At 38.8% G+C, this 121,896-nt stretch overlaps 5 protein-coding genes across 8 annotated transcripts in view; 2 read left to right on the forward strand and 3 right to left on the reverse strand.

The window, feature by feature from the left end:
* The window catches only part of snx14 (sorting nexin 14), an 18,447-nt gene extending 11,489 nt beyond the window's left edge, over positions 1 to 6,958 (forward strand). For both annotated transcript variants that reach the window (XM_057352431.1, XM_057352432.1), the window contains 11 exons: positions 1,572 to 1,655; positions 1,730 to 1,830; positions 2,115 to 2,226; positions 3,456 to 3,496; positions 4,654 to 4,773; positions 5,039 to 5,162; positions 5,269 to 5,433; positions 5,535 to 5,630; positions 6,108 to 6,199; positions 6,286 to 6,342; positions 6,557 to 6,958. In XM_057352431.1, coding sequence (XP_057208414.1) covers positions 1,572 to 1,655; positions 1,730 to 1,830; positions 2,115 to 2,226; positions 3,456 to 3,496; positions 4,654 to 4,773; positions 5,039 to 5,162; positions 5,269 to 5,433; positions 5,535 to 5,630; positions 6,108 to 6,199; positions 6,286 to 6,342; positions 6,557 to 6,595 — 1,031 coding nt within the window. In that variant the 3' untranslated portion in view covers positions 6,596 to 6,958. The remainder of the gene's footprint in view (positions 1 to 1,571; positions 1,656 to 1,729; positions 1,831 to 2,114; positions 2,227 to 3,455; positions 3,497 to 4,653; positions 4,774 to 5,038; positions 5,163 to 5,268; positions 5,434 to 5,534; positions 5,631 to 6,107; positions 6,200 to 6,285; positions 6,343 to 6,556) is intronic.
* Positions 6,959 to 7,083: 125 nt separating this feature from the next.
* On the reverse strand, positions 7,084 to 24,680 carry nt5e (5'-nucleotidase, ecto (CD73)). Its single transcript, XM_057352433.1, has 9 exons — positions 24,335 to 24,680; positions 18,062 to 18,278; positions 17,792 to 17,980; positions 15,831 to 16,028; positions 11,197 to 11,351; positions 10,982 to 11,090; positions 10,752 to 10,901; positions 8,158 to 8,358; positions 7,084 to 7,855 (listed from the first exon to the last, which is right to left on the reverse strand). Exons 1-9 carry the CDS (start codon positions 24,656 to 24,658, stop codon positions 7,698 to 7,700), a joined length of 1,701 nt encoding a protein of 566 aa, XP_057208416.1. The 5' UTR covers positions 24,659 to 24,680; the 3' UTR covers positions 7,084 to 7,697.
* A 2,998-nt stretch (positions 24,681 to 27,678) lies between these two features.
* Positions 27,679 to 35,814, reverse strand: mei4 (meiosis-specific, MEI4 homolog (S. cerevisiae)). Its single transcript, XM_057352206.1, has 5 exons — positions 35,761 to 35,814; positions 34,946 to 35,185; positions 34,291 to 34,772; positions 30,633 to 30,764; positions 27,679 to 27,959 (listed from the first exon to the last, which is right to left on the reverse strand). The coding sequence occupies exons 1-5, from the start codon at positions 35,789 to 35,791 to the stop codon at positions 27,726 to 27,728; spliced, it is 1,119 nt and encodes a 372-aa protein (XP_057208189.1). The 5' UTR covers positions 35,792 to 35,814; the 3' UTR covers positions 27,679 to 27,725.
* Positions 35,815 to 49,334: 13,520 nt separating this feature from the next.
* On the forward strand, positions 49,335 to 119,638 carry lrfn2b (leucine rich repeat and fibronectin type III domain containing 2b). Of its 2 annotated transcripts, XM_057352076.1 has the most exons (5): positions 49,335 to 49,832; positions 87,281 to 87,471; positions 103,853 to 103,937; positions 109,535 to 110,931; positions 112,876 to 119,638. In XM_057352076.1, exons 4-5 carry the CDS (start codon positions 109,556 to 109,558, stop codon positions 113,843 to 113,845), a joined length of 2,346 nt encoding a protein of 781 aa, XP_057208059.1. In that variant the 5' UTR covers positions 49,335 to 49,832; positions 87,281 to 87,471; positions 103,853 to 103,937; positions 109,535 to 109,555; the 3' UTR covers positions 113,846 to 119,638. The 2 variants fall into 2 exon arrangements, with proteins under 2 accessions (XP_057208059.1, XP_057208060.1); XM_057352077.1 differs by lacking the exon at positions 87,281 to 87,471.
* On the reverse strand, positions 61,565 to 64,443 carry LOC130565407 (E3 SUMO-protein ligase ZBED1-like). 2 transcript variants are annotated; one of them, XR_008964372.1, is made up of 3 exons: positions 63,654 to 64,443; positions 62,038 to 63,157; positions 61,565 to 61,676 (listed from the first exon to the last, which is right to left on the reverse strand). XR_008964372.1 is itself a non-coding variant. In XM_057352079.1 (2 exons), the coding sequence occupies exons 1-2, from the start codon at positions 64,441 to 64,443 to the stop codon at positions 62,754 to 62,756; spliced, it is 1,194 nt and encodes a 397-aa protein (XP_057208062.1). In that variant the 3' UTR covers positions 61,696 to 62,753. The 2 variants fall into 2 exon arrangements, 1 of the variants encoding a protein (XP_057208062.1); XM_057352079.1 differs by lacking the exon at positions 61,565 to 61,676 and having other exon boundaries at positions 61,696 to 63,157.
* Positions 119,639 to 121,896: the final 2,258 nt, after the last annotated feature.

Genomic DNA, 121,896 nt, shown 5'->3' on the forward strand with positions numbered 1-121,896 from the left:
TTTAGTTTTATAAGCATTTTTCCCTGATTTACAGAAGACGCCCACTACAATGTCATTCAGTGTAACAATCTTGTCAGGCATATTTACAACAAAAATCGATTTAAGACAAATCAAAAGACCCAAATGCTAATAGTTATAGCTAATATATATCTTTTTTATTTGCCTCTATCCTATAGGTTTTTACTCATTTAAAATGCAACAAAATGTAATATGCGCCCTAATTCTTTTATATATGTTAATATGTAAAAGTCAGAATAAGCATGATGTTTGAATTTACACATAAATATTGTGTAACACTGAATGACAATGTAACATTATTTCAACCAAATTTTGACATTTTATTCTCCAGAAAGTGAGTTGAAAGAAACCATGAAGTAGACATTTTACTTACATATAATGTGCTTTCTAAGGACATAAAATCACTTTTGTAAATTTATTTGATGGGACATCTTAACGTCTTTGACCCATACACATCTGTCATGGGGACGGTAGCTGATCATTCTAGAAGCTGATGATTATTCACATCTTCCTTTAAATAAGACATGAACTACTCTAAAAGCTGCTTATCACAATGAAAGCATGAGTGTGGGATAGGGATGGAAGGATTCAACATGAACAGGTTGATTATAATATAGCTGACGATTCAAGCCGGTTGAGATGTTATTTGAATCGCAGTGCATGTTTTGAACAGCAGGGGACGCTGTGTTTACCCTTCAAACTTGCACGATGTGGCTACGCTGATATTTCATAAATGTAAAAAAATCCAAGAACAGCACACAGACAAAGTCTTAGTTTGTTAATATTAAAGAGACGTTTGTATTATTCATTTTTTATTTGATTTGGAATTTGTTTTAAAATCGCAGTTTAGTTTTGTTATTTGACATACAATATATTTTTATTTTACCAAGAAATGTGCAGCATTTCAGAAATAATAAAAGGGCAGTTGTTCATTTCTAATTCGTCAACTCATTTTGTAAAAATAAACCGTGAGTAAATCTTATCATGAGATCAGTGTCGTGAATCGTCACATCCCTAGTGGGGGTTTGTATCTCTCAAAGATCCATAATAAGATGATTTTTATTTTATTCATTTATTTGTTGGCCTTTTTGCATTTTTAAAATCTTGCACAAAACAATGAGAATCTCAGTGAGTATGAAAACAGCAAACAACATTTGATCTGTTCACACTCAATGTCACCAAACCCAGAAAACACTCTCATTTTTTTTATATTTAAAAAATATATATTTTAAAATTTTTGGGGGAAATAGTTTTATAGAGTACCGATAAATATATACTAAAGTAGATAATGATTGAATATTGTATTCTATACCGTTTAATAAAGTCTCTGTGCAAATAGACAATACAATACCGCTACAGGCCACCGGGGGTCGCACATGACACACTTTGAGAAGCACTGATTTATCAAATTGAGTCACAATCACACATATAAACAGCTACAACAAAATAATACAGGTTTGTATATAAACAGGTTGCTTTTAAAAACAGTCTTACAATCTATCAGTTGAATTGTGTGTAATTGATGTCACATCTCACATCTGATGTTTGTGCAGTGGGTCATGAGATGGAGAGCTGGTTTGTGTACAGAAGATATCTGGAGTTTTACGTGCTGGAGTCCAAACTCACAGAGTTTCATGGTAAAGTTCATCACATCTCTCTCTCCGTTTGAATGAATGGATGTAAATGTAATCAGTTTGCTTTGCTTGTTCAGGTTCATTCCAGGACGCACAGCTGCCTTCCAAAAGAATCATTGGACCAAAGAATTATGAATTCTTAACCTCCAAACGCGTTGAATTTCAGGAATATTTACAGGTGATTTACATTAGCTCCGTCACACAGACAAGAGCGAGTAAACACATCACAAAAGTGTCTAGAAAAAAGCTGAATGATGAATGAACGGCAAGGAATAGAAGCTAAAGTATGAAGATAACGATCTCAATGGAAGCTCATTGTAGAGTCTGAGGACAGTAATATGTGCGTGTTAAGCCGATGTTTAGGAATTGGTGTATTATTGAGTGTTTGTTGAAACAGAATGTTTTTTGTTTCAATATTGAGATGTAATCACGCGTGTTGTTTGTTGTCTTGTGTTTGTGAAGAACCTGCTGCTTCATCCGGAGCTGAGTAACAGTCAACTGCTGGCCGACTTTCTGTCTCCACACAGCATGGAGTCTCAGTTTTTAGACCGGGCTCGCTCCGATGTTAACCTGGGTATGTTTCACATCACTAAAACACATCATCCCACCTGCAATGAGCCGCACACACAGAAAACTGTGTTTTTAGGGACCAATCACTCATCTGTATAAGTGATGATGTCACCCTTTAGTGCCATTTAGCATCTTCCAATCAGGTTTTATTGATTTATTTCCATTAAACATGAGCAACGGTGAGAAATAAAACCACTTGAATGTGATCCTTGTCTTTTAAAGTAATATCCTAAGAATTTAAACAACAATCCAAATTGATCTGTACAAGTAAGGGCTCATGTACAGGCAGCCGGTTGTTATGGCACAAATAAGCCCCGACAGTGTGATCAGAAACTGGACATGAAATGTGAATTTGAAATATTTTATCGGCTCATTTTTACCGAATGCAGACCTTCCGCGAGGAAAATTCAGTTTTAAATGTCACGAACAGGCAATTTGGTTTAATCATTGGTAAATATAATGTCATATATGGTATTCATTTTGTTAAAAATGTATATTTAATTTGTCAAAAAGAACCTGTCAAAATGATTTGCTGCATCCGGGTTATTAGTTTTGAGCGGGAATATCTGTGAATAACGAACCTGCAAATGTCACGACTGGCCAATCAGAATCAAGCATTCCAACCAGCCGTGTAATAATTTACTAATAATCTTCTCTTAGTTCATTTTATTCTTATATTAACTCTGCTTTTTTATCTTGCTGTTATACTGCAGACAGGTTTTACATGACCTATTACTGCAGTTCATGTCGTATTTTAAGCCCTCACTTCACCAAATGTTTCCATGATTCTATCTCATGAAACCACAGACATCCGCTCCAGACAGGCACTGCTTAACAAAGAACAGATCACAGTTAACCCCCGGGAAAAACAACACGTATATGTGACGCATAGATTGATATTTAAAGCGCTGCTCTGATCTCTGTGGGGCGGTTTAAGACTAGTCCTAGACTCAAATACATGTTAGAGCTGTCTAAACTGAAAACAGTTAGCAGTGACATATCTTAAAATACATCAGTGCCTTTGTTTTATCTCAAAATGCACAAAAGGAATGTTTTTTTATAAGGCATGTTTGTAAAAACGACTTAAATGTCCTAATTGAACTAAGGCCAAATCTGGTGTAAAATAATCCCTGTCAGGGAAACCACCCCTAAATATTCCGGATTTCAAAGGTCAGTGTGTAGTAATTCACACGTGACTGTCTGATGGGTTGTTTTCTCTCTCTCGCTCTGTAGGGAAGATTTTTAAGTCTGTTCCAGGGAAACTTATTAAAGAGGTATGAATTTACATTTTACGGCTTGTCTTTTCACTTCAATGGAAATGCTTTGTAAGGCCGTGTTCACACTTGACTTCTTTTTTGAAGCTGCTGGCGTCTGTTTTACATTTTAATCCTATGGAGTAAACCGTGTTTTCAAAAAACGCGCCTGAGCGCTTTTTTAAATGCCGGCGTCTTTTTCTGCAGCTCAGAATGTCTTTTTCTGTTCAACAAAAGTTCAACTTTTCTGAAAAAACGCCCTACTTCAAGCATCTTTTTCTGTAAAAAAATCACATATTAATGAAGAGTTTGCTTCAAAAATGAGATAAAATTTTTATCTCATTTTTTTATCTCATTTTTCAAAAATTATAGTTTTTTATAATTGTGCATTCCAATTAATATCAATCAAATTGCAGTTGGTTTGTTTTGATTTAAGCCATAATACCTCAAAAAATACAGCTATCTACCACAATAAAACACTATAAAAACATGTTTACATAATAAAATATGAGTTATTTCATTTTGGAACCAAACTCTTCAAGTGGAGATGATTATAAGTATTATTTATTACTATATTCAGTGAGACGATTGTAATTATTTGTATTTATTATTGCTAATTATTATATTGCGAAGATGATTATAATTATTGTTTGTTAATATGAATTATTATATACACCGAGATGATTATTAGTTATTATTATATTCATGGACATAACTATAATTATTATTCATTATTGTTTCTGAGGAATGACTTTGTTGGACAGAAGAAGAATATTTTTATTAATATAATTGCATCTTATTTGCGGTGTTTTATTTGATGAAACCTTGCTTTGCATATGGAATAACCGTTTTATAAAAGCAATAATCCCCACGAAGTTCATTTTACAACAGCTAAGGGGCGTTGTTAGGCACGACGTGAGGGCCTTATTGCTTGATTAAATGAAAGTGTAAATGTAAATGACATTTGGACAAACATAAAACCTTAGATGAATGAAAATATTGCCTCACGTGTGCTTCTTCACACAAACCCCACGCTCGCGCTTGAGCCCGTCTGTGTTGGGGAATTTTGTAGCATTAAACACCTCGATGGTTCTTAATACCGTTAGACATGTTTACTTGACCGTAGTTCTGTTGGGATTTGATGAAGTGTGTGTGTGTGTTGTCTGTGATGTCTGTAGAAAGGACAGAACCTGGAGCCGTTCATTCAGTCCTTCTTCAGCTCGTGTGAATCTCCCAAACCCAAACCCAGCAGACCCGAGCTCACCATCCTCAGACCCACCGCAGAAAACGACAAGAAGGTGTGTTCACTACCATTACATACACATACACGTATACATATACATATACACATCAAATATAGTGATAGAATATCAAAGATTTGAAATGTGATGAAATGGTGTTTCTTGGGTTTGGTTGCCTTCTATTGAAAGACGCAAAAAACTTATTTGAAAACATTTCATTGCCATACTTGAAAAGGCACAGAGTTTGAAAATGAATAGATCGAGAAATGGACCACAGATGTTGTGTGTTGTTTCTGTTTTATTGTAACCAACCTGTATTTAGCTGTTCAACGAGTTATACGGAAACAATGCCAATCTGCCCGAGGGCCTGGAGAGAAAACACAACCAGAATTATTTCATGGAGCTGATGGAGGTGGACGGAGCGTATGACTACATCATGTACATAGGTGAAGAAAACCAACCGCATATGCTTTCCAACAATAGTTCCATCACAAGCCTTGCTCGTGTGAGTGAGTTTCTCAGATTGTGTGTGTTTGTGATGTATGAGCGCAGGCCGTGTGATATTCCACATGCCGGACTGGCTGCATCACATTCTGAGCGCGGGTCGTATTCTCCTGAAGAGAACTCTAGAGGCGTACGTGGAACATTATTTCCACTTTAAACTCGAGCAGATCATGCAAGAAAATCGCCTCGTGTCTCTCATCACTCTCCTGCGAGGTAACTCTGCCGTATTCAACATCCCTCGATACTGTACATCACAGAAATACTGTGTATTCACCGGCGTTCCGCTCGGTTTTCTCAATGCTGAACCTCTGCAGATGCAGTTTTCTGTGAGAGCACGGAGGAACGTTCTCCTGGAGACAAACAGAAACGAGCCAAGCAGACCTTTGAAGAGATGATGAACTACCTGCCAGGCACTGCTGCAGATCTCACATTTTTGGACATCTTTTCAATTCAATTCCATTTGCTTTATATAGCGCTTTTCACAATTTTCATTCTTGCAAAGCAGCTTTACATAGATTATAATGAAAAGGAAATAATAATATATTAATAATAAAAAAAGACATTATTTATAAATAAAATACAAGGTATCATTGCAAGTGTAATGTGCATTAATGAAGCGAAGTACTACATTGGATTGTAAGAAACTTTTCATTCACTGAAGCGTATTCTTTGTCAAATTATAATTTGCGTAATATGTGTGTAAGACTTACATTTACATGTAGTACTCAGAGTTAGTGCTTATTGGTAAATGATCGGATAGTTACGATATACCAGAAATATTGTATATTGAACAATTTGCAGTTCTCCTCTGGCATGTTAACGCAACCACAGAGAGGAGGAATACGGCTGTGATGTCCATCTCTGACAGACGTGATTTGTGTTTTCAGATGCAGTGGGGAAGTGTATCAGTGAAGAAGCGAAGTATGAGGGTGTGAAGTTGCTCTTCAGTGCCGTTCAGCAGCCGCTGCTCAATAAACAGGTGTGACCTGACAGACTCATCATCTCTCTCTCTCTCTCTCTCTCTCTCTCTCTCTCGCTCTAACTCTCTGCGTCTCTCTCTAACAGGTGACGTACGTGTTACTGGACATCGCCGTTCAGGAGCTCTTTCCAGAGCTCTGTAAGGTACTGTGACTGTCCTACTGCATCGTGTTCTCACAGACCCATAAATTCATATTCTGTCATGATGTTTTTCATGGAAATCTTTAAAGTATCTCTTCTGTAATTAAAGGTGTCATTTAGTGAAGGTTTCAGATTAAAGACACTGTACTTTTATAGCTTCTAACAATGTCAGAATTGTGAGGGTCTGATTCCATTCATTCTGTTGTTTTGTCTCCAGGAGAATCAAAAAGATCAGGTCTCCAGCAGATGGATGTGAGACACATGTGAAGAGAGCTAACGTCACAACACATTAGATCTGACTAGTAAAATTCAACTATTTATTCATTGTAATGAGGTCGTATTTCATGTTTGATGGAGTCAAACGATTGGAGTCCTCCGCTGTAACAGTGCAGTAAGACATGAGGAGACCTTAGGTTGGGTAGAACAGCATTTATTAAACACACAACAGAGATCTAAAGTGTCAGAGACATCGTCCTTTCAGACATGTACGGAAAGTAAACCCCTTAAAACACATGAAACATTGTGCTACATTTGATGTGATTTCATAACAGTAAGAGACCCGTGCAAACCTCTTTTGTAAATGTACTGGCTTTAGGAAATAAAAGTCTTAATATATCTGCTTCATTTCTAGCTTGTTTATAAAATATGCTTGTTTTAAAAACATATCAGTTACTACAGTATAAACATTGCTACTATAGATTAAGCACACACCTTCATTACTCGCAATAAATCACCTTACCCTGATTTATTAGCCAAACATTTGAGCATAGAAAAACAGAAATCAAAAAATATCACATTGTAAAAATGTCCCCCATCATAAACACTGGACTCTTACTGAACCTATGCATTTATTCAAAACATGCTTTAAGGATATTGTAGAACTCTATAAAAAGACTTGTAGATAAAATCATTCCCTAATGGGTTGTACACACCGAAAGCGAAGCATCGCGCTCATCCCTCAAGATTACTCGCACGAGAAAACCTAGCGCGACAGGGAATGTCAATATGCTCTTTGCGTGAGTTTTTGTGCTTAACTTGTGCGGAAGATGCGATTGAGGTGAATATTGCAGGTTTGTGGCAATCGCGTCTCCCAATTCACGCCTTTGTATTGACTTTGTACAGCGTGTCATCTACTTGCGCAAATAATTCAATTCACTTCTGGTGTGCACACAGATGTATCCCCTAAATATAACATGAATTAAATGAGCGATGTTGTTCTTATATCCTCACTAAAGTTTAGTTAATCATCACAGTGTTTATTATAAATGTCTCTTTCTATGACGCTAATTACACTTTGGATTATTTATGGCTACACATCCATGTCGTTTCACAAGCTTATTCACCAAAAGAGGACTAGTTTAATAGAGGAACATGAGACAGAAGGACCACATCAGCAGCAGGAGAGATCCTCGCCGTCCAACCGCAGAACTGACAAACTGAATTCGTCCCTCCACCGCCGGATGAACTCTCTTTCTCTCTGCGATGTAACTGGCGATAACTGCTATATCCAGATCACCTGCCGAGAGTACGTGAGTATATACTGTATGAGATATGTACTGTAGGACAGTGGTTCAAAAACGGGGTCGTGGTCCCATGTGGGGGGCCGCAGATTTTGTGGCATTTTATGAAATAATTTATAATAGATTTCAGAAAAATAAGACCACCAACCAAAAGAATTGAAGTTCCAGCATTGTATAACACATTTTTGGTTTCATTAAAATTCTAAAATTAAGATTATAAGGCTTTATGGGGGGCCGCAAAGCGATGCACTCAACACAAAGGGGGCCTAACAGCGAACCCCTGCTGTAGAAGACTCACCGCTGTCGTGTTTGAGTTTCTGTTCTTTGATCATGGTGTAGTTGTCTCCTCCATTCACCAGATAAGAGGGCAACACCAGTTTATAAATCTTCTTGGGGTCGAGCGACTCATATCGGGGAACTCGACAGCCGGTGCACAGCACATTCACACTTTTAACACGCTGTCCTGACGGTTTGGATGAATCGTACACCACCTGAAAACCTGCCGAGAAAACGCAACCGCTTGAGACTGGACGCATGGACCTGCAAACGAGTCGGTTTCCCAGTGAGAAAGGTTTGCAAAGTAACAGATCACCCCAAAATAGAAGTCCTCCCATCATTGACTCACCTTCATGTCATTCCAGAATCAGATGTACTGTATGATGCTCATTATATAATATATATTTTAGCGAACTTTGTGTCCATGGAAACAAACCGTTCAGAGCCCAAATTTTACATATGGAAGCACACCAGCAGATATGGTCTACCTCTAACAGCACTCTTCAATGTCAATCTGATTGAGTTGGCCAATCAAATGAAAGAAGGCGGGGTTGCTGTTGACAGTAGCCGAGGTCAGTTTGAACTGTTGCTGTGTCTGAAACCGGTTCACTCCTTCACTATTCCCGATATACCGAATTACATTTGAGTCCACTATTTGGAAGAAGTGAATGAAAATAAGACGTTTTCTATCAAATACAATGTAACTAATCTTGCTACAGATGATAGCAACCGCATATCGAGACCATTAAAGCCACAATATGGAAGAATTTTGTTATGAAATATCCCAAAATCACTTGCTCTGTGTGATATATTTCATGCAGTTGTGTACTTGCATTATCCCAAATGTTCCCAAGAATGTGCAAATCCATAGAAATTCCTATTTAAAATAATGGCCCGACCCTTGTCTCCCTTGTATTTGTCGCATATCAGTGACTTAATATCCGATGCTCCACACTACCCTCAGTTTCCGCTTGTAGAAACTACGGCAACACGCACATGCAGACATCAAATAAAATTCATTCATTACCTCATCCGTGAACATGATGGGCGATCGCCATACGCCTCTGGATGGTGAAAACATCCCATAATGTTCCCATGTCCCATAATTCCACTCTCCTACATAACATCATTTAGCTTCGCCTTTTGTTGTTGTTTCGAAAGTGCGCCATCTAGCGGTCCAAATACTCCATATTGTGGCTTTAATGACGAATATAGCAACAGAATGCAATTAAGCGCAAAATGTTTGGTACAAGTATGACTTGAATAACCACTTTTCAAATAGTTTCACCATTTTATTGAAACTGCTTGCACATGATCCCGCTTATTACACGGCTACTTGCCACATGAGAAAAAAACTGGACATGAAATGTGAATTTGACATATTTTATTAGCTCATTTTTACCGAATGCAGACCTTCCGTGAGGAAAAGCCGTTTACTTTCAGTTTTAAGGTAGGAAATGACGTTCAAACGTCACGAACAGGCAAATTGGTTGAATCATTTGTAAATATAATGTCATATATGTTATGAAAAGACATATTTATATTTAATTTGTCCAAAAAAACCTGTCAAAATGATTTGCTGCTTTCAGGTTACTGTGTGTTATTAGTTTGAGAGGTTGTTATCTGGGAATAACGAACCTGCAAATGTCGCGACTGGCCAATCAGAATCAAGCATGCCAACCAGCCGTGTAATAAGAAGTAACACACACTTTGTCACTGGAGCCGCCAGTTTGTTGGTGCCATTCTTAAGCCCTATTCGCACGGGATTAGTATTATATCTTGGGACCTCGTGTGATTTAGAAATGACCTCCCCACATTCATGTGACGCATTCGCACGGGATAAGTGAAGCCTGTGATATAAAACCTTGAAAAAGGATATATGATCCCGCCAAATCACAGAGATGCCGATTCGCACGGGACTAATATATTATCACAGGACCTCGGTGTTCGTCAAAATATGGTAGGTGATTTGCGGGGGAATTTTTACTTTACAAATTACAGACATGGCCGATTCGCACGGGATTAAGATCACAGACAACCTCTGCAACTATTACAAATGACTAGAGGTTGTGGGCGGAGATATTGTAAATAGCCTCTGCTTACAAGGCAGGCTCTTTGCACTGTATACTATAGACGCTCCGTATTTTTTATTTCTTCCAAAAAGTGGTGGGGACAGAATTGACTTTGGCAAAAAGTGGTGGGGACACGTCCCACCCGCAAATTATGCCTATGTGTAGCTACACAAAAAGTTAAAGGGATAGTTATGACTCGCTTACCCTTATGTCATTCCAAACCCAAATGCTCTTTCATGGGAGATAGACTGTATTGCATCTGGTAACATTTCAGTAAATTTCAGAAAAATATCAGTTGACCACGTGTTTAATTTCTTCACTGACACTGACAAACATGAAAAGACAGACATGGTTGTAGCATTGCTAACGGATTTGCACTCTAAACGTCTACAATGTTTTTCTTTTGGACCTCGGTATTTCTAAAATCCTACAACTTTGTTATAAAGGAAATGTTTGTTAACAGCTATAAAATATCACAAACTGTAAATAATGCACGTCATTGTTGTGAGATAAAGGCAGCAGTAGAGAGACAAAGGTGAGATACCTGAGACCTGTAGGAAGCGTCCAGTGCTTTCTCCATACCTGCTGACCGAATGCTCGAAAACCTCTTTCAGTGCAGATCCGTTCAGCTGTACCAGATCAAACGTTCCTCCGAACGGAAACACAGAGATCAGATCTTCCATTGTGATTGAACCTACAGTTAATCGACAGGCACGAGGAGTTATTTGTCACAAGTGGAGCTGGGTAAACAAGAGTAGATGTTCTGTAGCGCACCATTTCTGTTTCTCTCGTCTATTGGCGACCGAATGGAACCGCTGTTGAGAATACAAGAACTGACGTGATTCCACTGCTTTTCATCGGCGTATTTGATGTTGGTATGGACCTGAAACACGAGCACAAAGCCCCTTTTCATCTTCGATTCCATACAATAATGCCGTGCAAAAATACACACCAAAACCGGAGTACATTAAAAAAACCTGTTCACTCACCATGGCGTCACAGATCAAGTTTCCCAAATTACATTCCCGAAATCGACACTCCTCGAAAGTCCCGTTGAGATACACAAGGGTTTGTCCTACATATTGAGAAGAGTAATTGGCCAGATTCTTCTTCCAGGAATTCACTTCAGCCTGAATGACCGGATCTACACACACACACATGAATCTCACACCGTCTGTGACTGCAGAAATGATTCAAATAAATCATGTGCCTGTCTGACAGTAACACAACTACAGTGTCAGTGATGTGTAATGGATGTAATGGAAAACAGAGAGTTCTGGTACTTGATTCTGGTTGGATGAGAGCGCGTGAATGACCCTGACGTCAGTATTACTGTCTGCACGCTTTGTTTGTTTTTAAAGGAGTACCACATTACATGGTGGAACAATACTATTTTTATCAATATCCTTACATTTGGTGCTGTGTTTCTTTGATTAAACCTTGACGGGTGTATGGGAGAAGCAATAAGCTCCAAAAACGCTTAATGTTTTACTCTAGAGCACACAAGCTCATTTTCGCAGTATAAGTTTCAAAGACTTAAATAAGAAGCCAGTTTTGTAGCTACCCTTACCAAAAAGAGGTTTGCTATTAGTATTGCTTCTTTTAAACTAAAAGACTTTCAGACTACTTTTTATTTATATGTCTCGGAAATATACTTCTCCGTCAGTAGAAAAACAGAAGGCAAGAAATACCCGGAAGGACTACTGCTTCCGCCGAGATTTGTGAGTGTGCATTGGATGGACACTTCTCTATCCCATGATGCTACAAATTTCAAAAGTTTCCAAGGATTCCTGCGTAGGTAACTTCCCAGGACCCAAGACCGCATCGAGGGCACAAAGGCGGCGCTCGTGAGCATACTTCTGTAGGACACCCTACAGACTCGTAGACTTGGCGAGCACACGCAATTTAAGGGACATAGCTAGCAATGCATTATGGGAGTGTGTGGTTCTGATCTTTTGGAGTTATTCATGTTTCGTCAGTATGGATGACTTCTCTGATCTAAAGTGGATCTCTCTTGAGAAGTACTGTGTAGACTGTTAGTTCTCAAAAAATCTGAATAGCCACGGAGCTACTGTAATGCAGGCCTGGTTCTTGAAGGGTGAGCATATACCCCAACCACAACTGCCCATATACATACAGCCGCTGAAAAGATTAAGAGACCATTTCAGAGACTGCTTTACTGATTTTAAAATAGACTATTTCTAGGTGTGCGTTTAGATAAAATGATCGTTTTCGTTTCATTCTGTAAACTACTAACAATAATTCTCCCAAATTTAAATACTGAAAAATATCATTTGATTCATTTCTATTTGCATTTATTTGCAGAAAATAGAAACTGGATAAACAGGTGAAATAACAGAAAAGATGCCGTGTATTTTCTCAGACCGCAAATACTGCAGTTCAACAATTGTTTTTTTATCTGATAGCCTGAATTTTTATCACAGTTTTCATGTGTCTTGTCAGTCTTTCACATTGCTGCTGGATGACTTTATGTCACTCCTGAGGTTTGATGACCTCAGGATACATCTAGAAATGATGATGACTTGAAAATGTTGAAATAGATTTTGGCCGTGTATATAATTCACTGTCAGCAGGGCCAGATAAACATAGGGGCTGGGTGGGGCTGAAGCCCCAGGGCCCGCGGAAGGAGGGGGCCCTTGATTGGCTGGAGGAAATGGGAGCTGTCCTTACATCATCGATTGACAATTCATATAGGAGGTTGATTATAAAATGACAAGAAACTAATGGAAAATGTTCCTGACTGATATAATTCACCGTCCAATCAAAATCACTTTACAGTTTGCGCCATCACGTCGGGAAACGCCTCTCTGCGTTATGTTTTCGCATGTCGAGCATATGAAGTATTATTCTGCTTCACTGGTGTTCAAAAAAGTGATAGTGGTGCGCAAAAAGGAGAAATAAAGTTGAAAGGGAAAAACGTGAGGCTAATCTTACAGCTAAAATTCCAAAACTAACCAACTAACTACTTCAGTTCCCTTTCAGACGAAACATCCGTAAGGCAATACACATTTATTATAGGGGTGTGGCGAGATCCGACTGGTCTCGCGAGAACACAATTTCCTTTTGCAGTTGGCATGATGGAGTGCTGCTGGGCTCGAAATTGCGTTACAATAAATAAAATTTCCTTCAACATGTAAAGCACATTGATCTGCGATGATGGGGGATGCTAAATGTGTAGGGGTGTGACGAGACACTCATCTCATTTATCAGATTTTTTGACTTTTTTTAAAGAAATCCTCAATGATGAAATATATAGGGAAAATAGTCTTTTATTCACCTTAACACAAAATGCAAATAATGTAGGCCTTATAGGGGTCATGAATAGGGGGAGATGTAGGGGTCATGAATCTCTGGAACTGCACTCAACTGGTTTGACTCTTATCTCACAGGCAGATCCTTTAAGGTATCCTGCAGAGGTGAGACATCCAGTTCTCACCAGCTGACAACAGGGTTTTTCCTGCATAGAGAAATTGGAGGCGGCCGCCTCCGTCAAATGTTGTGCCGCCTCAGGCTCTTGCCAAAATTATGTCGGGTGTCTTCACAAGAAATGCTGCGTGCATTTAACAGACTGTCATTTGTAACTGCAGCTGCGGCATTACACCACAGTGGAGGCACTTTTTCCTTATCAGCACACTGAGGCGCTAAAATGAGTCGCAGAACAAGAGCTAGCTGTGTTTCACAGTTGTTTGTTTTGCATCCAAGTACGTTTAATTTCTTAAAATGTCTTAAATTAACATGACGTACATCATTGTAATGTCTTTAGCTGTGCAGTAGGATCGTTGAATCAGCGTATACTGTACACAGCGAGTTCACCAGTATGAACGCACATTGCGTTCAGAACGACTCGCACATGAATGACTCATTTGAACCGATTCATTTAAACTATTGAACTTTTCAGTCACTAGCGAATATAAGAGATCTTTGAGTCATTTAAAGTGAACCACAGAGAATGAAAGATGTGAATGAGCTTTGATCATTTAGTAAGACTGGTTAATTCAGTTGGCTTTTGTGGGCTGAAAAGTTAGTTGAAAATGATAGAAAAGCTTTTTGATTAAAAAACATTTCTGTCTGGTTGAATAAAACTTAATATTTTTAATAGTTTTATATAACTTAATAATTGTCATTTTCATCTAATTTTATTAGAACTTTTAATATGTCAAAGTCACTTTGGTTAAGCCACTTAAGGGTTCGGTAGTACGTGTGTGTACAAGATCAGGATGGCACCAGCTCCGCCTCATTTTGAGCCAGGAAAAACCCTGGACAACTGGAGTTCCTCAGGGATCAGATCTGGATCCTCTCCTCTTTTCTATATATACCACCTCCCTGAGTCCAATAATTAAGGCACATGGGTTCTCATACCATTTTTATGCAGATGACACGCAGCTTTATTTCTCTTTTCAGCCAAATGACCCCACCATCTCTGCCTGTGCTTGCCTTCTGGACATCTCTTCTTGGATGAAAGAGCATCACCTACAACTCAACTTCTCCAAGACAGAACTCCTGGTTATACCAGCCCAGCCATCAATTGAACACCCCCTTACCATTCAGCTCGGATCCTCAACTATAACACTCACCAAGTCTGCGAGGAACCTGGGGGTGATGCTCGACGACCAGCTGAAATTCAACTCCCACATCACATCAAGTATAAATCTCTGACACTGGCCTTCAGAACGATAACGGCAAATTCGCCCATTTACCTTAACTCAGTGCTCCAGGTCTACATCCCCTCCCGTCATCTGTGGTCTGAAAATGAGCGACGCCTGGTTGTTCCATCACAGCGAGGCACCAAATCGCTTGCAAAAACTTCTATTCATTGGGTTCCCCTGTGGTGGAATGAACTACCAGCCTCCACCCGAACTGCAGCATCCTTCACAACTTTCAAAAAACAGCTCAAAACATACCTGTTCCGCATTTAACCAATAACTCTGTCTGTCTGTCTGTCTAAAAAATAAATCTTGTTGCTCATTCTCTCCTTTGCTTACTCCAGCTTTAATCCTCTAGTAGCATGGCCTTGTAAACTAACGGTACTGTTAAGCGTGTTGACAAAATGTTTATATGCTCTCCTACTTGTAAGTCGCTTTGGATAAAAGCGTCTGCCAAATGAATAAATGTAAATGCTATACTGTACTTGTGGTACAGTCAGCTCAGCTGCTTTTCAGCCGCGCACTGTGCACTCCCAAGGTGCTGCTAGCAGTGCGAACCGCCGTAAATACTAGTGCTTTTATGCGCGAGACGCTGCAGACACGAGCGAATGTTGAAACCCGTCCGTCTAGCGCATGTTTACATAGAAAAACGTTGGGAAAGTAGCACCGCGGGATGGAAAATCACGTTGTCTGTGAATGGCCGGGCCGGTCACTGTATCTCACAGCACGGCACACACATACGTTGTGCAGTTATTAGCATGTTCTGTACATTAATATAAACAGGTCACACCACAACAAAAAATGCACTCACACAAATGTTCCCAAATATATTTTGAGGTCGCACAGGTTAAATTTAGGGAGCAATAAAATGAAGGGGGCCCTTGGGTTTGCTATAGCCCCCTGCAGGGCCCAGTGTGTTCTTGATCCGGCCCTGACTGTCAGGTGTGGAGTTCACTCACCTGGTGCTATAGAGCTGTTCAGAAGAATTGGGTTGCCTGAAGTCTTCACTACATTTCCATTGGAATCAAATGTCACTTTTAGATATCCAAGATACTTTCCAAAGGCATAGGCCTGGACCACTGGAACCTGACGCCCGTCGTCTGATTTCACCATGAACGGGTACGAACCCGCAGGAACCTCACTGGAGGGAGGAGTTCCTAGAGACAACAGCACACACATGAAACAAAACCAAATACTGAAGTGATTTTTTACAGAAATGGTTTGCAGAAGGTAATAGTACTTAAAAAAACTATTGGCGTAAAAAATGAAAGCATATTGGATGCTTGGATAAATTCCTCATGAATTTTAGCTCCAGCTGTAGCAGGTTAGGACTGACGTTCAGTGGGGTTTAACATCTAGTTTCTGACTTTAGCAGACCCTAACCTGAAAGTGAGTAAAGACATTATTGAAACAGTCCATGTCGCTCCAGTGGTTCAGCATAAATGATGTATAAAGTGACGAGGATACTTTACGTGCGCAAACAAACAAAAATAATGACTATATACTGTACAACAATTTCTGAAGATAAACGGAGGTCCTAGGGTGGTCGAACAACTTGAGGGTGAGTAATTCATGACAGAATTTAGATTTTTCGGCGAAGTAACCCTTTAATATATTCAAAGTTTAAAATCAACAACACTGGGGCCGATAATTAAAAAGAATTCCTATCAATAACAATATTAGTATGTTCTTCTGAACCCTTACGACACAAATATATGGGAGTACACTTGAAAATATAATGCAATATATTTGCAAAAACAGATCATTTTCATAAACCATGTTTTTTTATTGTGTTTTGTTTAGGGCTGTGCACCGATTCATCGTTTTTAATCGCCTTGAGAATACAATTTTGTGTTTACATAATATATGTCTATGTACTGTGCATATTACTCTTGTATTTATAAACACGCACACATACAAATATATAAATGTAGGAAATATTTACATGTATTTATTTATATTTATATTAGGGCTGTCAACGCGTTAAAGCATGCGAATAATCTTTTTCAGATCAACGCGTTTGTTTTGTCAACCTTTGTCTAGCGTTACATTATATAATCACGCTCTTATTCATGTAAAGGCTTTTAAACCACTTAAGCACGATTTGAAACGTTCAGTGTGGGATAGACAGCTTCTTGCTGTGGGACGCAGCACAACTCGCAATGCGACAGCGGTCCCGTCTGGTGTATACAGTCACGGGCTAAAGGCTGCGGCAGTCAATCTCACATCAGACAGCACAGCACCAGTATTACGTTCTCTTTCGTGCTTGAATGAACAAAACCACACAAGATTATGCCAGAAACCCCGTTTTGTCTAGCATTTTCGTAAGCACAGATTTCAACGTATAAATGATGCATAATTACATGTATTATCCCTGAACCAAACCCTATCGTAAGTACATGTAATTCATTTTTATTACTCAGTACTTAAATGTATAATTACACTGTAACATAGGTACTGTAAAATAAAGTGTTTTTACTCTTCATATTAAATAATACGTTTTCGTATATTGAAACACACCGACATCATACTAGAGTGTGGTTGCTATGGTGTGCTGAGCGGTTACTAGGGAGTAGTAAGATTGTTGCTGGGTGTTTTTGCTAGTTGGTGTAAATCTCTTAAATATCCTGGCTTTTACATTTGATTCTAAAGGCACCAAACAACACGAGTAAACTGCTAATGAAGCGATTCTGGCAGGTTTCCATACGTTTCTAAAGCCAACAGAAACTTTCACATCAGGCGTGTTTCACCAGCTCTGTACTGAATCCACATGATAACTCGATGTGAGTCATGCAAAAGTGTAGAATTATAAGAAAGCCCCAAATTAAGCCCCACCCCTAAACCTACGCAGTTTTTTTTGCCTGGCTGCCTTTCAAGAGGCATTTTCTGTATTGTCATAAGGTGAGGGCATATTTCATACCTGTGTACAAGAAAGTATTGGTGTGTCCTCCAATCACGACATCCACGCCTCGAACCTGCTTTGCGATCTTTAGGTCCGCTTCAAATCCAGAATGTCCGAGAGCAATGATCTTATTAACGCCCAGCGTTGTGAGTTTATCCACTTCCGTCTGAAGAGCAGCGACTTCATCCTCAAACACAAGACCAGGACCTGTGCAAGCACGGAAATGAGATTAAAGACAAACAATCACTGCTGTGGCCATAATGTGAGGTGATGTTAAGAACAGGTTACCCGGTAAAGACAGAGCGGGGGTCTCCACTGATGTGTACCCAACGACACCCACTTTCTCTGAGTTAAGAGGGAAGATCTTATGCGGAAGGTAGATGATGCGAGGAGCCGTTGTTTTATCAGCTTTGATATTCGCGCTGAGAACACTGAAGTTCACTTTCTGGAGGAAAGGGTTCACAAGGCCGTCCACACCGTTGTCAAACTCATGATTTCCTATGGCCTGAAGATACGAAAGAGAATGTACTACAGTTTATGGAGACATTGACAATAATGCAAAGTATTTAAATCAAGAAGTATTACGCACAGTGTGGACACTGCAAAACAATACTATCAAGTGTACAGCAATTGCACGCTCCCACAAATACAGCAAAACTTAGTGGAAGTGCTCACTGTTGAGCTTTGTGTGGTTGGTTTGCATCATGTACACTTTCTTTTAACATGAATGAAGTGCACTTGGATCCCGACTCTTTCTACCTTTAATTTGGAAGTCTTTTCAATATGGAAGTTCTGCATCAGATAAAACACTGATATTGCAATTGCTGTACAGATTATTGTACATATTATGCAAGGTATCTGCAAGACTCCCTGAGCTCTACAGTTAGGTACTGCGCTGTAGGGTCAGAATATTCAACACTCGACTACAGTAATGTCACAAGATGAGGTTTCTGCCAATTGAGATATGAATCTTGAGTGCCTATACAGTAGTTTTGCATAGGTCGTATCTTCGAAGAGTGTTCCGTTTGATGAAATTTACAAAAGACAGATACAGCGGTACGATTATTTCCCAAAAAACGTGTTTATTTGACCATTCATGGCTCCATAAAAGTCGCTAAATGAAATGTTACAAATTGACTGATACTGTTTATTAATTGGTTTGTTTTTTGTGCAATACTTTTTTCATTTCTTATTTTTTTTGGTATCATAATCGCTTTGAAAAGCTGTTTATCCAACGAGTCAAGGTTTAATAGAATAGCCAATAGTTTCGTAGCCAAGCCTTTAAAGTACAGAAACTGCAAACATACATTTACTAAAAGTGAGGCTTTTCTCTTATAATAATAAAGATGTTTGGAGCCATTCATACAGAACAATTCCACGTTTCTCACGTCGTTTCTTGTTCGCTGAGAGGATTCACTCGAGCGTGTCTTAACTCTGTTTGACGGTGGACGACACGGTTACCGTTGAGGCCAGTCTGTTCACAACACGTGGGAAACACCTTTTGTGTTTTTGTGTGAGTCCCACAACACCTGTACAGGTGCGTGTCCAGCGTAATGAAGACTCCTGTGACGCGCGTGTCCAGAAGAACCACCGCCCGTCCATTTCTGCTACGTCAATGACAGAACGGACACGGAGTCCCTGTGGCACTTATAATGATGGAAAAACGAATCGGTCCGATCCTCCTCAGATCTCTGTTTCAGAACAGCAGAAAGCAACATGCGGTTTGTGGCGAAGTTGCTCTATGAATGTTGTTCAGAGTTGGATTTGAATCTTGCTTCAGGAATGTTGTGGAGCGCTGTACTGCACGTCAGCATTCCTCCAGAGTTAACCAGTAATGTGTTCAACGTGTGTTGTGCTGGAACCGATTTAACGTCTGAACACAACACGCTCATTCAGCATTTAACCCCATGAACCGGATGCGAGAGCTTCCCTTAAATATCACGAGTACCAGACACTACAAACGAACAGTACAACGTTGTGACTGCTTATTTTACACCGTCTTCTTTGCTTACATTGTGGACGCACGTGGTGTCACGTTTGGTGCTGTAATGTCACCTGTATATGTGCTATGCTAGAGTTCATACGTTTAGAAGATGAGAGGTTTAGTTTTATCACAACACTTGCTTGCAATGTCAGAGAATCAATGTATACTTTATCGGTACTATAATACAGCATGGGAAATGAACGGGAAGCTGAAGCATTTATGAACTTTGTGCACGTGTTCTGTCAAGAATAGAGCATATGCTTTCAAACGTATCTCAGATGTTTGTCATTTGTTTATATACTTAGAATTCTTTCTGTTTCGTAAAACACATATTTACTGTCACACCCGTCACCTGGAGTGCCCTTGTGTTCCACCTGAGGCACTCCCCACATCCCCTGGACTGCTATAGCACACTACATTTCCCAGTATCCTTTGCCCGGACTCATTATTGTCAATCACATTTACTTGTGTCTTGTTATCCTGTTTGTTTGTTCTAGTGAAACCCGCTTTTCTCACTCGTTCTTCACTTGGTCGTGTGTTTATGTTGCAGTTGCTTTTGTTTTGTTACCCTGTTCGCTGGTCCCGGTTTTTGTATTTGTTTGGACTGATTATCTGTGAGTGACCTCTGCCTGTTTTTGGATTGTGCCCATGAATTAAACCGCATGTGGAATGGTAACGTGCCAACTTTAACACTACCATCAACAAAAGAAAAACCGAACAAATTATCCCTTGTAAAACATGACACACCCTTGAATCTTGTTATGATAGTCAAGCCAAAAGTAAAACTACCCACTGATCTTTAAACAATTACTTCTAGGGCCATTCGCATAAACTGCTTAGACTAGTCTTACAAGTTAGTCCTAGGGCTGGGCGATATGGCAAAAAAGTAAACTCGATAGTTTTTTTCTATATTGATCGATAACAATATTTATTTAGATATATATTTAATTAAAAAACTGTATTAAAAGAATCTATTTAAATAGTTTATTAACAAAAGTTAACCTTTAACCAGTTAAAATTCAATTAGATTAATGCACTGTTGCAACACAGAGGATATTAGGCCATAAACAACATGTAGCAGTTCATTCAGTCTCATTTGGACTCAATTGACTGTTAAGTAAAGGGAGTGTTCATTCAGTACATTCAACCAATGAAAGGGCTCCGTTACTGAGTACATTCGAACGCTATTGGCTCAGCACCTGCGCACATACATAACGCTGCAATAAAGTCTTGCTCGAGTAGTGGGATTCATTCAATGCATTCTAGTGAACCTTAAAGACATCTCACATAAACTGTAGTACATTTCTTTAATCATGCAAGCATCTTACATACAAGGGTCAATATTTTAATGTGCACACAAACTCACTTCATTACATCTCTGATCTGTACAGGGCAGCGCTGGTTTGTTTCATAACCACCAGCTCATGTTAGCAGATATGTTAACGATGGATATAAAAACGTTTGTGCTTGAGTTTCGAAGTAACTCGCTTGCAATTGCGCCTCAAGTTTGTTTTGTTTAACCGGCGATTGGGAAAAAAAATAAGACACTTGATAAACCGCGTGATGACAACTCGAGGTTAGTTTCACCTTTGTTTCCGCTTCCGGTCATGTTTTCCTCCTCGTGTTGAGTTTTCTTTGCCAAGTGCAGTATGAAATGGACTTTGTACTTTGACTCGCATGATAAAAGCTGCACGCTGACTGACTGTTGTTGCGGTTATTTCTGCGTTCTGTTAGACTGTAAGATTAATCCATATCGAGTCAAAATGCCGTTTTTTAAATGATGATACAAACGAAATACATTCTATCGCGATTCGATATGATATCGTTTATCGGCACAGCCCTAGTTAGTCATCAAATTTTTTTCTTCATAACTTTACGTCAGTTACATAAAAAGGTTGATTGGTCTAATTGAAATTTGAAAAGTAAAACTAATTATAGTCCTAACTAATTGCTAGTCTGTGAGAATAGTTGTTACACGGGCTGCGTCAGAAATGGCATACTGTGACACTACGTAGTGAATTTGAATAGGTACCTACCCATCGGCTGTTAAAACACTACGTTCTATATAGTATGAGTGGGAGTATGAATACATTTGGGACATACTGCGTCCGCCATGTTTTATGGTCATGTGACCCGTATGCTCTTTGACCTATGACGTATTAACAACAACCTAAACGTGAGTGTTGATAAAAACATCATTTAGATACGAGAAATTCATTTATTGGCACTTACATAAAAAAACGGGCGTCCGCCCTAAAGTTTTCCGCTATATTTATTTGATTTACTTTTGAAATTTGACCATTGCTCAGCTCCCGTGGCATCATGGGATAGAGAAGAGTCCATCCGATCCACACTCACCAATCTGGGCGGAAGTAGTAGACCATCCGGGTATTTCTCACCTACTGTTTTTTGCATACTGAGGTTTCGGTCATACTATTCATGACTCATACTCATTTTCGCCTACTATATAGTATGGAAGTAGGCAATTTCGGACGCAGCCACGGTCTAAACTAGCGGATGATTATGCGAACAGGGCAGGTTGAATAAACTGCTTAGACTAGTCTTAGAAGTTAGTCATCAAATTTTTTTCTTCAAGACTCAGTTACATAAAAAGGTAGATTGAGTTCATTGAAATCTGAAAAGTAAGAATGATTAGTCCTAACTAATTGCTAGTCAGTGAGACTAGTTGTTAAGACGCAGTCTTAAGTTAGCGGCTATGTTTATGCAACCGGGCCCTGCAGGTTTTACAAAAGTTGTCAATACAAGTCCACACATCGCATAACATAACTATACACTATTTTAATACTGTATTAATATACAAACCAAGAATATATATATATATGAAGAGTTTGGTTCCAAAATGAGATAACTAATTTTTTCAAAAATCAAGTTTTTTATTGTGCATTCCAATTATATATTATATTCCAATATCAATCAAACTGCAGTTGGTCTGTTTTGATTTAATCCATAATAACAAAAATACAGCTAACTAACACAATAAAACACAATAAAAACATGATAACATAATAAAAAACATGATTTTTGAAAATTGAGGAGTTATCTCATTTTGGAACCAAACTCTTCATATATACAGTATATATATACAGTACATGTACAGTATGTATCACAACTTCTCCATTCAACTGGGCTCATCAACCATCACATCTTCCAGAACGGCCAGAAACCTGGGAGTGGTGATCGACGATCAGCTAAACTTCACTGATCAGGTTGCCAGCACCACCCAGTCCTGTAGTTTCATCCTCTACAATATTAGGAAAATTAGACCTTTCCTATCCCAGCATGCTAGGCAAGTCCTTGTCCAGGCTCTTGTTCTGTCCAGACTGGACTACTGCAATGCGCTACTGACTGGACTTCCTGCTTGCACAACTAAACCTCTACAGATGATCCAGAATGCGGCGGCAAGAGTGGTCTTCAATGAACCGAAGAGAGCACACGCCACTCCTCTCTTCACTAAGTCACATTGGCTCTCTATAGTCGCCCGAATCAAATTCAAGACTCTGCTCCTGGCCTACAAGACCACCACTGGTTTGGCACCCCCTTACCTTCACTCGCTAATGCAGACTTATGTACCCACCAGCTCTGCAAATGAACGACGTCTTGTGGTGCCATCCCAAAAAGGTAAAAAATCTCTCTCACGTACCTTCTCGGGATCGGTTCCACATTTATGGAATGATCTACTCGCTGCTACAAGATCAGCAGATTCTGTGGCCATCTTTAAGAACCGTCTGAAAACACATCTCTTCCATCAACACCTGACTGATCAGTTCTGACTTCTATCTCTTTACTACTGTTACTGTGCTATCCATAAAATACACACACAAACTTTTAAATGAATAAAAAAACATTCTTTCATCATTTATGTCCCCGCATGTCATTCCAGACTTCTTTAACAGAACACAAAAGAAGATATTTTGAAGAATGTTGATAACCAAACAACGCTGAACCCCATTGACTTCTTCTTTATGAACAAAAAACCACTGAGACATTTCACAAAATATCTTCTTTTGTGTTCCACTAAAGAAAGTCTAACATACAGATTATAACCACTTTCCTGTGACTCAGTGGTACGGCGCTAGCAAAGCCAAGGTCATGGGTTCGATCCCAGAGATTACACATAGAAACAAAAGTCTAGTTTAATGCGATGCAAGTCGCTTTGGATAAAAAAATGTCAATGTCAAAAGAGAGTAGCCAAAATAAATGATGACAGAATTTAGATTATTGGGTGAACTGTCACTTTAAGGGCAGTGGCCTGCTAAATAAAAAGATCGTGTAGCACTTACACGTGTATCATTTTTACAAGTGGTTTATAAACTTTGACAAAAGGCTATGCAAACACATCACCTCAGCTGTGAACATTTCTGTATATTCATATATTTAAGGTAACTGCTGATTACCACACTTTTAAAACCATGCGTCATTTTCATAAGAAAGAACCCTTACCAGGTCATTTTTCATCTCCCCTGGTCATTTGAGCCATAAAGTTTTCAGGACCGTTTTTAAACCCGTTATGTTTTGAACCCAACAGTTTATTATTAAACCAGACTGAATTTCCTTACCATGGCATCGTATCCGAGTTTATTCATGAAATGTGCCGCTTCTGCGCCTTTGTAATAGTTAAACCAGACGGTGCCCTGAAACTGATCGCCCGCGTCCAGCAGCAGCACGTTCTTCTCCGCGCGCCGAATTTCTTGGACCTTCGTGTGTCTTCGTGCAACTCCTGCGAAACACGAAGTATTGCTGTTGCATTTGCCGGAGTCTCTGTTCGTCTCCTCCACGCGCGCGTGGACATCATTGGTGTGGAGAAGAGTGAGCTCAAACTCACATCTGCACATCTGACGGTGCATCCACAGCACGAGAAACGCGATGAGCGGCCGCATCATGACCGCGCCGCAGTCCGTCTGCGCTCTTCTGACGCGCGCGCCACAGCTGTAGGCGGATCTCTAGAGCCACACACACATCGCACAAAATTACTGTTTACATGATTGTGTAACTTCCCGAGAAAACATGCCAAATCTGAAAGCAATTGACATTCTCTACAATTACTGTACTTTTAACTCGCGTGAAAAAAACACTGTAGGCCTAGTACCCTATATCCCACTTTAGTGTGTTTACTATGGTAAACTATGTTTCATTTATAATTGGTTGTCCACGTGGTAATTATATTGTGAAATATAATGCTTGAAAAGTCCTTTTCATGTACATTTTTGTTTCATTTGAAACGTTTTTTATTTTTAATTAATTCTCTGGTGAATCCCATTTGCTGTTTGACAATAATAATGACACTAAATAGTGTTATTAAAATATACTACAGTATTTACTACAGTTAATACCACATAATACTGTAGTATGCCTAACAAATCAATTACATCTATATATTTTATTATAGCTAGTACAAGTGCAGGAATCATTTATTTTGGCATAATTATTGCCATGTGTATTACCATAGTTTTACTATATGGTTGAACTATTGCGTTTGAGGTGTGAATATGTGATTACAGTTTTCACTACAAATAAAAATATATAGTTAGCTTTTATAATTGAATCATACATTTTCATAAGGGAGGCAGAAAAATCTCTTTTTATGGGTCATTATTACTGTCAAAACCAGCAAGTAGTATACATTGGAGAGACTAATTAATAAAGAAAAAACGTAAAAACAAAAAGTTTAGAATATAATGTATTTGAAAAGCACTAAGCTCAATATTGAACAAAATTGATAAAAAAGGCTAAGTTATAGTAAAGTAGTTGCTGTTTTACTAGAAATATCATGCTTATACTATGGGTACTCTTGAAAAATCATAGTCTATTTAAGGGTTTTACACCAACTAAAACCTAACAGACATTAAAAAATAATCACTCACGTTGTGTAGGCCTACTGTTAACAATACACACATCATTTTAAAGCAGCTTTACTGTAATAGGACATAAATGTGTTTAGAAAACGTGACTGAAGAAAGGTTACGCGTGAGTGAAATCAGTTGCAGTATTGTAGGAATCAGACAATACAAGGAAGGCTGTTTCATAAGAGAGTCAGAGAGGAAACAATGGAGGAAGAAAGCTTTGGAAGTCATTAGTGAGAGGCCAATTCTAGCTTACCGTGAAAGAAAAAGGTCTTACCAAAGGTTTTCATAATACTGTTCAGTCAGTGGGTTCAATTCCCATGTGACTTCTCTCTTAAACATTTTAAAGCATTTTTGATTTGAAAAAATCCAAATGATTTCATAAAGTCAGGCAAGTTCAGCTTTAAGAACAGCCATATCCATAACGGTCTATATTCCTCATAAACGTGCAGATGAAAATATAATAACTGTTTTATGAAGAGCCTTCCTTCTTCATTTGTTGGGTATTAAAACGTTTGTCTCATCAACAACACATACTTGCTTCTTTTAAAGTAGAAAACTCTTGCCTAGACTGATATTTTTCTGATGTCTGGACTCGACACTATCAAAAGGGTAAAAATATAAACACATGGTTCAATACACTGGTAATAAATACATTCTCTGAGAAATTACATTTTATGTTTAGACTGAAGATGTAATAGTGAAATAGTGAAAATGTAACGTATACATTATAGATACATTAAGGGAAGTTTTCAGTATTTTTTACTCATGTTTTGGTGTTAGGTGATAAATGCAGTGTTGTTTATTTTGACACGAGCTTTCAGACGGTGAACTCAGTATGTCTGTTATAAAACTGCAGATGTGATGTTTGCATTAGTGCAGCATTACACATGCGATCCATTTCACAGTTTTTTAGGGTTTAATGATTAAACGACACACTCTCACCCTGTTCTCTACGGTTCATAACCGAAGGTTTCAGGAGTCGGCTAACTTTGCTGTGCTCACGTTAAAACACACTGGGTTATTTTCAACAGAAAATCAAAAACAGAAAAAGAAAGAAACGGTTGGGTTTGGCCCGTTTAGACCCAACTCGAGGTTGGAAATAACCCAGGAGTATTTGATGAATATTTGATGCATCTGTACATGAACACACTGCTGTGATGTTTGTGGCTGTAGAGCTGATTCTGGATCAGTCTGTGGCTCTGCTGGTTATTTTCTTCAGTGTTTCAACTCAAGTCTTAAAGGTGAACAGCCAATCCGAGTGTTTATATCACAGGGTCAGACACCAGTGAAACATATACAGTATGTAAAACATATCTAAAATAGTCACATGACGCCCTTCAAAGTAAGTGTAGAGCCAAGCGTCACCTATTTCTTTTCCAATTAAATCCATATGTGACCAATTGCTCATCTCAACACAAACCTGCCGTGAGATGATGTGGTGAAAATAAAAACACGGGACACATGCAAAGCAGAACACCCACAATAACAACACATGAGTCAATGTTAGTACAGCACACACAACGCTGGGTTGTTTCAACCCACAGTTAAAGGGACAGTTCACCCGAAAATTAAATCATCATTTACTCACCCTCAGATTGTTCTAAACCTGTATAAATGTCTTTGTTCTGCTGAACACAAAGGAAGATATTTGTAAGAATGTCAGTAACCAAACAGATCTCACCCCCACATTGACTCCCGTAGTAATTATTTCCCTACTATGGCAGTAAATGGGGGATGAGATCTGTTTGATTACTGAGATTCTTACAAATATCTTCCTTTGTGTTCAGCAGAACAAAGACATTTATACAGGTTTGGAACAATCTGAGGGTGAGTAAATGATGACAGAATTTTCTTTTTTTGGGTGAACTATCCCTTTATGTCAAATACAGACACACCCAACCTTTTTCAAATGTGCTTACTCTATAAAAAGGAGTGCAGACTGTATATCAACACAAAAACGTTTAAAGAGCTGAACAGTAACTAATGGTTTATTGCCTCTCAACAAGATCTTTTTTCACATCTTCTACAGAAACAGATACGATGTTATGGACATGTGTTTAAGCTTGTGTGTGTGTGTATTCAGGCTCTTCCTGTACGACAGCTCTCAGGAACATTCCGTCTCATCGGGTCTCATGCCTGTGGTTCTGTAGAGACCGCCGATCCTCCACATGTAGAGAGAGAAGAGAGGAAACTCATCTGAGAGAGAGAACGCTCCAGCTTCCAGCTGGGATATGAGCTCCTGCTCCACACCAGCGTCCGCAGACAGCTGCTCCAACAGCCAGAAGACATAGAAGGAATTCTCATAGCGGATCCAATCCATCTGATGATCTGAAGAACTCTGAACAAGACAAAAACTACCATTACTGGAGATTTATTTCACATTATAAAACAACTCATCAAGACTGCGGAATAACACAAATGTAACTTTTGGAATGACGTTGTAGCTAAAGAAAATCCCAAAATAACTCAAAACTGTGTTATTTTTGATACTTTCTGCAATGTTTGTAAAACTTATGACAAACTGTAACATTTCTGCCAAATTTCGAATAGAAAAGCAAAGCCCCTATGACTATGTACCCGAGTCCTTCTTCTGAAACTATAGCGAAACATCATGGCAGTAAAGATTTTATTTATAAAGCATATCGTTTGATAATAAAAAAAATCATAATAATAAACATAATTGGGTTTTCTACATTGCACAAAGCATAATTTTAACATGGCAAAGAAATATTGATGTATTTTATTGCTTTTTCTGCAGAACTACCGTAATGCGTCCTGATTTATCACATTATAAGTGCATTATGTGTTGTAAATTAAACAGAGTAACATTAAAATACTAGGGCTGTGCAAAAATATCGCTACAGCAAACTATCGCAATTTTTTTTTTTCACGATAGTATATCGATAGACCAACCTCTACTATCGATACATTTATTAAAATCACATTTTAATGTCATATACATTACATGCAGCCATTTTCTCAAGCGGGAGCGAGCATGGCACTCCAGCTTCCAGAGGCGACGTGTGGTGCGCTTTGATTTTAATGACGCGTGTTGAAACCCGTTCATTGTGATGCGCGATTTGGAGCAAAGGTTATTTTTAAAGGAGTTTTTTTTTTAATCGACGGACAATGAGGATGTCGCAGGGTAACACAAGACTAGGGCTGTCACGATAAACCGACGATAAATATCAGGTGATTTATGCACAGCTTGTGAGTGAAGTACGGAAAAATGCTGCTGCATCAGAAACTCCACATACGCACTGCAGAAGAAGACCATAACACCTTCTAGAATCTAGGAAATGCCTATGGACATGTTTTTATCACTGTTCCTCAAGCCTCAGCAGGTATTTTTATGATAATAAAGTATGTTTATAATGATCATGTTTGACGGGTGTTGCTTTTTCAAATGCACATCATAAGCGACTCAAACTCGCACTGCTTTTAGATCGAGCAGCATTTCCTACTGATCCCAGAGCTGTGCTTCACGGACAAGCGACGCATTAAAAACAATATCGACACATTGCATATCGCAGCCAGCTTGAGCTCAATGGGATTTAGTGGTATCGCCATAAATGATCGTGCAGCCCTAAAGACTATAAAGTTGCAAAAGCGAAACTATCCTCATGCTCCGCTGTCACACAATAACTGTGAGTAATTAAATATTCCATCTCCTAAAATGCAATCTAAAGAATGCACAAACTGACATTAACATGAACTCAAACTGAAGAGCAGCCAAAACAATCTTGCTGAAAAAACAATAGAACTCGTAGAAAATGTAATGGATTTAATGGTTATAATTGAAATTGTATTACTTTTAATTGAAACTAAAATGGTGTCTACTAGTATGTGATGGATTCTATTGGTGGGATGTAAAAAAATACCCCAAGTGGTCCACAGCAAGTTGTTTTTCAGCTCTATTTTCTTTTTACATTTTTTATTTGAAAAAGAATTATTAAGCAATATATTGTAATTATGTATCGTATTGAAATATCTTCAATATATTGTATTGTGACTTATCTATCGTGATATGTATCATATCGCAAGGCCCTTGCCAAATACACAGGCCTATAAAATACTCAATTAGATGTTCTACTAGCTTTTCTCAAATGACAAAATATGTTTTTTTAGTCAAACTGATGTCTCTGTTTTAAATGTTTTTTTTGTTGGCAATGGGTGCGCACGTGCTTTAGTTCGTATGTTTTTTAATAAAACCTTCATGGCATCATGGCTTCTCTTTTTTAGCAAAACATGCTGTGGGATTTACAGTTTTAAATGGTTACGGTAATGAGAATTTTAAAGGCCTTTTTGTAGAAATTTTGCCAGCATGATCTCTTCCCTGCGTCAACATGAGAAAACACACGCTGTCTCAGCCGACGACAGTTTTGAAAGGGAAAGGTGGGCGGACGTGAGCGGAGGACTGAGAGATTGGTTACAATTCTCAAACTCACCGCTAGTGGCCGCTATACATCCCACTCTAGGCCTTTAATGAATAAAAAGGAGATGTGCTGATGCGAGCGGTTTGTAGAAAATCACGTTTGACATCTTGAAAGCAAGATTTCGTGAGAATCACACACCCATCTGCTATTTGACTTCCTTTGTGTGGCATATGGAGCCTGTTAAAAATGACTCTGCATCTGTTTCCAATTTCATGCACAGAAACCAGTGCTCAATAAACCTGTCAATCAGTGTTAGGGGTGGGATTATACTTAGGGGCGTGTTTGTGTTTGAAAGGGCCGTCACTTACAGTCCAGATAGCCTGCTCTAAACGAACTGCGTATTTGTCTACATTACATTTTGAGGTTTTTCAAGTCAAGTCGTTGTCCTTGCATTGGCCAATACTGAACCCACGGGACTGGATATTATACGCTAACGAATGATGCCACGAAGAAAGAAATTGTAATGTTATATGACTCTGCTTCTTTGGTTGGTGGAAAGTTGAATTCAGGAGCCCACAGGTAAAAACGTTACAAATTTTAAGAGTTAAATCCTGGTGTGGTTGCTATGACAATACCTGACAGATGTCCCACAGGTGTTGTGCCAGCTGAACGATGTGTGACATCAAGATCTTGACGAGAGCGGCTCTCACGCCACGACTTTCTCCCAGAGTCATCAGACACTCGGACATCAGAGCCTTCACTGAGAACTGACACAGACACACGTCACATCAGACTGACCTCTGACCCTTCAACATCATAAATCAGCTCACACACAAACATGCAGACAATGAAAAAAACAAACTGCAAAGCTTCAGTCTGAGCAAAGAAAACCCCATAAACCCCAGCGTTATAAACACAGAGAGCATGTGAGGCGAGTGTCTGCCAAATGTAATGTTTCTGGAGTCACAGTGCGTGACGGTTTGAGTAAATATTCCATCTGAATGAACCGTGCAAGACGTAATGTTCTTGGCTCACAGCACAAACTCGTAGGAGTACTGTAGCCTAAAATGAAAATGATGGAGTATAAATCCCTTTTATTTTGGCTGTCTATGCATGTGCTGTTTTAAGGTCCTTTTCTCTTGCCCTGCGTGGACAAACAGAAGGTCACTTTATAAAAATCTTCATTGTTGGAATAATTCTGTTCCTTAATGTTCTGTTAAAGTCCTTTCAAACAGCATGGACTATAAAAACAGTACAGATGAAATGTGCCAAAACATGCTGCACATCTGCAGTCGATGCATCCAACTTAAGTTACAACTTACATTTTCATTAGATTTCATTTGACATTTAGCTGCAGAAATGTCACGTCACTCGTTTAGTGAAACCTGTGTTCAGCTACACACACACACACCATACAGTAGTTACAGTAAAATGACCTTCATGATTAAAGATAAGACTCCATCATTCAGTCTGGCGGTGAAGAGAAGAACACGCAGTGTCTCATCACACGTGAGGGTCAAACTGTGCTCAAGTGTTTCTAAACACAGCCAGCTGGATTTCACATTGACACCTCCACATCACCTCAACAACTTCTGCATATACATAAACGATCTAAACTATAGATTTGATTAATGAACCCTTACAGAAATAAATCATCATTTTCTTTACATCGTCAATATATTAAATCATTTAAAAATAAACAGAATATTATATTGTTAATATATCACAATATACCGTTTTGAATATTACATATGGAATTGTTGGTTAAAAATGTATTTTTAATATAAGTGCAGCGCCCTCCACAAATGTTGACACCCTTGTTAATGAACAAAGAAGGCTTGAAAATATCTACAAAATTCCACCATTTCATTGAAGGAAAACAATTTGAAGTGAGGGGGAATATCACATTGTAAAAAATGTTTTTTCTCCCATTCATGTAGGTCACGATTATTGGCACCCTTGTATTCAAAACTTTCGGTAACCTCCATTTGCATGAAAAACAGCTCAGAGTCTTTTCTTTTATGTCTGACGAGGTTTGAGAATATACGTATGGCAAGTCATCCGAGTCCCTTCCTTCATCCAGAATCTCTTAAGATCCTTCAAATGTTGGTGCTCTCTTATCTTCAGTTCATCCACTCATGTTCTAGTGTTGAGATCAGGGAACTGGGATGGCTGTGGCTGGATCTTGGTTTTGTGCTCAATGAGTCGTTTTTTGTTGATTTGGATGTTTGTTTTGAACCAGTGTGCTGATGGAAGATCTGACCACGACCCATTACCAGATTTCTATAAGAGCAAGTCAGGTTTAGATTTTTATATCTGTTGGTATTTGATATAAAACCTGATCAAGATGTCCAGGACCTCTGGTATAACAGTAGGTCCACAACAATAAAGATCTGGTGATATATTTAACTGTGGATATGAGGCACTTGTTTATCCCTGTGTGCACCAAACCTGTCTTGTGTTCTTGCTGCCAAAGAAACTCTTCTTCACTTCATCTGGCCATAGACCCCAGTCCTGCTTGAAGTTCCACTATGGCAGATGAATATGGTGGAGTTTGTTTTTGCATGAGAGCAGAAGATTTGTTTCTTGAACAGTGTCGCAAACAACTCGTGCTGATGGAGGTGCAGTTTTCCTTTATTTGTATTAAATGCTCTGAAGATCTCTGAAGAGTCTTTGGCCACTCCACGGATTCTCCTCGCTGTGCATTGAGACAATATAGACACACATCTCCAGTCCATTTCAACTTCTTGATCATTGCCCTGATGTTGGAAAGGGGAATTTTCATTGTTTCAACCATATCCTTTTAAATCCACTTTCAATTTTGTGTAGCTCAACAATCTTTTGGTGCACATCAGAACGATATTCTTTGGTTTTATCCATTGTGATGAATGATTAAGGGGCTTTGTGTTATTAATGTTTAATCTCCTGTGAAACAAGAAGTCATGACTGGCCAACATCATGTTTCAGAGATTGTAAATATCAATGGGAATATACTTGGGAGATGTTTTACTCATAAGAATTTCTAGGTGTGGTTTTTTCCACAATGTGATATTCCCCTCACTTCAAATTGTTTTACTTGAATGAAATGTTGGGATTTTGTAGATGTTTTTTAATTAAAGCTCAAAATGAGAAACAATGCAGATGTATTTTTACAGCCTTCTGTGCTCATACTTACCGTAAGTAAATCATTTACTATACTGCATACTGTCACTAAGGGCTGTTCAACGATTAATCGCACCTAGAATAAAAGTTTGTTTACATAATGTATGTCTGTGCACTGTGCATATTTAAGATGTTTTCATAAACACGCACACATACATGTATATATTTAGGAAATATTTGCACATATATCTTTATATATAATTTAACTGATATGAACATTTATTCATTTTTATACTTATCTTCAATATATAAGAAAACAGTATGTTTTCCTATTTAAACCAAAATACTTGTTGAATGCACGGTAAGGCACTAGAATTGTCTGCCAAGTGCCTAAATGTAAATAATCTTTTGTTTTTTGTGCACAAGCGAAAGGTGTATGCACAATACTATAAATCAATTCCACTCGTGACCTGCAGGGGGCAGCAGGGAGCAAATGTCTTTTTACTCAGAAGCACAAATCATAAGTTTTCATCAGACAGTGACAGGATGGACTGCGGAGGGTTTTTGTAGGGGCGTGTCTGAGGCTAACAAAACATGTCACGGGTGAAGAGGTGGGCAAGGGGGAAGGAGAAAGACAAAATGAGCACTACTGACAAACAACATTTGTCTCCATTAGCATCAGGAAATGTTGTCAATTGAAAAACAATGCGAGAATTTCTACTCTTGTTTATTCTGTACTACACCCTTTTGGTTAGTGTTGATTTAATGTGACGTGCTGAAGGGCCTACAGTCCATTACAATACTGTTGTAGGGTCTAATTTTGACCTCTTAAGCTATTTTTAGTTATTGTACTCTCACTATTGTTACCTTACAATACTATATAATAAGCCGTTTGTTTATCTTTAGCTCATGTTTAATAAATACATTAAAACGTCGACAAACTGAAGAGTATGGTTACTTTTCATCAAAACGGCTTTGTTGAATGCACTCTAAATGAGCGTCTTGCATTATGCAACTGATCTCAATTGAAATACATTGACCCCCGTGCATTCTCAACGGAGCCACAGGGGGCGCTATAGAGGCCACGAGCTCTAAATTTAGAGAAGTCAATAACTTCATGTTGTGCTTACATGTCATGAGAGAACGTTCATATTTTTGGGTGAACTGTTCCTTTAAAAACCTCTGACTTACCTCATTGACTTGATGGCTGGTTAGCAGTAGACAGATCATCTCTTTCAACAGATCTTCCACTCGACTGAAACGCTCAAGTGAAGGCCATCGATCTGTTTTTCCTCCACCGAGGGTCTGTGCCATCACCTGTGTGGCGTGACGGAGCAGCTCTGGGTGATGAACAGGCTGTCCGACATGTGCCTGTCTGAAAACCTCCAGTACACAATCAAGTAATTGTACCACCGAGTTCCAGACGACCTCATCATCGTCATCCACGCACAGCGACGGCCCATAATCCCTACGCAGACCGCTCAGATACTGCAGGAACCGCATGTGCTTCACCAGACCGCAGTCCTGCGGCCACGACCTGCCCTGAAGAATGACATTCTGACTGTTTGGAGGAGTGAGCGGTAAACGCGGAGCCTCGCCGCTGTGTGAGGTGATATCAACGCTCTTTAAGTGTTGCGTGTCGTCCTGATGGAGACGTTCCACAACTTGTTGACCTGTGTAAGCAGAAAAATCGCTTTCGGAATCACTCTGCGATAATGACAGATGTGTCCAAAATAAACACTGCAACTCGTGCACCCCAATGTTTAGTTTAAAACCAAAATATGTTAGAGGAAAAAAATTTGGGTTCATCGAGTGTGACCTGAGATCTCAGACCATGAGATGTTACCGTCTGGTGGTCCGGCGCGTCTCTCAGCCTTCAGCAGCGAGCGTGTAAGAATCAGCTCCTGTCTGAGACGCAGCAGATCTTCCTGAAGACCACGAGCTTTAGATTTCCAGCCCTCGTCCTGCTGTTTGAGTGTTTTCGAGAGAGATTCAGTGAAGTGTCTGACACCTTCTGATGGTCTGGATTTAATAATGGCCACGGCCACAGTCAGTCTGGACACTCTCATGAACCAGCTCACCGCTCCTACACACACACATCCAGCAGTACTAATATCAATATAATATACATTACATACTGTTAGTACACTTTTAGCCGTACTATACTGTAGAACCTCTTAGGAAACAAAAATGATATATGAAAAACATACGGCAATATATTAAATAATACACTTCCACATTTTGGAAGCAAGTGCTTATGCTTTTACAATAGATGAATAGTTTCAATTCAGTAAGTATTATTCAATATATTGTAATTTTAGATCTATTCTAAATGATTGAATATATTGACAATATATTCACTTTGCTTAAGGGACACTACAGTACTTACTACAGTTTGTCCATTTACTAAAGTTAATACTACAGGATACTGCATACTATAGCACACTCTACTATAAGAAATACTATAATAAAGTACCATACTTATGCTTTGATACAATAACATTAGGCTAATGGTTTGACTTAAGTGCGTTGTTTTTGTTAAATAAATGTTGTTGTGAGTCATAAAGTAGCAAAGAACGACCGTATTGTGAATGAAGTGTACGTTAGTCTTGTAGTTGCAGCAGTTTATGTATCGTGTGAACATCATCCGAGTGATTTTACCGACATTATATGAGGTTGATTTTTCCTCCATTCTTCTATAATCCTTATTATTTCTGTCTAACACTTTCCATGCCGTATTTTCCTCTCAAAAGACCCAAATAAATACATGTTTTGGAAAAAGCGGTCGATGTTTTCTCTCGTTTACCGTTAACCGGAAACTCTTAATAATCACTTAACAGTAAACGCGTCACGAGTCACAGCCCCGCCCTCAGCTGCGCGTGCGTGCCCCGCCCCTTCAACGGCTCTAATTGCTCAGACACAATGGATGTACAGCTAAATAGAAAATTACTTCACTGTGTTTTTACGCTGTACTTGTAATTTAATATTAATCGAATGAATGAATAATAAACGTAACACGTAAGGATTAAATTAACTTTCCAATAAACGATCCGATATTTAGCCTAATTCACTGTCGTGATCAGAATAACTATGAGGATGAACCATGTTTCACATTAAAATGCTGATTAGTTTAAAAATGTATAATAATATCAGGATAGAAGATGTCACATTTTGTGACCTGGGGGCCTCTTATTTTTGAGGAATAAAGGTGTATTTCCAAAGCCAAACCAGACAGACACGGAGAATAAAAGAACACAGTGATCAACATGACTGGGTTTACATCGCCACCTGCTGTTTTCTTACTAGCATGAACATTATTTCTGTGAGTTCAGCTCATGCGTCAACATTTCAACACGTGTCTTCTTTCTATCCTATCTATAATAACTTATGTGTTCATAACTATATTACATTCATTTTCCTCACAAATGCTTAGTATTTCTCCTTGTTCCAAAAATCCCATTTATAGCTATTTTTCAGTTGCATTACTTGGGTTCTTTCTTTCTATAGTCTATATCATTCTTTATTTGATCTAGATTTGATTATTGTTGCTTTTGAATTTCCCCTCGTCAGCTGTTTGAAGAAGTATTTGTTGTAATCTGCATCACATTCTTTATCAACACCATCACATGAAGGTGAATGTGTTTATTTTGAAATGTGTTATTCTTTGCTCGTGTATTAAACAACACGTGTTTGTCCTTCATCTGAAGAGTCGCAGCATCATGTCGAAACAAACAGTGTTGATGTGAATGCAAACATGTGTCGTGTCGTTGCAGCAGTAAACTGACGCTCAGTCGATGTGTCGCAGGTTTACTTCTTTGTGGTGTTCGGCTTTTTGCTTGTTTTTCTGGGGATTTGTTGTGTGCTCGCACTTTCAGACCTGAACACCACTGACATGCACGGGGATTATTTCTAGCCTTTATTTAACACCTGATCATTGACTTTGAGACATTTTTCGCAATCTTACAGGAGCTCGAATGGAACAGTAATCTTACCTCAATTTCCCAGAGGAGTCAATAATACGCCGGCTCTCTGAATGTATCCGTTTCCAACACATCTCTCATAAAATCAATCAATACATCCACTTGAAACGCTTCAGGTTGACTTTGGATCATCACATTTAAAGTGAAAATTACACCACTTTGTTCAATGATCTGAAAACCATCGCCTGTGTGACTGTTAAACCTCCGACACCAGCTGACAGGTAGAGAACAGCTCAGATCATTCTCTCTAACCGACTGAAAAAGCCAATGTGTTGAGCAATAAACACCAGATTACAAACTCAATTGACCATTTATCCCTATCATTTAACAGAAGTTGATGATGTCAATAAATGCGCATTGGCAGTAGTTCACCCAAAACCAAAAATTCTTTCATCATTTACTCACCCAGAAACTTTCTCATTGTGAAGAACACAAAGAAGAATATTTGAAAGAATGCTTGTAACCAATCAGTTCTGGGTCACTTTTGACTACCATAGTCATTTTTCCTACTATGATGGTGCCCCAAAACTGATTGTTTTCCCACGTTTTTCCAAATATTGTCTTTTGTGTTCCACAGACCAAAGAAATGTATATTTCAGGGTGAGTACATAATGACAAAACGTTGGTATCTCAATTATCAATAAATGGGTGATGTAATACAAAAAGACAATTTGAAATGAAATGTCCATATATTATAATATGTATTAAAGCAATATCATAGTATTATTAATAGCATTATAATTCTATAAAGTTATTGCACTTTTGAAGTGAGGTAGGGTTGTACAGACAACACTGCGGTTTGAGGTTATGAGCGCAATCCTTAGCTCGCGGCTGACAAGAAAATCATTTGGAAGCTGTGAGCTGACAGCACAGAAACAATAACCCGGCTTCTCCTGGTTCGCCAGCAGAAAGAAGCATTAAACAACACGGCTACATCTCACACTGAGTCCATAAACCTGCCAAATGATTCCAGTTAAGACAATAAATGGACTTCACCTCAGACATATTGACCACAAGGGCCAGAGCAAACAAGACAGCCAGACAGCAAGTTTGGAGCTGTAGATAACAATAAACTCTCTTCCAAAACATGATCAGCCGTCTATGTAGGGTGCATCTGAAGTGTGCGTCATGTGCACAGCACCGTGATGTTTAATACGGCAAGATATCTTCATTTATCACATTCAACGCTAACATCACTCACGATAGCTCACAGAGAAAACAATCCCAGCCAAAATCCATCCAAGAGACAAACATACTTGTAAATGTATGAAAACAAGACAAAAATACCATGTCAGAAAATCATTTGATTATAATTGACTGACAATAATATGAACTTCTTATATTCCGTTCAGATTTGTTTGAAAAGGTCATGTTTAGAAATGATCTGTTACTGGTGTACCAGGAAAGACCGTATGCGTCTCGCGAATCTATCTTTATCTTTTTTTAATGAAGCCAAGCTACAGAAAACTCTTATGTTGGCTGTTCCGCCTCTGCTTGTTGTGAACGTTGTTACTTGGAATCAAATCACGTTGCACTATTTCCATCTATTTCAAATAGGACGTATAAAAGCATTTCTCCACATACTCGTCTATAAATACAGCATCGTGCAGAATGTGAGTAGATGTTTGGCTCAAGCACATCTGAAGAAGTGCAATCCTCTCATCTCCAGCGGGCCGAACACGTCGAGTGTCATTTTCTCACATTCAGCATCTCATGAATAAGTCTGCATGTCAATCACTGCATCTACATTTACATGCGACCAAATCATCCGTTAGTAATCGCACTGACGGCTAAACCCATCTGAAAAACCTTCAAGTAAACATCTGAAGGGATCTGCTTGAGCTTGATCCGTATGAAACTTCTACAGGATTGAAAGGGCTGATCTGATCGATAGGAGAAAAGGAAGCAAGTCAAGGCTTAAGGCAAAACACATTATCCGGCACACGATGCTCTTGTGTTCTTTCATAACATTACATAAAGCAAAACAAGAACGTTTGTTTGGGGTCCACGTAAAGAGCATTTTTGTAATGTGCACACAGACTCATTTAAGTGCTCATTTAAACGCACAGAAATGCTTGCATGTTAACGCACTCTGAATTCTTGAATAACATGTGAGTTGTGCGGTCGTTTGTGTTGCTTTATAAAGGCCTATTTTAAGAGAGCGGGTTTATTGTGCATGTTTAATGTGTTTGTGCTGAGCTCAGCGTGTGCCGTGACGGAAATAAACTGAATCTGCTGCAACACACTGACACAAGATGAATGCTGTCCCAAAAAAAGACCACCAGAGGTGGGCACATCTGAGCAGTCTCTACACCGTTCATATAGGCTACATACAGATGAAGATGACGTTTGTGTCTCTTATAGTCATACACCATGACCTCCAGATCATCTGTGATGGATGACGGGACTGACTGGATGTTAAGATTTAATACGCTGTGATGAACTCTGAACTGTCGCAGGAGGAGAATGATGAGAGTGACGGGTCACATCCACTGTTGATGTTCTGCAGGAGAAACAGAAGAGAGGAGAATTGTGGGCAACTGTGGAAATAATGATTTCATGTAACAAATTCTCCTTTAAAATGTAAAAATGCTGTGTTATGAATTGTTCAGGGTTGACAGACATCAATGTGTTTAATTCAAGAGATTTGAAGCTTAATAATTAAGTTTGAGGTTGTTGGTTTTTATAGTGTAAAGAATACAATTTTAAAGATTTCCCTGATTATTTCTGTCTAAGCTGTAATGCATGTTTTGGAAGGTTTTCTATATTTTCTATTGAAAGTTCAGAAATGTCAAATATCTGAAATTGAATATCATCAAATTTTAATATTGGATATCTTTACCTGTGTTGTGTCCAGCTCATATTTGTTTAAACAACTGCTCTTATTCTTTGTTGATCGTTTTTCAGAAAATGGACGCTTTTTCCTATTGAAGAAGTAAAACATGTGCTCACTTCTCTTATCAAGAAGAAATGTTGAAATAGAATGACTATTGTTTTAATTATTAGACATATTCAAAGATTTACAGAGATGTTAATCAGGACTTAAGTACACGTGTCGTCACGCGTTGGTTCTGTGGAGAGGCTCGTTTTTAGAGAATGTGAGAGACTCTCATTAGCACATCAGAGACATCGGTGGTTCCTGAGCACAGAAGAGATGTGAACCCACAACCTGCTGCAGTGTAACACACTGTCCACAGTGACGAAAATCAAGCAGATATTTCAATCCAAAAGCGATAAAGACAAGCCCATAAACACGAATGAACAACAAAACACGGGCATGAAAAAGCACAATAAAAAACATGAAAACAATAAATCACCAACAACCTCAACAATATGATTTTATGACTTCATGGATTTGAAGCTATTTTATTTTGTCAGAAGAGAGAAAATGTAATACAGAAAATATCTATGTACAGAAATATTTCACAAACTGTTCCAGAGAAGCTTTCAACACAAATAAAAAACATCACCGTGAATAATATCTGTACTGTACCATCTGTGAACCCAGAACATTTCCACACATTTATTACTACTAGACAGACCTACCATAATCTCCAAGATTAAGTGATGATATATATCTCCATAAGCCGCCGGTAAGTGTGATTTCAACTTCACTTAAGATAAAAATGGCAAACATTCCTTTGAAAGAACGACATTAGCCAGACTGAGATGAGATTTGAATATGATGGCACAAAATTCTGTTTGGATTATTACAACACATAGTCATTACCAACATGGAATATCCAAAATATGATCTGACTAATTCCTGTTGAACTTTATGTAACATTTATTTAACATTTTATTATACGTTTTTTTAATCCTCTCCTCTTTTATGCTGTTCACTTCTAGGGTCAATACTATTCTCACCTCTAAACATAACATCTTAAAGGAACAGTTCACCTTTAAAATGAAAATTCTGTCATCATTTACTCACCCTGTTGTCATTTTAAACCTGCGTGATTTTCTTTCTTCTGCAAGACACAAAAGAAGATATTTTGAAAAATGTTGGCAACAGAAAACTGTTGGTCCCCGTTGACTTCTATTGTATGGACACTAAACCAATGCAAGTCAATGGGGACCAACATTCTTCAAAATATCTTCTTGTGTGTTCTGCAGAAGAAAGAAACACAGGTTTAAGATGACAACAGGTGGGTAAATGATGACAGAATTTTCATTTTAAAGGTGAACTATCCCTTTAAGATGTTATGTTTGCCTTCAAGGCAAAATGCTCAAAGCTTTCTCATTGATAAGTCGTTCTGGATAAAAGCTAAAAAATATATGTTCTATACTTTGCCAAATAATCCAAAAACCGCTGCTTGAATAGTCATGTCATTCAGGTGAGGTTATGAAACAGTTTATGGTTATGAAAGCTCTGTAAAGCTTCAAACTGTATGTTGTGATTCAGGCCCAACATTTGTGATGCAAAGCACGCTTCCGTTTGACTGTTTGACTGTAACACATTCAGGCACGTTTCAAAAAGTAGACCTGCAGATTCCTCTACAAGAGTGTTGTGTCATTGGGAATCTCAGAAGGTCAAGTCCTATAATCGCAAGCATCTTTAAATGAGGCTGTGACTTGGTTTATATTGATGTACTGGAAAATTCTTTTAAATGGCTTCCAGGGAACCTCAGACTGTTTTAAGATAAGATCATCAATTCAACAAGAAAGCGCTGGTGACAAATCAATCTATCAGATGCAAGGCCAAGACATGAACCCTTTCCTCATGAGAGAGTTAGACTGAACTCATCACTATAACAGAGCAGCAGAATATTGACTTTTCCCTCTCTACTGATTAAAACAGATCAGTTTAAATTTCTTTCTCATTGGAAAGCAGCCGTAAGGTCATTGTTAACAGAAGTTCAGCCTGTTGTGTGATGCATAAAGACAGGCAATAATCCGTGAAATTGTCAGGATAGTACAGTGAAACAAAAATGAAAATTCACTCCAAGTTGATGAATCAAGTCATTCATTAAAATTCATTCATATGCTGTAGCACATACAGTATTGTAAAGTGGTCCTATTTTGCCTATTTTTCTAAGTCTTTATTATATTTTGATGTGCTAAACAGTAATTGTTCATGTTTCGATTTTCAAAAATGCTTTATACATTACATATTTCACCTGTGTTTTACACCGTCATCTTGATTCTCAGGCTGTTGAGTTCCTGGTTCTATGAAGTCTCTCCTTCCGAAACGCTCTGATTGGTCAAGCTGAGCCAGTCTTTTGTGATTGGTCTACCGCTTAGAGTGTGTGTTGAGATGTGCTGCCCATTACCCTATTCGTGTTCCAGGGGGCAGGGTCAATGTACATTTATTTACATTGAGTCATTTAGCAGACGCTTTTATCCAAATGAGGTAAACAATAGAAGCAATTGGAACAACATAACGCCAACAAAAAGCATAAGTGCTGTAAAAACTGGTCTCAGCCTACCACAGTATACAAAACTAAGGTTTTTTATATAGTAAGAGTAGAAAAGGTGTTGACAGAAGAGATGGGTTTCCAGACGATTCTTAAAGATGGCCACAGAATCTGCTGATCTTGTAGCAGCGGGCAGATCATTCCACAGATGGGGAACATGTCCAGAGAAGGTACGTGAGAGTGATTTTTTACATTTTTTGGGATGGCACTACAAGACGTCGTTCATTTGCAGAGCGTAGTGACATGCTGGAAACAAGGAACGTAACACTATTAACAACTCACCCTAGACTATGACAAATCAGGGCTTTATATACATTGAACCTAACAAGATAACAAGACACACCTGGAGGAACTAATTAACACTAAAAACTACAAAGGACTACAAAACATGGCACAAAACAGGAAGTAACATAAAAGTTCACATTTACATTACTGCATTTGGCAGACGCTTTTCTCCAAAGCGACTTACATTGCATTGTATTATACATTTGTTTCTGACTATGTGCAATCCCGTGGGATCAAAACATGACCTTGGCGTTGCTAGTGCCATGCTCTAACCACTGAGCCACAGGAAGGCTGGTGTGTTTACAAACACAGGGGAAACACAGACTGGGATTGTGACACAGCCAGTAGCGCATTGCAGTCTGGACTAGAACTTGCGTAGCATGCTCGGACAGGAAAGGTCTAATTTTCCTATTAAAAAAAAATTAGGACATTTTGGGATTCATGAAAAAGTTTGTTGTAGTGCCTACGAGCTGTTAATTTTAGTCATTGTAGTGATTTCTGTTAAAGAAAATATCTTCCTTTCCTGTGAACTTTGAGCGTTGAGACTTGGCAGATGTCGTTTATGCTCAAACAGCCATTCTACTCACTAACTAAATTTAAAGAATTGAAATTTCATCAGACCCCCTCCCCCCCTTTAAAAATTCCACATGATGAATTTGTCAATTTATAGTAACCACATCCGGTATCTAAAAAATCACATATAGTTTGCACTGCAAAATTAAGAAAGAAAAAATAAGAGAAAACACATTTCATAATGTCAAGAGCTGTATGCAATTCTGTCATTTGGTTAGTAGATGTCAAATGGGCAGATTGCGTCATATTTTAAACCTGTAAGTCATTAACTAATGTCAGCAGATGCGTCATATTACATATGAGTTTGCTTGCATGTTATCAATGTTGTCAATGTATTATCAATGTATTTTTTAAAGCAAATCGAAGCCAGGAAATATACTGAAAAATATTGTTTTGACTTACTGACATGAATTTAATCCAATGGTAAATATGTGTACACCTATGACCCAGCTCCCACATCAGTCTATAATTATAAAGATAACATATATTTTTGATGCATTTGATTAAATCATATTGCTGACTTCAGGATGGCGAAAGAGCCAAAACATAATCAAAAATAAGTGACCTTATGAAAATATCAAGAAAATACAAAAGCCTACACAAGCTTCCCAATGTAAAGAAGAACAAAACAAGGTCTATAAAATAAATGTCACCTTGACGCTCTGACTTCTCTAATAGATTCATGGCCGTTTCAAATAGGAGTGAGGTAAAGATAAAGAAAGAAGTTTTTTGATCTGAGACAGAATTTTAGTCAACACTACTCAAAACTATTTGAGTTGGCCTTCAGCAACCATGCAGTCTTTTATAAACCTGTGGGTTTGGTTTGCCAATCCAGAAAAGCAGCAATAGTACAGAATGCCAAAGAGAGAAAGAAAAAACAGCGGATAGGATACAAAAACCCAAGCAGCAGACTTAAAGAGATCAAGAAAGAATACAAATTCTGTCATCATTTATTCCCCCTCATGTGATTGTAAACCTGTATGGGACTCTTTCTTCGGTGGAACACAAAAGAGGATATTTTCTGGTAAAATTCTTGTAAAAAATTCTATCGGGTAAAAGAATGTATGTAAATGTATACAACAGAATGGTTCTGTTCTCTCAATATTGAAAGAGCCCCTGTGTGCGAATTAACAAGTACAGAACATCAACACCATGAACAGCAGTCTGCTCCCTGAGCAACATAATAGATGTTTTCTGGGTCAATTCAACAGACAGCAGTCAGTGTCTCGTTCAGCACCATGGACAGCGGCCAGGTTCTCATTAAGCACCACGGACAGCAGCTGGTATACTTGACAATGTACAAGATCAGATGAATCAAAATACTCCTCTACACCACACATCTGGATATCTTCATTTAAATGCAAGACAGCGTTATTTTGAGGCTTTAATGCCGGTTAAACTTGATTGCGTGATTAAAAAATAAGGCACAGGTTTTTGATCTGACGGCGGTTCTGTGAACTCTGATCAGTATTATCAGAAGCAGCTCGGCCTCTGGTCAGCACTGTCGATGCCTTTTCAACATTCTGCACATGTAATTGGCTGCAGCCCATAAAATTGTCCAGAAATTCTGAGCTGCTTGATATTACTGATGCTCAGCGCCCAGCGAGTGCGATTTCACAGGCATTGGCTTGAATTTAAATGGAAACATACGGCATTCAGCTTGTGAAACAGGGTTAATGGCTAAAGGCCAAATTAATCACAAAAGACCTTATTTGCACAGCACTCCTCGATCTGTATGAAACATAAACCCAACAGAGAAAATGGCATTATTGTCATTTGTAACATCAGTTCTTTCTGGCTAGCAGTGAGTGGAGATGGAACATCTTTCAGCAATATGTCATTGGGTGTAATGAGCGTTTGCTGTTGTGCAGATTTCTATCAGAGGATGTGCATTCATAACGCCAATAAAACCTCCATATACTGGCAGTGTTTGGAGAACTCACATTTTATCATCAGAATGCAGACCCAGTCTGGAAAATAAGTTGAGCTGTTTCAATTTCTCGGAATAATTTTCTGACAGGCAGTATTTCCGTCTCTTGTGCTTCTTTTGGCTCTGTTGAAGTGTATGAAAGTCTTCCAGGCCGAGGGCATTTGAAGCATTTGTAAAAGTTCTGAATGCCCTGGGGGAGAGTGATAAATGATTGCTTCTCTCTGGTTTACCTTTAATGTTGCGCTTCGACTCTCCATTTCAAAGAAGCAACAACATCAATTATGACCGTTTTAATGTTAAATGGAGGTAGAAAAATCTACCTCACAGAATGAGTTCAAAGTAATTTTTTTATTATACTCAAAATAATCCTTTATCATTTTTTTAAACGGGTGAGATTGCATTAATATCTTGATTTTCATTTCTGCTGTGGATTGTTGTGACAGTTTGGGAGAGTCATTTTACGCTCCAGCAGCGTTTATGGCAGTTACCTGTGTTCCCGAAATCCCACCACAATCAACTTAGAAACGATCATGTGGTGCCTCAGATGCTCCCAGCGTATTTTTCTATAAGTGCTACGGTGTGACCACATGTAGCGTGATCTCAGGTTGATCATGTTATTTTCTTGTGGATGTGCTCTTAATTCAGGTGTCCAAGAAACGTGTAAGCGCTGAAGTGATGAATTGATTTCAGAGTTCAATTGCAGTCAGTGCCACACACAGTCTTCACTGTCGCCGCTCTACGGGGAATCTCACTGTGAACATACGATGCAGAGCAGTCAAAACTGTTTATGGTTGTTAACATTCTACCCAGCTTGCACTCTTCATTCCCTGCAGGTGCCCAATATGTGCTGAAGAAACCATTTGTGTTACAGCACCATCAGTGTTATGGATTCTTGTCTCCAGTGGACGAAAACACAACACAACACGGCTAATGGCTCTTTCGATTTTTTAACATAAACACATCTCAGCACGTACACCAACATCTGTTCTTCATGCACTGCAAAATGATCTGGGCTGGGTTTCACAAAACCTTCTAAACGCTACGTCACTCATAAGTTATACCCTAAGAGTGGTAGCGATATATTCTTGAGAACGACGTAGTGATACGACGTTTTTGGGGAAACCCAGCCCAGTGATCCATAGACTTTGATCACATGGATTTTGGGAGGAAAGGCTTGTTTGCGATGTTCGGTTGTGTTGAATCAACATCTTTCAATAAGTGTCAAATAAGTAACAGTCATTCGTTTGTGAAACAAAGCAAGTATTGACAATATAGCTGTGGGATGTACACAACTGATTTAATAAAAGCAGAGTAATACAGGTCTTCTTCTAAGACTTCTCAAAGTTTTATATATAAAAGATTTACACCCCTCTGAGATGCCTTCTACATCACGCTGGAGGACTTTACCTGAAAAACAAGATGAAAAGCTATAACCTCCTAAGGGTGAACACACTCAAAATTGGCTACACAATAATTTATAAAAGGTAACCCACTGCCTTTAATAATATTTTCTTTTATAGATAGATTAATTCAACATAAAATACAAACTATGTGTCTTTATATTGCATATGAAAGTGCATTTACAAACAAACCTCCAATAGAGACAATATTTACATAAAACACCCAATAAAGAAATCAAAAGCAATAAACTAAACATATAATGTCCATAAATGCATAAGAAAGAGAGTAGTGGCCTAGCTGATGTCCATGTGCTGTTCAACCATGAGAATGATGAAATGAAAGTCTTTGTAGCTTAAAGTAACTACTAAGCTCCTCCACAATCTTCTTTCAAGTCTCCTTACATCCACAAGACCATTCATTAAAGAAGGCAACAAAAGGAAACCACTCGGTTAAATACAGGTAACCAAAGATGCAATCAAAGGCATTGAAGTTATTGCAGGTAATCAAAAGTCCATTTTCTGTTGAGCTTAAAACACATGTTTCCCAACTAGGACACAAACTTCTTGAGCAAACAACCAGACCATGCTTCAGTCTCACTAGCTTCCTGTTTCTACTACGGGCTAAGCCGCTTTAATACCCAACTGTGAGCTCTATAGTCCCTCTAGTGACTTGGAAGTGATATTACACACACACTAGTCCTATAGCAGGCTTGTGACTGTTATAAAGCCTTCTGGATGAGTTCTTACATCATAGCTCGAATGAAAATCTTGTAAGGAGCAACTTTAATGAAAGTTTAAAATAGATTTTAGTCTCATTAGTCCACATCAGACTACACCAGTCTCATTTAGACAGACAAACAGACAGATGACATGCAGACAGATGGATAGGCCTGTAAATGTTTATGGTTGTATATCTTGAAAGTTATAGTAGGAGTTAGAATTGGAAAATTTGGTCTGAGAAAATAAAAAACAAAGTCAAACCGTTTAAAGATCCATAAAAGTTTATCTCAACATTTTGTGGCGAGGAAGACTCAGAGGACTGGAAGATATTCAGCCCTATACAGCTCCACAACACTCATACTGACAGAACTGTAGGGCAGAACTCATATAAATGACAGAAAATATACTCAAAAAACAAATATCTTGATAAAACAAATGAAAACAAAAATATGTTGAAAAAGCAGTCCTACTGTACACTAAGAGAAGCCGTTACTTGAGAGATACTTGAATTCAGATGACAATCCAAATATCTACAGAGACATTACAGTAAGCAGTTAAAGGTCCAGTGTGTGATTTTTATTGACAGAAATGCAATATAACACCCATAACTATGTGTTCAGAGGTGTATAAAGACCTTACATAATGAAACGTCATGTTTTTATTACCTTAGAATGAGATATTTCTGTATACATACACCGCGGGTCCCCTTACATGCCATTCATCATGTTGTTTCTGCAATAGCCCTAAACGGACAAACTGCTCTACAGAGCGTGTTTCGTAAATATGTTATCTCCTTCAGCAAAGAAGCGAAAACGTGACGACATCTCAGTTCTGTGTCAGCCACCGTAGTGCTTAGAAAGGGAGGGAGGAGCGGTGGAGTGAGCCATTGGTTGCCATTCACAACCTGACCACTAGATGCTGCTAAAATGTTCACAATGCTCCGTTAATAAACTATTCTGTTGCATTAATAAGAGATCAGTACAACATATCTAAGAAGGCAAAACTAATCATATACACACTGTACACACGTATACAGAAATACACCAAATCATATAAAATATTTGGCAACTTCATTGAAAAAAAGATTCAGTTCGCTTAACAGGCTTTTTCTAAAAGTCATCCAGAGTGGTGTATGAGGTAAAGTCTATGATGCATAATCATTACAAATGTACAAAGGCAACAACTGAATAGGCCTACTATAAAATCAACAACACAGGGACCGAGTACTTGAGTCAGACTAAAGCAGATGTCAAGTGTGCTGTCTTACTTCATATTTAAATAAATTGTCTACAACACTTTAACAGCTCACGTTCTTCTTGCCCTGATCTGACCCTTGCCTTGAGTGCAGACAACACAGACGACCTTCTGTTGCTATTGTCATCACATAAAGAAAGATTTTCCCTTCTAGAAAACTACCGCAGTGATTGGGCTTTACCAATAAACAAGTCCAAAGTCATCATATTTCAGAAGAAAAATACAGACAAGAAAAAATGTTTTCACAACAATTCTTTGTCATGTGACAAATTATAATGATTAGGTTCTGACGATTTCTGCTGTCAAAGCCCATAAAGTTGACTACAGAATAGCCTATAAGTTTGACCTTAGCATTAAACCCATTCTTCTGGCAGTAAAATATCACCTAAAACAATATATAAATCTTGGTATAAAGTTCTAGAGGACGTTTTCACAAAAAAATCTCCAGAAGAATATCGTTTTCACTGAAAGGTAAATAATTAACCTACTTCCAAAAACTGACCACCATGCCCAACACAAACCGTATTTCTATAGCGCGTCTCATTGTTTCGCATTAAAGCAGCTTTACAAAAATATGAAGAGAGACGTAAAAAAACAGCTCAGAAAGAAATGACCTAAACGACGGGGAAATTGCAATAAGGCAATTTGACCAGCAGCACCAATATTCACTTGAGCTGTGGTGGTTCAGTCCGTCTCGCGCTACACTTGACGCTCCTCCCCGCGCCGCGCGCGTGCCGCAGAGCGGAAGACCGTCGCAACAAATAATCGGATTTGCCTTTTTTTCGAAATCACATCCTCGAGCGCACGTTTTATCAACAAGAAGGGGATCAGCTGCATCGGGTATTTTAGGACATGTGTACATAGAGTGTCGGTCGGCTACATTTAGTCGGCGGGTGCGCGAATGGAGTTATCTGTGAAGCACTGAAGTCAGTTTATAAATAAATCCTGTAAAATGGACGTGAAAGACTCGTGTTGAGGTGTTTTGGGATGTGATGCATCAGCACACGGACTTCACATGTGTTCAGATGTGTTTCTGCTCGCAGTGGACGCGCATGTCGACATGGATCGTGTTAAACGAGAGGAATTGTGATAACCGTCCCGAGAAATCCGAGAACAAACTTGTCCGTTTCATGCACATCGATGGATAAACGTGATCCGACGGCTGATGTCAAAGGTAAGAAAACGAAGCCGTCAATATTATGGAGAGTCAGAAAACTAGACACGCGCAGTTGAACAGTTTGACTTGTGCAAAAATATGAAAGCACTTTGTGTCCATCAGGAGAAATGTTTCAGTTCTGGGCTCCCTTTTCAGCACTTCTTCAGCTGATAGATTTTTATATTGATATTATATTTCTATCGATTGATTTTGTGTATCGAGAAGCATAACAGCAGCAGTCTGGAAATCGAGTCTGTGATATCGTGTGCAGTGCTGTGCTGTCTGGTGCAGCGGCTTGCCGAGGAAACCGCGATATTTCCGGGAGCATAAATGCTGCTTTGGGCACAAAAAACTGCCGTGTTTAAATATGGCACAAAACATTGCCGTTTGTTTTGCGAAAAGCTGTGAGAAATATTAGAAATGCAGAACTTCACACATGTGCATGTGACGTGCCGTATAACCGTTTTAAAACACATCGCTTTTAATTCTTCTATGAATATTTACATGCAGTTTTAATGGCCACACGTGTATCAAGAGATTACTTGAAATCACATCTAAAATGAATTTGTCAAACCCTGCTGGATAGAAAACAAGAGGAATTCACTGACAGAAAAAATGGTAAGAAACGCCCAAGCTGTCACTGGGACGGTACCCTTCACACCTAAAGAGTGCATACTACTCTTTCATATTGGTACCAAATGTATATGTACCTAAATGGTGCCTTTCCGAAGGGTAACGTCCCGGTGGCAGATGGGTACATTGTTTTAATGGTTTCCATTATGAACCATCAGCTGTTTGCCATTAAAACCATTACACCAACAGAACTCGACACACTAGAGACCATTATAGTTTCCATTTAAACCACTACAACTCCCGTTACAAACATTTAATCTAAGGTAAAGATCAGTAGGAAATGCTGACCAGTCGCTGCTCCTAAAATATACACGTTCCTTTACACATTTATATACTTCTCATCTGACGTATTGAAAGACAAGACCTGACAACTGACTGGATATTACTGTAACAACTATAAGTAGGCATATCTTTTAAAAGGTAAAAGAATATTTTTCTCATAGCTCATAACTGTGTGACACATATGTTTGAGAGAATATCCCAGCGTGAGCGTCTTGCTCTGCTGCTCAGATGTTTAACCTTTGGCACGGAGAGATTAGTGAGTGACCATAATGACGTTACAGAGACTTTTAAACTACAGACGGGTCACCTCTCTGTCACATAATCTGTAGAGGATCAGAAACCAGCATCTGGATTTTGCTGGACGTATATCATCAGAACAACGTAGAGACGCTTCTGGCAAATGTGCTGTAAACAAACAACGTTGTGTTGTTTCAAGCCATCGTTTGGTCAAAAATTGAAAAACCCAACAGTTGGGTTAAATTAACACAGAAAATGTTTATATTTGACTCAACAATGGGTTAAAACAACCCAGCAAATTTGCTTGGAACAATCCAGCATAGGTTCATTTCTAACCCGCCTGTTGGGTTTGTCCATTTTTGACCCAATGCTGGGTTGATATAACCCATCATTTTTTAAAGTGTAGAATCACAATATACAGTACCTTGTTGCTCAGTTATATTCTGGAGTTCATATATTTTTTCTTCATTCGTAATAATGTTGGATTCTTTTTACTGCTGTCAAATCGATTAATTGTGATGAATCGATTCCAAAATAAATGTGTGAAAAATGTGTGTATGTGTGTGGCATGTATATTTGATAGTAGGGGTGTAACGATACTTCGTATTACGATATTTCGCGATGCAAAAATGTTACGATGCGCATCGAAGAGAGATGGGGATATTTTACGATATGATGTTTAATTCTATTCGTTCGGCGGTCAAGACGCTACCTACTCTGCGCCAGCGCGTCACGTGTGCTTATCTCACATGTGCGATAGAGAAAGAAGCACAAGACACAATCTGTGTCTCCACGTGGTTTACAAAGCGTCATATTTTCCTTCACAATTGCCATTCAAACACAGCAAACTTGAAGCGTGACTGCAGGCGAGTCACCCCGAAACTCATTACAAAAGGAGCACAAACATGTTTAAATGCCAATGTTCATTTATCCGCTGACGTGAGCTGCTGCATAACGTGATATGAACATAAAGTAAGCCAAAAGAAACCAGCGCTGTTCCGATCAGAGAAGAAATGAAGTGAGTCGTGCTGTAGATTAAAAGAGCCAATGACATGATAAAAACAAGTATGTGATCTGCATGAGTAAGGGTAAATTACGCTCAAAAAGTAATTAATTACTAGTTACTATTTACATATTCAATAATGTAATTAGATTACTGTACAAATTACTCTCTCCAAAAAGTATTTAATTACTTACTACTAATTACTTTCTATATCCTATATCAACCTTGATGAGTTAAGTGATTCAAAGATAGACATGAAACGACTCTTTTAATTCATTTAAATAAATAATATTAAACTACATAAAGTACTCTTATTAACTGACCAACGTATTACAAATGTGAGAATTATACATTAAAGCACAGAATTTAAAGTTAGACTTTGAATTTTGATGTCAATTACACTACTGCACACACAAATAAAACAAAAAATATAAAATAAAAAAAAAAAAAAAAAAAATAATTAAATTACAGAAAAAATAAGAGTAATCCCTTACTTTACTTTTTCAAGGGAACAGTAATTAAATTACAATAACTAATTACTTAGTAACTAGTTACACCCAACACAGCCCTTCACTGAACGAACGAGTCAATTGAGTCAAAATGAGACTGAATGAACTGCTACATGTCGATCATGGTCTAATATTCTCTGTGTCACAACAATGCTTATCCAGTAGTTACTCAACTCTTCTGACAAATAAAGCTAATGACCTGGTTTCATTTAATTCTAAGGTAAAGTAAATTATGTCAAAACAGTTAAAGCTTTGTATGGAACATTTAATTACACCAATTAAATGAGTTAATCCAGATAGATTTTAGTAGACTCATATAATGTAGATTTTGATAAAACTATGATAAATTGGGATGACTAAAACAAAAGACTATGACTAAAACTAAATCAAAATTTGCTGTCAAAATTGACACTGATCTTAATTCTGCATAAATCATCCAATCATGTAACACTACACTTGTATACAGAACATAAATGATTGAATGTGCTGCTGCACGTTACTGAGAACAAATTGATGTTTGTTCAGGAGCAGACTGTATATCTTAGATTGACAAAGGTCCAAACAGGTCTTTAGTTTTTGACAATAAGTCGTCCACTGGCCTCAGAGAGGATCTGCCGGCTATAAATAATGCCACATATGTCAGTGTGTCTCTGGCTGACGAGCTCTAATCTCCCACAGAGCTGCACGCACACACCCGCACACGCTTCTATTCCACACCATTTCATATTGTTATTCCCATCATTCCCTGTTTTCCTCACATAAGGTGTGCTGTCTGAGGTGAGGTCATGTCAGACTGCAGACAGGCAAACTTTTCATCTTCTGCTGGCAGGACGAGATGTGATGTTTATCGCGTTTGTTTGATTCAGAATCTGAATGCCGAATCGGATGCCGCTGTGACACAACATCAGAAGAGCATTCCGTGCCGTGACTAGCTTTGAATTGGAAGATAAAGCACGCTGGTTATAAAATGACATTCAGAGATGCAGAGATTATTTCTGGAAAATGGCTTCAAATGACTTTTGTTGTCAATTGTGTAGTTCCACAGTTTGAACACTCCCTCATCTCTGAATCTGAGAACGGCTGAGGCACAGCCGTCTGTCACAGAACAGATCAGAGTCCGAGAGGTCTCGTGTAGTTACTGTGTTTTGATTTTGCATGATGGGAAATGAAGACAGTTTACATGATAACATGTAAAAGAACGCATGCCACTGGTTGTATATGATAGCGAGGGCAGACAGACAGCATATTGAATTTGACGTTAACAAAACAAGCCTGCGGCAATAACAAGATGAAGAAGTAATCATTTAGTATTATGAAATATTATTATCAATTTGAAACAAATTTTAAAGAAAATATTGTTTATACATTCAGCCTGATTTTAAGGGAATTCGTAACTATTTTACGAGGCTGCTAATTTGTATCAATTTGCATGATGTGAATCGTACAAAAACAATTTTATTCGAAAAAAAGCAACACTGACGCTTCTCCCCTAACTCCACCCCGAAACCTAACATCACAGGCGCAAAGGCAAATCATACTAAAACATACGAAATGATTGAGGATGAATTAGCCACATCGTAAAATAGTAACATTTAGTCAAATGAAAAGGAAAAAATAATTGCATTCGAATAATCCTTAAAATAAAAGTGAAATAAAATAAATAAATTTGTGATAAAGACAATACAAACATGTTGTGTAGTCCCATTTATTTATTTAACACAAGATAACGCAAAATAACTCATGTTTGCAATTGTAAAAAATACATCAGGTGGTCCACACCAAGCTCTTTTTTTCTTTTTAACTAAATATATTGTAATATATTGTATTGTGACTCATCTATTGTGATATGTGTCCTATCTCAAGGCCCTTGCCAATACACAGCGGCCCTAGCACAAACACTTTTGGCTTTGTTTTGTTGACACCAGCCAGACAGTAAGATTGAGCTTGAGACAGAAACCTGTGTGAAAACAATCATTATTTTTTTGCGATGACATTTGCAGCTTTAGCTCAGAATGAGACGTTGAAAGATGGAAGAGTTATTTCATGTTACGTAAGTCTCTCATTAGCAGACGGCCAGCGTGACTGTCACAAATGACCTACCGCCACATGTCGGCTTCTGCCAATTACAAACTCCTGCCATAATTCATTTGCTCGTGTGTATTCTGCCATACGCTGTCTGTTCATTTTCACTCTCCCCTGCTTTCACCCTCACTGCTCGAATTCAATCCAGACTTCATATAGAACTCTATAGCTAAAAACTTTGAGTTGAGAGCAGTTAATGCCATCAATATTGTTAAAAGAAAATGGTGCTGTTAAGCTCCAAATAGATATGATGGCCGTCATGGGGGTGTTTGATGATGAGGGGCCATTAATATGGGGACCCAGTAAACAGCTGTATTTGTGGAAATAATTTACACTCTCCTCACGTTTTTCCTCGCGGAAATAAACTTGTAAACTTTTATATAAACTTGGTTATGTACATATAAGTGGACAGCATTCTAGCGGGTTTATAAGCAGAAATGTGAAGCTTGTGGTTTTGTTAAAGCTTGAATAATTTAGTAAAAATGTTTGTTATTTCAGCTGCGAAGCTGAGTAAATCATCCTCTGGGTGTTGGGACTAACTTTCTTTGCAAATGTAATTTCTGCATGGATTTTGCTGCATTTAAGCAGCGCTTTGCACAGTCACGCAGAACAAAATGAAATGCTCACATACAAATTAAATAACCCATTAAATACATTTAAAGGCGGGATGTCTGATTTCTCTTAGCCGTTGTTGATGTTCAAATCACCAAAACAAACACACCCCTACCCCAATCTTTCGCTTTGGTCAGCGCTCGGCTCGGCTAATGTCCGTCCTGTGCACCTTACTGCTGATTGGCTACAAGGTTGTTTTGGTACTCGGCCCGACTCAGTTGTCTAAAGCGTCATTCGGAAATCGGTTACCCCGCCTTTAATGTGAAACGCATTTAAAGGGATAGTTCACCCAAAGATAAAAATTCGGTCATCATTTACTCCCCTTGAAGTTGTTTCAAAGCTGTACAAATGTCTCTGTTCTGTTGAACACAAAATAAGATATTTGGAAGAATCTGGGAAACCAGTCAGTTCTGGGGCACCATTGACTACCATAGTAGTTTTCTCCCTACTATGGTAGTCGATAGTGGCCCAGAACTGTTTGGTTACAAACTTTCTTCCAAATATCTTTCTTTTTGTCCAGCATACAAAGAAAATGTATACAGGTTTGTAACAACGTCTGGGTAAGTAAATGATGACAGAATTTCTACTTTTGGGTGAACTATCCCTTTAAATGTCAGTCACTACATATTTTATAAATTCTGTTTTCTACACCAAACTTGAAAGGAACACATGAATATACAAATGTAAATGCTAATAAGACAACATTGGCAATGCCCTTGCTTGTGTGAATAACATGGATTATAGTTTTTTGAAGTTAATTCAACAGTTTTAAAGGAATTTGTGGGGTTTGTGGGGTGAAAGTGGCTTTTGTAGCTGATTTGATGGCATTCTAATTGAAAGCTGCTAAAGCTTCTTTGGTAATGAAACTTCGTGTTTCATGTTAATGGAATTACTGTACATGCTGGTGTTGCGCTTCATATTGTGTCTCATATCTGCCCTTGGGGACTGTCCAACAACACAATTTCATATACATTTCTAACAATTGTACTTATTCGTTTGCTAATTTTGTATGCATTTGTGCATTATCTCAATCGTACATTTTCTTATGATCTGCTTTTGCTCCAGTGACGGTTGTGTTTACCTTCATGTTTGCCCTTTTTGTAATAATCATATGTTTTTGTACGATTCATATTGTACAAATTCGTATGAAATCGCCACCTTGCTCGATTGGCTCATGAAATAAGGGACATTGTCACGAAAATGCAATTTATTCAAATTCTATGTGGAAACAGTGCAACAGGGCCTGGACGATATATCGTGCAATTCTTATGTCTCTTATGCAATTCTCGTGCAGAAACTCCGAATATGGGACACAGAAGAAGAACGATTTACACACACGCACATGCACATGCACACGCACACTCACACACACACACACACACACACACACACACGCACACGCACACGCACACACACACACACACACACACACACACATTGTGCATAAAACACAGAATCGATTTCAGAATCGATTTCGACATGTATAATAAGTGTGAATCGCGACATATATCGCCCAGCCCTACAACAGCCCTATAATAACTAGATGCCATTATATAAAGTGAATAGTCACACATCTCCTTATTGGCACAAAACTTCAGAACGTAAGTTAACATTGTTCTGTGGTTTTAAATAATTCTCAGATGTGCCGCTGCGGAGAGGTCTGTAATGACGGACAATGTTCGTCTGATGACAAAAGAATCGCATACATTAAACAAGAGTTTGGTGTGATGTGATCACTGATCAGTAAAGAGAGACTCTGGAATATAAGTAACAACCTTGCAATATTCCACTCTTAAGAAAATGAACCATGTTTTTCTTATAGTAAAATTGTGTCGTAGTAAAAACGAAATCTTTTTGACCCATCATTCACTTTTGGAAGGGTCGGCATACCCTAGCAACCAGCTAGATGACCCTAGCAACCATCTCCACCAACTGTGACATGAATGAAGATTATTATAGAAACACAGGCTCTTTTGACTCGACTCAAAGTGTTATGCTTTGCTGTAGCTCAGTGGTTAGAGCATGCCGTTAACAACAAGGTCATGGGTTGGATCCCAGGGATTGCACATAATTAGAAACAAATGTATAGTATAATTCCATGTAAGTTGCTTTGGATAAAATGCATGAATGTAAATGTGTTACCATGACAACTGTCTAGCCACGCCCTAGCAGCAACTATCGTATAGAGCAACAATAGTCGGCCATACCTCGCCAGGATGCAGAGACATAGGAGTGACGTCCGTTGAACTGTGTACTGAGAGCCTAGCAATTTCCTAGCAACCACCCAGAACACCCTAGCAACTGGGACCATGGAGAGTATGTAAATAAGGAATCATTAAGAAGTGTTCCAAAAACCCTTGTGTGTGAGGTTGAAATGATTTTCTTATGCCACGGCACGCTTTGAGGAACCGCTGTTGCTTGTTAAAAAGACGCTTCCAGATCATATTAGAACTAGAAACCATTTCTTGGTCTGCTTCTGAGAACAAGAACCCAGAAAATGTGTGTGTGTGTGTGTGAGATTGAGATAGAGGGAGAGAGAGAGCGAAATCGCTAAACCAATCAGTATATGGCGCTGTAATTCTCTAACACAGAGATGCACTAAAAACAGAGAAGACGACTTGGAGCATGCGCATAAACTTTGCATGATGAAATGATGACATCATCGTTTGAGAAAATATACAGATCGGCTGTACACACGAAAACTCAAGTGTGCCGTTTTCAGATTGATCCACTCTGGGACCTGGTTCCAAACAATAGCGGTTTCAGGCTCTCAAAACGCCGGATCCATGTAGACGTTACGCCGATAAGATACAAAATCTTTACGTATACACTACAGCTACACACGTCATCGTGTGGATGGAGAGAGAGTGAGGTTGTGTTGTGTTGTGTATACCGGTTTAGCTACATCATGGCATTTTAAATGAGTCCATAAAACATTATTTACACGGCAAACCGTAATTTTAAAATGCATAATAATCATTATTTTCAAAAATAATTACAGTTCTCTGAAATGATTGTGATGAAATGTTTGTTGCTCTGGGTAAATGATTTTCACGGTTGAGTCAAATCTGCACTTTTGAAGGTTTTGGTGTCTGGACGAATTGGTTTGATTTCTCGTTCAATCTTCTGGTTATGTGAAGAGAAGAAAATGTTTTCTGTCGTCACCCAGCTGACACAAGTCCTCTCGGCGGTCCAAATATGGCACACAGTTTGTGTTTATATGAAACGCCTTCACTTCCAGCTCAGCGACTCTGTGCACACGTCTACATTAGTCTTCATCTCATTGCCATTAAATTCCCATTAGCGGTTGGCAATATGACTAAAATCATGCCGTGGTATTTTATTTCACGGTGAAGGTGTTTTTAAGCAATATTCTGTGAGGCAGAGCACAATGTTCAACATCATTTTTTTTTAGATATTTACCGTGAGCATAAATGTGAATGTTTAAGATGTATATTGAAGTCAAGTGTTTACTCGTATAGTGTACATGTACACCACTCATTTATAACACATTCGGCACAGGAAAATGGTTTAATTTGAGCACGAGAAGGCGTAAATAATGACATAGTGTTTATTTTGGTGTACTAATGTCTATAACAATGCTCAAATCAAGCAATCTTCACCCGCGTGATTCTCACAAATTCTTGCTTTCAAGATGTCAAACATGATTTTCTAAAAAAATGAGTAATGAGAATTTTAGCAGAAAAAGCAATAAAATACATAAATAATTCATTCAAATGTAGGGGTGACCCCGAATAGTTGAGGATTGGATGCTTGGATAGGAGGAGCCTGATTCGACTACCAATCTCACGGTGGAATCTTGGCAGAGGTGTCATGCAATGGGGATCATGCCATTTTGGTTATATGGGCAGTGGCGTAGCAGATGGGAAAATGATTATTTATGATGTAAAGAAATGGGAGATTTTTAGGGTTGGGTACCGAAACCCCCCGGCGCACATGAGCGTGAGGTCCGACTATGACCCAGCGCAGGATCGCATCTCTCCGCATCTTCTGTGCTGTGAGACCGGTGAAGAGAAGCAGCACGTTCCGCACGCACCCGCAGATGACTCGCACATGAATGTGTTCACCGTTTCCAAACATTTGTCACTCACTGAATGTTTGGGCACATCAATATGAATGAACACTTTGTCTGTAAATGCACGTAGTTCTTTACTTAGACTGAACTTGGCGCTGCTTGATACAAAAAATAATCAAGTAATATAATCAAAATCACTGCATATAGCAAGCACGGCGCAGACTTTCAGAACTTGTCATTCTCTGCACTGAAAGCAAGCGTGCGCGTCAGGAGGACGGAGAAAGAGTGCGCAGGGAAAAAGTGAAAGAGACTTTTTGACTGTTTAAATGGTAAGATACTTCATTGCATTCCTCCTTTACGTGCGGTAAATAACTTTATTGGTAGTTCATTGGTAATGATTAATGAACGTGCTGTATTCCCGACTATTATCGAGTAGTTTAAGAGTAGTTTTGAGGCGAGATCTGGTCTAGTAAGTGAAACAGCATTGTTACGGGATGTTTAAGGAAAATGTCCATTCATTGGATTATTTGTGGCTTGTGTTTTGAATATATGTTCCCCTGCATTTCAGACACTTTGCCAAATTTTTGCCTAAATTTCAGACACTTTGCCTAATTTATTTTGCACATTGTGACTTGAATCTTGCTTATTTCGTTTTTTATTTTAATTTATTATAAAGGTATATTCTGTTCTAAACAAACGCACACACACACGCACGCACGCACGCACGCACGCACGCACGCACGCACGGCGATTCAACTATCAGTCGACTATAGGCAAGACGTGACAATTCTGATTCGACTACGTAAATCCTTATTCGAGGTCACCCCTATTCCTATGTTAAAATCATGCTTTGTGTAAGGTAGAGAACACAATTATGTTCATTCTAATAATTTTTTGTGCTGATGAATTATGTTTCATAATTAAAATGTTTACTGCCATTAGAGCTGCACGATTCTTGCTAAAATGTGAATCACAATTTTTCTCCATGGGAATTGAGATCACAATTCTCTCACACGATTCTCATTTTTTCAACCAAAACTTTTATTGAACTCCAGTAAAAAATTGAACATAGTACATTCAGTTATTATAAAGTGAAAAAAGTAACAAAAATTGTCTCTCCTTTTTTTCTCCTTGTGAATAACTTTACTTAAGCTGTTGAACATAAATAAGAGAAGAATGTTAACAATAATACACAAAAATAACAAAGGAAACACAACTTTTGGACCCTAAGTGAATAATTTAATAAATTAAGCTGTTAAACATAAATAGGAGAAGAGTATTAATTTGACAATAATACATGAAAATAACTAAAAGGAACCACTGCTTTTCTGATACTACAACTGGCCAAGAACTTTAAAGGTTCTTGGCCAAGAACACTAGCCTATCTACATTTTGAGGTTTCAGGGAGGAACGCAGGCATGTCACAATGTTCCCCCCTGTACTGAAAACCCTTTCTGATGGGGAACTTGAAGCAGTGATGCAGAGGTATTTCCTTGCCAGCACGGACAATTTTGGATATTGTCCCCTGTGTTCCTTCCACCAAATTAATGGGTCCTCTTCGCTGTCAATGTTTCTTGTAAGCAGATAGGAGTCTAGCTCCATGTCTACATCATTCTCTTGAGAAGAATCATCAGATGGTGCTGCTGCTAGGGCTGTCACGATTCTGAAATTTGACTGACGATTAATTGTCTTATAAATCATTGCGATTATGACGATTAATTGTCTGTTTTAGGGCTTTGACGATTATGACGAGTAATTGTCTGTTTTTGAGCTTTGACATTTAATTCTCATACATTTTTGATTCAGCGATTGAAACGACCATATTGTTCTGAATACAAGACTGTTTTTTTCTTGGAAATACATCAGAAAACATTGGGTCATCATATATTTAAGGTTTAGGCTTTTACCTGTCAATAATACAACCACCAAATACTTGTAAATGAAGTAAATTGATCAGGAGTGAATTGAAGCCACCATTAAAATCAGTCATAGAAAAGCTTCTAGTCTGTTTTTTTCTCACTTGCAAGACTACAATAAAATTTTACTTGTGTGTTAATAAAATTTTGGTAGACTGGTTTTTACACTGAGATTCGCTTAAATAATATTAAATTGTACTGCAGGTAATTTGTATATGTTTTAGTTTTTTTTTAAGTGATTGTGTTGTGGTGGTACATTTTACAAGTATTACCACGCTTTAGTAACAATATATACACTAAAATATGCAATATGCAGATGCACTACAGCTCCCCCTAGTGTCTTCTATAAAGATGTGCAATAATTGCGATGATCTGAAACCATCGCGATGAGGTCAAACAATCGAGATGAGACGATTATTTAATAATCGTGACAGCCCTAGCTGCTGCCCCATTGCCCTTTGCTGCTTTAAAAAAACTGCCTAGGGTCTTTCTCTTCTTTCCTTCAAAGGGCGGTGAAGGCTGGGCGCTGGGGGCAGTTGTGGAGGGACTTTGCTGCAAAGATAAAGATAAGTTAAAAATCTTTATACTGTACACTTGCTAACAACATTAATATCTCTAAAGTGGGTTCACTTAATTCTATTTCAAATTATTCAGTTATTTGCAGCTATAAACAATGTAGCCTGGAGCAATGTAGTAAACTTCAGCTCCAACCCGCTTCAGCACACCTGTCTGCAATTATCTAGCAACCCTGAACACCTTGTTTAGATGCTTCAGGTGTGTTTTGTTAAAGTCGAACCTGAAATCTTCAAAATGGTACCTTTCCAGGAGCAGGGTTGGTTAACCTTGATGTATAAGCTGTAAATTTCTTACTATGTGAGACAAAGTGTATTGTGAATCTTAAAAAGATACTTACCAGAGCAATGCTAGTCATCTCATTCTTCAGTATGGCCTTGACACTGATTTTGTTGTCTTCGCTGACATAGTCCAATTTAAACCGTGGATCCAAAGCTGTTGCTATGTCAAGCAGCTTCTGCGTGTGAGGATCACTATACTTTTCTTTAAGGTAATGCAGGATTTTTGACTTAAGGGCAATTCCGTGAAAATGTCAACCTAACCACGAAAAAATGAAGTGTTTACCAGCGGTTTTTACTATGGTAACAGCACAGATTTTAACATTTGGTGGTTCAAATACCCATGTGAGATCTCGCTTCAAATTTGTAAAGCATTTGTTTTATTTTTAGTGCATGATTTTTCATAGTCAGGTAAGTGCCATTTTCAGGATTGTCACATCCATAACGCTACATATTCCTCATAAATGGACACATGAAAATAAATATAAAATAACTATTTTATGTTCTATAAAGAGGCATCCCTTCTCCATTCATTGGGTATTATTGCTTCAGGATTGCGCTTTTTCTTTGACAGAAATCCTACAAAGCTTATCGTCTTCCAAAAAACGCGTCCTTTTTTTGTCACATCCATAACGCATGTTTATTTCCCTTTTTTTAAATAGAAAATTTTTTAAATAGACATTTTTTGATGTTTAGACTCTATCAACAAGGGTTCAGTAAAATATAAACAGATGGTTCAATATATTCGTAACAAATTCATTCTCTGAGCATTTTTATGTCACGTCCATAACGCTGGAATTGCCCTTAATCGATCGAGCAAGTTCCGTTTAACATACTGCTCTCCTGAAAGAGCATCAGTAAAGTCTGCCAGTGGGGTGAGCGTCTTGTTGATCACTTCAAGAACTTCAATATCCTGCCAGGTTGGTGTCAGGTGTCTAGCCTTCCGGTCAGAGGAGAGAACATGTACAATCGCAGTTTGTTGTTCAAGCATTCTCTGGACCATAGCTTGTCGGGAGCCCCATCTTGTTGGGCACTCAGTTTTAAGCTGGTGTTCAGGCAGGTTGAGCTCCTTTTGGGCAACAGCAAGCTCCCTCCTCCGCTTCCAACTATGGCTGAAGCAGGCCACAAGCTTTTTGCAAAGACCCACAGCACGGTCAATGCGTGAATCTTTCATTGCATTCTCTACAAATAAGAATAATCTCTATTAGCTGCAGTAAATTAATGTAACATACATTTTCTTGCATTATAATGTTAAATGGCAGTTAAATTGCAAGAACTGGACAACTGTAAAGCAGGATAAACTTAACTGTGTGTGCACATACTTTACATTGTTTTTACAATTTTGTCTAATTTAAGAAGCAATAAGTTAAAAAGACACAGATTAACATCTAGAAACATACAGTACAATCCTCTATGTCCATTTAAGTCACAATGGGTTCCATGACCTTGTATTTTAATAGTGGCTTCAGTCCTGAACAAATATTCAGCAGCTATATTGACACTTAAAGCTCAAAAAGACCACCCCATTTTCCCGATGTATTTCCAGAAATAAATAATAACGTCTTATATACAGAACAATACGAATTTATATAAAAAAAAATAAAAAAAAAAAGAAAAAATTTTCAGATTTAAATGAATATATGAAAATGTTACTGTCGTGTTGTAATACACAGCTCACCTATAGCCAGATGTAGCCTATGGCCAAAACATTGAAGCCTTGTCCATTTGTTCAGGGAGGCCGCTTTAACAATGTTCGCTCCACTGTCTGTGGTGAAGCACACCATATTTTTCTCCTCCAAACACCAGGAATTGAGACTCTCCTTTAGCCCCTGGGCCAGTTCCTCGCCAGTGTGATCAGCAGGGAAGAACGCTGTCTGTAGACAGCGGCTTTTCATGTTGAAGTCACTTGTTATGAAATGCACTGTCAGGCTTAAATACGGCTCCATAGTTCGGCTTGACCATAGGTCTACTGTTGCCGCGAAATTCTGCATATCTTGCAGATCTTTCTCGACTGTCACTCGACACTGGGTGTATAGATTTGGCAATGCAACAGACGAAAAATAGTTGCGAGAGGGCAGAGAGTAGCGCTTGTCAATAGTCTTTATCATTGCCTTGAATCCGTCGCTTGTAACTGTGTTGATTGGAATCATGTCTTTAGCAAGGTGATAAGCGATGGCGTTTGTTATATCTTTGTGCCGCTGGGAACTTAAAGGGTATGGCGATGCACCGTGTAATGTCTGAGTTATGGACGTTTGTGTCGTCAGGCGGCTGGCATATTTAGGTGTAGCTCCCTTGTCTCTCATGGCTAACTCGTACTGTATTTTGTGGTGACGTTTGAGGTGGTTGTATAGATTTGTGGTGTTACCCTGCGGTGCTGCGACGATGTGACGACGTGAGTGTGAGCATGTGAGTGACAGCGCGTAACGCAGTAAATGAGAGAGGAGGGAAGGGATCGAGATTTGACTCATTTGCTATCTTTGGCCTGATTGGTGAGTTAACAGTGTTTTGTTTTCGACTGTGTGAGTGTGACCAATACGTGAGTGATCTAAATGCGGGAAATACACAGAAGTGAATCGCCGTCCTTAAGAAATTAGATCGCATTCATGTATGAATCGAGATTGAATTTTTTTTTCGATTAATCGTGCAGCCCTAACTGCCATGATGTTTCAGTGGTTTCATGACAATGACCAAAGCGCTCATCTGGACCATTGCATTGCCAGTCTTCATTCACGTTTGTTACATGTTAAACAATATCCTTCACAAATTCACCTTTTGTGTTCGGTAAAAGAGAGAAAGTCCCATGTTACGTGTAGGCTTGGGCCGGTATCAAATTTCCATGCTGCGATTAATTGATTAAGGTTTCATCGCGGTAAGCGGTATTATCGCAGTATTCAATTCTATGAGAAATGCAGGTTGAAAATATAAACCAACTTCCGTGTTTTCCTCTTGATAACAACTTTATTTTAAATAATAAAGAGAACCTCAAACATTTAAATATCAATAAAACAACACACAGTAATGATGTATAAAGTGAGTTTATTCAAACAGAATAAAGTGCAAACTGCAAAAGAACAACTTTTGTTAACTGCTTTTAAATATACTTATGTCTGTACAACGCTAGTACTACAATTCATATTATTATTATTGTTTGAATAACAAGCCAAGCCAGTGTGTTAACTATTATAGCAAGCTAAACATTTATAAACAGCAAATTCATTCGCACTTTGAGACAGTGTATGACTTTATTGCGTTCCATCAACGTATAATTAAAATAATTATTCTGCCACACTGTCAAATTTCATTACTCGTCTTACTTTTAACCCAAAATATTTCCAAACCTCAGACTTCACCCTTTTAGAAGAGGGATAAATCGTCGGCAGCGTTCCTCCTTCCGCCACCCTTCCTCTCCGTGTGCTACTGTTTACATCAGAGTGTGCACGCGTCTTTTGATCAGCAGCGCGCGCACACACACACACACACACACACACACACACACACACACACGCACACGCGCACACACACACACACACACACACGTAGGCATCTCCACATGGGGAACGGGATCGTTTAGATCAGAGTGCGCATTCCTACGCAGCATACACGCAGTGTACTTTTATCTGGTTGATGAAAAATACACAAATACACGTTCTAAAAATCAAAATGCTGATCTATGTTCGCGGTATTTGAAAGTGCCCGCGATAACAACATCGCACGAATCCATTACCGAATATCAGCACATGTCTAGTTACGTGTTTGGAACAACATGTAAATGACAGAAGTTTGGGGTGAAGTGGTCCTTTAAAGCCAGAGCCTCACAGTTTTCAGCAGTATCTGTGAGCTGGTTGTGCGCGTGTCGTCGGGTTTTCCAGCAGACGGCCTGTTTCTCTGAGATCCCGCCAGCCTCACAATGTAATTGATCTTCTTTTTTTACTGCGTAATCGCTGACAGGAGCAGTGAAAAGAGGACGACTGAGCCCCAGGGATCACTGTAGCAAAAAATAGAGCTTTGAAGTCAAGCAAATGATGGAGGAGAATGCGGGCCACATTGCACACTCGTGGATTTAAATGTCCTGACTCGAGCTATAATGGAGCTGCTATTGAACTATGATATATGGATATGAGATTCAGATAGAGAGAAGAGACGTCATGTCTGTGAACGCTCTTTCTCACCCGTCTGTATATTTTAATATAGTGTTCTGTCAATGCAGCTTTAAATCCGCTTCGTTTCATATGGGATTCGTGCTAGAAAGTGCTTTGGCTTACCGGCATCCATTCTCTCTTCAGCTTCGCTTCACGTCACGTCACGTGGTTGTTCTTTTACATTGAAAAACATTGATGCATTATTAAAGGGACAGTTCACCCAAAAACAAAGATTCGGTCATCACACCCTTGTGTTGTTTAAAATCCGTATGTGAGTCTTTCTTCAGTGAACACAAAAGAAGATATTTTGAAAAATGTTTCCATACAATGGAGGGTTCATTGGTGTTTGGTTATCAACATTCTTCAAAATATATATGTTGGATTAAAAACATTAAAAACAAAGCTTCTGGACCAGCATTTACATCTTGCCAAGTGGTCTATAATGCATCCCACATCCCTGTGTGTACTTCTTGCACAGATGTGACGCATCTATTGATATACACACACCTCATCACTAACAAGCCGGGAGCCTGCAGGTTTTCCAGTCATGTGTAATTGGTTAACTTTTGAAAGCGAGATTCAAGGTAATCTATTTCTGTTGAATTGAAGTGATTGAATGAAACGTATTGAACCAGCTGAAAAACGCTTGAAGAATTACGCAATATGGCTCTGCGAAGCGTCTAATGTGCCGCTGATGTAGTCAGAGCTTCATGTAGTATTCATGACCGCCCGCATGTGAACTGTGTATCAAGTATTGATGAAACGTGCAGTTAAATGCGATGCTGCTGTTCTCTCTTGACATTGTGTCCTGGGACGTGACTGGAGCGACGTCTCTGCCCAACACTAATACAGCTCCACGCATTAAACTTGAACACAGATGACCTCCTGCAGGGATGCTCTCTGTCCCGGACCGGGTGGTTTCCAAGCCGTCTGTCAGTTCTTGTAAAACTACAAATGTACTCTATTTGAACTCATGATAGCGTCTGAAGGATGTAACGGTAGGCTGTACGTATGTGTACATGTGGGAAATACATCATGTAAAGGATTTTGTCCTGCAGTATGATTACGCAGACTCATTATATGCAGTGTTTGCGTGATCTCATTACACTCACTGGTCCTCACTAAATAATAAAAAGGCTCATAATTCGGTCAAATGGTGTTTTTCTTTAAATTGATCTGGTTGTGAAGAAATCTTATCACAGTTCACAGTTGCTCAGGAACAGCAGACTGAATAATAGAATAATGTCTCCTTTCTGCTTAATTCCTTTTAAACAATATATATAATATGAAAAGTGCTATAGAAATTGAACGAATCTGATATCACAGTTGTCTGCACCTCCTTGAGTGTTAATGATGGTCTCTCACTTTCTCTACAATGAGCCTCTCCACAGTGTGATGTGTGACGACACCAAAGGCAGTATACACTCACCTAAAGGATTATTAGGAACACCTGTTCAATTTCTCATTAATGCAATTATCTAATCAACCAATCACATGGCAGTTGCTTCAACGCATTTAGGGGTGTGGTCCTGGTCAAGACAATCTCCTGAACTCCAAACTGAATGTCAGAATGGGAAAGAAAGGTGATTTAAGCAATTTTGAGCGTGGCATGGTTGTTGGTGCCAGACGGGCCGGTCTGAGTATTTCACAATCTGCTCAGTTACTGGGATTTTCACGCACAACCATTTCTAGGGTTTACAAAGAATGGTGTGAAAAGGGAAAAACATCCAGTATGCGGCAGTCCTGTGGGCGAAAATGCCTTGTTGATGCTAGAGGTCAGAGGAGAATGGGCCGACTGATTCAAGCTGATAGAAGAGCAACTTTGACTGAAATAACCACTCGTTACAACCGAGGTATGCAGCAAAGCATTTGTGAAGCCACAACACGCACAACCTTGAGGCAGATGGGCTACAACAGCAGAAGACCCCACCGGGTACCACTCATCTCCACTACAAATAGGAAAAAGAGGCTACAATTTGCACGAGCTCACCAAAATTGGACAGTTGAAGACTGGAAAAATGTTGCCTGGTCTGATGAGTCTCGATTTCTGTTGAGACATTCAAATGGTAGAGTCAGAATTTGGCGTAAACAGAATGAGAACATGGATCCATCATGCCTTGTTACCACTGTGCAGGCTGGTGGTGGTGGTGTAATGGTGTGGGGGATGTTTTCTTGGCACACTTTAGGCCCCTTAGTGCCAATTGGGCATCGTTTAAATGCCACGGCCTACCTGAGCATTGTTTCTGACCATGTCCATCCCTTTATGACCACCATGTACCCATCCTCTAATGGCTACTTCCAGCAGGATAATGCACCATGTCACAAAGCTCGAATCATTTCAAATTGGTTTCTTGAACATGACAATGAGTTCACTGTACTAGAATGGCCCCCACAGTCACCAGATCTCAACCCGATAGAACATCTTTGGGATGTGGTGGAACGGGAGCTTCGTGCCCTGGATGTGCATCCCACAAATCTCCATCAACTGCAAGATGCTATCCTATCAATATGGGCCAACATTTCTAAAGAATGCTTTCAGCACCTTGTTGAATCAATGCCACGTAGAATTAAGGCAGTTCTGAAGGCGAAAGGGGGTCAAACACCGTATTAGTATGGTGTTCCTAATAATCCTTTAGGTGAGTGTAATATATGTTATTATTCTAATCAAAACAATACTCATTTGATTGATTATGAAGCACTAAAAAAACAGTGATTTTTGAAAAGTACAATTTTATTTAACTTTTTGAATGTAGTTTCACGCATGTATAAATAGAATATAATACATGACTAATATATCTTTGGCCCAGAATAACAGCTAAAATCCACACGCTATTAACTACATTTTAGCATAAAGATTCTATAAAACTGTTAAGCAGACATTCTAGCTTTGTGTTCCTCAATTTTATAATAGCACTCAGCACCCCCAAATAACAGTGCGAGGACTCGAGTACCCCACCATCCTCGGAGGTGGGTAAAGTATCCAAATATTGCGCGCGACTGCACTTATTAGGTCTATCCAAACTATTCTACAGAGGTCAAATTTAATCAAACTGATTGGAGTGCTGAGGATGATGTGCCTCTTTGTCCTGAGACATGGCCTCTGCGCGCTGCTCTCCGCTGGCCTCCCTGTGTTGTCTTTGGTCGATATTAACCAACGTTTCATTTCGACAAATAAGAATATCCTAAACTTAAAGCCTGAAAAATAATCTGCGTGCACATGGGACTGTTTAACTGGTGCTGTAAATGGACTTGCTGCACCTAACTGGCTAATGTGTAATGTGACGTAATCACCTCAGGGGTCAGATCGAGGGAGAATTCCAAGGCTGATGGCTTTTTATTTGCTGGTTTTATTTTTAACTTAACTAATATTTTTATATTTTGTTACACTTATTGATATATTCCTAATAATAAAAAAAAGATTTCTGGAAATCATCTTGCGACCCCGCCCTCGCGGCCTTGTGACCCCCACTTTGGGAACCCCGCATCTAAACAGATGCACACACACACCTACGTTTTTCTCTCCCTTTCTCCCGCATTCATTGATCCACCACACAAACTAACGTTAGTGAAGTTCACTAGTTCTAGATACAATTTAATATACTAACAATCCCCTTAAAGTTACTTAATGATAACATATATGCTCATTTTATTTACCAGGAAACGCAGTGGTTCTCAAAGTGGGAGGTGAGTGATCAACAGAAAAGGAGAAAGTATAATACACCCTCGAAAACGTGATTGCGACCTCGCAACACGATTGCGAATAGACGGAGGGGGACCCCTGCTTCTGTACCAAGTATAGCGTCAGCCTCATTAGGTTTATTTTCTGTTTAAGTTAATGTTCGTATCATCTACTGCAGCTGCAGTGTCATCCGCGGCAGCAGTCCCTACAGGGGCAGGCTTACCAAAACATTAAATGAGTGTAGTTTGAGTTTGCTTTGGTTTCATGATCTCCCGGTAGCCACAAAAGTTCTGTCACAAAACGATGTTGCTTGTATACGGAAATCCTTGACCGTAGGCCAAACCATTTTAAAGAATGTTGTTTCCATCTTTGTTGTAACCGTTTTGGAAGGACCTAATTCAGAACTGACTGTACCGCTGAAATTTAATTACTTTTCCTTTAAAAAAGTAAAGTAATGGATTACTCTTATTTTTTCTGTAATTTAATTACAGTTACCTGCTGTGTAATTGAACTTAATACTGTTAGTGTTAGTAATAAGTAATTAAATACTTTTTGGAGAGAGTAATTTGTACAGTAATCTAATTACACCATTGAATATGTAATTAGTAACTACATTTACATTTACATTTATTCATTGGGCAGACGCTTTTATCCAAAGCATATAACCATTTTGTCAACACACTAAACAGATCTGTTAGTTTACAAGGCCATGCTACTAGAGGATTAAAGCTGGAGTAAGCAAGGGAGAGAATGAACAACAAGATTAAAAAAAAAGATTAGAGTTATTGGTTAGTCTAGTAACTAGTAATTAATTACTTTTTCAGAGTAACTTACCCAACACTGCGCTGTATGCACATCCTTGATGGGTTTGTGTTATGAGTGTTTGACTCAAAGGTGTTCAGCTGGGTTCAAGTGTCTGGGTAAATTACGCTAAATCAACCTTTTTTTTCCCAATAATATTAAAATGCTGCAGCATTAAGATTTGTGCTCATGAAAATGACAGAAGTAGTCAAACCTGTTCATTAAAGGGGGCGTCCCATCACTTCTGTCCGTATAGTGAATATACAAATGTGTGTGTGTGTATGTCAAAGGGATGATGTGATTATGTTAAAAAAGCAAAAGTCAAGCTGAAACACAAGTAAAACACATTTGTAGTGAATAATTTATGTAAGTGCTTTAGCAGAAATACGACCTGCACATGTCTTGCCCCTCACATGTGTCTGACGGAGACAAGTGTCATTTCTGTGAAAGGGCTCTGTTTGACGTCCTCTAAATAACGTGGTTGGGAAGCCAGTGTTGCTGCGATGGCAAGTAGTTTCAACTTTTCGTATCAGTTTCTTACAGTTGACCTCTCATATTAAACTGGACTGTACAAACGTGTTTTACTGATCTTCTGTGCAAAACAATGGGGGCTTCATTAATGTTCATTAGCTTCATTCAATTTATTCCAAAACATTTCACTTCATGTCCGGATCTCTTGAGTTGGGAGGGTCCGGCGATGTGCCGTGATCAGAACGGGCATTGTGAAGAACACATTATGATGTCATTATTTTAAGTGCATTTCAGCGAGATGTGAATAATCCCGCCGATGCTTTTATATGGCAGTTTACTGGCATGTCATGTTCCGCGCTGCTCAACTTTAAGTAAAAAATGAGTCATGTTCTCTGTAGAGAAACAGATGTGCTTTAGAGATCACGTATAAACCAGCATTTTCATTCATTTATATGTGCTTGAGGCAGATGCTTTTATCCAAATCAAGAGTGCATTACCATACAAACATATATTTTTCTCAGTATTTGTGTTCCTTGGGATTAAACCCACAATGCAGTTGAGCTACAAGAAAACCATGTATGCTTATTGATTATCTTAAAGGGATACTTCACCAAAAATGAAAATTCTGTCATCATTTACTCAACCTTGAGTTGATCCAATCTCTATAAACAGCTTTGTTCTGATGAACACAGAGAAAGATATTTGGAAGAATGCTTGTAACCAAACAGTTCTTGGACCCCATTGACTCTCATAGTAGGAAAAATGACTATATAATACACAGAAGAAGATATTTTGAAGAATGTATTACAGCAAACAGTTCTGGGGGCACTTTTGACGTTCTCATTTTTCCTACTATGGGAGTCAATGGGGTCCAAGAACTGTTTGGTTACAAGCATTCGTCCAAATATCTTTTAAGTAATATCTTAAAAGATGTTTAATTATGAAACAATTAATATCATTTAAGTAAGTAAGACAGAATTTTTGTTTGAAAATAAAAATGAAGTGACCTGTCCCTTTAACTGAAAAGATCAGATTTTGCAGAGAAAATGAAGGCTGGTAAAAATGTTGAAACAGATATGTAGTGAAAATATTGTTTGATTTTGATATCATAACTACAGTCCATTCGGCAGATGAGTTTGTCAGAAAGGGTTTCTTTAAAACGCATCTTTGTACAGAAAAGTAATTTATGAATATTATTATTCATCTCATGCGATTCTTTGGCCACAGTGTTTAGAAATCTTTCTTAAAAAAAATCTTCCGGGAGTCAAGGCCTGTAGATAAGTGAACGTCCGCTGGAAATGATGCAGACGCAGCAGATTGTTTGGTTTGATCGGGATCAGTTAGTCATTATTCACCGGACGTCCTTGTTCATGCTGAGGCCCTGTGGTCCACAGCTAATGAAATATGTAGATGATTTATTAGTTGCAAAATTAAGGCTAGCTTACTTGAATTTAATCTGCAGATCAGAGAAAAAGGCAAGGCTACAGGGAATGACAGGAGAATACAAATGACTGTCCGCAGTCCGCAGAGAAATGTCTGTGCATTACACCTCTCGTGTTGTTTTCTCTCTCGTGAAACTTTATAAAGATAAATGCTGCTCATGCAATACTCAGCTGATGCTGTATTATTTAAAAATGAACTTAAAGTCAAACACTTAATAAGAATTTAACACCAGAAGGATGAAATATGAACCACACACACCTTTCCTATTACTGGGGTGTGAGAAAACTTCCTTTATTTTCTAAGTGTTAATGAAGTGCTTTTGGCCTTTAAAGAAACCGTTGGCCTTTAAACAGTACATTTTCATCCTGATTTCTTTAGCCCCAGTTTGTTTTAAACCTGTATGACTTTCTTTAGAACAAGAAAGAAGAAGGTTAATTATGAATATTCTGTTTGTTCATTGTGACTCACTTTAACACTTAAAACAACAAAGAATGTTGGTTTTGGATCTTCACGTGACACTTTGCTACATCCCAGTTTGAATACTTATACTATGGTCTCCAAGTATGCACTGTTTCTGTAATGGGAGAAAGTATGTTTTAGTGGGATTGTTTATTAGATAAACAGTATGCACACACCAGTTCTCAACCATTTATTTTGACTCGAGGCCCCCCACCCACAATGTTGAGCTTGACATTAACTGGAATTTTTTTATTCATAACAAAAATGGCCAAATAAAAAGACATATCTTGATTTTTAGTTTTTATATACTTCAGTGCTCATTTTGTCTTCATTTTAAATGATTGGTCATCTTGAGGCGCCCTTGGAAGTCAGCTGGGACCCCCTTGTTGATCGCGACCCCCAACCCCCCCCCCCCCCCCGTTGAGAACCACTGTGCTAGAGATGCATTTTAAATGTTAACAATCTAAAAAAACATCATTATTTCGTACGTAGCGTAAAGCATTACTTATCTAATTTTATTAATAGAGTGAAGCGCCCCCTCTCGCAGTGAGTTCAGTAACATCAGCCGTTTGAGTGTCCGTGGAAAAACACTCATTTCAACATATTATGATTTAAGACACGCTAATTCTAATTTTGAGTACTGTCTAGGACAGATAATATGGAACTCAGGGTTTATTTTTAGGATGCTGCTAGAAGCAGGTGCGAAAAATCTACTGAGTTTAGAAGCTTTTCCAGTCAAGTGTCAGGGGTTAAACAAGATATTTGCGGACTTCAGAGAACATCTGCGAAACAACAGATTCATGTCGATCCATTCATATTTCATTAACCTAAAAATAGACAAGCGCTCCGAGTCACTTTGAATAATTCCACAGGAATGACAGTCGTGTTAGTGCAGCCAGTTCTGTAATAATAACTGTACAGCTGATGTAGAGGTTGATTTTATCTCAGTGTTTCATTATACAGATCACACAGATGGACAGTTTACACTTGTTGTGTACACACACACAATCTTTCGTGTAGATGATTTGCAGTGAGCTCTTGTTTTCTTTACTAATCTGCCTTTAAGCCTTGAACCTTCTCGAGAGTTCACTCTGGGGAAAATGTCTGTGTGTGTTTATGTTTGTATGGCTACACAATCAGAGGATTTGTATAGTATTATCATGGCAGCAGCAGAAGGTTATTAGAAGAGGATACTATTGCGTATTTTAACCCCAATCTGCCTCTTTTTGCTCAATAAGGTTTGATTGTCTGAAGTACACACATGTGAGCATTGTGAATGCAAAAGAAGATACACTTTCAAGATTGTAATTTGGAGCCAATTAATTATGCTAAATATCGTTCTCATGTCATGATACCTATTTATGTATGTATGACATAAAAAAATCACAAATAACTAGCAATTAAGAAAAACAGCTCCTTAAAAACATGATTTTGTTTTTCTGCTCATTTTCTGCTTCACCGAAGACCGAGTCACATACAGGTTTACAGTCACATGAGGGGGAATAAATGATGACAATTTTTGGGTCTCTGAATGACATTTTAAATACAGCCTTTGAACCCTCTTGCCTTCCAGTGCTTTTCCTTCACCTTTTTTTCTTCGATTAGCCAGATTATCATTTGTGGCAAATAACATTGTTGATCTGAACTTGTTCTAAACCCAGAACACTCCTTTAAAATCTTTAAAAAAAAGGAAAATAGATTTCAAATGTTCTGGCAATCTTTGGTAAAGTCGTTGAGTGTTTCTGCACGTGTTATATTAGCAGGTTTCCGGTATCTTCTTGATGGTACCCCTGTGATGACTGAATATGCTGTAGGCAGCTCAGTAGGTTTTCCACACGTATGCGTGTGAGACGTGCACAGAAGCAGTGAGAACTCTTGACGTGTAAACCCAACTCATCTCAGCCTGACACACACACAGATGTTAGAATCTGTTAGGACATCTCATAGACGCAACAATGTTTTTTACTAAGATAATGATATTTATTAAACTCTGCCACTAAGCCCTCACACAAAGTAGATTAGATTTCTAGACAATTTAGACAGAACCACACAAATTAGATTTCACGTACAAGATTTGGCCACTTAATGAGGCTTTCACATGATAGGCGCCAGTGATATCAAGTATCAGTCCTTCAGTCGATACTGGAAGAGATTGAACAGATCTTTCCACAGCGATGGTCATATACTGTAGGGGTGTAACGATACTTCGTATTACGATATTTCACGATGCAAAAATGTTACGATGCGTATCGTAGAGAGATGGGGATATTTTACGATATGATGTTTAATTCTATTCGTTCAGCGGTCAAGACGTCACGTGTGCTTATCTCACATATGCGCTAGAGAGAAGTCTCTAGGAGAAGGGGAAGCACAAAACTACAATCTGTGTCTCCACGTGGTTTACAAAGCCTCTTATTTACTGGCACAATCGCCGTTCAAACACAGCAAACTTGAAGCGTGACTGCAGGCGAGTCAGCCCGAAACTCATTACAAAGGAGCACAAACGTGTTTAAATGCCAATGTTCATTTATCCGCTGACGTGAGCTGCTGCGTGACGTGATATGAACATAAAGTAAGCCAAAAGAAACCAGCGCTGTTCCGATCAGAGAAGCGATGAAGTGAGTCGTGCTGTAGATTAAAAGATCCAATGACATGATAAAAACAAGTATGTGATCTGCATGAGTAAGGGTAAGTTACGCTCAAAAAGTAATTAATTACTAGTTACTAATTACATATTCAATCGTGTAATTAGATTACTGTACAAATGACTCTCTCCAAAAAGTATTTAATTACTCATTACTAATTACTTTCTATATCCTATATCAACCTTGATTAGTTGTGATTCAAAGATAGACATGAAACGGCTCTTTTAATTCATTTAAATAAATAATATTAAACTACATAAAGTACTCTTATTAACTGACCAACGTATTACAAATGTGAGAATTATACATTAAAGCACAGATTTTAAAGTTAGACTTTGAATTTTGATGTCAATTCCACTACTGCACACACAAATTACACAAAGTATTTAGTTTAATTACTTCAAAAGTAACTGTAATTAAATTACAGAAAAAATAAGAGTAATCCCTTACTTTACTTTTTCAAGGGAAAAGTAATTAAATTACAGTAACTAATTACTTAGTAACTAGTTAAACCCAACACTGAATGTAATACAGTTTATGTAATATGTCTTCTTGAAAGATTCTTCTCATTCATTACTGTCTCAAGCAAAGACAGCGCAGAGAGACACGAGCCAATAGCGCTTGAGCGTGAGCTCTGTCAGAGCGTTTCATTGGTTGAATGTGCTGAATGAACACACCCTTCACTGAACGAACGAGTCAATTGAGTCAAAATGAGACTGAATGAACTGCTACATGTCGTTCATGGTCTAATATTCTCTGTTACAACAATGCATATCCAGTAGTTACTCAACTCTTCTGACAAATAAAGCTAATGACCTGGTTTCATTTAATTCTAAGGTAAAGTCAATTATGTCAAAACAGTTAAAGCTTTGTTTGGAACATTTAATTACACCAATTAAATGAGTTAATCCAGATAGATTTTAGTAGACTCATATAATGTAGATTTCATCGACTAAAACTAGTCTAAAGCTAAAATGATGGTCAAACCTGCAGTACAGCAGGTTCAGTTAAGCCTTAAAAAGTAAAAATTCTTAATTAAGTTGTATGTGCATCAAAAAAGTTACTGAAATTGTTAATATTTTGAAAATAAATGTTATTTAAATTTCAGTTTTCATTTCAATTTCATTTTGTTTAAAATACCGTGATGTGTATTGTATCGTGAGCCCAGCATCGACATTCATGTACTGAATCATGAGCTGAGTGTATCGTTACACCCCTATCATATACTAAAACTTCACTGCTGCTAACTACTGAACTTTTGGAATTCAGACAACCCCACAGAGTTAGGTTTTAAAGGGATAGTTCACCCTAAAATGAAAATTCTGTCATCGTTCACTCACCTTCAAGTTGTTGCAAATCTCTATAAATTGTATTGTTCTGTTTAACAAACAAACAAAAAGATATTTTGAAGAATGTGGGAAAACAAAGTTCTGGGTTGCCATTGACTACCACAGTAACTTATTTCCCTGCTGTTGTAGCCAATAGTGTCCAGAACTGTTTGCTTACAAACATTCTTTCAAATATCTTTACTAAGAAATCTGTACAGGTTTGAAACAACTTAAGGGTGAGCAAATGATGGCAGAAGTTTCATTTTTTGGTTGAACTAACCCTTTACCATGTGTCTAAAAATAAAAGCTAATTCAAATGATTGCTAAAACAATAAAACGGTTTTAACTAGGGGTGTAGCAGTTCAAATTACTCACGGTTCAGTTTGTGTCACGGTTTGAGGGTCACGGTTTCGGTTCGGTTTGTGCTATGTTCAGGGAAAAGGGACTACTGACAAATAAAAATAAGAACAAATAATCAAGCTACAAGTAACAGCACCAATTAAACAACAGAGCAACGCAGAAAATAAAATAAGATACTGTACAGTATATGTACCTTTTAAGGTAGAAATGGATTAAAGTAATCAAATAAAACATAACATTGCATATGTAGAAATGAAATAAAGATGAATCATAATTGAATTACAGAAGTGAGTGATTTCCTTGACTTTGAACAGACAGCAGGAATATGCTGCTGTCGCTTTAAGAGGAATGAAACCCATCCAGTACACGAGGCTTGAATGAGTGTCGTTTAAACAGCAACATGTGCTGCTCAGGTCTCACCTGCACACGCGCGCTCACAACACCCGGGTGATGAAAGCAGAAATGACTGTACAGCATACGTCAGTCCTATTGAAATGTGTCTACGTTATTTGATTTGTTGTAGGTATTAAATGTGTATCCATCGACAAACATACATTAGCTGAACTTTGTCAGTCTGTTTTACGCAGTATAATTTCTAACGAACCATATTATAAATGCGTCGTCAGATTTAAGATGAGCCGCGGTCCAACGTGGCGAACCGTTGGTGGAGAACCGTGCGGTTCAATTTTTTACCGAGAACCGTTACACCCCTAGTTTTAACCACTTTTATGCTCTGTGAAGTGTGGCTCTTAACAAGCAATTTTTGGTGATAAAAGGTAGTGATGCTGTAGTGCTTATGCCCATCATTGAAGCGTGCAGCTATATTCTTGAGGTGACCATGACAACAACACACAACACCATTAAAAATCTGTAACCGTGAGTGTAACTGTAAGAGTAAATAAACAGTTGTGTATTTAGGTGATTACAGTCTTGTAAAGCACTGTTAATCCTCTGATGAAGAACATTCACTGTCTGTCGCTCACAGCAGTTAGGAGAATGTTCCTGAGAATGGGAGTGATGGACATTGTTCCTGTGGACCTGTGGGGATTTCAGCAGGTGCAGATAATCTTGTTAAACAGCCTAATTAGTGCTCATGGCATGCCCTGCGCTGCTGCCTCACGCCGCCGATATACCTTATTCTCCTCACTTTATTTATAGAACTGAAACCATTAATATGAAGCGTCTGACTCGAGTTTAGTTTTCTTTGACCAACATCTGCAGCATCACTCGTAGGAATTGTTTTTGAGATGTGTGTGTCTATAGTTTGAAGTTGGTTGGTATCGTGAGTTAACATGAAAACCCCCAGGAGTGATCATGCTGTTTTAAGACCCACTTTGATGATGAGTATGTGCAAGTATTTGCAATAATTTCCTTTGCTTCATTCAGCAGCAGGCTTCATGTGATGTGAGGAGGAACACTGCAGTGAGGAGACCCGGCTTACACCTGATAATCAGCCCTGAGGCTTTCTAGATTTAACCTACTTAATTGCAGCATCTCTCTTGTACTACTGCACTGATACAGCGACTCTTCCGCTAGTCACATTAAGAAGGCCAACAGAGCAGCTGATAATAGGTCATTAACTAACTGAACTTCATAGATGATTTCATGGTAATTTTATGACGTATAATAACAGGTCAGTTTAGAAATACTGTAAATATTACTGTATGAAGACTGTAGTCATTCTCTGTGTATTTCATTTTCTAATACTTCATGTCATATCTTAATTTTCTTAAATCATATTTTCGGTGATGTACATGTAAAAACAGCATTACGGGGAATTAATCTACTTTAAAGTTCTTTACAGTTAAAGAGAGAGGTAATGTTCATATTTCTTCATCTGGTGTGACGTCTCTGGTCTTACTGGATGTAGGTCACATGACCTGATTTGCATATAATGACAAATGCATCTGATTTGAAAAGAAATCTATGAAATTTAGCAGACAAGTGACTTTATCCAAAGTGACTTGAATAAGAATTTAAATCTGTAACCTCACATCACTGATGCTGCGCTCGCTGTCTTATGTCACTGATCACTCGTGATATTTTTATAAGTGCAAACCGCGCCCCTAATGTTAATATTTCATTGCTCGGCTCTGTTACTGTCTGATGTTGTGTTGTGTTAACTGTCTGATGTTGTGCTGTCTCGTGATTTTTCCCCAAATAGTTAAGTGCAAACCGTGCCCTGCCCATGATGTTAAAATTATCTTGGTCAACTCTGTTTTTGTCTGATGCTGTGCTAACTGTCTAATGCTGTGGTGTGTTAACTGTCTGATGTTGTGCTAATTGTTTAATGTGCATGATTTTTTTTCCACAAAGAGTTAAATGCAAACCACACCCCTTATGTTAATATTTCAATGGTCAACTCTGTTACTGTCTGATGCTGCGCTAGCTGTCTGATGTTGTGCTAATTGTTTGATGTGCATGATTTTTTCCACAAAGAGTTAAACGCAAACCACACCCCTTATGTTTATATTTAATTGGTCAGCTCTGTTACTGTCTGATGCTGCGCTACTTATAACTACCTGATGCCGTGGTGTGTTAACTGTCTGATGTTGTGCTAACTGTTTGATGTGCATGATTTTTGAACAGTTAAGCACAAACCACACCCCTTATGTTAATATTTCATTGGTCAGCTCTGAGACATATCCACCTGAGAGTTTAGGCATCAAATCAAGGCTGTTTGATGCATCCGTCTCTGACTAATTAATAGCCAGCCAATTGCTTTTAATAGCATTATTATCATTTGTAGGTTTCATTGCAAGTTTTTCAAATGATTATCATTTGTATTGTAAGTTTCCTCTTATGTTTTTGTGCTGATTTTGGCTATTGCCTTATTCTCAGCGACCTCGGTGAGTTTACTTCCCTTCATTGTCATGCAGCACATCTTTACCCACCAGATTATCTCTGGCCGAGATGAAGAAAGTGCAGAGTACGGGATGAATGATAATTCAGGGCTCTTTTTAACACTGTGTTTACTCTTTGAAAGCGGTGCACAGCAAAGCAAGGCAGAATGTCTTTGATGTGTTTGCCGAAGCGTCCGAGGAGAGCCGTGGTGTCTCTGTTCTGGCAGGTCTGAGTGAATGTGTGGACCTCCGTGAGGAGACGAGCTGATGTTTATTCATGTCTCCTGAGGATCATGGCTATATATATATAGAACCGGGAGTTTTTCTGCAGTGATGGCAGCTTGGTGGTGGCACACACTGTAATGATGTCTATTTTTAGTCATACACGTGAATCATAATGCTGTGAATAATTTAAAAGTGCAGTCATTAGGATGTTGTAGAGCTAACCGGAGACAAAGATTGAGGAAGGAAAAACAAGGTCAATCTTCCTCAGAACCCTGTGGATTAAATCTATCTGTCAAGAGAATAGTTGAGGTGCTGTTATACGCTCCGCTTTATCTTTAAGTCCATTCATCCCACAATAACCTTTGGGTTTGAAGCAAATCTGCCAGTGGGCGGAGCCAACTATGTAAAAGTGGGTGTTGTTATCTTGCTGTGGGCAGATCATATGAAAATTAATCTGCATATCCAGCCATTTCACATTCAAGTTTTTACGGAAATCACTTGCGTAACACAGTGTAACAAATTGTTGTTTCGACCGACCTTTTTATAGTTTCTCTACAATTCTATTGTGGTAATATTTATTTTTATGTAGCATCAACGTTTTAGTGTATATTTAGCTCAAGAAAATCTGAGTTTATATCATTTAATTACCATATATCGGTTTATTGCAAATAAGCAAAAACTGTACTAATTTTCACATATTTTTAAAAATCATTTTCCAATTGCCACTGTCAGAAAATTCTAGAAATGTCTGTAGCACAGGGGAAGGTGGGATGAAGCGATGATGGGTGACTGGGTTCGTGAGGACAGTATTAGTCATAAAAGACTAAGGGGTGGTTTCCCGCAAAGGGATTAGTTTAAGACAGGACTAGGCATTAGGACATTTAAATTAGGACATTTAAGTTGTTTTTACAAACATGCCTTACAAAACAACATTACTTGTCTGTAGTTTGAGTTAAAACAATGGCACTGATGTATTTGAAGATGTTTCAGTGCAAGAAGTTTTCAATTTAAACAGATCTAACATTTACTTGAGTCTAGGACCAGTCTTAAGCCTTGTGCGGGAAACCACCCTAAAGACAATCAAACATACACTTCTGAAGTTTTGGACGACTCATGTTAAGTAACTGTTATGTTAAAGTGGTCTTTTGAGCACAGTGTTACCTTGTCATTTCTGCGTACGAGTAATCATACAGAAATGTATAAATGTGTGAAAATACGTTTTTTTGTGAATATCGTCGATGGTGAAAAAAATGTGATTTTCATATTCAGCATGTTAAACGTCATAGTAAAAATTAAAGCAAAACACAACTTTCTAAAAAATGTGTTGCATTGTGTAATTGATGTCATTATTTATGAGGAGGACGTTTTAAGATATGAAACTTGCAGGATGTATTAATAATACCAAGACCTGCAGCATCCATCCAGGTGTCCAGAAAAGCGCTATATAAATTTAACAAATTATTATTATTATTATTATATGTCAAAAGACCAAGGGAAATTCGATTTCGACATCACCCTTTAAAATCACTTTTTGGTCCATTTTCTTTAAAGGTTCAGTTTATTAATGGATTCCTCATCTTATCATCGTGCACATCACTACAGAGAAATGCTTCTCAACCAGAGGGCTGAAGACCTCAAGATGACTTGATTTAAAATAAGACAAAGCAAATGCTAAAATAGGCAATAATATTAACAACAATAGAAGTCAAGGTATGTTGTAGTATTAAAAAATACATCTTTATAGTAATGTCAGGCGCTAGACATTTTATTTGGTGTAAATAGGGCTGCCCCCGACTAAAGATTTTCCTAGTCGACTAGTAGTCCTTCGTTTCAGCAATTAGTCGAATAATCGCACATTTATGATATTAACATAATTACTTGCGTATATATACAAGGAAAAGAATAGTCTAAGTTTACCGGCTGAGAAAATATGTTTTTTAACATTTCCGTATTACAGAGAAATGCTAAATCATAATACAGTAATAAAGCGATTAAAATATAAATTAAGCGCTTAAACGGACACATAAATGAGCCGCAGTTATAATTTAGTTATAATTATCATGTGTTGGAAAAACAGCAAGGAGACTGCCTGTACATTTAAATAATTTATTAACAAAAATACAAACTATAACATCAGTTACATGCCAAATGAACTTGCCAACAAAATAACCATAAACATAAAACACCCTTTTGAATAAAATAAACTGAAAATTTCGTTCTTTTTTTTAAAGGGAACAAATAAATAAAACAAATAAATAAACATACCGCAAACGGCAACTCTTTAAAATATTAGTACAAAATAGTAGAAACAGTAAAAAGTACAAATAAAGTAAATAATAAAAGAAAAAAACAGGCCTATGGACAAGTCATAAACAACTTTGTGCAAAGCAAGGCAAACAAAATAAATAAATAACAAAAACACTTAACTGAAAAATTATATTGAAGAGGGAAATTAACGAAAACGAACGAACGAATAAACGCAGCAAACTCCAAACCTTAGAATAAAAAAGAACAGGCTACAAACAAATACGTTTTTGTACAAAACAACGCAAACAAATAAAAAGCCTATAAATTCTTTGCTTAAATGGTTTAGAACAAATTTAGGGCTGCACGATCATTTATGGCGATACCACTAAATCCCATTGAGCTCAAGCTGGCTGCGATATGCAATGTGTCGATATTGTTTTTAATGCGTCGCTTGTCCGTGAAGCACAGCTCTGGGATCAGTAGGAAATGCTGCTCGATCTAAAAGCAGTGCGAGTTTGAGTCGCTTATAATGTGCATTTGAAAAAGCAACACCCGTCAAACATGATCATTATAAATATACTTTATTATCATAAAAATACCTGATGAGGCTTGAGGAACAGTGATAAAAACATGTCCATAGGCATTTCCTAGATTCTAGAAGGTGTTATGGTCTTCTTCTGCAGTGCGTATTTGGAGTTTCCGCACGAGAGCGCCCTCTGGCTTTCGGGTGCAGCAGCATTTTACCGTACTTCACTCAAAAGCTGTGCATAAATCACCTGATATTTATCGTCGGTTTATCGTGACAGCCCTAGAACAAATATATTTTGAACAAAATGTGGAGCAAATAATTGAAACAAAACGAATACGAATCAAATGGAAACATTCAGGAAAAATATCAGCGCAAACTGCCATATAAAGCCGACGGATGAGTCTTGACCAGAAACAAAGAATAGAAAAATCAGTCTGAAGTTTCCAAACAGAATAAAAACAACCTCTATATTATATCAAATCGAATAAATAAAAATAAAAACAGATAGCAAACAAACACTACAAAAAAGGGAAATTAAGCTAACTTACCGTCACTATTATTCCATCCGATCGTTTTTTATATTACGCGTCAGAAACACCAGCTTGTCCACATGGTTGGGAAGACGTGAGCTTCTTGACTTATTCACAATGAAGCCGGCCTTGGAAAAGTTGTGCTCTGATGGTGTGGATGTGGAGGGGATACCTTAGCTGCTTTAGCGAGCTTTGGATATCGTTCTTCATTTTTTTGCCACCATGTCAGCGGTCCCAAATCAACCTTTGTTTTCTTGGATATCTCGGCCTGATTGATCTTTTTTGGTGCGGGCTCACCCTAGTACTAATGCTGTCATGATTCTGTAGATAAACTTTCTGCCAGATCCAACACTGTGGAGTATGCATCTTCTCGTTCGTCAGTGTCAAGGAATAACAAGCTCTTAAAGCGTGGCTCTAACACGGCAGCTTGTGTATACATGCTGGTCGCGAGATTTCCCGTCAATTCCCATCTCTTGTCAATTTCTTCTGCGAGTGGTATCTTCAGCGCTTTTGTGGTCAGGCTGTCATCATCGCGCAGCACCAAATGGCGTCTCTTCATATTTATGAACATAGGCACTGTTCGCGTTGATCTCGCGTTGTTTCTTTTGATGTCATACACTGACCGAGCTGCGCAGCGCCGTGAAGTTTTAACGCGCATACTGACTGCGTGACATCACGTGAGGTTGTTTTATTTCATTTTCACGACTAACCGACCAATGAAAACGTATTCGACCAAGCCTCCTTCACATCGACTAACGTTTAGTCGACTATAAGGGGATTACTTCATTACAACTGATTCCAGAATGATTTGCTTCATGCCTCCCAGAAGGACGACTGTTGTGGCTAATCTCATTTCGACGACTTCTTGATGTTTTAAAGTTATTTAATACAAGCTGAAATTGAAAGCTGTGCGCTCCTGTCTGAAGAACATGACTGTAGAGCATCACACTGAGAGCTTCTCACGCTCTCTGAATCTGTGAATCTGTAACTGTGATTCTGTCATGCATTGCGGGAGTTTTATTAAAATCAATCACATGACTTCAGGGTATTTTTAGACTTGATTTCCAGAGTTTCTCAGCAAAACTCCAAAAGTTTTACAGTTATTCCTCCATCACGCTGTCATTCGTCTTTCATCACTGCACAGAGAAGCTGATAGCATCAGATCATCTCTGTCTAACTCTTAAAGTGACAGTTCACCAAAAAATATTATAAAATTCTCATCATTTATTCCTCCTCATGTCATTCAAAACCTGTATGCTACTCTTTCTTCTGTGAAACACAAGCGAAGATATTTTGAGAAATGTCATACAATGGAAGTCAATGGGGGTCAGTGTTGCTTGGTTACAGAAATTTCTTAAAATATTCATGCTGTAACGTCCCAGAAAAGACAAGAAATGACATGAGCTCAACCAATCACCTTCTCCCATTATCTAAAAAAAGAGTCTATTGAACTGAATCGTGACATCACGCTATTTTGACTTTAAGAAAGCGTGTGTGACATTTAAATGAAATGTGTCTTATTTTCTACATTTTTCCATTTAGGTGACCCAGTAGATTGAGGCTTTGCTCATCTTCTCAAGCGAGCCGCGTCTCTCTGGCTCCGTGTTGATGTGTTGCGTTCAGAGTTAAACCCCTGAGCTGTCGGAGGGCTGCGATTACCATAGAACTTCCATTTAAGTGTGTCCGTGAGGAATTATAGATGAGAGCAGGGTTCTGAGGATCTCATTGACGTAAGCTTCTAACCTCAACGCTAAATACCTGAACAAAGCTCTGAGACATGAGGAAGTTTTGGAGGTCTCGCAGCATTTATTGACCCAAAAGCTAATCCCCTTCTCTCCGGATCCGAGGTCACTTAAACCGCCGGCGGTTACACAAACAAAACCTCAGCAGTTCTTCTGCTAATATTCACTTTGGAGGTTTTAGCTGGCGGACGGGAGTGTCTTCTTAATGACACAAACTGACAGCAATGCGTTCAGAGAGAATTTGGGTGTTGGTGGTAATACTTTGCCTGTCGGAGTTTGCCAGAAAGTTTGTGGATGGACTTACTGTCAGGGCAAAAGTTGGTCGAGCTGTAAGCTGCTCGTCATTTGCACAAGTCTTGAACACTTCATGACTGCAGTGTGGAGTTCACTCATGACCTGCTGCATTCAAAAAGAGATGAATTTCATCCAAACTGAAGTTCTGTTCATCTGTGAACTCTCCGTCAGCTTCTCACTGAACTGACCGTCCTCCAGAATTCATCATGTGAAGTTTTTCAGTCACTTCATGTAGAAGACAATGTTGCCTGTAGATCTGCTGGTAGAACATTGACTCAAATTTGAAACCAACCATGCAAGCACTTATTTGTGTAATTGAGCTTTTGACGTTGTAGTTACTGAGATCTTGACGGCACTTGTGACTAGCATTGCACTGTGTACCGGTGCTACGGTAGCATCACGATGCTAAAGCTTCAAAATACCACGATACTGCTCTATTTTTTAAACGGTAGTAGTATCGTATTACCATAAGTAATATTGCATTTGCGCAATAACATTCATTTGAACACTTACAGCCTTTTTGCAGCCTTTCTCTCCTAAATGAATCGTTTTTTTGAACGACTCGGACGAGATAATCATTCGGTGATTAACACTTGCTTTGTTCTTGAATAAGTCAGTCATTGGAATGATTCAATGACTCAGTAAAAAATTGCCACCACTTACTGGCCGTTTCACATTTAAAGCAATCCTAACATTTCCCTTTATAAACATTGCTGTGTAAATGAAATTTATCGCACATTTGAATTAGTTCCCACATGAAAAGTGTACTTAAGCATTTACTACAGTAAACTTTACTAAAATAAACTAAAACTAAAATGTTTGAGTCTTACCATAGTAAACATTTAAAGTGTACTACAGTATTTGCTACAATTCATCCAATTACTATAGTTAATCCTTCAAAATGTTGTAGCGTACAGTATAAGGCTATGTTAAGATTTGACTTTTTTGAAGCTGCTAGCGTCTGTTTTACATTATAATCCTATGGAGTAAACCATGTTTTCAAAAAAGTCCTGAGCGCTTTTTTAAACGCCAGCGCCTGCGTCTTTTTCTGCAGCTCAGAGCGTCTTTTGAAGTTTAAAAAAGTTCAACTTTTCTGAAAAGAAAACGCCCTACTTCTAGCACCTTGTTCACAGCTGACCAATGACAAGAAAGAAGCGAGACCTGTCGTTTCTATAACAACATGCAAGGAAGGTGATTGGTCGAGCAGGATCAAACTAGGAAAAATAAAATGGCGGCCGAAACGCCGGTTAAAGCATAGTTTTATATAAATGTAGGTTTAATTTTCACTTTCAATAAATTTTGATTGCATTATTAGCGAGAAATTAGTATTTTCGTTTTAAAATATTTGATACAATGGTTCAGGTCTTACCTCACAGGTAGGTCATTTAGAGTATCCTGGAGAGGAGAGGTCTCTGAGTCCCAACATCTCGACACAGGGGTGCCTCAGGGCTCAGTGCTTGGTCCGTTGCTATTTTCTGTATACATGACATCCCTTGGCTCTGTCATTCAGAAACATGGCTTTTCCTATCACTGCTATGCGGATGATACACAACTCCACCTGTCATTTCAGCCTGACGATCCGACATCTTGCTCTGGATGAAGGACCATCACCTGCAGCTGAACCTTGCTAAAACAGAACTGCTTGTAATCCCGGCCGACACAAAGAGTCATCACAACTTCTCCATTCAACTGGGCTCATCAACCATCACAACCATCTGCGCTCTGCACATGAACGACGTCTTGTGGTGCCATCCCAAAAAGGTAAAAGATCTCTCTCACGTACCTTCTCGGGATCGGTTCCACATTTATGGAATGATCTGCTCGCTGCTACAAGATCAGCAGATTCTGTGGCCATCTTTAAGAACCGTCTGAAACACATCTCTTCTGTCAACACCTGACCGATCAGTTCTGACTTCTATCTCTTTTCTACTCTTTCAAAAAAAAGAGAAAAAAAAAAAGAAAAAAAACCTTAGCTCTGTATACTGTGGTAGGCTATATGAGACCAATTTTCTTTTATTGCACTTATGCTTTTTGTTGTCCTTATGTTGTTCCAATTGCTTCCATTGTTTCCCTCATCTGTGAGTCGCTGTAAATGTAAATGTAATCTGAAGAGGGTAGAGTGAGAAACTGGACAGCAGTGTGATTCTGTGAGAAATGGATCTTTCAGGGTCTCAGAGGTGTGGGACACACCTGTCTTTCAGATTTCAGATGTCACTCTTATTTTCTGTCTCTCCCACACAGATCTGCTCTAACAATCCCATCATTCCAACCTGATGCCAACACAATGTTTTTATTTAAAGCAGCGGTTCTGTCATGATTGACTCGCCTCCGGTCATTCCAAACACGTGTGCTGTTTTTTGTGCTTTTGTGTGTGTGGAAAACAAAGTGAGAAATTTGAAAGAATATATGTTACTCTCATCCTCACACCACCTCACGTGTGTATGACTTGTGTGATTTGATCATTAAATACGTTTAAAATATGAATATCCCTTTCTTGCACTCAGAGCTAAAGAAAGAAAGTCATACATCCGGGAGGACATGTGCATGAGTAAAACGTTTTGGGTGGACCTTTCCCTTTTTTTTCAATGATGGGTTGTTTACAGTGTAAAGGCGACTTCCCAATGAATACAGTCACATTGTGAGAACGTACAGTACCTGTACTGGACCATATTGTTCCAGTGACGTACCAAATAACGTTCCAGTGACACAACTTTGTGATTCCCATTTTCGTCGCAAAAACGTAACATGGATCGTTGTTGGGACATGGTGATTACCTCCAATGGTCTGGTACCTGGACCAGACCATATTCGTCACAACTACATTTCTGGGACGTGACGAGAACGTCCCAATGACCAGACAGGCACGTTGTTAACATCGTTCTAATGTAAACACATGGAGGATTAAATTAGTTTATTTTATTTGACCATTTCAAGATTCAAAAAATGGACGTGGTCAAGTCATGTCACGCTGACCAAATGAAGACTAACTGGGGACGTTTTCAGGACATTGGGTTGTTCATTTAGAAGTAATACTGTACGTCAGGAGAGAAACCCAGCGGCCGGTCTTCTGTTGTGTCACATGACAGGGCTGTTTGTGTATCCTCATGGGAACGCTGTAATTCATCAGCTGTAATTGCTATCAGACACACTCATTGACGTCTGTGCGGGACACCGTGTTGAGGATGAAATGAGACGTGCTAATAGAAAGTAAATTGCCATGTTATTGGTCTTTAAACGGAGAACGTGAATATTGCAGATGATCTAAATCCAGTGACGAACCCGAATGAAGGAAAGGCCAGACAGTGCCATGACGAAAGCCTGACGATGACTGAAAGAACCAAAGCAAAACCTTTGAGTTGATCTGTGTTCATGCCATCTGCTTTGAATAAGAAATGCTTGACGGCTGTTTGTGTTTTGTGTGTTACTTGCCGCTTTAGCAATTTTTGTTGTTAAGAAGGATGACAGCTGTTCATTTTTGTGAACAACCTCTGTTTAAAACAGGAGATGGGTCTGTTCTTCTCGCAGTCTGAAAGAGTGATGTTTGCCCTATGATTAAGTTTTTGTATGGGTTTATTCAGTAGAATCAATGGTTTGGGACTAAACCACCGATTTCACAATAGAAGCATGAAGTTTGTTTGCTAAGTGCTGCTTGTTTCTATTTATCATTCCTCGTCAACTGGTTTTCTCCTTCTGCTGGCCCATTACTGGACAGACTTATTTTTGTGTTTTTCTTGTTGGCCGTGACTGCTCGAAGATGTTAGAATCTTTGAATGTTTCGCAGAAAAATCAACTCTTATTAACTCTTATACTGTAAATAATGATGCCACGCACTATTAAAAATAAAAGTGCTTGAAAGGTTCTTCACAGCGATGCCATAGTGTAGATGTGTCTCAACAGCATTTATTTACCCCTCCAGTTATGTTTGTGGTCAAATTGACCCCAAAGCAACTTTGACATCTACTGAAAAGTATTCTGTTTAGAATTTGAAATCTTTATTCAGCGAGATATAATGTTTATAGGATAACAGAAATATGATGAAAATAATGTTATCAGTTATTTTCACGTTCTGTAACTATGACCTGAATGGTTTTTGGTTCGTTTGGTTTTATTTTTCTAAAGAAGCATCTATCAACTGCTTGGTTACAGAATCAACAAAAAGTTATGTTTTGTCCTGATATTTTATTTTACAATTAAGTTGGGACAGTGTGAGTAAAAAAAGCAAAAAACAATGTAAATTTGCATAAATGAGCGTATATTGAAACATTTGTGGGGTCAGTTTAACCCCACACATTAAACCATTGCTAAAAACTGCACACACAGTAACAGGAGGGTTCAACAGTACGCTGACCTTTAAAGTTAAAAACATTTTTTTAAAGTAAAGCACGAAACAAAACGTCTCAATGACATACTGTAACTCTTACATCTGAAAGTATGGTTTGGTATTTATTCAGATTTCACAAATCAATTACAATTGAATTCAATATTTATTCTTTTGGAATAATTCATAACCAGTTTCTTTGCCAGGTTTTGGCTTTTTCAAGTTCTATAACGGTTATAACAGTTCTGTTGGTTTGGCACCGACTGCATATGAAGACAGATCATGTTTAACTAGACTGAATTCCATGTCAGCTAAATAAAGCATGAATAAAGCTCTCAAAGTTTATTCTCGGGATTTCATGTAAGAATATTGAGATGATTGTAATGCATCATAGAATCAATATTCTATTCAAACTCTGAAGTAAACTTTACAGTATAGTAGAAAATCACTGTAGTGTGGATTGTTTGAATTTTCCTTCATGAAGGAGGTTTTCCGTCTTTGTCATGCGTGTAAGCTGCTTATGGAGCTTATGTCAATAAAACACAGCTAAACCAGTTGACATGTGAACCCAGAGGATGATGCTCTTGCTCTTTCAGAGCTCTGGAGATTTGGTTTACTTCTCAGTTGTGTCTCATTTAAGTATCAACTCTAGTCTTACGTGTTTCTCTTAAATTGCTCAGGAGAAAGTTCTTCTACAATAATGAAATCTCATCCATGTCTGGTTTGTTCTTATGGGATCATGTCTGGGTCATGTGAAGACCATTGACAGGAAACCTTTTCACTTTCAAATGTACTTCGAATAAAACACAATACTCAAATAAAAAGTTAAATCAAAATTCTTATTATAACCTTTTTTCACCTGATGTCACAAAGTCATCTTAAGTTTCAACCAATCGAGTCCCAGTTTTGTTTCAGGAAGGGTGTGGTCTTCTATAAGTGACAGGTCAAACTCTGACACTTTTTTTTTTAATCCAGTCAATTTAAAATGAGGATAATCAATTCTCTGCCTACATATTTTTCTTGAAAATCTCACTTGATTCAATTCCCAAAGTTCAGTGGGTTGCAAATGGAGTTTTACGTCGACATCAGTATTCTCTGCTGGAAGTCCATCACGAAGCAATGAACACGGCACGTACCACACATGCGTTACAAATGAAACGACGAGGAGCACTTGAAATAAAATACGTTTTATAACCTCCAACCCTCAAGTATCTTTCAAGTGTTCTTCTAAGCGTGGCACGTGAGGTTTTCTCATTTGAACCTGTCACCAGAGGACCGAGATGCTAGAGCCCCAGTGCGTGAGAGGAGTGAGCATCGCCTCCCACCATCCGACCGCTGTCCTCAAGACCTCTGATGCCTCCTCTCACTTCTGATCCCAGTCACCTCAGTACACGACAGGCTTAGCACCCGCTCCACACCTGCCCACGGGCCACATGGCAGCTGCGCGCCGGCCAAGAACCTGGCGAGCACGCGCGGTATGCATATCTCCACTGACAAAAGCATCCTGCCATCTGCCAGCGCATATGGAGATCTTTTGAAGCTCAGGCGGGACTCAGAACTTATGAATCAAAGCTTTTGCTGCTTGTATCTCGGGTGCCAATGGATTACTTTCCTCGGGAAGGCGAGAAGGTCTTTAATCTCTGGAGAAGGTTCTATGATAGCGTTCATCTCAATGAGATCATCTCGGCTTGCTTTCTTACGGACATGAGCTTAGCGTAGGGTTTTGTCAAGTCTGATAATATAGTTTTCATATAATGTTCCAACAATCTTAGACTTCACCGCTTCACTTTTTCTTATTACTACACTTTTTTTGCATGTTAAATCCGGTATATACTGTATGTTACACTCCTGTACAAAAAAAGGAATTAACTAAATGTCACGTAGTCTCTGAAAAACTGTAATAGCTGTTACGATAGCCGATTATTCGGAGTGATATGTGGTGCCGATACCGATATATCGGTGAGTCTCTAGTCAAAATCTATCTATGAGGACAACAACATTTGCAATAATTCTAATTTAATTCAACATTGTAAAAAGTGCTACATGAAGAAATTGAGGTTGAAATTTCAATTGGCTTGAGAAAATCATACACATATGGACACTTCTGGAAGTTTATTATCATAAAATATTTGTATAATATACTGCTTCTTTTAAAAGGCACTTGTGTATTTTCTCCGCTAGGTGTAGTTTTGTGTCCTTCCAGTTTTGTTTTTCCCTCTGCCAAACCTTGGCCCCTTGTGCTAGTGGGTTGGATTTGAGACCACCCTACTGAGTTTGACATCTTTGCGCTCTACGGTCTTTGGCGGCCAGACTCTTAAGGCAGAAAATAATGCAAACCCATGAGACCTCCCTGCATGTCTTTGACAGTTGGGTTTGAAAAGTCTTCTGATAGCTTCACAGTGTGAAAGCATTAGGGCATTCATAACTGCGTTCACCTTTCCTGCGGCACCATGCAGAAACACAGCGCCTCGTAATTGCCCCTCCAGCACAGAGCGAGTGAAATGTCTCTCATTTACACCAAACCCTCAAGCTTTCCTGTAATTCAGAAGCACAGCGATTCTCTGGGGTCATCTGGGCAGTTATTTATCCACACGGGCAGAAAGGTGATGCTGGCAGGAGACATGTGATGTGCCGGCGGTGGTCTTAAGAAACTGGGAATTAATGGAAAAATCTTCTCAGCCTCAGATCACACACGCATGAATCGGCCGCAGTCGACGGCCATCTGATTTTGCACACTGGAAATATTTTTTCCGTTTAACCCGAGATGTCTGGGATGTATTCTCAACGATAAGTGCTTTAGAGGGTGGATACTCCACATAGTTTCCGCTGTTTTACCTCGTCTTCTGTATCATGCCATTATTCCATTTCATGTTTATCCTAGTCTGAATATGTGTATAAAGCTGTGGAAAACAATTAAGAGATCATCTCAAAATTATTTGAGTTCTTTCTGAATTGACTATTTCTAGGTATGTGTTCAGGTAAAATGATCGTTTTTGTTTCATTCTGTGAACTACTAACAATATTTCTCCCAAATTTCAAATAAAAAGATTGTTTCTATTTGCACTTATTTGCAGAAAATGAAAACTGGAGAAACAGGTGAAATAACAGAAGAGATGCTCAGTATTTTTTCAGACCTCAAATACTGCAAAGAAACCAAGTTCGGATTCACCTCTAAGCAATATCAACAGTCATATTTCTACACGAAGTTCAAAAGCTATTTTTTTATGTGATAATCTGGATTTTTATGACAGTTTTCATGTGTCTTTCACATTGCTGTTTGTTGACTTTGTCACTCCTGAGGTTTGATTTTCCTCAAATTCAACAGACACTGGACTGAAATGACCACAATACATCTAGAAATGATGATTTAATATTTTTCCACAACTTTACATGTTTAAATACTAATGAAGCAAAACATTCTGTCTGGAAGTTGAGCTGTTTTTACACCAGTATTTCACAGCTGGTTTTGCTTCGGGACCTTTATTTTAGACATCAAGCGTCAACTGAAACCAGTAAGAAATAGCTCATTAAAGATCTATAGGCCGATTCAAAATTTTTATTTTCAATTTCAAAGGAGATGGTCAAAATGTGTAAGTAATACATTTCTGACAGAGCTCAGAGCAGAGCTCGCAATAATCCAACCCTACTGGAAAAATAGCTAAAACCAGCTGGTTAAACTGGTAAGGCAGGCTGGTTTTAAAGGGGCTTTGGCCCCAGCCATCTTAAGAACCATCTTAAACCAGCTAAAACCAGCCAATCTGATCAAGCTTTCACCCTGGTCAAGCTGTTGTTCAGATGGTTTTAGCTGGTCTTCCAGGCAACCAGCTTGGGCCTATGAGAAAAGAGTCAGACGTGTCGTCTGTCATGTGAGTTTGAGAAGAGACGTCAACAATGTGTCAAGCTGAGCTCAGATGTGTCTCGTCTGCAATCAAACATCAATATTATTGACATTTCTCATCACATTTACTCAAATCCAGATGATGTCACCTCTACAATCTACCTTCATTTACACCTCCAGACTCTTCATGCGTTTCTCTTTTTAGTTGATACTTAAATGAAACGCAACTGAAAACTCCATCAAATCTGTGCAAGAGCAACATCTCAGTAACATTTTCTTATGGCCTAATTTCATTTGTTCATATTTACTCATTTCACTAACATGTTTGATCAAAGCTAAAATGCAAGGCTGTGTGCTTTGGTTGATTATTCCCTGGACTGATGGTTTTATCTTTTCTGGATTCTCTGGTTGTTTCTCACACGTGCAGATGGGGCTTGATGTCTTGTTGCTGTTGGAGAGTTGTCGAAACCCATTGAATGAAGAGAATAAGAAGCTGTGAAATATTCAAGCGTCTGTATTGTTTTGCTGAGGGTACGTGTGCGTGTGCGCTCACTCAGAATCTCACATTCAGCTCGGGGAAATGAAGCAGGTCAGAATGAATCAGCTCGGTTTCTCTGATGTGAGCCCATGTGATTGTGGATGTGTTTTTTCTGCCGCCTCAGCACGATGAATGCTTTTGTTTAGGGATATGTGAAGTTAAGTGCCTTGCTGCTGACATCCACACCACATGGAATAGCTTTACGTTTTAAGAACGCGCTAAATCACTGGAAATGGATGTTTACTTTCAGTGCAGAAATCTGTGACGACTTAAAAACATTTTTACCGTGCGATTCTTAAACTACAAACTTCATGAAGCAGTGGTGTGTACGGTTTGTGAGACAAAATTGTGAACTTAATAGCAAGTAAGCAACATCTTTTTGTGCACACTTCAATACATTTGTTGTTCTCTTATATGGTTATCCAAATGTATATTGAGATTGGGAAATAATTTTTGCGTGGAAAGTGAGAAAATCATGCAAAATTAAAATTCATGTTGTTCTCGAATCTGTATTCTTTTATTTGTTTTAGTCAAACACAGAAAGAACAATGTTAGAAGAATCTAAGTGTACATTTACACAACAATGATGTTTTTGAAACGTTTTGTGAACATGACGCGGCAGGCCACTAGCTGGCGATGTTGCATTGTAAAGAAATCCCTATTGACGTTTCATTGGACGCACACGTTGACCCAAAGTCTGCGTTTGGTTATAATATAACCATTTATTTTAGATTTAATTTACATAAATATGAATTCATATTCATATTTTATTGTATAATAATTTATTTAATTAAATAAAAAAACTTCAACTTTGTCTATCGGAAGTTAAGTTTGGGCCACATAACGTTTGTTTATGTTGTCGCTGCTGAAACCGTCTATAGAATGTACACGTGATACACATGACATCATCGATTTGTCATGCCTTTGTGATGATAACGGTATCATTTGCACCCCTTGCACATTGAAACCCATTTTTAGGCGCCCAAAACACTATTGTCGTGTGAAAACGAATGGCTTAAAACGCATGAAAAGTTTTCATTTTTCCGTTGAAAATGGTGTTGTGAGATATCAAAAATATCTGTTCTGAGATCATTTGGGGCAGGCAGCAGCGCTACATTCATTCGGCTGTAATTGATGTCGCCGAGTGGCTGAATTGAGTCTTCGTGCACTTTCTCCACTGGGACGAAGCGCATTAGGAGTCACAGACACACACCTCCACAGTTCACTGGCCGCCTGTGTCTCTCGCTGATAGAAACTGACTGCAGAAATGCTTTTTATTAGTGAAATCGTGGCATTCAGAGCTGCAGTCTATTTGCTTTAATGGCTCAGAGGGTCTAGGGAGATTTTCCTCCATTTTAGATATATTTTTCCATTTGGCTTTCAGAAATATCATTAATTCAAACTAAGAGCTGTGATTGTGAAGATCTTTAAAATACGATTGTCAGCATAGAATAGATTCTGTTATTGCTGTTATATCCAAACGACATATGACAGAAACATGAAACAACAGTAAAGTAATATACTATATATTCTGTATGTAATGCTTTCTCTTGGTCAAATGTTTTGTGTGTGTGTGTGGTTTGTTCTGTTCTGTGCGCAGGTCGATACTGTGTGCATGAAAATACATTGTTTGTTTCATCTATATTTAGCAGAATCAGAAATATTCTTTCTGCTGATCTCTTCAGATGATATTCTATAGAATAATGTTGTTGGACAGAAGTGAAGCTGGTTAGAGATCCGTTCTTAATGCTGGTGACCTGAGATGTTGCGTTAGCTGTGTTTCAGCTGCCCTCGCTGAAATGACTTTACTCAAGGTACAATTGTTTCTGTCCTGAAGAGAAAGTACACGAGCAGATGAATGATGTTCCTCTAGAGAGCCTCTGATAAGATGTCGGAATGCTTTGCTTAAAAATGTACAAGTTCCGGTATTGTGGCATTTGCTGTGTTCTTTAATTCATCAGTGATTATCATTTTTTTTATTGGGTTAATTGAATATTTTTGACCAATCGGTATTTAATTATTTATTTTTCTGTTTTCTACAAAAGATTTGATGATGTAAAATTTGATTAATGCAAATCCTGTTTTGTGTCATCACCACATGTGGCTCTTATTTGACCTCAGGGGTGGATTTAGTGATTTGGGGGCCCTAGGCAAATCCATGTATGGGGGGCCCAACTATGCACCATTTTACTTTGCTGCAACCCTTATTTTTCTTCCTCCTCAAAGCACACAACTTTTCACCAGTCAAAGTGACGGGGAAAACTAAGCTTAATAAACACAGATACTGACTAATTAAAAAATATATAATAATGAATTCCCAAATGAAAAACATGGATAAGTGTCTTAACAAAACAAGTTCTAAAAAAATTGATGAAATGAAAACAAATAAGTTATATAAAGCATTAAATGTATTCAATAAAACAGAAAAGTTGAAAATTTTAATATAAGCCTTTTTTATAAGACTTTTGAGCCCATAAGTAACCAGTCTAACTAAATGAGCAAAGCTCATTCACACCCTACGTTCTCTTGTAGTTCACTGAGCTTTGAACGATTCACTGATCTCTTACATTCTGTGTAAACGAATCGGTTCAAAGGAGTCATTTGTTTGCGAGTCGTTCTGATCGCCATGTGCGTTCATACTGGCAAGATACGCTTGTGTTGCATTTCATCTTCAACTTCAAATCAAAATAATTGTTCTGCCGCACTGCCATTATTAACTACATAACTACGATTAGCGGATTATTGTATTTTATTTGTTAAATTACGAGATGCAAACTTTAGCGTAGCTAGCGGACCAAGCTAACTCTTCAACTGTCAGGAATGCCAATGGCAATATAACCCATGCAATTTTGGCGCTTATGTTCGGCTATTTGTTTCTATGTGGTATTCAGAAACAAGTAAATATGAGACGTGGCGTGAAAATATGAGACATTTGACGTACCTGCAATAACACTACCGTGGTGTACCTTATTACCGAACACCGGCACATGTCTAATCACACTGTAAGTCACTTTGGATATAGACATCTGCCAAATGCATCAAAAATGTAATCCACCGTTTGTAAATAGCTGTTCCCTGTGCAGCTTTGTGAACATCTCTCGAAACAGTAATTCTGTCGGCCATTTCAATTGAGCCATTTTCAAATCGAGGGATTTGTGCGGATATCCAGCCCGACTGTAAATGTAGTGTGGTAGTATTTGTATCGACATTGTTCAACATTTGTCCGCATCTCTTTTTCCTCCCCTTTTATGTAAAGCTGCGTTTAATGTGCTTTCTCAAACTTGGAAAACAAACACGCATGGGGTGGGAACGCGTGGTACTTTATGAATGATGGATGTTGAAATTCTGCAGACATCTGCGGAGCGTTCTGCACTAATGAGTTTTGATTTGGATTATTACGGCGATCCGCCGGCTGAGATGGCGATTATCCGTGCTCTCCTTTTCCGTGTCTAAGTAACATCTGCTCCGAATGTCAGCGATGTGCAGGACGATGACGGAAGTTCACAGAACGAGACGCTATGTTTATGTAAGCCTCAGCTTGTGCGGATCTGCTCATCCATCATGAGCCGAGCGGGACGGCACGCTTTCTGCTAAAGAGAATTGATCAATGTTTTTAACCTCAGACACACGATGAATGTTCAAAGACACATTATTCATCATTAGCGCTGTAACACACCCACTTAAAGACTGAATGACGGCTCACTCGACTGCGCTGGAGATGTTTGTTTGGAGGGTGATTTCTGTGTCCACTGCTGTTTGTCTGTCTGTAAACGCAGCAGCAGGTTGTCAGTGGATCGATGAAGAGCCGTGTGCTGTTAATGATGTTCATCAGCGCATGAAAATAACACTGGGAACCCATCAGAAAAACACACGGAGACTTTCCGCACCCATCCATATACAGGCGTGTCAAATGGTAACTTTACTGGGTTGTAGGGTTGGGCCTAAATTAATTTGTTTATGATTATGGAAAATGCTTTATTTATCGAGCTAGGGCTGCTCGATTATGACAAAAATGATAATCGCAATTATTATGGCTAATATTGAGAACAATTGTTGACTTTGAAAACAACATGTATTTATTGAAATAAAAATAAATAAGCAAATAAAAAGTCATCTCTTTAACAGTGGATTCAACTAAAAAACAAATCAAAACTGGATAAAGTTGAAATAAATAAAAATAAATAATTAATATCTCAAATAAATACAGATCTATTGCATAAAGAGAAATTAAATGCTGTCTGTATGTTGTCCACTGCTTGTGAACACACCGTACATTCAACATATGTGACTACACGTGTCTTAGCCTCGCGGGGACGTGCGCTGTGGATTTATAATGACACAATCCCTGCAAAACATAATATGGCTCAGAAATCATTTTACCTCCGTTGTTTTGTTTTTGTAATTGTTGGAAGCCAAAATTGAAATTGAAATCAATGAGGATTCATTTCACGCCCTACGGTCGCATGTGAACATTGTTTGTTTCCAAGGAAAAAGGTCTGGAAAGTTCATCTTCACTCCAGGAAATTGCATACAGCTGAACAGATCAGATAGGAAAGTCTTTGGATGTTAATGTGCAGTATGCATCAGACGATGAGTGTGCTGTCTGAGGTCTAGACGGAGTCTGTGTCATGGGCGGATGTGCTGTTCTCTTCTGATGTCAGGAACAGGAGTGAGAAGTTCACATGCTGATGAGAAGCACAGTCATGGTAAAGAAGCTTTAGCAGACATATTCTTTAGATTAGTGCCGTCAATCGATTAAAAAAATGAATCGGATTAATCACACATTTTTTCTGTGATTAATCGCACATAACATTAATGTTTTTAAATAAACCTTTACATTCTAATAATTTCACATTTTTCTTTAACAACATTAGTTTATGAATGAAAGCCAACATTCTGATATTAGGACTGCAACTGATGTCTCCATTAAATTGATGATCGTGTCTAACAGGTACGAAATATACAGAAATTGAATTAAGTTCTCAAACACTTTACAGCCTTTAATGCTGAATTCTGAATTAAATACAGAATTAAAGCTACAAAACACATCGAATTGCTCTTTTCTTTAGTTCTTTGATGAACATTAGTGACAGGAGTCACAGCAGCAGGTTTAAGAGCTGACGCTCTACGCAGACCTGACGCCCTTTCCCATTTTCACAACTCTTTACATTCATTTAAGATTTTATTTAACACGTTGAAATCTGTGATTACGAAAATGCAAGACAAAACGGGCTTTCTGGCATAATCTGTTTATGTTCATTCAAGCACGAAAGAGAACTTAATGCCGATGCGCTGTCTGACAGAGATTCACATGACGGTATACGCCAGACCCCACCGCTGTTGGTGTATACATATGTATATAACTGGGCTAAATTGATGAAATATTTATTTATTAAAAAATATATACTCCGTTTGGAAGAAAATATAAAGACCGGACCTCTTGGAACTTTAATTGAACATCCCCAGTGGCGGACTGGCCGTCTGGAGCCGCTGCTCAATGTGGGCCGGCCCACTGTAAGGATATAAAGAAATAATAATCATATTTTCTTTTGCTCACTTGTGATAGTTGTGATTTCTGTGCCCTAGCCACAGTGCTCGTCAATGTCAAAAGGTTGGCCAATCAAACAGGGTTTAGAGAATTCTAGCCAATCAAATTACAGAGGCCAAGCAGAACTTAAACCAGTCAAACTGAAGAAGACTGGAAGACAGAAGTTCAGTAGGTGGGCGCTAACAGAAACCAATGCGAAATCAGTTTGATGACTGTGAAGTAATGAGATATGTGAAGTCAAACATAACAAACGCCAACTGTTTAACAATAAAAAATGATCAACGGTAAGATTTTAGAGATGCAAACTACCTAACTTTTGAGAATTCTGCTGTTTTAAATGAATACTTAGGTGGTTTGTCACATAAACGTGCATTCGATTTAACATGCCTAAAAACATAACTGACAGCATACCGTTTATAGCAGCGGTTGTTAATCCCTGGCCCCGCTCTGCATATTTTGTCAAATTTCATCTTTTAAATCAGGTGTGTAAGAATCGCTGGTTTATACCATTCAAGCCATAAGAAAAGACTGTGCAAGTTCTATGGTGGACTTAATTAACATTGAAGAATTCAATCGATTGCAGAACTATAATCACAGGTAATGAAATGACTATGTTTGGTCAAATTTCTATTTAATTTCTATTTAATTAAATAAGAGAATATTGATAGATTCTCTTAATTAAAATCTTAACCATGCTCAAACCAAAATACTTGACATTTCTGTCACATCACACACTAGAAGATCATTTGAGGATTATCGTACCAGAGGACGCGTGCGCATCACGTGATTTCACCAGAACGCGGATGTACTGTAAATAATGTGATGACGTGGGGACATCTAGTGGTAGGATGGCATTATGTCAACAGGTGGTCCTGCGGGATGTTTTGTTTCTGGTAACAGTTAAATAAAGCAGCAGCTCGTGTTCACTATGTAAAATACAGAACACAATATACATTGCGAAGCGACAACTTTAAGGACGCATTATAGAGGTATTTGTCATAATTTGCCATATTTAAACAAACTGTTATAATCTGCATCTCCGCAATCCAACGCACTGCGTTTACATTTTTACTGTTCTGTCAGTCACTCTGTCATCTTGCAGTCTTGTCTCTCATTGGTTGTTGTAAAAGTACCAACGTCATGATCCCGAATTAAAATCCTAAATATCAAACATGTTTGATATGATCGGGCCAGCCCCCATTTTTGTCAGAGCAGGTCGGGAGGTGTAAGATTTGATCTGTAAATGCCTCACATTACATGACGATCTGTATGGAGGCCATGTATAAGATTGTTTCAGTGATTCTCGGGAGGGGGAGATCGGGCTAAAATCTGGCCCTAGTATCCTGTAGTCAGTGCCAGGCTTTAGACTTCAAACAGGGTAAAACTTGAATCTTTGACTCGGGTGTGTTACATGTTAGAGTGTCGTTCACTGGCCTTTACTGTTTAATGTTTGTGGTTTTATTGGCTTTGCAATGTGTCCTTACAAACATTTGTTTCTAAATTGTGGTGTTATAGAATGATTTGTGCGTCAATAAGCTGGTGTATTATGTTGACAGCCTGGTGTTGTGGGCTGCTCCTGGTGGAGAAGTCCAGGGACACTTTTTAGTCTCAGTCCGCCCCTAAATACCCCTGATCTAAAATCTGGATATACAAAACCTACATTGAGTTATAATATGAAAATGTAAGCAGACGAATGTGCTTTACTGTATACAGTACCTGTCACAGATCTGAAGACATACAGTCATCAGATCAGTTCAGCAGTCTGGGGTGTTTGTATGGGTGCTGTCCTCCAGAAAAGGTGATGTTTGTGGATGTAAAACATGTGTACCTCTGATGCTGATCTACAGCTGATGGAGGGTGAGGTCAAAGGTCATCAGGAATAATGCTGCAGTGACCTTGCGTTCAGAAGAGCAAGTCCACCTCCAGGAATCATTACTCTCATCACATCAATATTTCTGCAGTCTAAGATTCTCTTTACATCATCAAATGACTCCAGAATGTCACACAAACTAAACGCGACTGACAACAGTGGCGTTTTATGTTGGGTTGTGGTCAACTGGCACGTGTGAATGGCCATGGAAATTAGCCCAAACAGAGTTTAGAAACATATCAATCTTAATAGTACAAATGAAAATATAGACCACATCAGAAAACGTAAACGACGCCGATCCAACGCTGGTCCAGAAGAACTTCCTGTTTCAGTTTGTATGTGTATGTGTGTAAAACAAATGTTAAAAATGTCTGTATCATTTTTAGTGAATGAGATTGTTCTTAAAGAGACTTTGCATATTAGAAAATGGTTATATTCTCTCTTTTTTTACTGGTATAACATTAACGTTTGCACGATCTTTAAGAAAGAAAGAAAGACTTGTATCTTCAGAAGCATAGAGCTAAAGGGTATTATCTTGGATACACATGAATAAGTGTGACTGTCACAATATTCTAATGAAAGAGCTGAGCTGTGGTAAAGAGATGTCATTTCTCTTGAGCTCTCTCTCTTTAGCTTGTTCTGAAATCATCTGACAGGTGACACGGCGCTGTTGATCCAGCAAACTGTGCACCAATTATAGACTTTACGGGTGGACGGTCTTTATGAGAGAAAAGCCTTCTATTTTTAACGCTTCTTCTGTGTTAGTTGAAGCTTTCAACGCGATTCAGATCTTCAAGCCATTTCTGGCCCCGGCAAACATGCATTAAACTCTTATCAACAATCTATTTCTCACAGGACACAAACAACAATAGCACTCTGGAATAAGAAGGAATTTGCCTCGATTCATCTGATTGCGTCTAATCCTGTTCACACCTGTGAAAATCTCTATAATCACATTCATCACAAAACAACGAAGCTTGACATTAATCCCATCAAATCTGCCCTCACAGAGAGAGAGAGAGAGAGAGAGAGAGATGTTTTTGCTCAGGTGTTTCTCTTCCATAGCTCATTTAAGTAAACTTGATGAGAAATGTTTGCGTTCGTATCGAGATCTTCAATGATATTGACTTTTGATTGCAGACGAGACACATCTGAGCTCAGGTTGACATTGTTGACGTCTCTTCTCAAACTCTAATGACAGACACATTTGTGTGATTTCTGACTTGTTTCTCAGGAGAAATATCTGAGACACACGTGAGACTTAAGAAAAAGTGTCATCAGTATCGCATGATGTTTCACAAAACGGTTTGCACACCACATTGTGCTTGCGACAAGATGGTGTAGTTAAAAATGTGAAAAAGAGATACGAGTTTATTTTATTTCTTAAAATAAACAGGGATGCAGTGAAGGAGACCTCGGCACTTATTACCAGCTTAAAGTCCCCGTGAATAGGAAATTGCAATCGTTTTTACTTCCGCATTTTGACGCATTCCCGAGTGAAATGGAATTTTGAATGAGAAAAATAGTGGGCGTGGCTTTCGTCTTTCTCTGTGATTTGATTGGATGTATAAAAACAGCCGTTGCATTTTGAAATGGAACTGGCAGCAGACTGACAGTTGAAGGGGAGGAGTTAACAGATGCTCCGCCCAAGCCGTCTAACATACATCATTTAAGATGGATAGTCACTAGAGGGCAGCAGTGCATTTTCTGATTTGAACTGAAGATTATGAGGGCACACGAATTTTAAAAAGAGTACGACCCACAGTGATGAACTATTTACAATAAACGCTGCAATATTTCATGAAAAAAAAGACATTGTCATTTTAAATTACACTGGGACTTTAATGTATGAATAATGCCATTGTTACAAGGCTACTTATCAAATAACAGACATGAACGATTGTTTTAAGTGTAAATGATTTTTATTATGTGAGAAGTCATACACACCATAATAAAGCCATTATAAAAATAAAAATGTAATGATTTTTTTTAACTTTAATCCTGCTCACACCAGCTCTTGTTTCTCTTCAGGTATGTCATCGATGTTCAGCTGGAATCAGGAGGATTGTGAGACTTGATTGATAGGCTTCACCTATGGCAGAGCAGCAGAATACAGGTAAGAAAAAAGTAAAAATGAAATACGATACAAAAAGGTGGTCAGAGATGTTCGCTCGACACTGCGTCAGAGCTGACGATTGGGTAACACCTCAGGTGTGATGAGCGTGCATGTGCAGACACACACCTGAAAGACACACACCTGAAAGACCACCAACGCTTCTTCACGCTCAACCTCAGCAGACGGCGAACGAGAACAACGGAAATGATCTCTTGAGAAGAAAGCAGAACGGGAACAAAGCGCTTTCGTTTGAAAGTTCAATTTAAAGAGCGTGTCACAGATGAATCACGCGTGTCCTCCATCATCATCATCATCATCATAATAAAACAAGGACACGCAAGTGCTCACCTTCTAAATGTCATACATCCTTTCTTAAACGCACACACTCATCTTCCTGAAGAAGAGAAATCTGGGCTGGTGCTGATGCTGATGCTGATGACCCGGCATGCGCCGGTCACTGTTTCCTCATCGGCCAGTGAGATTGCTGTAGATGTACACGTAATTATTAGATTATTCAAACCCCATTCAATATGTAAATGTCGTTTCAAAGCCGAATCACTTTGGTTTCTATTCGCCATCCATCTTGAGTGACAGCGTCTTCCATGAAAGTCAAAGACGAGTGTTCTTCACAAATATTCAGTTTCCATGTGTTTTCCAAAGAAGAAACATAAGAGTGAATAAATGATGACAGACTTTATCCAGAGGTCACGGGTGCGCATTTGATCTTGTTGCTGTCTAGAGAAAACATTGCAGAGATCTGAATCGTGATTATGCGTTTGATGATTTTGTGTTTATTCTGTATGAGAGTTGGAGCACTTCAAAATGTCAGCGTGTGACGGTGAGAGATTACAGTGATGCCAGTGAAATCTTCAGCTCAATCTGCGTCACTCGCAGACGGAATCATTCTTAAAACTTCATTAGCGATGTGTCATCTCCGCCGTCTCCGCAGATCACGTTATGTTCGCTTCTTTGACTCCGCCGCTTCGCCTTCTTTGGCTTAGAGACGCGAGAGAGGCACAAATCCTCTGGAAAATTTCATCAGCGGGATGTCGAGCTGATCCGCCCTGTGTTAAAGCACCATGTCGCTTCCTTTTAAGAGAAATTGGCAATTGATTCCGCCGTAAAAAAAAAAAAAAGCGGAACGTTTGACGTTGAACAACGAGATTGAAGTGGATTAGTCAAAAAAAGACCATCTCGTTTTTTCTGTATTTGATTTGCGTGTTTGTGTGTGTTGAGGATTCAGATCGACCTGCTGCTCAATGCACGAAATCCTTTTCTTAATCATTTCAAGTAAAACAAAGCAACCATTAAACGAAATCAACTTTCTGCAGCCTGCCTCTCTATCGCCATCTCTGTTTACAGTGCAAAAGTGCGGTTTAATTCATGTGCTCATTCTAATGCCACATTAAAGGGATAGTTCACGCAAAACTGAAAACTCTGTCATCATTTACTCACCCTCATGTCATTTCAAACCTGCACGACTTTCTTTCTTCTGCAGAACACAACAGAAGATATTTTAAAGAATGTCGGTAAGTGGCTGTTTCTCTATCGCCGTCTCTGTTTACAGCGTAAAAGTGCAGTTTCATTTATGTGCTTATCTTAATGTGGAATCTTAATATAGTCAAGGATCAAACAAAGTGTCAAGAAGTGATCAATTCTATTACGTTCTATTCATGGATTCATAGTATCAGTGCTGTAGAAGTCATAGTAAAAGTCGTGAGCGTTTCTTGAGGTTATTATACGCTTTATGTCTGTAGGGTCACGAAGTTAAACTCCATTAACCTTTACTCACTCGCTCAGTCACAGAGATCATCAATTATCAAATACTCCAGTTCACATTTCTAATATGGGATTAAAGCCTTTTCATTCATATACAGTACAGTACATATAATTCCTCTCAGTTTTGTTCTGGATATCTGAGGACAGATAAGAGTATTAACATTACTGCTGTTGTCTCAGAGTACCAGTGACATGAACTGTTCTCGAGTCCGTATGACTGGGTGTAATGGAACCTTCCAGGTCGTGTACATCTGAATGTTTACTATATAGTGTGAAAATTAAAATGATTTAAACTTGAAAATAAAAAAAACCAAAAAGTGTTTTCACCATTTAAAAAACAAATGGACCGTACTTTTGAAAGTTTAGTGAAAGTCATATTTAAAATAATTTGGTAAAAATCAACTATATAAATAAATCATCCCTTACAAAGTTAACACATCACTCCGGCCCTGATTTCAGGAATCTTTCTATAAGGGAAACACGGGGAGGGGTTGGAGTTCCACCTCAAAGTGTAAAGGATTTTCATCTTTTATTCATGAAATAACCTCTAAACACTATGCACATTTCATACATACTTATGTGGCATTTTCTGCATCTGTGGTTTAAAATATCCAAAATGTCCCCAACTGGAATCTCGACCGCATCCAGCATAACAGCACATTTCTATAGTCTTCACTGGATGTTTAATAGATCAAATTCATTCAAACTTTGACTGAGGTGTTTTGATTTATTAAAAAGGACGTACTTAAGCCACGATATTAATTCAAGCGAGAGAAGCGTGTCTTGTTTCGTTCTGTCTGAATTCATATTTCTGATCGGTCAATCAACATTTTCTCCTCTTGTATGATTTTATATTTTACTGGGCTGTGTACAAAAAAAACACACAGACAAAACATGAATTTACCTCATTACTGACCGTTTTGTTTGTGTGTGTGTGTGTGTGTGTTTAAGTTTCTTTTGTTTTAAAGGGTGTTTTTGTCATTTCACACATAATCCATCTGGACAGCATGACAGACGTCTCTATTCAGATCTCTCGCCTTCCTGACAGTCATTTTCTGCGTTTGTTTACATTGGCTGAGCTGAAATGATGTCTTTAGAGCAGGTTTTGCCAGGAGGTTGTGAGGTTACAAAATAGCAGAATGACTGAAAAGGCTGACCTTTACCGTCACGCAAACGGACAGACTGAATTCTGCTGAATTTCAGCTCTCTAATAGTTTAGTTCTAGGAAAACTGGTTGTTTGTAGAGTCTTGAATTCAGGAAACCAATTTACTGAGCCGCGAGGAAAGCACGTATCAGAGAGAAAGAGAGCAAAATGGATTTTCATTTATTTCCTTGAAAAAGTCTGTCATCACTGTTAATAAAGGAGATCAGTGTTGATGATGTGCAGGTGCTTTTATGATATGATGGTACAGCTGTATTAAAGGATTCTCTCGTGACTCTGTTGATGTGCTAAACTCGGCTCATTTCCAGCAGATCTCAGCCGTCATGACACTGATGATAGAAAAGAAGCCGTTTCACGCGCTGTATGCACTCGTGCTGTCGACTGTGATGTGTAGTCCCAGGATCCTTTGCTTCTGTACATGTGATGTTAAGAGATTTGATTTCTTGATTGTGTTTTGGCAGAGAGGGCAGGAGAACATCAACTGTGTAGATGAAATAGCTGTATTTTTTCTGTCTCTTTTAGTGGATATTTTGAGAGTTAATGGATATGTTTGAATGTTAATGGAGGGAGAGACGGGAATAAGACCATATGTATTGACATCTCCAAGAGTAAACACATTTAGATGTCCAGAATGAAGTAGATTGATATAGATGGAGGGAAGGTGAACGTATTCTGAGTCATGGACCAAATTTGAGTGCAGTGGCTCTTTTTACGTGAAATCTAAATCTGAACTGTCTAGAGTGGAATTGTATCGGTTATAGTCAAAATGAAAGAATTCAAGTTTCTTTTTATCAATGTGTATGCTCAATGGCGAACTCTTACTGTTCTCTGATCTTATTGCGAAAGCCTTTACACATGAAGGGCCATCACTATGGCAACATAATTCAGTGTCATCTTATTCTTGTCCTTAAAGTGGCCGTAACAGTTTCAGCATATCTCACGTTAATCTAGAGTACTTACAGAATAGTATCGCACCCTTCAAATATCAGTAAAGTATTTAGTTTGATCACATTTATACAAGACAGATATAGCTGGACGATTATTTCTGAAAGCATACGACGCGTGCGGGGGGGATGGGGGGGGCGCAACTAAAGCACGTGCGCACCCATTGCCAACAAAACGCAGACATCAGTTTCACTTACCGCGTGCGGTTCATGTCCAGCATCTTTTACCGCTCCATCTATTAGTTTCAAACGATCTCCAAATCCAGCGTTATATCCACCATTTATATAACATCCATCACTCAAATGCAGTGAACAGCTCAACTACGCGAAAGTAGTGCTCCCTCTCTCTCCTGCACACAAGTGCTTTTCCGGGAGAATTGTCCAATAAGAAAAGTTGTTGCAAAACGGATTTTCATGTTCGAAAAAACTTTCCAAAATCTATACGAACGCTGGGGGGAGTGTATCGAACACAAAAATACCAAGTCATACGTCCAACTCGTATTTTGACAAGTTGACCATGTTAAGGATGAGAAGCCAGCATGTTTAACATTGTAAAGAAGTCAGAATGCATGACACACCGTTGCACCACCCCTTTAAGGTCGATCGCTCTCTGGGAAGATTCCATCAGAGCCTAACTGACACACAAACACTGCTCAAGAGAACTGTACAGCAGCGATGTGAAGTGAAGTATGAATGTGAAGTGAGATTTAAATGTGAAAGAGAATGAATGAGAATTAAGTGTGCATGTGAACTAAGTGTAAAGTGAGTGTGAATGTGAATGTAAAGTTAAGCAAGTATGAACGTGAAATGGCATCAATTGTGATGAGTGCATGAATAATAAGTGAGTGTGACGTATGTATGTGGTGTGTTTGTGCAAAATGTGAATGTGGCGTGTAAATGTGAATGTGGAGCAAGTGTTAATATGAAGTAATGTGTATGTGAAGTGAATGAGATGAGATGAGAATCAATGTGTAATAATGGCAGGAGATTGGAATTGTAATGTTCATTTTGTACTGGATTGTAATGGCGTCTCAAGATTGCTAAAGAATTCAATTTGATTGATGTGTGCAGAAGTATAAACCAAGCATCCAAATATAAATGTGTCAAAATATTACATTCTACTGTAACATGAGCATTATATAATGAGATGCATTTTCTTCATATGCAAATATTTGTGCAGACACTTTCGGGTTTCACACATTCTGCATCTGTGGCACATCGAAGCTTCCATAAAACAACATTCACACTGTACTGTGTGTGAGAGCAGCTCTATTTTTGCCGCACATTACACGCTTGTTTCAGCCGAACATATCATGAAAATGCACTGGAACATGTAATGGAGCAACATTAAGTAATCAAGTAAACTACTCACTCACCCATTGGTCCAGAAAAACATTGAAATGAAACAACAAATTTAGAAATTTTTCATCATAAGAACTTGATCCAAAGGCATTGGCCTTTTTCTTTTGTTTATATATATATATATTTAGGGCTTTTACTATAGAGCGTACATGAAAGCACTGGGCTGAGATAGGGGAGCAGGTTCGGCCATGGACTCAAACTCTGGTCGCCGTGAGCACATTGACGCTATATGTCGGCACACTAACCACAGGGCTATTGGCGCCTACGGCTTTTTCATGGTTAAAATCAAAAATGATTCTTCATATCAAGAATCTCAAAACTGATTATTTGTTGTTTATTTGTCTTTCAGGTCCTTTTGTGTGAATCTACCATGGACCACATGCTCTATCAGCTGCTGGTCCTGGGTATGGCTGCAATGATGACCCATGCATGCCCCAAATACTGCACGTGTCAGAACTTATCCGAGTCCCTGGGGACCTTATGTCCAGCTAAAGGCTTGCTCTTCGTACCGCCTAATATTGATCGCAGCACCGTGGAGCTCCGCTTAGGGGGAAACTACATCCTCCGGATAACGCAGCAAGCCTTTGCCAACATGACGGATTTGGTGGACCTTACGCTCTCCCGCAACACGATAAGCTACATCCAGCCGTTCTCCTTTGGCGACCTGGAGACCCTCCGTTCTCTCCACATGGATAATAACCGTTTAGTAGAGTTGGGTCCAGATGACCTGCGAGGGCTGGTCAGCCTACAGCATCTCATCCTCAACAATAACCAATTGGGTCGCATCTCTGAGAGGGCGTTTGAAGATCTCACGGCGTCGCTCGAAGATCTGGACTTGTCCTACAACAATCTTAATGCCTTGCCCTGGCATTCGGTCCGACAGATGGTCAAATTGCACCAGCTAAGCTTGGACCACAATTTGTTGGATTACATCCCTGAGGGCACGTTTGTGGATTTGGAGAGGCTGGCCCGCTTGGACCTCACCTCTAATCGGCTTCAGAAACTTCCTCCAGATCCCATCTTTGCCAGGGCACAGGATTCCGAAGGGATGACCACACCGTTCGCTCCTCAACTTTCACTAAGCATCGGAGGGAATCCGCTTCACTGCAATTGTGAACTGCTTTGGTTTCGGCGACTGGAGCGAGAGGATGACCTGGAGACCTGTGCCTCTCCTCCAGGTCTGAAGGGACGCTACTTCTGGAGCATTCGGGAGGACGAGTTTTTGTGTGAGCAGCCATTGATTACTCAACACACCCACAGGATGCTGATTCTGGAGGGGCAGACCGCCAGTCTACGGTGTGAAGCCATTGGAGATCCCACCCCGACCATACATTGGGTCGCCCCCGATGATCGATTACTCGGCAACTCTTCCCGCACTGTGGTGTACCGCAATGGCACCCTTGAGATCCTGATAACCACATCGAAGGACTACGGGACCTTCACCTGCATTGCGGCCAACCTGGCCGGTGAATCCTCTGCTTCGGTGGAGTTGTCCATTATTCAGCTACCCCACATAAGCAATGGTACTGGACAAGCCACACAACCCAAGTCCCGCCTGTCAGACATTACGGGCACCTCCAGGACCAGTAAAGGCACACCGAAGAGCCAACCAGAGAAGACAGTGTCTGTGTCTGAGGTGACCGCAGTCTCTGCTTTGGTCAGGTGGTCTGTCAACAAGGCGGCTCCCAAAGTAAAAATGTACCAGCTACAGTACAACTGCTCAGACGATGAGGTCCTCATCTACAGGTACAAAACAGTGACGTTTCCTTCATACAGTATTTACATTAAAACGAACGTCTTTCATTTCATAGAAGAATACTGATCTAGTTTTACACAGCTTATCTTAACACTAGATTGAGTTTGATTTCACAGACAGCTTGGTCGGTTGCTGAGGTGAACCAGCAAACTGCATGAGGTATCATTCGTCTGAACCAGAGGGTTCCGCTAGGGCTGGGCTAAGGGGGCATTTGGAAGCCCCAAATGTTTTCAGTAAAGTTCAGTTCAGTATTGTTTTTATTTTCATGCCTATACAAATCCCCTGAGGGCCGTTCACATTTCGCATCTTTTGTTCGTTCTTTAGTTTAGATAGAGTGAGGCAGTCACGGTCTTCACAGCGAGCACGGCTCATGGCTGCTTAGCAACAACAGATGCAACGAGAGCTTTCACAAGTGCTGGTGATGTTCTGTGCATGTACAGTTTTGGTGGTGAATGCACAATAACAAACATAACAACAATATTCATATAATGGTAAAGTGTTAATTCTTGCACTCCCGGGGGCGATGGAAGGGATAGCATCGAAATTTGGTACAGGAAACATATGGGATAGATATCCAGGGCAAACATAAAAAGTGTTATTTGATAAATATAGGCCGTTTACTTGCTTCTGAAGAATTGTCTTCAGTGAATACTGCTGGATGATTTGTTTTGTTGTTTACATAACATGTTGAGTTTGTCTGAATTGTAGCTGTCTGCAGGGATTTGTCCTTCATCCTTCACTGTCATCATGATTGATATGTAGACAAACAACATGGTGTCCTCTGTGACTCTCTCTCTCTCTCTCTCCTGATTACTTTTCTCTTTATCTCTACTGTATTCCCACACTCAGGGATTCTGAGGTTTTATGGGCGGATAGTATGTCAATCCTCTGCTCGCTCGCTGATGAAGTAATAGTATATTACAGCGGATGAAACAATGTAGTGTGAGGCCGAGAAACCCAACAGGGAGAAAATCCAATTACTTCTGCCATTTAAGCCATTCATATCAGCAAAAAAGCTGTACTGCTAAGTTCATGGCCTGTAATTCTGCGTGCTTCCTGATACGCACACATTCTGCTGGTGTGAGAAAAGACTCGCAGAAATTGGGCGGTTTCCTCATAATGTCTAAATGAGCTGCTCCGAGGAAACTACATAAACAAGCTCTCACGGTAGCCGAGATAAGCAAACAAGATTTATAATCCTCATGCTTTCAAGCTACCGTCAGGCCAAATGAGGGCAAGTGTGCAAATGTGTGCCAGACCGTTCCCAAATACCTTTAAACAAATTTCAGCAAAACTCTGGGCGCGAGTCACAAAATATTCATTTATTCCCTTTTAGAGAATTGAATAAAATGTGAAATATATACATTTGTTTCTCTCTCTCTCTCTCTTCTGCGCAATCACTATGTTGATGTATTTCTGAATATGTGTCTGGGATATCAGCTGCCATCTGCTGGTGGTAACAGCACAGATGGGTTGAAGAAAAAGCAAATCACTGTTGGCTGTTAGTTCAGGAAAGAAGTTTTTGTTAAAATAGAGAATTGTAGTTTGCTTCAGTGAGGAGAATAAAACATTATTTGAGCTTTGACTGCAGATAAGCACAAACAGCTTTATATAACCGTACATTTAATCTAGAAAGCTTACTGCAAAAAAAATTCTTTTCAGGTTTTAAAGCATCTTTCCATGCTGCCTGTCTGTGTGAATGAATAATAATAATAATATGTATTTGTTTTGTACTTTGTATATATGAAATGAAGCTCTATGTGCTTCAAACAATAAATGAAAGCGTAAAAACAAACGATATGATACAACGTCAGTATGATCAATACTCAGAAACCAATACACTCACGATCGGCTTTATAAAGAAATGACTCAACTCATCACTCTTATCAATGTAATGTGTTACCTCAAAACTCATTCTGTGTCTGTGTTCCCAGGATGATTCCCGCCTCCAGTAAGGCATTCCATGTCACCAATCTAGTGTCTGGGACCCGCTACGACCTGTGTGTGCTGGCGGTGTGGGACGACACAGCCACCACTCTCACTGCCACTAACGTGGTGGGCTGCGTGGAGTTCTACACCAGAGACGAGTACCCTCAGTGCCAGGCTCTACACGGCCAGCTGTTGGGCGGCACCATGATCCTGGTGGTGGGCGGAGTGATCGTGGCCACGTTACTTGTGTTTATCGTCATCCTCATGGTGCGCTTTAAAGCAGGGGCTGGCGACGAGCTCCTCACCACCAAACTGAGCGATGTCGGTGAAACGTACTCGCAAAGCAACGGAGGGAGGCTGGGACAGAACGGGGTGCCTCTGCCGGTGCCCAAGGCTAAAGCGAGCGCACGGGACAAAGCGGCAGAATTCAGGTGCGGCTCGCTTCAAAGCAGCTTGTCCTCTTCCTCAACATCGTCCTCCTCATCCTCAGGTTCGGCGGACGCCACTTCCTACAGCCCCAACAGAGCTCTCGCAAACATCTGGAGGTCTGCGCCTCCTAAGCCCCGCGGGAACATAGACCAGCTTCTGGGAGCCTTTACTTCTCTAGAGCTTCGCGGCCCGACCAAGGAGCCGGCTTCGTCCGGAAGCTCTGTCCCCGTGGCTGCCGCTCCCGCTGCAGCGCCCCCTACCGACAAGGAGCCTCTGTTGGGCCGGACACTGGACTCGCGGCTCAGCCGGTTGCTCATGTTGCCGCTGGACTCTAAACCGAAGAGGAGCCACTCGTTTGACATGGGCGACTTCACCGTGTCCACGGCGCAGCGGCTGCGCTCGTATCCGCGCAGGGTGAGCAGCATCTGGACTAAGCGCAGTCTGTCTGTGAAAGGGATGTTACTGCAGTGTGATGAGGAGGGAGAGGCCGGAGGGAGTAAAGGAACCACAGAGAGCTCCGAGTGGGTTATGGAGAGTACTGTATAGGCCACGTACACACTGCAGCTAAATAAATTAGCCAGTGACAACCGTATTTACATTAAACCACACAGTGAGTCCTAATGCCGGGTTCAGACTGCACAATATTTTTGTTTATTCCATAGTTGAGGCTTGTCCACACGGGACGATAATCGCGCACGCTTATCTCCTACGTTTAACGCCTCATGACTAAACAAAGGGAGCCAATGTGAGTGTGTACACCGACACGCAAAACGCCAGGCGTAAAAGTGTCATTTAAAAAAAAAGCCTCAGGCTAGTTTTTTGGTTTGACGCGCCAGATTAAAAACTGGCCGACCAATGAGATTGGTGCTTTTGTTCACATGCCTGGAGCTGCTGAAGTTACAGTGAAACACGACTTGGAGGAGCTCAAGCACAAAACGGTCTTGCCGAGCACACATTGATACCAACGACGAAGAGGAAGTAAATAGACGAAAGATGCATCAAAGCAAGATGAATTCTTCTTCTGTGTGACAAGCGAGTGTCAGAAGCACAAAGTTGCGCAGCGCCACCTTGTGTACCGGGGTATTTCTGTTTTTCATTAAGCACAATCTACGTCAGGGAGTGAATTTGCACGTTCACTCATCTCATTGCCAGTAAAAATCGCTTGGGTATGAACGTCGAAAAACGCTGGCGATAAGCGCACACAATTATCGACCCAGTGTGGACAAGCCTATAGTGTGTCAGATTTTGACTCTTTAATTCCAGTAGTGTCATATCTAGTAGCCCCTTGAGGAAACATTGTAGAGGCGGGAGAATTGTTACTAAAGCTTCATGATCTTTTTCCTCGATTGCTTAATTGCCACCAATACCATCATCTCGCTTTCGTTTCGGAATGTTTGAAAGCTACGTGAACAAGAGCTTGTGTGCTCATCGATCAACATCTCCAGTGGAGAATCAAAAAATGAAACATGCAAGTCTTTCTGTTGAGATGTCAGTTGTCGTACACTATGAAACACTATGTGAGTTAAATCAGTCTTGTGTCCCGACCGCCGATGTTGTTCACGAATCATCACGACACCCAACGTTACAAACAGATGGTGCCCAAAATCAGGGGATATTGTGTAGTCTGAACCCAGCATAAAGCAAACGAAACACCTAGAGATGCACCGATATATCGGCCAATAATCGGTATCAGCCGATAAAAGCAATTTTTCATATTATCGACCGATAGTTTAAAAACAGCCGATAATCAGAGCCGATATAACCTGTCAATCAAAAGAGGACAGGAAAAATCCAATGAATTTGTGCTCTGTATATAGAAAATGTTAAGATACATCACCAGTTTGATGCTCGATATTAACAGTCATTTTATGAACTAATAACATTCAGAAAGTTAAGAGATTCATTTCATCTTCAGAATCGATTTTGGCAGATATCACGCTGAATAATCGGTATCGGTGGAGAAATTTAGTATCGGTGCATCTCTAGAAACAACATATCGCTGTTGTCCTTCTGAAACCTCTTATCTCTGTATTGCTTGATTTTTTTGCCACAAATCATTATTATTATAATTTTGTCACTGGGTTTTACAAACATCTAGCCAATAAAAAGTATGTAAGTATTAAAAAGTACAGTGTTTTTCCATTTGCTAAAAAACACATCTCTGAGTTTCAGAAAGACAGCGACGATATATTACACAAGCAATACATTACATTACATACATAACAATGAGTTCTGAATCTCTCCATCATAGTTTCTGCTTTTCAATGTCAGTTAACTCACTCATGTTAATAATTCTGTTCACACAGAGAAGTGCTTCTCAGTCTGGTGCTGGGGATCATTTTGTCTCTGATCCAACATCAGATTAAAGAGATTTACTACAATAAATAAGAGCGGTTGTCACAAAAAACCTGGTTGTGTGTATGTGGCCATCGATTTCATCCTGCATGATTCTTTTTAAAGTCTCTGGAGTCTCACGTTTATTTTTTGCCTTGCCATATTCAGAACAGATATCTAGTCCGCATCAGTCACAAGCTGTGGCCGGGTGTTTTGAGTGTGTGTGTGTGTGTGTGTGCATGTGTGTGTGTCGTTTTATGTCTGAAACACAGTTTTAATGAATGTGGATGAAACTCTTGCCGTTTTTCACGGCTGCTCTGTGGATCAAAGAACATAAACAGGAAATGTTTTTTCTCTCGAATGACCATACCAACGGTCTCCCCAAAGAACAACATAAATAAACACTGAATATCTCTGATCTTCTTGTCCGCCGGTTTATATGTGAAATGAATTTAAAGCTTTTATATTTTGTATCTTGTTGGTCAAACACTTTTAATGTCACACTTCTTTCCAGAACTTTCTCTCCCTCACCTGCTTTTACCACCTGGTTTTCTTCTTGAGAAATTCTGTGTATATTTCAATGAATCTTCAAATATTTGAAGTGGGTTGTGATGTTCTTGTATATTCCTGTATTTACAAAGAAAGACGCATTATTAATGAAAATGGGCTGATGTGTGAAAAACGTCTGTTGTCATTTTGATTCAATTAACAATGAAAATGAACCTTTTAAAGCGTTTTTGTGTTTGACTGTCATCTCAGATCCGCTTCACATCACGTACACACTGCGCTTACAAACGGTTGTCACTTATCAAAACACCTTTATTAATGTGCAACAGCAGTAATTGTTTCACAGCAGAAGACGTAAAATCAACAAAATGTCCCATTTTTTGTGATCTGTCATAATAAGTAACAAAAGATAAATGATACGTATCTTATTAACCCTAATTTAATTACAACGCCGATCTAAAAATGTTTACAACGATGCAGATGCCGCACACGTGATGGAGTGATCTGTATGAATTCGTCTCAATTGCAGCGTCACTAAAGTGCCAAGCACATATATGTGAAGCAAATCCCAATGTATTACACGAGATTGGGGTAAATTGTTTTGCAGTTCTTGTAATAAAATGTAGGATGACAAAAAAAAAGATCTCCGCGGTAGAAAACATCTGCGCTTGCCGCCTGTCAGCGCTCCAGTACTGAAACGCGCTCTCTGTCTGCTTACGCTTGAATGCTACAAATACACATTATTGTGTCAAAATGTCCGTCTTGGCGAGTATTTGTATGGATCTTATTGGCTCTACTGTAGGTCATAAAGTGACAGCGGCATGCTACTGTATCTGTGTCCTTAATGTTTATCAAACAACGGCAAACAAACAAAAAACAATTTGAGCAATTTGAAAAAAGATCACAAAAAACAATAATGAAATCCTGGTGGGACTGAATAAAAATAAATGATGCACACTTCATCAAAGCTCAGCGGTATGTACATGTTTGGAGAACTTAAAGGAACAGTTCACCCAAAACATGCCGCTAAAGGTTACACAATGGTGCTTTGAGATGTAATTCTGATCTGTTGGTTCTGGTTTTGTTTGTTTCTGCTTCTGAACTGTAGTTGTGCTTGAAAACCAGCACAAATAAAACTGTAGAGATAACATCAATAACATCTATTGATGATGCTCTCTGTGATATTCTGAGAGTCACACATCTGATCACTTTCGTAGGTGATTTCACATCTCACGTCACGTGATTTGAGGGACGCTGCGGGAAGTCTTTCTTCGAGTCACGTGTGTTTTTGTTTGATTCACGGGTGTGGCTCAGAGGAACCGTTAATGATTTAGTGGCTCTGTTTTCAACCTTTTTAAGTATTAATGATGTGTTGATGCATTTTATTCGTGTTGTTGTATCTCAACAGATCTTACACGGCATTTACGTACATTCACTCCACTGTATTTGCTTTTAATGTCCCTTCATGTTCAATTAAACCATTTAAATTTGATGCATTTGATAAAAAACAGACAAAGCGCTAAAAAGTATTTATTGAACAAAATAATTTGGCAAATTAAAGCATGTCTGGGAGTATGGGCTTAATTACAATATACAAAAAAGCTCAGAGAATATAAAGGAAGTAGACTTTTAAATTGTTTTTTTCTACAGCAGTCATTCTACTGACGTTTTGCTCACGTGTTGTTTGTCATTTTTCAAAACATACTACAGATTTTCATTAAATGATCTTTATGATTTGGAAGGATGTCATAAAGGTTTAAAAACAAATGAGGATACGTTTATTTTTGTTCATGTTAAATGAAAGTCGAGTAAGGTGCATTTCATGCATCACAATGTACAGTACCTTCAACATCCTTCATACCACAGCAGCCCCTTCAGAAATATTGTATTTTTCGTTTGCCAGAACACTTTGTAAGTGAGCAGTGTTTTTCCCCATGAAGTCCATTAAAGAGCAGTTTGTGTTTGTTTGTTTCATGCCTCAGGTACAGGTGTTCTCATTCTGTGTCATGACGGCCTGAAGGGAGCTGATGATAAATGAAGCTCCGCTTCCGCTCGTGCTCTGTGAGTTTCCTCACTGTCTTATAAAACAGGTCACAAACACTCCTCTGTTTCCCGTGTCGTGACCTGCGCTAACACCTGTGTGATTTATCGAGTGGACATGCGTTCATTATTTTGGAGAGTTTTTAGAAACGGCTCTGGAGGATGCAGTTGCAGAACATGTGTGTGAAACTAAAACAGGATGCCCGCTGTTACAGTCTTAAGTTAACACGGAGTCTGTGTTAAAGGAATAGTTCACTATAAAATTAAAATTCATGTGTGTTGATTTCTTCTGTTGAAAACAAATTGAGGCTTATGAGGAAAGCTTTCCAGGGTTCTTATCCTTATAATGGACTTCAACGGGGGGCTGTTGTTTAAGGTCCAAAGCGAAATATTTATGTTTAAAAAGTATATCATTTTTGAGTTTTCTTGGAAAATGACTAATTGTTTCGCTATAGACAACACCCTTATTCATCGGCTGGTGTCGTGTAGAGCCTTTTGATGTGATGTGGGTGAGTGAATTTTCATGAAAATGTAATTTTGTACTGAACCACTCCTTTAAGTGAATATAAAGAAAATGCACTAAATGAATGAAAGGGTGCGTCTTAATCAGCTCACGAGTCAATCATAACATGAACGCAAAAAAGCAGGCTACTTGATTTAAATGAAAAAGTCTACTTTCTTTGTACTTGAAATTACACTTATGCTTCATGTTCACAAGTACATTAGGTCTGTGCTATACGCACTCAATCTTTTATCTTAACTTGTCATCGACGCGCATGCCAAACTTCCGCAATTTTGTTTCCTTGTGGGGTTCAGACACAAGATACATTAAACTTGCTGAAAAATGAAATATTTGATAAATGTTTGAAAGTGTATTTCTGTGGTTTATGGAGAAATCTGCTGTAGACACAAATATTAGTGAAAAATATTACATTTAAGTGTAAAGCGCCGTTTGAAATGTTGTGATGAAACCGCTCTGCTCTACCAAACATGGCTTTGTTGCACATATAAAGGCTTTATATTATTTGTGCAACAAAGCCATATTGGGGATTTATTTGGTCATTTTGTATCCATATAATGATCCCCCTCTAGGGTGACCACCCGTTGTGCCGCACAGCATTTTCACCCCTTGTCCCGCACGTCGCATATTGAGAAAATGTGCCGCAGTTTCATCAGTCTGTTGGTTTTTTGTTATCAACACGTTCTTTAACCCGAAACGCACATGAGACGCTTGTTTGCGCCATTGAACTATTGAACTATCTAACAGCTCTGTGTCACGGTGCACTCCGGTGTCCAACGAGCTCATACAAACGCAACTATGTTTTAAAGCCTGACTTTTATCCAGTGTATGAGAAGAAGAAGGCAGTGATTTCAGTCATCAAGAGGCTGTGACGTCTGTCAGTAGATCATGTCAACTTGCCGAATAAAAACTCACTAAAACATCAAACTGTGTGGCTTTGAAACTGTGTTTAGCCTATAGGTTGTGGTTAGCGTATTAAAATCAAAATTATTTGCAAATCATTAAATGCATTATTTAACAATTATACATTTTAAAAGAGAAACTCTTTTTCATTATTTGTTTGTTCTTCATTCATTTAGTTTTCTCTTTTTGAGAAGATCTTCAAAGTTGACAAAATGATAACTCCGCCTCTGTTCTGTGCTCAAAATTTAAAGAGACAGTGAACCTTAAATTGAAATCGCCATTCAATTTGTGTATGTTACATAACATTTGATCTATGCCTTAATTATGTTGTAGTTGGAATGGACTAAATAACAAATTATTTTTATAAGATAAAAAAATTATATACATTTTTTTCATTCCGTTATTATATCAGTTTCGCGCTACCTTTCAATGGTGTCCCACATTGTCCCACACAAACGGATTACCTGTCCCACATTTGGTTTGTTGGGTGGTGGTCCCCCTATCCCCCTCAAATTTAAAGTTTTATGCTTTTAGTGTACATTTTTAGGATTTAATATGCATCTTGGTGCTTCCATCTACCATGTTTTAATGCAAGAGAAAATATGCTGATGGAAAGAGTAGCTGAAGGGATTTAAAGGATAACTCTTCATTTGTTACAGAGCAATACTGCCCCCATGTGGTAAAAATATGGATTACTTCTTTAATCATATAGTTTATTTGTCAAATGTACAGATGTCAGTGACATGTACCTTGAAATGCTTTTTGTGAAGGCAGTACAATACAATAAGATAAAATAAAGAACAAAGTGAGTATAATTAAATATAAAAAGATAATGCAGAAATATAACAATTATTAATAACATAATTTAATGTATTGGGGGCCAAATTATAAAGGTATTTACAATAAAATCAAATTATTAATTATTGTAATCTTCAATTAATTATAACACCATCTATATTTTAACAATCTTTTCAGAGGCCAATTAAGAAAGCAAACTGAAACTAAAATTTATCATCCATCAAAAATATTTACACCTCTTCGATTATTTTAATGATTTGCGTAGTAGGCTACAGAAGACAGGTTGTCCAACACTAATAAGCTAATAGGTCCGTGTATCATCTGATCATTTGATTATTCCATTCAATATAACAAACGGAAAAAGACAAAAACAGTCGATATTTCGTTTTTCTGTAGGCACAAAAATAAGAAAACGATGTTTTTATTTTTATTTCAGCTTGAAAAGGGAAATCCAATAAATAAATGAACCAAAACGAAATAACGACCCTAATTATAGTTTTTTCATTTTTGGGCAATTTCCAACGGGCTCCTGCGCGCGCGCACGCTTTGCGCACGCGCAATGTACAGCCGCTTACCGGGATCAAGTGCATGCGAACTTGCGAAGCTCGAAATGGAAATGAATGCATTTGGATATGCTTCGTTTGTACTTTTCACTCCCACTAAAAGAGTCACACTGAGAGAGGAGGACATGACATAGCATTATTGCTTTTAATGTGTGACATTTAAGTGAACAATTAAGTAGCCACAGCTGGCTTGCAGCAGCAAGGTGTAAATCCATAAATTATACAATATAGACAAGCTCAATGAAGATGGAGACACAGAAGGTCACAGCGTAAATAAATCTAGTAGCAGACTTATTGCAAGGTGTTTTCAGTGCATATAATCCATGTATCCTTGGCTTTGTTTATACCTCCTCGTCTCAACGGCTATCGTGGCCCATGGTTGCTTCGCGACGACAGACGCCAGGAGAGCCCAAAACCAATGTGAGCAAAATGACATAAATCTGATGCATCATAGTTGACCCTTTAGAGACGGGTTCAGACTGCACGGGCTTCGATTATATCAGGAGTAGGCCTTACTGGACATATAAGTAGATTTATAAAAGCGCCTTAGAAAAAACATAACTTGTGTGTATCTTGAGAAAAACAATGGGATTGATATATTTTACTGTACTACAATTGGATACGTTAGTGCAAGTTGTTGTAAGACTGCTCAAACATGCATTTTATTCTGGTACTATAGATCCTGTCTGAGAAACTGAGCCTAATAAAACGAAACTAAAACTGTACCCAGATAGCACAATCCATCTGGTTTACGTCTATTTGACGTCTGCATTTACATCTGTAAGACATCTACAATACATAGTTTGCTCATCTGCAATACATCTCGGAGACGTCTGAACGTCTGTAATACGTCTGCTAAAGATCTGGAGATCTGCTGCAATACGTCTGCTAAAGATCTGGAGATCTGCTGCTTAAAAACATCTGCTAAACAT

Source organism: Triplophysa rosa, linkage group LG15 (genome assembly GCF_024868665.1).
Source record: "Triplophysa rosa linkage group LG15, Trosa_1v2, whole genome shotgun sequence".
In the NCBI taxonomy this organism is placed as follows: domain Eukaryota; kingdom Metazoa; phylum Chordata; class Actinopteri; order Cypriniformes; family Nemacheilidae; genus Triplophysa; species Triplophysa rosa.

Coding starts and splice junctions, on each gene's coding strand:
- nt5e (XM_057352433.1), bottom strand. CDS start 24,658: ATGATGCGGCCGCTCATCGCGTTTCTCGTGCTGTGGATGCACCGTCAG. Junction 16,029..17,791: donor CAATACTTTCTTGTACACAG/GTATGAAATATG, acceptor TGTTGTCTCTAG/GAACTCCTCCCTCCAGTGAG. Junction 10,902..10,981: donor AGACGAGAGAAACAGAAATG/GTGCGCTACAGA, acceptor GATTAACTGTAG/GTTCAATCACAATGGAAGAT.
- mei4 (XM_057352206.1), bottom strand. CDS start 35,791: ATGGAGGAAAAATCAACCTCATATAATGTCG. Junction 35,186..35,760: donor ATCAACCTCATATAATGTCG/GTAAAATCACTC, acceptor GTGTGTGTGTAG/GAGCGGTGAGCTGGTTCATG. Junction 30,765..34,290: donor CCAGCCATCAAGTCAATGAG/GTAAGTCAGAGG, acceptor TGTCTGTGTCAG/TTCTCAGTGAAGGCTCTGAT.
- LOC130565407 (XM_057352079.1), bottom strand. CDS start 64,443: ATGAGTCAAATCTCGATCCCTTCCCTCCTCTCTCATTTACTGCGTTAC. Junction 63,158..63,653: donor TAGGCTACATCTGGCTATAG/GTGAGCTGTGTA, acceptor TCTTATTTGTAG/AGAATGCAATGAAAGATTCA.
- lrfn2b (XM_057352076.1), top strand. CDS start 109,556: ATGGACCACATGCTCTATCAGCTGCTGGTCCTGGGTATGGCTGCAATG. Junction 110,932..112,875: donor GATGAGGTCCTCATCTACAG/GTACAAAACAGT, acceptor CTGTGTTCCCAG/GATGATTCCCGCCTCCAGTA.